A 144,179-nucleotide genomic window follows, 5' to 3' on the forward strand; every position below is an offset into this window, starting at 1 on the left:
CTGATTATGAATGGAGAAAATTGTTGATGGTGTCATTGAAAAATTAGGCGGGAGAGATCTTACAATGCAGCCAATTACAAAAATGTTGACCCCATCAGCCTCGGTCGATATCAGAATTGTTGACCCTCAGTGAGCAATGCTCTATTCGAGTCGACACATCTCTATATCGACATGAATGGTTAGTCAACGGCTATAAGATTATCCCTTACATATACACACCTTGTCTAACTATCAGTTTTCGGTTAATACGTTTAATGACAGCATCAGCAAGGTCTTCACTCAGTGGTGCAGCTCCAATTAAGATGTTATTTAAAGACGAAACATCGTAACAATCTACTACAGGATGTTTGGCAAGGAATAGTGCGATGGGGGGCACAATTGGCCAAGACGTAATCTGTGCACAAATTAGAACAATAAATGCTATGTATGACAATCATATCAAATGTAACCACAAGTATCGCGGAGCTCTGGAACGAATATTGAAAAAGCTAATTAAAGCGAAAGGGTCGTCACCTGCGCACGCGCGGGAATTGAGTTCCAAGCGATGATAACAACACACGCTAAGAACGCAAATGTTCATGGGTAGACGCATGTTTGTGAACAATGACACGCTATAGCCACCTGACGCATGCGCAGGTAACGACTTCCCCGCTTTATTATCACAAAATACATGTGACCGTTTCGGTGGGTATTGCCTATTAAGGTACACGTCTGCTTACAGTGGCGAGACACTTTGTTATGGTTCGATTGTCGCCTGTCCAGAAAATACGGGTAATGTATAATTCAGAATCCAAATAATCAGTTTTTACCGAAAATAAGCCATAAAAATTAATGTAGGGAAAATACACAAACCTTATGTTCTTGGATACATTTTAAAGACTGTTCTGCGTCGAATGTTGACATAGCAACACACTTGGCTCCTTGTGAGAGGGTTAGGTTTAGCGTAATTAAATTACCATATATATGGAAGAATGGCAGCACTGCTAAAACCGAATCTTCTTCTGTGTGGTATACAAGCCCGGGAGTGCTGTAAGCGAATATGAATACATTGGGTAATAAAAGAATACGAGTACATTGGTCAATACAAGAATACGAATACATTGGCCAATACAAGAATACGAATACATTGGCCAATACAAGAATACGAATACATTGGCCAATACAAGAATACGAATACATTGGCTAATAAACGAATACGAATACATTGGCTAATACAAGAATAAGAATACATTGGCTAATACAAGAATACGAATACATTGGCCAATACAAGAATACGAATACATTGGCCAATACAAGAATACGAATACATTGGCTAATACAAGAATACGAATACATTGGCTAATACAAGAATACGAATACATTGGCTAATAAACGAATACGAATACATTGGCTAATACAAGAATACGAATACATTGGCTAATAAAAGAATACGAATACATTTGCTAATACAAGAATACGAATACATTTGCTAATACAAGAATACGAATACATTAGCTAATACAAGAATACGAATACATTGGCTAATACAAGATACGAATATTGCTAATAAAAGAATACGAATACATTGGCTAATACAAGAATACGAATACATTGGCTAATACAGAATACGAATACATTGGCTAATAAAAGAATACGAATACATCCGGGGAATACATTGGCTAATACAAGAATACGAATACATTGGCTAATAAAAGACTATCTAGATAAATGTTTGGCAATATTGGTACATACCGAATTACGAACAAGGTCGCACGCACAGTACGCCACAGTCGCTGATCCACAAAAATCGGCTTCAATCTGCGTTTTAATGAACGCGTCCTCACAGCGCGTAGGTGAGCATGCGCGAGCCAAACATTTTAGAATACTTACCTCATCTGTATTAAATTAGCTATAAACGCGAAATGTGATACCATCACTCCCTTTGGTAACCCAGTTGTCCCACTCGAGTATGATAGTAGAGCTACATCTGCCTTTGGGTTAATGTCTATGCTTTTTGGAAATGACGAACCGTCATTGTCTAACAACGAGGAGAATGGCTTACATCCGTCTGCACCTCCAATGATGTACACATGCTGAAAATGCAAAAGTTTATTTTAAATGTATGTATATTGATCATGTGTTGCATTCACATGCCTTCCCAATGGCGGAAAGGGTGAATATGAGCAGTTTTGAAGGGTGTTAGCTGAGGGAGCCGGAACGGATAGACGATTCTTGTTATGGGGGGGGGGGTCCAAACTTTAAAATCGCCAGACTAAGTTAATGATTTGTTTATATTATACAAAAACAAATTGAATACATTTTTCAACGGGGGGACCCCAAGAACCCCTCCCTCACCCCTCTAGATCCGCCACTGGGGAGAATAAAGAAACTTTTCTGTGAAATGAGCATACACAGAATGGGTATAGAGTCAACTGTTAGTAAAACCAGGATATCTTCATTTTTATTCCTGCTACGAATGTCATACATTTCCTTTGTGGTATTTGACGTATGAATGTGGGTTGTGCATTGTTTAAATGTAATTAAAATATAAAACCAATTCAATATATATATAATTTGCACATCGCAAAGAGTCAACTTTCCCCAAGGCAAGCGAACAACGAATCCTGTGCTGGACAATGAGGAAGGCGTGTCTACATACGATACCAACTTACATTATTTAATCAAGTGAACTGGACGAGTCAATGTCAGATTAACCTTTCTTTGAGAAAAAAATTAGTGACTATTTTCTATTTGATTATATGACAGATCATGTGCGGTTCTTTTACTGTTAACTTTACCTTGATCTTTGTCTTGATCGCTGCACTCCGAGCACCTTCAGCTGATGCTTGACTCGTAACAATTGATTTAGCGCTTGAGTCTTTCAGCTGATTCAGCAATTCATCTATATGTCAATACAAGAGAAATTTTGTTAACTATTGTTTAGTAATTCTGTTCTGTTTTTCCCCGCATGTACACATAAATAGTAAGATATCTTACCTTCGGTGTAAAGTGGGTTGACTGTTGACACAATTCCACCTATAGATAAGACGGCCTGCAGTGTGATGAAGAATTCAGGCGAGTTGGGTAGTTGAATAGCACATACATCGCCTTGTTGAAAACCATCAATTGTTAGACCAGTCGCACATTGATGAACCAGTTCTTGTAACTGAGTAAAAGTGTAGGTACGACCAGTGCCACTGTCAACCTAATTACAAGTAATATTGTTATTATTGTTATAATATAACACACACTAAGTAAACTGCGTTAATATACACTAGACACGGAAACTAATGGAATTCATCCGTCCGTAGAATACCGTACGGACGTGTTTGAAATTCACCTTTCCACTGAGTTTCGTGCGCGTTATTCGAACATCGTTCAGATCAATAGCGTGACAGCAGCTCATTTCAAAACAACGACAAGCAACATGTTGTTCCTATCGGTCCCTAGTAAATATTTATTTTATGACTTGGAAAGTCAAAAATACTGTGCGAAATTGATATTAAATAATAGAATTGCTTGAAATAAATATAAAATATAATCCCGACACAGCACACAAACGTTCACACAGCGCAAAACGTTGTTTCTTTGCCAATTCTGGCTGCTATTAATAATTGAATTATTAATACAAGCAGGAAAAAGATATATAATAATAATCAGGTTATAACGAGAATCTCGCCAAGTTTGCACTCGTGCACTACGGGCACGATAGGCGTCAGTCAATACGATCGACGTACTGCCTTCGTGCATACTTTGCGGTGATCTCGTAATAACCTCACAGTTCATAAATAAATTATGTTATCGTAAACGTTATTATCATTCAGACGTTGAAACAAAATCTGTTTCCGATACAAACTTTCTTTAAAAACAATTCGATTGTTTGTATACGCTACTTCAAGAAAGCCGATCTGCTCATGCAGAAACAAGTTATTTCGGCACTAATGGTGTGAACACATTTCGATTTTGTTGAATACAAAGAAACGCGCGCACCGACCAAAAACAGATCTAATTTTCGTTTCGCCTAATACAAAGTAATACTTGCTCTTACCATTGCCGTCCTATTACCATACTTCCCGAAATCTTTCATCACATACTGTGGTATAGTCATATCTTCAGGAAATTGACAATCCGGCAAAGGACTCTTGTAAACTACTGTGAACAAAACTATGTGTACAGAGTCTACATTTCACCAATCGCCCCCCCCTTATATGACGTCATATCGTTAATAATACATTCCTTGGATACACATAACAACAACTAATAAAATAAACTAGTTGCAGATTAAGCGAGACGTGTTTGGGTAACATATAAATAGTTGTTGCTGATTCAACTTTGGTAAAGTCAGTGTATCTATATTTTACATACCATATACTCAACATACTCCACTATTTCATTTATTTCGTAATTTACAAATATCATGCCCATAATGTAAACACTGTATAATATTTCCCATCCCGATAAACAAAACACAAACAATAATAGCAACTTTAAACGTTTAAAAGTCAATTCACTTTATTTTAATAACTTTATGAACACACCTTCGTTCTTATTAAATAAATAAGAGCTTTGGCTGAGAGTCCGGTTCTGTGACAATCCATTTATGAACAAAGATCTACATTTAGATGAATAAGGAACAGTTGATCTTATCCGTGAACATGGTGAGTAAGAACCGACCAAACGAATTATTCCAGATGTTAATCGTAACGCCATAGTTGACCTATGAATACAAAATGCAACATGTAAAATAAATATGACGAGTATTTATTGTGCCAAACACGACAGAATAAACTTGTAAGCCCCAGATCGAAAAAAAATGAATGAATGTGTACCCCCAGAGAACATAATAATAGTTAAGACTATCAGCTTAGCGTATTGACAAGGTAATTCAGCTTTACAAAATGTAAAAATGTGTAGCCATCTCTGATACATAGATAGTTATCCCCTAATTTTAAGTAGTGAATACTCTATGTAAATTTTGTATATCAATCTTCCCTATTATATTTTGGTATTGATATTTGAAAAAGATTTAACCTTTTTACCACCAGACTTTCTCACCCAAATTTTTCTGCACTTTTTTCTTATAATTCTTACATATTTCTGGAAATTAACCCTAATTTTGGAGCCAACAGGCAAAATGTGAGTCAACTTTCAGTTTTTACTGAATGATTATTGTCCCAATCGTCTAGTGAAAAGTGCAGGCTATAAACAGGACTATTTTGTGAATTTGTGATGAAAAGAAGGAACTAGGGAGGAAAAGGTTAAATATTTATTTTATTTGTCTGTAATATTACCTCTGCAAAAACACAACATTAGTTCGGCCGATTTCATTCAAACTTGGCAATGACATCACTCGTGGTGGGTTAATAATGAGTGACATTTGAATGTGTTTTTTGTGCCTGTTTCTCAAAGATATTTTCATAAATTGGGGTTGAATTTGTATTTTGATGACCTTTTACCAACTAGTGTCCATTTTTGGTTTATGTGTGGATTATACAATTTTGTACGATGTAAGAATGACATTTCCTGTAAGATTTTGCTTTGACTGAAGTGTCATGAATTTGTTTTCGCGTATCTGTTAACCGACTTAATTAACTGATTATTAGCTGAATTGCTGTGTTATGTCTGTCATCGTGTAGGTCTATTTGAAGTTTTGGACGGAACTTGGCTCAGTGATTTGGAACTAATTACAAGATACCGTCGCTATTCTGACATCCGTAGTTATTAATGTAGTGAACGATTAATCAAAAGATATGACGTATTCAGTACTTAGTGTGATTGGCTTTATGATTGAAGGTTACGCCCTAGAGTCTTTTACTGTTTTGTAATTGGTTAGAGTTTTGAAAATGAATAAAGAGAGTTTGAGTTGGTCTTGGCGAATACTCCACGACAGACGCAGCCTTGGGCAGTCGAGTCCAGTCCGAGAGAGTCCAGGGGCGAGCCTTGAGGCAGTCCAGTCTTGGGCTAGTCTTGGGTCAGCCTTGCGAGAGTCTTGGGGACTTTTCCCCCAGGGCGCTGTGTCTTATAGAGTGCTCCAAAAGATCGACTAAGACGAGAGCTGAAACATATTTCTTTGTGTGTGTCTTATTTGACTGTAAAGTTAAAGTGACTTTCCCGATCCCGTACCTCGAGGGGACGAGATAGAGAGACGAGACGAGTTTCCCCCCTGACAGTGTGGAGACCCTGTGGAGAAGAATTTACCCCTGATAGAAGAAAGCCTTTTGAAGTAACACCAGATTTTTAACATGCTGAATACTCTCCCAACATTTAATCATGATCCTACATCTTTCGTTGTTTTTAATTGACACAAGGCATTAAAAAATAACGGGTACTATGTCCTTGACAATGATTTTTGTTTTAATTTATACATTATGTGTGATATAGTTTGTCTAAATTGTTTATGATTACCATACTGCAATATTTAGTTATTATCGCCTTGTGTTAATTATTCATGCGAGGGAGCTTAGAATGCTTGTATATATCGCTTATGAATATTTAGCCATGTACCCAAGATCATGTGTCAAATTTCAATTTCAACTGCTCGACAGCTCATAAATTTCTTCACCTGCGTACGCGCGAGAATTGAGTCCCAAGCGGCGATAACAACACACGCTCAAACGTAAAGGCCCATGGGTAGACGATTGTTTGTAAACAATGACACGCCATGGCCATCTGACGCATGCGCAGGTGACGACTCCCCCGCTTTAAGATTTGTGGCAGTGCAGTGATTGTATTACATGCCTTCTTCGTATTAACAAATTCTATAAAAATAGTTTTTTGTTTGTGAATCACTTTTAAAAATGCAATCTATATTTACGAGGCAGTTCACTTATTTTTTTGTCTATTATTTGAGGGTGTTGATCATGGAATGTCATTTAAAATAAAAATAAATTAGGAATATAATGTAACTGAACATAGACCAGATTTGTATTTGGATTATGCATTTTTGTAAACTACTTGCATATGGTTTTCGGGAATACAAATAGAAGCATGTACATTGTTGTCAATGTCACAATCACCCTGGGAAAAAGTATCGTGTTGTGATCGGTAACACGCAATATAGAAAACATTATTTCCATGAACGCAGATTGGTGGTCCTCCAAACACACATTTACATATATTATCGCCTGAACAACCAAAATACTGACACATAATCTCGCAATGTCAAAATACTAAGTGGTTTTGACTTGCTTGCATATTATGTTAATGAAGCCACATAGATCGTTTTATGGAGCTCAATGTGTTTACTGGCGACTGACCGGGGTCACGCAGTCCTAGGACTGACACAATGTTAGTGCAATAATCTCAGTCAATAGATTTCACTTATAGAGAATCAAACTACACTGACACTTATAATTACTAGCTGATGACCTGGTTATACATACAATGGCTTCGAGTTAAGAATGTTTTGTACAGTGCAGCGTGATATCAGTTACGATACAACGGCCATTTCCCTCATGCCATTGACTGATCAAATGCTCGCGTTCGTAGGGAATTTAAATAAGTATTTATGTAATATGTTAACCCCCCCCCCCAAAAAAATGGCTGTCATATTGCAAAATAGTTTAAATGGTAATGCCTTAAACAATAATCCCCTTACCCCTTGACTTCCACAGTAAGTCTTGTAAACAAAACAAAGGAAGAAACCTGTGTAAAGAAATCAGAAAAGTATATGTAAATACAATAGAAAAGATACATCGATGGATAAATTAGAATATACAAATGTATCAGAGAGACGAGATAGACTGAAAAAGTAAATAAACTACGAAACTACAATAACAGTTTCCTTAACAATTGTATACAGATATTTATAAATAAAATAGCATTTGTCTAAAGTACTCGATGCAAAAAAAAGTGTAACAAAATCTTCGTTCAGAAAATGAAGCAAAAATGCATAAACAAATCGTAAATGGATTATGAATGTCATTCCAAATAGTAACACCTTTTATAAAACAGTAAAACACCAAGAAAGTTCAAACACGTTAAAAATCTAAAATTATATATCGAGCAGACGATATTGTAGAAAACAATAATGTAAACAAAGTTACGTAATTCCAGAAATATGCAAGAATTCTAAAAAAAAACAAAAAAACAATAGCATCAATAAGCTTACCGAACATAAATTTTGTAGAAAAGGAACATTAGATATCACAAGAAACCATCAAATTTAAAGAATTGTCTGAAAAACGACACTTCACAAAAGAAACTTAAATGGCTGCAGAGATGAATTGTGCCCTCAAACGAATACACTGGTAAATCTATAACATATGGTAAAACTTCAGACTTCGTTGTATCCTCAATGCGATCAGGTGATGGACGGTCACAGCTGGAATGGTCTAAAATGTTCCATGTGACCATCGACGAATCGAATCTTACACGCTCACATCATTCCGGATATTCATTGATCCGATCGTAGGGACGCCACGTGAAAGTCTTTTTCTGTCACAATATTTGAACTAACTTTGATTTACGGCCTGATAAAGTTTGCAGTTTGGGGTTTATTTTCACCCATTGTCACCCAACCAATATGTGAATAAAGCTGTTGGTGGGGATTAAATTATTATATTGTGAAACAGCTGGTCGTGGTTCAATATGCATGTATGCTGTATTCACCATTGGTTGCAAACTGTGTAGGTTTTTTATTTTTTTTAGATTATAGTTTCCTAAGGATTTTATGTGTCTAATAAATATTATTATTGCATGATAATAGTAGTTTGTACTGTAGTTACGTAATCGGTACAGACTTATGTGTTTGACTTTTATTAGGCAACATAGGATTCTATTGGAATACATATTAGTTAAAGCACGGTGATCGTCGCGCAGCGCGTGTTCGAATTTCATGTAAATAAACAATGTATTTTACACGCGTTGTATACGTCGCTATGAGTCCCATATCAAACAGGACGCGGCGCGACGACTGCCGCCCTTTAATGTTTGTGACAACTTGTTTTGTGAATTATCATTTTCATCCTGGCTTTGTATTAAGCGAGGGAATCGCCACCTGTGCATGCGTCAGATGGCCATAGCGTGTGTGTCATTGTTTATAAACAAGTGTCTATCCATGATCCTTTGCGTATTTAGCGTGTGTTGTTATTAACAAATTCCCGCACGTAGGTGACAACTCTCCACTTTCACTTATATAGTTTACATGCTTGAATCATGTTACATAAATGATTCAGTTGTTCTCATAACAAGTCAAAGTTTACTGTAACTGTTTTCGAAATTATTAGACGCCATAACGTCTTCAAACTTAAAGCAAGGGAGTCGTCACCTGCGCATGCGTCAGATGGTCATAGCGTGTCATTGTTGTTGTTTTTTTAAATGTTTTTGTACCAGGCGACAGTTCCGGACATTGAATGTCTCTGATGTGTCTCCTGCCTATTTTTTTTGTAAGTGTAAATGCGAGCACAAGCACCTGCGGACCTTAACCAAGGATACCTCAAAGTCGCATTCGTTAGTGAATGAATCTCGGTCAGTGGAATTTGCCTTCCCATAGAATCTGAGGCACACTCACCCAGGGTAGGGGTTGACCCTTTTGATGTTCAGCCTAACTGCCCTAAGGTAGGATTTGAACTTGGGTCTACTGATCACGAGTCTGATGCGACAACCACTACACTACCAGTGACCGGTTCTCATAACGTCCCCATAACTTGAAACAGGGGAGTTCTCACCGCCCATGCGTCAGATGGTCATAGTGTGTCATTGTTTACAAACAAACGTCTACCCATGAGTCTTTGCGTTTTTAGCGTGTGTTATTTTCGTCGCTTGGGGCCCAATTCACTCAAGGTGATGACCTTTCCTCTTTAAATCAAAATTTACTTTACAAAAACAGGTGTCATTTGTAGTCTCTAAATAGCATATACACAGGGGAGGGGTAAACATATCGGCTCCGATTCGCTAAAACTGTTTTGTCCACCTCTGTTTAGGTGAACCACACTGTGGGTGAACATTTGTACACTGTCGACAGTCGCTCTGACCCGAATGATTTATTTTCTCGCAAGAAAATGAAATGAAACGTTGAAGGCGTTTGGGAAATTTTGCAGTGCGGGCATATTGACGAGGGCCCTTTGACTTTCGCCAAAATACGGCATTTCACAGACGTCGACGGAGTTTGTATTATCGCATAAACAAATTAGACCTGAGGGGCTTGTCGACAGTCGACTTTACGGAAACGGAGTGTGCCCAAAAACTCTATGATGGTGTTGGCAGTCTGTGGTATTAAACAAGGCGTATTAAACTTGGGCGTGGGTACAAGATAAAAACGTCTTGAGTAGCAAAACGGCTTACCGTATATTCTTCTGATCACAGTCCCTCTGTCACAGATCTATCAACGACAGTCTCTCTTTGTTTCTGACCCGCGTAAAGAGACGATTCGCACCTACGATACTAGTAAGCAGCAGAACTGTTTGACAAGGATTAGAGAATGCTCTTGACTTGAGGTCAGTTACTGGGTCAATCGCGGTTACTAAAATGGTAATCGGCCGGGTCAATCGACTACAAAGAACAACTCTGCGCAACTTGAACTATTTGAAATCAGGGAGTGACTGAAAAAGTGTGAAAGAAAGTTATTCACGGTGTCTCATCTATACATTTTTAGTTTTTTTCTGGAATGTGTCATGGTTTTATTCCTCTCGCTGTATAGTAGCTTCAGGGGCGGATCTAGGATTCTGGAATAGGGGGGGGGGCGATAAGTTGGCCTAAGGCCAAGTTCGCGAGCGCCGATGGCGCGAAGCCCTGTTGATTGTTAAAAATAGGGAGGCGGCCCCCTCGACCCCCATCTAAATCCGCCAATGAGCTTGCACAATTTACTTTTTTAACAAATCAACCAGTCACCCGCATGATGATCGACCCCTAAAGCTTTGCATGCTGGGATTTGTTTTGTTTTATTTAACAGCACAACAGTGTCGTCTCAAAATAAAACACGACTAGGAATAATAAAACTACAAAAGAAAAAAATAAAGAAAAATATAATCGTGATTTTTGTGGTTTTAGACACGTTAAGTTTCAAATGGCTGAAAGACTCAAAAACCAAAAGTAGCACAGTCGAGAGGATATTTTCTGTTCAGCGCATCGTATTCAGTTATTTTTTGATGTTTAATATAGCTATTGTGTTGGTTTTATAAAAATCAAAACAACCCGTTTGGTACATGGCCGATAAAGTTATGAAAAAATCGATAATTTGAAAAAAAGCAACGTGAAAACGAAGTATGGCCGCTCTTGAATAAATAGTGTAATCCCGTTATCAATTTAAGTGTATTTACTTGACAAGCTTAGTTTCGAGTGTCATACCATATCACAACAAACTTGGCAATTGTTTATGTACAAAACGTGATATGTGACCGTTAAACTTGAACACTGCCGTGTCTAACGCTGCCTTTCTCGCAACTTTCTCGTAAGCCACGGCACCTGAACCAAGCGAAAATGTCATCAGAGCAGAACTACATAATGAGATGCGAGCACTCGGTAAAGCTACGCTTTTTATTTTTACTAAATATCGGCGATGACACTTTTGTTGTTGAATATCAATTAAAAATCGTAATTGAAGTAAAAAAGGGCCTACTATTTGCTGACTGAATCCGCTTGGAAGCAAGTCAGTCAAGCTTGCCGACAGTACTGCCGTGAATTACAGGTCGTCGTTTTTGCTCTATAACTCGTTACAATCGGAGTTTCGTTTAGTTTATTTTTGTCAACTTGCAGTACGATTGTTATAAAATTATTACCAGCACAAAACAGTTTTCATTTCCAAGAGCTAAGAATGTACATGTAACTGCTTTGTCTACGAACCTCCGATGCGTCACTGAAATTTGAAAGTCAGTCTGCCGTCCCACATGACACAGTGGACCTGATTGGTCTATTTTTGACTACCTCGTATTCTTAGCCAATCCGCTTGCATGTGCTATGTTCGAAAGGCCGCATGTGCACCGGAGACTAAAGTGAGATTCCCAGCCATAACGAGATTCTTCATGGATATTTATTTTTCCCTTTTTACACCGAGAACATTTACAGTGGTCAGCCAGATTGGTAATCAATATATCCAGGTCGACGAGCCTCGTGTTATTAGCTTCACCGCAAGCGTTGCCAGATATTGCAGACTTCGCTGGCGATATTTTTCATTTCGACATGCTCATCCTGTATGTTGATGTTGTGTCGTCAGCCTCCAGTGACAGTATAGTGGTGTCCTCATCGTCAGCATTGGAGGTAGTTACGGTGGTGTCTTCAGTCTCCAGTGCGGTGGAGCAGATGTCACTTGGGTTTTCACTCGACTTGTCCGTTGTCAACTCGTTCGACTTTGTTCTAAAGACTGAGCTCATTATTTCAAATATTGAGGGATCTGGGCCAATTCTACTTTTTAACTGTGAGGTGGGGTCGTGAACGTAGTAGTACTTATAGTAAGACGATTATTTCACATCCTGGACGATGGTTCACTTTACTAAGAATTTTGTTTCAGGCTGCGAAATTATGTTTTTTTTTAAAACATGACCTTGACACTTTTCTTCATTAATCTAATCAAATGCATGGTTGATAGTGGGTGCAGTATGTTTAACGATATAAGTAGTGTCCGGGGACACCAGACCTAAAACTGGGTAGAGGGGTGCCACTGAGCTTTCAATAGTGTGTGCATTTTTATATGTTTTGGTAAAATCCATACTCCATTTATACCAAAGTACAATTTTTTAAACCCATGTTTATACCAAATAAGGGCCCCAAAATCAGACACAGCTGCTGACATTCAGTAGAATTCGGACGGGGATTCAGGTCTTGCATATGGATCAATTTTTAATAAAAAAAAGTATCCTGTACAGCTCAAATATTGCAGATATTTCTACCCAGAATTTAAATATTTGTATAGGAAATGGGACCCATATTAAACCTACAATATTAAAAAAACATAACCCAATAAGTAATTTCTACATAGTGCCACCGGGACGTAGTGCCATGGATCCGACCATACACGAATTACACGGTTTACTCAAATACATGTTAAAATAGTGTCTCTGTGTATTATTATCTCAGTGCTGGCGTATTACTTGTGCAACACTGAGTGCAAAATGTACGAATCGATTATTTTAGTTTCTTGCATTAAAGGGCGTTGTTTGTGCAATTGATATAAATAAATTATATGTAATTAAACGATTCTTCTTTATCAGTACATAATACAATTGTGATATCAATTGTTTGTGTGTAATGAAAGGAATTTTTTAACTTATTTGTATAAAAAGCTCATTACTTATATACAATTTTGCTTTTAATATATTATACAAAGGAAAATTGGCATGTTATTACTAAGAACAAAATATTTGTGATAAATACACAATTCTAATTTATATATATATAATAAAATAATAAAATATAACAACTTATTTGTATAACATATTACGTAACCCAAATTTATTTGTATATAATAAAATAGACTGCATTACTTAATTTTATACAATCTTGCTTCCAATAAATTATGAATAAATTAACTGCACTGTCAACAATATGTATAAATATTTTTCATTTGTTTAATCATATGATAAATATTGAAATATTATTTGCAAATCATGAAAACAGTATACTCAAACTGTGAATAAATAATTGTCATTACACTTACGTTGCGATACATGTTTAACGAAATAACTGTGTACAACAAAATGCCACCACATTTTCCAAGGTGAATATAACTTGACCAAAACATACGGTAAACAGAAATCATATAGAGATATTTGAAAGTCGAATAGCACAAAAGAAATGACAGATAACACTCGACAAAAAAATTTGCAAAAACAAAACCAAACCCAGACGGGTGTATCATGCTACATCAGTAAAGGAACTAAATCATAGACCTCGTGGTATGCATGACGCGAAATAGTGAGCACATTCTGCTCCAAACTTGACACCCATCGTATACCGTTTTGAGATTCTGTAATACAAAATGACACCATTGCCATCGTAATAATCATGTTAACACATAAATTCATAACAGTTTTGACGAAAAAAGATCACGTGTCTTTAAAATGTCGGCACATGCTACAGGGTCGGGTCTTGGAATGAATACTCATTGGTAGGACCATTATTATTACCTCCATGGTAGGACAGTGTAGTACATTGTTGTATAGACGTAGGCAATTGTTGATGGTAGAATAAATCTTTTTGATAAACAGTCAGGGAGAAGCTTTAAGGCTGGCATATTCAAAACGCGTACCAAAGTATGAAGCACATTCTGTAGTCTCTAGTGGTGCAGATAAACAAACACCTTACATGTTGTCCTTAAAGCATGACATTTGGCACAGATATACTTTGACCCAAACAGTCTATTGTTGAGTATGCCTAGAGGCCGATATATAGAAGGTAATACTGAGATAACGCGTCCTGTGACGACATAACGGGTTAGAGGTCAACTCAACTGAGCCACATCATGCAAATTCTTAGCTCATGTAAAGTGAAATACAGCAATTAGTTTTCAACAGAGAGTTTTAATACACAACTAGAATCGTTACTGGTAGTATGTCCGAACGAGTGAGTGAGTGAGTGAGCAAAATGGTTTGTAAATAATTGTAGATAAAGTGTTTGGCGAAAATTGCATATAATGCATTTTATAAATATATAGTGTGCATGAAACATATATATATATATAATATAGTTGAGAATTTGAGATAGTGAATTCTAATAGAACGGTAAAGAACTTGAACTGGTTTGATAAACATTTGAATTCATGGAGAGGACAATGGCTACCCACACAGAGACACTGTCTCCTCTATGTGAGTAGACACTGTCTTCTCTATGTGATTAGACACTGTCGTCTTCCACAGAGAAGGCAGTATCTCCTCATATAGAGAGGAAAGTATTTTCTCACACACAGAAGAAAGTGTCTACTGATATGTTTAGTAATTGACAAAGACTCATTAGAAATTGTGCTGGTGATCCGATGTCGTTAATTGGTGTATTTTTATACTCTGGTATACTGAGGTAAGGGTCTTTCCCATCATCTCTTGTTTTCTGAGTTAGATTGTTTATGGTCTGTACTGTCCGCTCTACCAAACCGTTTGATTGGCTCATATATGGGCTAGTTGTTAGAAGTTTGAAGCCCCGTTGTTTAGCAAACTGTTGATATTCAGTTGCAGTGTATTGTGGTCCATTGTCACTTCTGACTTCAAATGGTATTCCATGTCTTGAAAGGATTGACGTGGTGTGGTTTACAACTGTGCTACTGCGAGTATTCCCAAGTTTAATAACTTCAAACAACTTGGAATAGTAGTCTGCCACAACCAAATAGTTGGTGTTGTCTAGCATAAACAAGTCAGTTGCTACAGTTTGCCATGGTCCATCTGGAATTAGTGTTGGTATCATTGGTTCTTTCTGGTTTGATTTGCGATATTCCAGACAAATACTACATTTTGATGTCCACAATGTGTGTGTTCATATTAGGCCAGAACAGAATGTCTCTTGCACGCTACTTTGACTTCTCTATCCCCATTTGACCTATATATACTAATTTCAACATTTCGTGTCTTAAAGAATGTGGAATCAGCATTCTTTATCCTTTGAATATTACCCCATCCATGATGGTTAGTTCATGGTGCTTCCAGTACTCTTTAATACTGACATGGAGTTGTGACTTGTTATTTGGCCAACTATTTAGTAGTACAGATGTAAGATGTTTGAGAGAGACATCTTTTGCTGTTTCATCTTTAATTATCTGCAACTTTTCATCTGATACTGTCAGATTTGAAATGACATGATGCACGACATATGACAATTATTTATCCATGATGCTGTTGTCATTACTTCCAAGTGACTGAAATAATAAGGGGGCTCTTGACAATGTATGAGCTGTGACTAGTTCCTTCCCTGGTTTGTCTCTCAGTAATATGTCATATTTCTGTAGCCTGAGAAGCATTCGCTACAGTCTTGCTAGTGCTGCTGCAAGTGGTTTCTTCATGATGGATTCCAAAGGTTTGTGCACAAATTTACCGAGGTAATTTACTGTACACAGTAATCGGATCATTGCTTGCTTGTCTGTTGGTGGCGGCATCTCAGTTGTAGCTCGAATCTTTTCTGGGTCTGGTTGTACTCCTTCTGGGGTGAGAATATTTCCCGATTTTTGTGAGTTGAGTGTGAGATTTATTTCCACACATTTTTTTAGTGTATCCTTCAACCTTTCATCATGATTGGCGGTTGTTGTAGTACCCCATACCAAAATGTCATCTATGTCTGTTTCAACACCAGGCAGGTTATCAAAGTGTTGGGAGATTCTCTTCTGAAATACCTCTTGTGCTGAATTGATTCCAAAAGGCAGATAGCAATATCTACCAAAGTATGTATTAAATGCAGTGAGTAGTTGACTGGACTTGCCAGTATCCATAGTTGTCGTCTAGTTTTGTTAAAACTTTAGCTCCTGACATGCGTGTTATGTCTTCAAGTGTAGGCAATTGATAATGCTCTTATTTGATTGCCTTATTTAAGTCTTTTGGGTCTACACATATGCGTAGTTTACCAGTCTTTGGTTTCTCTACAACAACCATGGAGTTCACCCAGGCTGTTGGCTCATCTGTTGGCTCGTCCAGTGTTTTTCTCAGTTTCGTAGATGCACTACTGGTATGGCAGATGTGTCTAACCTGATATGATATGGTTCAGTTAGACAGCCTAATCCTCCATTGAACACTTGTGAGAATTTCTCCATTATCATCATTTTTGAATATTCATGACTACCTTGATTAAACTTAAGTCATGTGAAGCCTTTAAAGTTGGTTGGTCAGGCTCTGTGACATAGAAATCAAGATCGTTTTCCATGCAGTTTGCATTTCCCATGAACCTTTAATTTTTCATCACTATAACTTGTCAATGTAATGCAAGTCTTCTGAATTTGAATGTCCCTGATTTTCTCGAATATCTTCACTTTGCTTGAAATCCTGTATCTATTTTGAATCTCATATTTGTACCATGAATGTCAGTTGTTACATAGCACTCGTCTTCTTTAATCTCAGTGTTGCATTTATTTTTGATGGCTCCAACATAGAGAGTGCTGGATTCAGTTCTTCGCTGATTTTGGATCTAAAGTACTTTTGATAGTGATTCATTTTATGGCATTTCAGACATCTCCTGCCATATGCTGGACATTGTTTTCTTGCATGTACAGTGCCTCATTTCACCTGTCTTTCTTATGATATTTGTGACTTCAGTCGTACGAATATCTGCAATATATCTCACTGTTGCAACCAACCAAAATTATAATAAAGACATGAGGCAATATATATGAGTTATATATCAAATGACTATATATGGTTATGTGACCTCATTATTATGCATAATTGTGATACCTCAAGCAGACATGGACATACAACCAGTGCTACAATGAGACCATTAAATGGCATATGACAAACTTATCAAATGATCCTATATAGTCATGTGATCTTATTGATGTGAATATTTCTAGTACCTTTTTACAAGTCTTATACCTTGTGAAATCATATAAAATTAACCAAATGATAGCCAATTTATCAAAATTATTATCACAAATTTTAACGTGTCATCAACAATTTCACATGTATACCTGGGCCAACTATATTCAGTATCACTATAGACATCACATTTTGTATACTGATATGAGATTTGACTAAAAAAGACTGATTAAAGGCCGGTGGTCGTCGCGCAGTGCGTGTTCGAAATTCGTGTAAATAAAAAATGTATTTTACATGCGTTGTGTATGTCGCTATGAGTCCCATATCGAACAGGACGCGGCGCGACGACTGCCGCCCTTCAACAGTCAGCATACATAGGAATGTCTTTGAGGACAATCAACTATGTTTAATGTGTTTCATAACTTATGAAAGTTGCACATCATTCTAGCAAGGAAAAATATTGATTAATTTTGAGCAGGTTATATAATGAAATAATTAATATTTCATTTTTGTTAGTGTATCTTTAATTTTATTTATTAAAACATGTACACATTATAACTAATTGGGGTGGGAATTGCCAAGCCAATTTATAAAATTATAAACAAATATTTTCGTAAATAACACTGACCGTGAAAAGTGTTACTGATGGAATATTTTATATTACAATTTATTTCAATTTTAATTAGTTGTATTGCAATGTATTAGTAATAATGTAAATGTATATATATACTTTTTTTATTTCATTGTTGAGACTGAGTTATATATTTGTTACGTACTATAATTTATCTATATTGGAAAACTGTTATGGGGATTATTAATTTTAATAAACAATATTCAACTATCTTTTGCAACACCAATAAGATCATAATGATAATGTAATGTAAGCATGGGTCTTATTTTGGAACTCCTGCCAGAGCAACTGTACAAACCATAAAGGCAAATTAATAGCTTCTAAGGATGGTATTCCCAGAAAAGCGCAAGTTGCTAAAGAAACATAAAACTTTAATTCTCAACAATGATGAAAGAACCAGTTACTGCGACAAAGCCCTATTCCCCGCAAGACCCACCCAATACGAAACCCACTTAACGCAAAAGCCACTTAACGCGCCACTTAACGTGAAAGCCACTTAACGTGAAAGCCACTTACCGCGAAGCTACTAGTGTACAAAACAAAATAACATATAATAATTATTAATAATACATAGTTATTTTCTTTATTTAAAAAAAACAATATACCTTGCAATTCAGTAATTATGTAATGTAGTCGAGAAATATTAATACTAATATCGAAATACAATTAGTATTAGTATTATTGTTGTTATTATAAAGCACAGTATCTTCTCACGTAGAGAGGACAGTGGGTGACATGAAGCATAAATCACACGATCGTGACATACATTTCAATTGTACTATCATCTCTACCACAATATGCCCTCATAGAACTATTAATGACATTTTTACAATGGGAAACGCATATAGATTAAGCTTAGCAAAATGTGCAGCAGTTAATAATTTGATAATGCATTCCTACTTAAATATTGATATTCATTGAAGTGTGCCCTACATGGTGTGTTTTGTATCTCATTAGTTTTTCAAGTCTTTAACTCATTTTGTTGTTAGGATATTGGCAACTAATTAACATATGCAAATATATTCTAAATTAATGTTTCACATTCAACTTGAAAGCCACCATGAATGTATACATGCAACTGTTATCATGTTTAAAACAAACATGCTAATAGTGGTTATTTATTATGAGCATTTTTAACCAAAATCTAATTACTCTTGAAGTTCATCATAAAATATGTGTGAACAAAAACGTCATCCCAGCGCTTCTGTGAATATTAGATTAGCAAGATTTGACATATCATTCATCCGCACATTCATATAAACATCGGTAAGACATTCGGCATGAACATGTGGGGAATATCTTTAATTATTACCTACATATATCATATGTATTCACGAAATGGCATACAAAACAAAATATGATGGCGCTGTATCGTCATATATCAATCGTGTTCTCGGTCATTCCATTCTTGGAACCTACAGTGATTACTTTGTCTTGAAAATGTTGTTTTGTTCAGCAAACTGGTTCGTCTCTCAAAAATAATATCAAACAGAAGCTGGTAATGCATTTTTTAAGTAATACTATGTCAACACATTTGAGTGTCTATGCTTGGGTTTATATTCAGCTGTTGCAATAATCTGTAATATTAAACACTAATGGGTTGTCGACACAACATTACTAGCTTAAAGCGAGGGAATCGTCACCTGCGCATGTGTCAGATGGCCAATAGGGTGTCATTGTTTACAAACAAGCGTCTACCCATGAGCCTTTGTGTTTTTTAGCGTGTGTTGTTATCGTCGCTTGGGACTCAATTGCCGCGCGTGCGCAGGTGACGACCCTCCAGCCTTAACATCATGTTTGTACTTTGTACTCGTACTGGAAAAATTTCTGTAAACAGTAAACGCCATGTTGTTAGCTAATTGATGACTTTATTTGGGGCCTTCAACATAAAATTAATACATTACAAACAAGCAATCGGTGGAACAACAGTGCATCACATCAAAGCAGGCATTTAAGCAAAATAGCAAACAAAAAATAATCAATTGTAATTAACTAATGTTAAACATTTTCTTTTAAATTGTCCGATAATAGATCATGATTTTGAATTAACGATTAGCTGAGGAAACAAGCAGCCTGTCGACTGAGATAGCTCCGCTGTTAGCAATGTACATTTCAATTAAGATCTGAAGATATCATTAGAAAATGAACAATATGTAAAGTATCAAAGCAATCGGATCTGCTGTTTTTAACAAGAAGTCGAAAATATCACTTTTTACCAAAAATTACAAAAATATTCATCAAAGTTAGAGAATTAAAGATATCTTCACGAAATAAACAAATCTGAGAGAGGTCCACATATAGTGCCTATATATGTAATATCAACGCAATCGGACTTTTTTACAAGAAGTCGAAAATATCACTTTTTATCAAAAATTACAAAAATATTCACCAAAAATAGAGAATTTGAGATTTTGACATGAAATTGAAAAGTCTGAGAAAGAACAATCCATGGTACTTGCACATTAAATTTGAAAACATTCTGACTTGCGGTTTCGAAGGAGAAGTTGAAATTGTAAAGTTGACGACGACGGACTACGAACGGCGACGACGGACAATCAGTAATATGAACTTTGTCGACAGCGGAGCTAAAAATTAAATACCGGTATGAACCAGGTTTAAGAGTTGTACAAACTAAACACTACTGATATAATGATCGGCGTGGCAGCTGTCATTTGTTATCACGTGTCTTAGGTTTATTCACGTAGGGTCCACAATTCTTTACATATTTAGAATAGTTTCCCCAACCTGACTCCGTGGACCAACTGGTCAAAATTTGCACACAGAATGGGAGTTTATTTGTGCTAAATCTAGTAAAGTGTGTTACGTATTACACGGTTAAGAAATTAAACATTTTCAGAAAGTATATTCGACAAAGAGATGTGGTTCCTTGTTGGAATTCCCTCGACCATTCACAAAAAAGACCCAAGATGCAGAAACAAAACAATTACTAACAATTTAGAGATTCTGGTCCAGCACCAATGTGCCCTCTAAGAGAATTGATTGATATGAACCTTGAGTCAAAATGATATCCCCCCAAAACAAGTTGAGTAAGCTTGTTCACTGCTTGGAAGGTCTATCTTTAAGAAAAAAAAGAATTACATGTTATGCTCTTTGATTTCTTTTGTATTTCTAAATGATTTGTTTATACAATGTGAATTTCATTTTACGTAAGGCATGTTTATCTCAATCAGCGATTAAATTCAAAATGGCAAAAGTACCCGGATGTAAATACACCGGGGTCAAGCAAAGGTCACGGGAATGACCTATTGCCATAACTATAGTAAGATGTTTTTGTGATGCGCCAGTCTACTAGCACAACTATTTGTGGGTTAAAAGTCACATTGCCTAGCACGTGTTGGTACGTGTTTACTGCCAACGCATAAATCACAACAAGTAACCTGTAGAATGCTGTGTGGGTAATATTTTTATATTGATTTTTGTTGCATTTGCAGCAAATAGTTACCAAATAATGAGAAATCTATAGGATTGGATATACCTCTCAGCTGGCTTCACATGCATAGTTCAAGACTGCCTAACCGGTGCTTATACCAGGATTTAGTTGCAGCACTGTGCACGTGGTCTGTGGTTACAGCTTCATTTTCCGAGTAATCACAAGAAATTGACATTACAATAGAAAATAAAAGACTGGCACTCCCATACAATTAATAGCAAGTGAAATTCCTGGAATTGAAACATAGATTTTGAAGTCACTGGTGTAGGCATTGAATAACTTCAAGTTGGCATAAAGACGAGGTAGTTTATTTAATCAGTGCTGAACTAGAGGTTGAAATTATAATTAAGTTCGTTGTCATATAATTTGTTTATTTAAATTTCTCCTGAATTCAAATAGAATACACTGGTGAAAGGATGTTTTTGAGGTGTGGTTACATTGTGTATGGAGTGGTAGGGTTGGGTGTCATATAATTTTTTTCATTTTCAACTCTCATGAAATCACACAGAATTTCACTTAATTTATTTTCGATGAAAAGTTTTCAAGCATACGGTGTGAATCAAATTTTCACTGTGCTGTATCAAGTCTCAATAGAGTATGAGGGAAATGGCATTTTCACTGGAATTTATTTTAGCGGAAAAATGTTCACAGTGAAAGGAAGTATTCCACATTATTACATATATACTGCAGTTTATTTTGATTCGTCCCTGAAATCAAAATCGGTACTTCCACACCCCATATGCAAATGAGGTCTGAGAGCGAATAAAGTAGTCCGTTCAAGAGTAGCGTTTTTCAAAACATAGCAGAAATAAACAATATTTAGAAGTACGATACTTTACGTTTGGGTACATGAATATATTTGTCGAGTGAAATGAAATTTGAACAACAGTAATGGTACTTCTAAGCAGTAACTTATTTTGACTAAAACTAATTTGCATATCACCCATGCAATGATGTTTTTGGTATTTTCACGGTCAATATGCAAATGAACATGGTATTGGCGATTCGCTCCACTTGGATTGCCCTTAAAATCACTTTAATTTTGTGTATCTGTGTGTGATTTCTAGTGTTTTCACGTATTAATTCTTCTGTGATTTGTTTGGCTTGGCCGATTTCGCTCAAACTTAGCAGGTAGGTCACACCTTCACCCTAGTTATCAGGAAATGTATCTCCTACAAATTTTGGATACAACACCTCAGACATAGCTCTTTTTGCTCAGCTTGAGTGTGGGCACAAAGTTACTATTGGTAAAATCTGAAAACAAATTCTGACCACCGTTTCCATGGAAACAGCCAACAACTGAATTTTTTAATACCTTCACGCCAAATGTATCACACCCTACATTTCTATGATTAAAAAGCATGGACGTAGCTCATGCTAATCCGCTTGAGTGTGGGAAACAATTTACTGAGATTTTTTTTGGCTTGGCTAATTTTGTTTATAATTGACAGGCAGGTCGTACCGTCACTAATTGGAAAAACAATCCTGGTCCACAGCTACCATGGCCACAGCCAAACACTGTTTTTTGAATACTTTCGACCCCAAATTTATTACCTCCCACTAGTCTTGTATTCATGCCTTTTATTTTGGCTACGTTGCACACCGGTAAGAGATCACCGACGCCGACATTGTTACACTGTATCAACGTAATCCCGACGCAACTTTGAACTTTGAATGAACTGTAAATGCTGCCTGCAATCTAGAAAATACTATCGGTTGGAAATAATAAATTTAAGGGATTGTTCAGTTACTCTGGCCTGGGGGTGGTCGGCAGATTCCATTTTGTCAGCTGTAAATCTCAGTTGACCCACCCCTATCAACAAAACAAAGTGGGCGACCCCCTAACATTATATTTTAAAACATGCTGACCCCCCCCCCGAAAAACAAAGAAACATTAACAGTTTTGGCTCTGACATGATTACAAAATGTATGATGTGCATTGAAAATATCGTGGTTTGCCGTAATTTTTAGTGTTTGCATTTAATAGACCAGTCACCTTAGGAGGGGAGGGGAAGCATAAAGCCAAAAAAACGACTACAGAAAAGGCTGCAGGAAGTAGGGAAATCTATGCTGCTAAAGATAGTAAATAAAAACAAAGCTGTGGAGTACTCACTTGATAAACGCCCTTATAAGATAGGAAAAGAGGATTTGAATCTAGGCGGTTTGAAAACTAATTTGGATTTAATATATCTTTCATATCTTATAGACCAGGAAAGCTTTACACCTGAAGCACAGTCTGTGCTTATGAAAACAAAGGACACTTTGATTTTTGTATAAATTTGTGTTGGATTTTGGTATTTTACAGAGCAAAATATGCATATTTAAAAGTTAAAAAACAAAAAAACTATTTATTTATATACATGAATCCATTTAACTTTTTTGATTTGCTGAATAATTAATGTATAATTGCATGGGGCTCTGCCGCATTGCATAATCTGTTAGTTATTTGTCAACTTCAACCCCAAAATATTTAGCCTATAACATTTTTTGCATCAACAAATTTATAGGCAATATGGGTAATAGTTATTATTAAGAACACATTTGTACGATTAACTTTTTAATCTATTGTTCTGAAATAAAATTTAAAAAAATATATGCATAAGCGCGTGTGTGAATTGTGGAAAACAGTGTGACCCCCCCCCATTCGCAAAATCAAAAACAGGGTAACCCCCCTACTGATCCACCCCCAGGTCGAAGTAACTGACCAATCCCTAACAACAGCATACGTCCTAGCAATAAAATAAAATGACTTCTAAGGACTGAATGTTTTTTTGCGAACTTTGTATACGGTGCCCGGTTTTAGTTATAAACCGATGTTAGCTTCACGTTCATGTCCTACCATGGCAACAGCCGAAAACATATTGCTAGTTTTTTTTTAATGGAGTGGATCGCCAACCGGCTTGTTTTCATTGGCAAAATCGTCCAGCAACATGTTGGCATATTAGGTGTACATCACATGGACTACTACGATTGAGAGAACTTTATGTATGTTGAATGAGTTTTATAAACCCCGAAGGGCTCTTGGAAGATCCACCCGCAGTAAAATTAGCGATTGCCATGGAGGCGCAACCATCAACATCAAAATCCCAGGAGGTTTCTGCTGGCGACGTTACCCAGTTCCAAATAAAGATCACCAACGCCAAATAAGCATCATTTTAACCGGTAATCAAGATTAATTCAATCCACGGCTAACAAGCAACATCACAACTGAAGTTGTAGCGTGAAGCTCAGCGACTACTGCTGACAACGTAAGTCATGCTTGCGTGCCTTCACCATTGTATTCAAACGAATCACGTGGTGTACCGTTCTCTTTCAAACCCGGGATTCGATCAATAGGGGAGTTTCAGTAAAAAAAAACACATTGCAAATCATGCAAATTCAACATTTTCAAACCAGTATACTAAAACAGAAATGCTCAGCGATGCAAAAGAAGGATAGATGTTACTTTTCATTATACACATCTCTGTTGATACAATCCCTCACATATTCTATTCCCAGTTATACCTGCGTAAATGGATTAGCCTCTCTTGATGTTGACATTCAGACTAAAATCACGTGACAGGCTGTTAAAATTGGCTGTTGCATACACTTTCGCCGGTCTGGAAAATGTGTTTAGTTAGCTCTCATTCAAGTAACAATGCAGATTTCCCAGTGGGAGTGAGACTATTCGACTCTGCCATTAAAAAATAGGGGTGTTTTGAGCAAAAAAAGAATAACCCTGGAGTGCACACAACACACTGAATTTCGGAACAAATCTTGCATTATTTACAGCAGCAGAATACTACAGAAATATCAGACGAAACATGAAAACACTATATATATGTATTTCGGCCTGAACCCTCTCTATTGCAATTCCAGGAATTACCCCCATATGTGCAACCATTTTCCACCTTGGTACCACCCAAGCCTGAAAACAAAATCGTAATACCACGCTGAAGCGTTTGGTAATAAATACGAGTAAGGATGAATTATGAGATTAGAGGGTTCTGAAAATATAAATTAGATCACATCACCGGGCTCACTCAGAAATGGTTTATTTTTAGCTTGAGAATCTCCATTACAGCACCGGAAACACCCATTTGCCAAAATGGGCCAGTCATAACTACGTTTTCAGCCTAAAGTCTAAAAGAGATATTGCTATACATAAAGCAAATAATGAGAGATATGACATTAAAAATGTCGGAAAACGTCTGGCAACACAAGTTTTCACAACATTTGCGTTTTAGATTATACAAAAAAGATGATCCCTTCAAAGAGGTGAATAATGCAAATGTGTACCTCAGGAAAAACAAGAGCGTCGAAGAAAGTGGTCTCTGGTGGCGCTATACACTGTCTACGCGGAGAGGCATGGGCAGACCTTTGAATAGACTTAAAATGTTGACGCTGAAATTTCCCCTCCTTTAGAAACATTAACATTCCAACTCCCACCAGCGGGTTCACATTGGTAACCATGTTATTGTGTGTTGAAGTATCCCTAATGAACAAATCCAGGGTTGATGTGAGTATTAAAAATGGTAGCAAGGTGAGGTAGGAGAGGCAATGATAAAATCACGTCATGTAAAAACTAAATTGTAAAGATATATGTAAAAATAAAATCGACTCTCAATCCATTGAATAAAAGTCGTTTTTTTTCATCAAGACGTCAAAGCTGGAGTCAGCATGACTATAGATAACATTCAGAAAAAAGGTTTATTTCCAATACTAAAATAGCTAAAATATTAAATTAAATATAGCATTCACTTTCACTGATCGTTTTGGAATGCATTCTGCGAGATACCTTGTCATTAAAAGAATTGTCAAAAACTAAACTAAAACTAAATCCAAATCAAAAGTGATTCTTTTAAAATGTGTAACTAACTTAGGATTCGGTATCAGTATTCGCTTTTGTCACCAAACTATTATTTGAGACTATATAATGAACTAGTCTAATAATATGAAACTAAGAATGTTACTTTTTACGATAATTCAGGCTCGCTTCATAAAGTGATAATGTTTTAGTGACCCTGTATCTTGAGGCGGGCGAGTCGTCACCTGCGCATGCGTCAGATGGTCATAGCGTGTCATTGTTTACAAACAAGCTTCCATCCATGAGCCTTTGCGTTTTAGCGTGTGTTGTTATCGTCGCTTGGGACTCGATTCATGCGCGTGCGCAGGTGACGACCCTCCCACAGATCAATTTCATTGAATTTCAATATTCAAACTGGTTGGTGTAGACTTGAATTATAGTATAAGTATAAAATTACTGATGAATCACTTTTTGGTCACATAAGGAGTTTCCTTATTCGAAAAGGTTTGCAATTATCAAATATTTAGAGTTTTTACTTTGAGAACCAAATTAATTATTTTCAAGAAGACACACAATCAAACGTGTGTTTAAATCACTTGTATGCTTATCTAGGCATGACAATATATTTTGAGTAGATCAGTCAACAAATTAGTGACGCGTGATTTGTGGAGATACGCAGATAAAACAATTGAGCAAAAATCAATTTTTTTCACCAAAATAACAAATTACCAACGTTGGTCATCGTCCCCCTTTCTTATCGAGTACTGAGACAATCAGAGTTAATCAATAAAAAAAGAAAAGAAGCTTAAGAATGTAGTAGAGGTTTTCAAGAAGTAAAATTCACACTAATTATTTTGATAGAAGAATTGTTTTAAAAGATACAAACTATATATTTTTGAAAGCTCATAATCCACGCTAAACAAAAAATAATGTTACTTAGAAGCAACCTTAATATGGTCACGTGATTGCTAAGTAAATAAATTCTTTATTGAAGGTTCAAATGAATACTGTGAAGAAATGAAAAAATACCACATTTTCCTCCCTGAGAAATGTAGAATAAAACATGAGAAACAAAACAGTCACAGCAATTTTTGATAACTTTATGTACATATATATTACATCTAAAAATTTCTGAACAATACTAGTAATAGAATTCGAATATGATGAGTGCCTGGTGTGTAGTACTAATTTGATATCTTGCTGTCAGGATTAGAAAAAAAACACACACTAATTTGCATTATAATAATTGCTGCATTGATTGTTTAAATGGCCATGAAATCGTCTATGTACAATGTATTTATCAAATGTGCTGAATTTTATCCTGAGGAAATGTTTTTATATAAAATACATAAATAAACAAAACTATGTATAGCTTATTTCACCGTGACAGAGACTGATTCTGGACCCTCGACCACGCCACCAGCGACAGGAATCAGTCGAGACTTAGAGAATCATGTCTTGGCATATTATACTCTGTCAATACACTATGTTTAGATAACTTTTCCATTATATAGCAATTTTTACAATGGAATAAAATAAATTGAAAGGCAATCGCAGCGTGATCTGTTATTTAGATTCAACGTGTACCCAGCTATTCGTTTGACGTTCCCTGTTGAGGTTGGTTTGACCCAACCAGTCAGTATCTTAACTGGTAATGTTGCTGTTTTGGTGTTCGGAACAATTCAGAAGTGAAATAGAAAGTAGGTTGTGGATATATAGACGAGAGTTGTTTTTAAAGATGAATTTCCAAAAATGACAAAAATTAGAGAATGAAAATTAAGTTATTGTCATTTATCCAAGGAACCTACATATTAAAATGCCAACGCAAGTCCTGTGGTTAATAGTATTTAGGAAGAAATCGAAAACGTAAAGTTAATATTCATAAAAACTACCACTGTTTGTTTCCTACCTCATTCACCATAAATGCACTCGGTAAAATAAAATGGTAAAATTAATGGGGAATAAAACACGCTTTCCGGTCACTGGTAGCATAGTGGTTGTCGCATCAGACTCATGATCGGTAGACCCAAATCCTACCTCAGACTGAACATCAAAGGGTCGACCCTTTCCATGGGTGAGTGTGCCACAGACTCAATGGGAAGGCCAATTCCACTGGCCGAGATTCATTCAATAACGAATGCGACTTTGGGGGAGCCTTGGTTAAGGTCCGCAGGTGCTTGTGTTTGACCGAGTCTGGTTGACGCCAGTATAGAGCATTAAAACAAATGCCATTTGACAGAGAAATGGCCACACAGCCCTGTCATGTAGTCCCAAACATGAATATGACTTCTGTGGCAAAATACACTATGTGTCAGCACTAGCACTTGCACTTGCACAGAATAACACTTGAGATGGGGTAAGCCTTAGATTCTGGTACAGATTAATGCTCGATGTGGGACAACCCTTGGGTTTGGTACAGAATAACACTTGATATGGGACAACCCTTGGGTTTGGTACAGAATAACACTTGATATGGGACAACCATTGGGTTTGGTACAGAATACCACTTGAAATGGGGTAAGCCTTGGATTCTGGTACAGATTATGCTCGATATAGGACAACCCTTGGGTTTGGTACAGAATAACACTTGATATGGGACAACCCTTGGGTTTGGTACAGAATAACACTTGATATGGGACAACCCTTGGGTTTGGTACAGAATAACACTTGATATGGGACAACCTCAGGACTCTGGTGCAGAATAACACTTGATATGGGACAACCCTTGGGTTTGGTACAGAATAACACTTGATATGGGGTAAGCCTTGGGTTTGGTACAGAATAACACTTGAGATGGGGTAAGCCTTGGATTTTGGTACAGATTATGCTCGATATGGAACAACCCTTGGGTTTGGTACAGAATAACACTTGATACGGGACAACCCTTGGGTTTGGTACAGAATAACATTTGATATGGGACAACCTCAGGGCTCTGGTGCAGAATAACACTTGATACGGGACAACCCTTGGGTTTGGTACAGAATAACACTTGATATGGGACAACCCTTGGGTTTGGTACAGAATAACACTTGATATGGGACAACCCTTGGGTTTGGTACAGAATAACACTTGATATGGGACAACCCTTAGGGGTGGTACAGAATAACACTTGAGATGGGGTAAGCCTTGAATTCTGGTACAGATTATGCTCGATGTGGAACAACCCTTGGGTTTGGTACAGAATAACACTTGATATGGGACAACCCTTGAGTTTGGTACAGAATAACACTTGATACGGGACAACCCTTGGGTTTGGTACAGAATAACACTTGATATGGGACAACCTCAGGGCTCTGGTACAGAATAACACTTGATACGGGAAAACCCTTGGGTTTGGTACAGAATAACACTTGATATGGGACAACCCTGGGTTTGGTACAGAATAACACTTGAGATGGGGTAAGCCTTGGATTCTGGTACAGATTATGCTCGATATGGAACAACCCTTGGGTTTGGTACAGAATAACACTTGATATGGGACAACCCTTGGGTTTGGTACAGAATAACACTTGATACGGGACAACCCTTGGGTTTGGTACAGAATAACACTTGATATGGGACAACCTCAGAGCTCTGGTGCAGAATAACACTTGATATGGGACAACCTCAGGGCTCTGGTGCAGACTAACACTTGATATGGGACAACCCTTGGGTTTGGTACAGAATAACACTTGATATGGGACAACCTCAGGGCTCTGGTACAGAATAACACTTTATATGGGCCAACCCTTGGGTTTGGTACAGAATAACACTTGATATGGGACAACCCTTGGGTTTGGTACAGAATAACACTTGATATGGGACAACCCTTAGGGGTGGTACAGAATAACACTTGACATGGGACAACCTCAGGGCTCTGGTACAGAATAACACTTGATATGTGGTAACCTTTCGGTTCTGGTACAGAATAACACTTGATATGGGACAACCCTTGGGTTTGGTACAGAAAAACACTTGATATGGGACAACCCTTGGGTTTGGTACAGAATAACACTTGATATGGGCCAACCCTTGGGTTTGGTACAGAATAACACTTGATATGGGACATCCCTTGGGTTTGGTACAGAATAACACTTGATATAGGGCAACCCTTGGGCTCTGGTACAGAATAACACTTGATATAGGGCAACCCTTGGGTTCTGGTACAGAAAAACACTTGATATAGGGCAACCCTTGGGCTCTGGTACAGAATAACACTTTATAATGGGTACCCTTGGTCTCTGGTACAGAATAACACTTAATATAGGGTAACCCTTGGGCTCTGGTACAGAATAACACTTGATATAGGGCAACCATTGGGCTCTGGTACAGAATAACACTTTATATTGGGTACCCTTTGGGCTCTGGTACAGAATAACTCTTTATACTGGGTACCCTTGGTCTCTGGTACAGAATAACACTTAATATAGGGTAACCATTGGGCTCTGGTACAGAATAACACTTGATATAGGGTAACCCTTGGGTTCTGGTACAGAATAACACTTGATATAGGGCAACCCTTGGGCTCTGGTACAGAATAACACTTTATACTGGGTACCCTTGGTCTCTGGTACAGAATAACACTTAATATAGGGTAACCATTGGGCTCTGGTACAGAATAACACTTGATATACGGCAACCCTTGGGCTCTGGTACAGAATAACACTTTATATTGGGTACCCTTTGGGTTCTGGTACAGAATATCACTTGATATAGGGCAACCCTTGGGCTCTGGTACAGAATAACACTTTATATAGGGCAACCTTTGGGTTCTGGTACAGAATAACACTTGATATAGAGCAATCCTTGGGCTCTGGTACAGAATAACACTTGATATAGGGCAACCCTTGGGCTCTGGTACAGAATAACACTATATACTGGGTACCCTTGGTCTCTGGTACAGAATAACACTTAATATAGGGTAACCCTTGGGCTCTGGTACAGAATAACACTTGATATAGGGCAACCCTTGGGTTCTGGTACAGAATAACACGTGATATAGGGCAACCCTTGGGCTCTGGTACAGAATAACACTTGATATAGGGCAACCCTTGGGCTCTGGTACAGAATAACACTTGATATATAGTAACCCTTGGGTTATGGTACAGAATAACACTTGATATAGGGCAACCCTTGGGTTCTGGTACAGAATAACACGTGATATATAGTAACCCTTGGGTTATGGTACAGAAAAACACTTGATATAGGGCAACCCTTGGGCTCTGGTACAGAATAACACTTGATATAGGGCAACCCTTGGGCTCTGGTACAGAATAACACTTGATATATAGTAACCCTTGGGTTATGGTACAGAAAAACACTTGATATAGGGTAACCCTTGGGTTCTGGTACAGAAAAACACTTGATATAGGGCAACCCTTGGGCTCTGGTACAGAATAACACTTGATATAGGGCAACCCTTGGGTTCTGGTACAGAATAACACGTGATATATAGTAACCCTTGGGTTATGGTACAGAATAACACTTGATATATGGCAACCTTTGGGTTCTGGCACAGAATAACACTTGATATAGGGTAACCCTTGGGCTCTGGTACAGAATAACACTTTATATTGGGTACCCTTGGTCTCTGGTACAGAATAGCACTTAATATAGGGTAACCCTTGGGCTCTGGTACAGAATAACACTTGATATAGGGCAACCATTGGGCTCTGGTGCAGAATAACACTTTATATAGGGCAACCCTTGGGCTCTGGTACAGAATAACACTTTATATTGGGTACCCTTGGTCTCTGGTACAGAATAACACTTAATATAGGGTAACCCTTGGGCTCTGGTACAGAATAACACTTGATATAGGGCAACCCTTGGGCTCTGGTACAGAATAACACTTTATATTGGGTACCCTTGGTCTCTGGTACAGAATAACACTTAATATAGGGTAACCCTTGGGCTCTGGTACAGAATAACACTTGATATAGGGCAACCATTGGGCTCTGGTACAGAATAACACGTGATATATGGTAACCCTTGGGTTATGGTACAGAATAACACTTGCTATATGGCAACCCTTGGGCTCTGGTACAGAATAACACTTAATATAGGGCAACCCTTGGGCTCTGGTACAGAATAACACTTTATATTGGGTACCCTTGGTCTCTGGTACAGAATAACACTTAATATAGGGTAACCCTTGGGCTCTGGTACAGAATAACACTTGATATAGGGCAACCCTTGGGCTCTGGTACAGAATAACACTTTATATTGGGTACCCTTGGTCTCTGGTACAGAATAACACTTTATATTGGGTACCCTTGGTCTCTGGTACAGAATAACACTTAATATAGGGTAACCCTTGGGCTCTGGTACAGAATAACACTTGATATAGGGCAACCCTTGGGCTCTGGTACAGAATAACACTTTATATTGGGTACCCTTGGTCTCTGGTACAGAATAACACTTAATATAGGGTAACCCTTGGGCTCTGGTACAGAATAACACTTTATATAGGGTAACCCTTGGGCTCTGGTACAGAATAACACTTTATATTGGGTACCCTTGGTCTCTGGTACAGAATAACACTTAATATAGGGTAACCCTTGGGCTCTGGTACAGAATAACACTTGATATAGGGCAACCCTTGGGCTCTGGTACAGAATAACACTTTATATTGGGTACCCTTGGTCTCTGGTACAGAATAACACTTTATATTGGGTACCCTTGGTCTCTGGTACAGAATAACACTTAATATAGGGTAACCCTTGGGCTCTGGTACAGAATAACACTTGATATAGGGCAACCCTTGGGCTCTGGTACAGAATAACACTTTATATTGGGTACCCTTGGTCTCTGGTACAGAATAACACTTAATATAGGGTAACCCTTGGGCTCTGGTACAGAATAACACTTGATATAGGGCAACCCTTGGGCTCTGGTACAGAATAACACTTTATATTGGGTACCCTTTGGGCTCTGGTACAGAATAACACTTTATACTGGGTACCCTTGGTCTCTGGTACAGAATAACACTTAATATAGGGTAACCCTTGGGCTCTGGTACAGAATAACACTTGATATAGGGTAACCCTTGGGCTCTGGTACAGAATAACACTTTATATAGGGCAACCATTGGGCTCTGGTACAGAATAACACTTTATATTGGGTATCCTTTGGGCTCTGGTACAGAATAACACTTTATACTGGGTACCCTTGGTCTCTGGTACAGAATAACACTTAATATAGGGTAACCCTTGGGCTCTGGTACAGAATAACACTTGATATAGGGCAACCCTTGGGCTCTGGTACAGAATAACACTATATACTCGGTACCCTTGGTCTCTGGTACAGAATAACACTTAATATAGGGTAACCCTTGGGCTCTGGTACAGAATAACACTTGATATAGGGCAACCCTTGGGTTCTGGTACAGAATAACACGTGATATATAGTAACCCTTGGGTTATGGTACAGAATAACACTTGATATATGGCAACATTTGGGTTCTGGCGCAGAATAACACTTGATATAGGGCAACCCTTGGGTTCTGGTACAGAAAAACACTTGATATAGGGCAACCCTTGGGCTCTGGTATAGAATAACACTTTATATTGGGTACCCTTGGTCTCTGGTACAGAATAACACTTAATATAGGGTAACCCTTGGGCTCTGGTACAGAATAACACTTGATATAGGGCAACCCTTGGGCTCTGGTACAGAATAACGCTTTATATTGGGTACCCTTGGTCTCTGGTACAGAATAACACTTAATATAGGGTAACCCTTGGGCTCTGGTACAGAATAACACTTGATATAGGGCAACCATTGGGCTCTGGTACAGAATAACACTTTATATTGGGTACCCTTGGTCTCTGGTACAGAATAACACTTAATATAGGGCAACCCTTGGGCTCTGGTACAGAATAACACTTAATATAGGGTAACCCTTGGGCTCTGGTACAGAATAACACTTGATATAGGGCAACCATTGGGCTCTGGTACAGAATAACACTTTATATTGGGTACCCTTGGTCTCTGGTACAGAATAACACTTAATATAGGGCAACCCTTGGTCTCTGGTACAGAATAACACTTAATATAGGGTAACCCTTGGGCTCTGGTACAGAATAACACTTGATATAGGGCAACCATTGGGCTCTGGTACAGAATAACACTTTATATTGGGTACCCTTGGGCTCTGGTACAGAATAACACTTGATATAGGGCAACCCTTGGGCTCTGGTACAGAATAACACTTTATACTGGGTACCCTTGGTCTCTGGTACAGAATAACACTTAATATAGGGTAACCCTTGGGCTCTGGTACAGAATAACACTTGATATAGGGCAACCATTGGGCTCTGGTACAGAATAACACTTTATATTGGGTACCCTTGGTCTCTGGTACAGAATAACACTTAATATAGGGTAACCCTTGGGCTCTGGTACAGAATAACACTTTATATTGGGTACCCTTGGTCTCTGGTACAGAATAACACTTTATATTGGGTACCCTTGGTCTCTGGTACAGAATAACACTTGATATAGGGCAACCATTGGGCTCTGGTACAGAATAACACTTTATATTGGGTACCCTTTGGGCTCTGGTACAGAATAACACTTTATACTGGGTACCATTGGTCTCTGGTACAGAATAACACTTAATATAGGGTAACCCTTGGGCTCTGGTACAGAATAACACTTGATATAGGGTAACCCTTGGGTTCTGGTACAGAATAACACTTGATATAGGGCAACCCTTGGGCTCTGGTACAGAATAACACTTTATACTGGGTACCCTTGGTCTCTGGTACAGAATAACACTTAATATAGGGTAACCATTGGGCTCTGGTACAGAATAACACTTGATATACGGCAACCCTTGGGCTCTGGTACAGAATAACACTTTATATTGGGTACCCTTTGGGTTCTGGTACAGAAAAACACTTGCTATATGGCAACCCTTGGGCTCTGGTACAGAATAACACTTGATATATGGCAACCCTTGGGCTCTGGTACAGAATAACACTTTATATAGGGCAACCCTTGGGCTCTGGTCAGAATAACACTATATACTGGGTACCCTTGGTCTCTGGTACAGAATAACACTTAATATAGGGTAACCCTTGGGTTCTGGTACAGAATAACACATGATATATAGTAACCCTTGGGTTATGGTACAGAAAAACACTTGATATAGGGCAACCCTTGGGCTCTGGTACAGAATAACACTTGATATAGGGCAACCCTTGGGCTCTGGTACAGAATAACACTTGATATATAGTAACCCTTGGGTTATGGTACAGAAAAACACTTGATATAGGGTAACCCTTGGGTTCTGGTACAGAAAAACACTTGATATAGGGCAACCCTTGGGCTCTGGTACAGAATAACACTTGATATAGGGCAACCCTTGGGTTCTGGTACAGAATAACACGTGATATATAGTAACCCTTGGGTTATGGTACAGAATAACACTTGATATATGGCAACCTTTGGGTTCTGGCACAGAATAACACTTGATATAGGGTAACCCTTGGGCTCTGGTACAGAATAACACTTTATATTGGGTACCCTTGGTCTCTGGTACAGAATAGCACTTAATATAGGGTAACCCTTGGGCTCTGGTACAGAATAACACTTGATATAGGGCAACCATTGGGCTCTGGTGCAGAATAACACTTTATATAGGGCAACCCTTGGGCTCTGGTACAGAATAACACTTTATATTGGGTACCCTTGGTCTCTGGTACAGAATAACACTTAATATAGGGTAACCCTTGGGCTCTGGTACAGAATAACACTTGATATAGGGCAACCCTTGGGCTCTGGTACAGAATAACACTTTATATTGGGTACCCTTGGTCTCTGGTACAGAATAGCACTTAATATAGGGTAACCCTTGGGCTGTGGTACAGAATAGCACTTTATATTGGGTACCCTTGGTCTCTGGTACAGAATAACACTTAATATAGGGTAACCCTTGGGCTCTGGTACAGAATAACACTTGATATAGGGCAACCCTTGGGCTCTGGTACAGAATAACACTTTATATTGGGTACCCTTGGTCTCTGGTACAGAATAACACTTAATATAGGGTAACCCTTGGGCTCTGGTACAGAATAACACTTGATATAGGGCAACCCTTGGGCTCTGGTACAGAATAACACTTTATACTGGGTACCCTTGGTCTCTGGTACAGAATAACACTTAATATAGGGTAACCCTTGGGCTCTGGTACAGAATAACACTTGATATAGGGCAACCCTTGGGCTGTGGTACAGAATAACACTTTATACTGGGTACCCTTGGTCTCTGGTACAGAATAACACTTAATATAGGGTAACCCTTGGGCTCTGGTACAGAATAACACTTGATATAGGGCAACCCTTGGGCTGTGGTACAGAATAACACTTTATATTGGGTATCCTTTGGGCTCTGGTACAGAATAACACTTTATACTGGGTACCCTTGGTCTCTGGTACAGAATAACACTTAATATAGGGTAACCCTTGGGCTCTGGTACAGAATAACACTTGATATAGGGCAACCATTGGGCTCTGGTACAGAATAACGCTTTATATTGGGTACCCTTGGTCTCTGGTACAGAATAACACTTAATATAGGGTAACCCTTGGGCTGTGGTACAGAATAACACTTGATATACGGCAACCCTTGGGCTCTGGTACAGAATAACACTTGATATATGGTAACCCTTGGTCTCTGGTACAGAATAACACTATATACTGGGTACCCTTGGTCTCTGGTACAGAATAACACTTAATATAGGGTAACCCTTGGGCTGTGGTACAGAATAACACTTTATATTGGGTATCCTTTGGGCTCTGGTACAGAATAACACGTGATATAGGGTAACCCTTGGGCTCTGGTACAGAATAACACGTGATATATGGTAACCCTTGGTCTCTGGTACAGAATAACACGTGATATAGGGTAACCCTTGGGCTCTGGTACAGAATAACACTTGATATAGGGCAACCCTTGGGCTGTGGTACAGAATAACACTTTATATTGGGTATCCTTTGGGCTCTGGTACAGAATAACACTTGATATAGGGCAACCCTTGGGCTCTGGTACAGAATAACACGTGATATATGGTAACCCTTGGTCTCTGGTACAGAATAACACGTGATATAGGGTAACCCTTGGGCTCTGGTACAGAATAACACTTGATATAGGGCAACCCTTGGGCTCTGGTACAGAATAACACTTGATATATGGTAACCCTTGGTCTCTGGTACAGAATAACACTATATACTGGGTACCCTTGGTCTCTGGTACAGAATAACACTTAATATAGGGTAACCCTTGGGCTGTGGTACAGAATAACACTTTATATTGGGTATCCTTTGGGCTCTGGTACAGAATAACACTTGATATAGGGCAACCCTTGGGCTCTGGTACAGAATAACACGTGATATATGGTAACCCTTGGTCTCTGGTACAGAATAACACGTGATATAGGGTAACCCTTGGGCTCTGGTACAGAATAACACTTAATATAGGGTACCCTTGGTCTCTGGTACAGAATAACACTTGATATAGGGTAACCCTTGGTCTCTGGTACAGAATAACACTTGATATAGGGTAACCCTTGGGCTGTGGTACAGAATAACACGTGATATAGGGCAACCCTTGGGCTCTGGTACAGAATAACACTTTATATTGGGTACCCTTTGGGTTCTGGTACAGAATAACACGTGATATAGGGTAACCCTTGGGCTCTGGTACAGAATAACACTTGATATAGGGCAACCCTTGGGCTCTGGTACAGAATAACACTTGATATATGGTAACCCTTGGTCTCTGGTACAGAATAACACTATATACTGGGTACCCTTGGTCTCTGGTACAGAATAACACTTAATATAGGGTAACCCTTGGGCTGTGGTACAGAATAACACTTTATATTGGGTATCCTTTGGGCTCTGGTACAGAATAACACTTGATATAGGGCAACCCTTGGGCTCTGGTACAGAATAACACGTGATATATGGTAACCCTTGGTCTCTGGTACAGAATAACACGTGATATAGGGTAACCCTTGGGCTCTGGTACAGAATAACACTTAATATAGGGTACCCTTGGTCTCTGGTACAGAATAACACTTGATATAGGGTATCCTTTGGGCTCTGGTACAGAATAACACTTGATATAGGGCAACCCTTGGGCTCTGGTACAGAATAACACGTGATATATGGTAACCCTTGGTCTCTGGTACAGAATAACACGTGATATAGGGTAACCCTTGGGCTCTGGTACAGAATAACACTTAATATAGGGTACCCTTGGTCTCTGGTACAGAATAACACTTGATATAGGGTAACCCTTGGGTTCTGGTACAGAAAAACACTTGATATACGGTAACCCTTGGGCTGTGGTACAGAATAACACTTAATATAGGGTAACCCTTGGGCTCTGGTACAGAATAACACTTGATATAGGGTAACCCTTGGTCTCTGGTACAGAATAACACTTAATATAGGGTAACCCTTGGGCTCTGGTACAGAATAACACTTAATATAGGGTAACCCTTGGGCTCTGGTACAGAATAACACTTGATATAGGGCAACCCTTGGGCTCTGGTACAGAATAACACTTAATATAGGGTAACCCTTGGGCTCTGGTACAGAATAACACTTGATATAGGGTAACCCTTGGTCTCTGGTACAGAATAACACTTGATATAGGGCAACCCTTGGGCTCTGGTACAGAATAACACTTAATATAGGGTAACCCTTGGGCTCTGGTACAGAATAACACTTGATATAGGGCAACCCTTGGGCTCTGGTACAGAATAACACTTGATATATGGTAACCCTTGGGCTCTGGTACAGAATAACACTTGATATACGGTAACCCTTGGGCTCTGGTACAGAATAACACTTAATATAGGGCAACCCTTGGGCTCTGGTACAGAATAACACGTGATATAGGGCAACCCTTGGGCTCTGGTACAGAATAACACGTGATATAGGGCAACCCTTGGGCTCTGGTACAGAATAACACGTGATATAGGGCAACCCTTGGGCTCTGGTACAGAATAACACGTGATATAGGGCAACCCTTGGGCTCTGGTACAGAATAACACGTGATATAGGGCAACCCTTGGGCTCTGGTACAGAATAACACTTAATATAGGGTAACCCTTGGGCTCTGGTACAGAATAACACTTGATATAGGGTAACCCTTGGGCTCTGGTACAGAATAACACTTGATATAGGGCAACCCTTGGGCTCTGGTACAGAATAACACTTGATATATGGTAACCCTTGGGCTCTGGTACAGAATAACACGTGATATAGGGCAACCCTTGGGCTCTGGTACAGAATAACACGTGATATAGGGCAACCCTTGGGCTCTGGTACAGAATAACACTTAATATAGGGTAACCCTTGGGCTCTGGTACAGAATAACACTTGATATAGGGTAACCCTTGGGCTCTGGTACAGAATAACACTTGATATAGGGCAACCCTTGGGCTCTGGTACAGAATAACACTTGATATAGGGTAACCCTTGGGCTCTGGTACAGAATAACACTTAATATAGGGCAACCCTTGGGCTCTGGTACAGAATAACACGTGATATAGGGCAACCCTTGGGCTCTGGTACAGAATAACACTTAATATAGGGCAACCCTTGGGCTCTGGTACAGAATAACACGTGATATAGGGCAACCCTTGGGCTCTGGTACAGAATAACACGTGATATAGGGCAACCCTTGGGCTCTGGTACAGAATAACACTTAATATAGGGTAACCCTTGGGCTCTGGTACAGAATAACACTTGATATAGGGCAACCCTTGGGCTCTGGTACAGAATAACACTTGATATATGGTAACCCTTGGGCTCTGGTACAGAATAACACTTGATATACGGTAACCCTTGGGCTCTGGTACAGAATAACACTTAATATAGGGCAACCCTTGGGCTCTGGTACAGAATAACACGTGATATAGGGCAACCCTTGGGCTCTGGTACAGAATAACACTTAATATAGGGTAACCCTTGGGCTCTGGTACAGAATAACACTTGATATAGGGCAACCCTTGGGCTCTGGTACAGAATAACACTTGATATATGGTAACCCTTGGGCTCTGGTACAGAATAACACTTGATATAGGGTAACCCTTGGTCTCTGGTACAGAATAACACTTAATACTGGGTACCCTTGGTCTCTGGTACAGAATAACACTTAATATAGGGTAACCCTTGGGCTCTGGTACAGAATAACACTTGATATAGGGTAACCCTTGGTCTCTGGTACAGAATAACACTTAATATAGGGTAACCCTTGGGCTCTGGTACAGAATAACACTTAATATAGGGTAACCCTTGGGCTCTGGTACAGAATAACACTTGATATAGGGCAACCCTTGGGCTCTGGTACAGAATAACACTTGATATATGGTAACCCTTGGTCTCTGGTACAGAATAACACTTAATATAGGGTAACCCTTGGGCTCTGGTACAGAATAACACGTGATATAGGGCAACCCTTGGGCTCTGGTACAGAATAACACTTGATATAGGGTAACCCTTGGGCTCTGGTACAGAATAACACTTGATATAGGGCAACCCTTGGGCTCTGGTACAGAATAACACTTGATATATGGTAACCCTTGGTCTCTGGTACAGAATAACACTATATACTGGGTACCCTTGGTCTCTGGTACAGAATAACACTTAATATAGGGTAACCCTTGGGCTGTGGTACAGAATAACACTTTATATTGGGTATCCTTTGGGCTCTGGTACAGAATAACACTTGATATAGGGCAACCCTTGGGCTCTGGTACAGAATAACACGTGATATATGGTAACCCTTGGTCTCTGGTACAGAATAACACGTGATATAGGGTAACCCTTGGGCTCTGGTACAGAATAACACTTGATATAGGGCAACCCTTGGGCTCTGGTACAGAATAACACTTGATATATGGTAACCCTTGGTCTCTGGTACAGAATAACACTATATACTGGGTACCCTTGGTCTCTGGTACAGAATAACACTTAATATAGGGTAACCCTTGGGCTGTGGTACAGAATAACACTTTATATTGGGTATCCTTTGGGCTCTGGTACAGAATAACACGTGATATAGGGTAACCCTTGGGCTCTGGTACAGAATAACACTTGATATAGGGCAACCCTTGGGCTCTGGTACAGAATAACACTTGATATATGGTAACCCTTGGTCTCTGGTACAGAATAACACTATATACTGGGTACCCTTGGTCTCTGGTACAGAATAACACTTAATATAGGGTAACCCTTGGGCTGTGGTACAGAATAACACTTTATATTGGGTACCCTTGGTCTCTGGTACAGAATAACACTTAATATAGGGTAACCCTTGGGCTGTGGTACAGAATAACACTTTATATTGGGTATCCTTTGGGCTCTGGTGCAGAATAACACGTGATATATGGTAACCCTTGGGCTGTGGTACAGAATAACACTTAATATTGGGTACCCTTGGTCTCTGGTACAGAATAACACTATATACTGGGTACCCTTGGTCTCTGGTACAGAATAACACTATATACTGGGTACCCTTGGTCTCTGGTACAGAATAACACTATATACTGGGTACCCTTGGTCTCTGGTACAGAATAACACTTAATATAGGGTAACCCTTGGGCTGTGGTACAGAATAACACTTTATATTGGGTACCCTTGGTCTCTGGTACAGAATAACACTATATACTGGGTACCCTTGGTCTCTGGTACAGAATAACACTATATACTGGGTACCCTTGGTCTCTGGTACAGAATAACACTATATACTGGGTACCCTTGGTCTCTGGTACAGAATAACACTATATACTGGGTACCCTTGGTCTCTGGTACAGAATAACACTATATACTGGGTACCCTTGGTCTCTGGTACAGAATAACACTATATACTGGGTACCCTTGGTCTCTGGTACAGAATAACACTATATACTGGGTACCCTTGGTCTCTGGTACAGAATAACACGTGATATAGGGTAACCCTTGGGCTGTGGTACAGAATAACACTTTATATTGGGTACCCTTGGTCTCTGGTACAGAATAACACTATATACTGGGTACCCTTGGTCTCTGGTACAGAATAACACTATATACTGGGTACCCTTGGTCTCTGGTACAGAATAACACTATATACTGGGTACCCTTGGTCTCTGGTACAGAATAACACTTAATATAGGGTAACCCTTGGGCTGTGGTACAGAATAACACTTTATATTGGGTATCCTTTGGGCTCTGGTACAGAATAACACGTGATATAGGGTAACCCTTGGGCTCTGGTACAGAATAACACTTGATATAGGGCAACCCTTGGGCTCTGGTACAGAATAACACTTGATATAGGGTAACCCTTGGGCTCTGGTACAGAATAACACGTGATATAGGGTAACCCTTGGGTTCTGGTACAGAATAACACTTAATATAGGGTAACCCTTGGGCTCTGGTACAGAATAACACTTGATATACGGTAACCCTTGGGTTCTGGTACAGAATAACACTTGATATAGGGTAACCCTTGGGCTCTGGTACAGAATAACACTTGATATAGGGTAACCCTTGGGCTCTGGTACAGAATAACACTTGATATAGGGCAACCCTTGGGCTCTGGTACAGAATAACACTTAATATAGGGTAACCCTTGGGCTCTGGTACAGAATAACACTTAATATAGGGTAACCCTTGGGCTCTGGTACAGAATAACACTTGATATAGGGTAACCCTTGGGCTCTGGTACAGAATAACACGTGATATATGGTAACCCTTGGGTTCTGGTACAGAATAACACTTAATATACGGTAACCCTTGGGCTCTGGTACAGAATAACACTTGATATAGGGTAACCCTTGGGCTCTGGTACAGAATAACACGTGATATATGGTAACCCTTGGGTTCTGGTACAGAATAACACTTAATATAGGGTAACCCTTGGGCTCTGGTACAGAATAACACGTGATATATGGTAACCCTTGGGTTCTGGTACAGAATAACACTTGATATACGGTAACCCTTGGGCTCTGGTACAGAATAACACTTGATATACGGTAACCCTTGGGCTCTGGTACAGAATAACACTTGATATAGGGCAACCCTTGGGCTCTGGTACAGAATAACACGTGATATATGGTAACCCTTGGGTTCTGGTACAGAATAACACTTAATATAGGGTAACCCTTGGGCTCTGGTACAGAATAACACTTGATATACGGTAACCCTTGGGTTCTGGTACAGAATAACACTTAATATAGGGTAACCCTTGGGTTCTGGTACAGAATAACACTTAATATAGGGTAACCCTTGGGCTCTGGTACAGAATAACACTTTATATTGGGTACCCTTGGTCTCTGGTACAGAATAACACTTGATATACGGTAACCCTTGGGCTGTGGTACAGAATAACACTTTATATTGGGTACCCTTGGTCTCTGGTACAGAATAACACTTAATATAGGGTAACCCTTGGTCTCTGGTACAGAATAACACTTAATATAGGGTAACCCTTGGGCTCTGGTACAGAATAACACTTAATATAGGGTAACCCTTGGGCTCTGGTACAGAATAACACTTGATATAGGGCAACCCTTGGGTTCTGGTACAGAATAACACGTGATATATAGTAACCCTTGGGTTATGGTACAGAATAACACTTGATCTATGGCAACATTTGGGTTCTGGCACAGAATAACACTTGATATAGGGCAACCCTTGGGTTCTGGTACAGAAAAACACTTGATATAGGGCAACCCTTGGGCTCTGGTACAGAATAACACTTTATATTGGGTACCCTTGGTCTCTGGTACAGAATAACACTTAATATAGGGTAACCCTTGGGCTCTGGTACAGAATAACACTTGATATAGGGCAACCCTTGGGCTCTGGTACAGAATAACACTTTATATTGGGTACCCTTGGTCTCTGGTACAGAATAACACTTAATATAGGGTAACCCTTGGGCTCTGGTACAGAATAACACTTGATATAGGGTAACCCTTGGTCTCTGGTACAGAATAACACTTGATATAGGGTAACCCTTGGGCTCTGGTACAGAATAACACTTGATATAGGGCAACCATTGGGCTCTGGTACAGAATAACACTTAATATAGGGTAACCCTTGGTCTCTGGTACAGAATAACACTTGATATAGGGTAACCCTTGGGCTCTGGTACAGAATAACACTTGATATAGGGCAACCATTGGGCTCTGGTACAGAATAACACTTTATATAGGGCAACCATTGGTCTCTGGTACAGAATAACACGTGATATAGGGCAACCCTTGGGCTCTGGTACAGAATAACACTTTATATTGGGTACCCTTGGTCTCTGGTACAGAATAACACTTGATATAGGGTAACCCTTGGGCTCTGGTACAGAATAACACTTTATATTGGGTACCCTTGGTCTCTGGTACAGAATAACACTTTATATAGGGCAACCCTTGGGCTCTGGTACAGAATAACACTTTATATTGGGTACCCTTGGTCTCTGGTACAGAATAACACTTGATATAGGGTAACCCTTGGGCTCTGGTACAGAATAACACTTGATATAGGGCAACCATTGGGCTCTGGTACAGAATAACACTTTATATTGGGTACCCTTTGGGCTCTGGTACAGAATAACACTTTATACTGGGTACCATTGGTCTCTGGTACAGAATAACACTTAATATAGGGTAACCCTTGGGCTCTGGTACAGAATAACACTTGATATAGGGTAACCCTTGGGTTCTGGTACAGAATAACACTTGATATAGGGCAACCCTTGGGCTCTGGTACAGAATAACACTTTATACTGGGTACCCTTGGTTTCTGGTACAGAATAACACTTAATATAGGGTAACCATTGGGCTCTGGTACAGAATAACACTTGATATACGGCAACCCTTGGGCTCTGGTACAGAATAACACTTTATATTGGGTACCCTTTGGGTTCTGGTACAGAAAAACACTTGCTATATGGCAACCCTTGGGCTCTGGTACAGAATAACACTTGATATATGGCAACCCTTGGGCTCTGGTACAGAATAACACTTTATATAGGGCAACCCTTGGGCTCTGGTCAGAATAACACTATATACTGGGTACCCTTGGTCTCTGGTACAGAATAACACTTAATTTTAAAACTAGCGCCGAAGGCGCATATTAGTTTTTATGTTTATATAAGAGATTGCATACTTACCTTTGGTTAATGAAATTTTAATTTCATAAACAAATGGGATAATTGCCAATTATCATATAATACTGGTTAAATAAAATCGAAATAACAGTGGATAGCTCCCGTAGGGGGCGTCCTTCCCCTGTCATCTGATTTGCATACTTCCAGATCTTTTTGACCACGATATTGATTCGTAGCTATTTATCTGGGGTGGTTTTGGGTGGGAAGGTAAGTATGCAATCTCTTATATAAACATAAAAACTAATATGCGCCTTCGGCGCTAGTTTTAAAAGTTTATTACAGAGTATTGCATACTAACCCCTTTGGTTAATGAAATTTTAATTTCATAAACAAATGGGACAGATTACCAGAGAATATCTCTTGGCAGATAAATACTACCCCACCTGATTATGGAATTGAAAAAATTCCATCCCCCCAACTGTATAACTCCCGCTAACTGAATAATTCTTGCAGTTGCGGAAAGTTACATGCCCTATTGTTTCGTTACAACTTGGCCTGTCACTAGGTAGCCTAACGAGTGTAGGCCCTGTGACTCGGCCGCTAGGTCTTTCAGGTAATAAGAGAGAAAAGTGTTGCTAGTTTTCCAGGACCCGGCTGCTAGCACCTGGGCTAAAGAAGCTCCGCTAGCAAATGCCAGTGTATTACCTATGCCTCTTAAGTCATGCATCTTGGCAGTGACTTTGCCTGCCTCTGTGCTCAAATACTTATCACTATAAGCGTGGTAAACTGTCTCTTTTACCCATCTCGCTAATGTGAATTTCGACGCCGCTGAGCTTTGTTTACCTTTTTGGTAACAAACGAACATCGACCTTTGACCCCTTCTGACCCCGGAAGTACGTTTCTTATAATAAGCTAGCGCACGTACCGGACAAAGAATTCTGTCTTGTTTTTCATTGGAAATATTGCTCAGTGCCGGGATAACGATCGGAGTCGCCGTCTCGTGCAGTTTCTGATTTTTTCCTCTGAATTTTACTGATGTCATTAAAATCGCTTTATCGGGATAAAACACCGTAAAATTGTCTTCAAATGACAGAGCGTGTATTTCGCTAACTCGCCTCCCTGAAGCGAGTGCTAGTAGAAAAACAGTCTTTTTCGTCCAGTCCTGTAGTGACGCCAATTCCTTCGGTTCGTATGGGAATTGTCGTAGCGCTTCAAGGACTACTGACAAGCTCCATGCAGGTGCTTTGTACCTCTCAATGGGGCCCGCCTGTGTAATAAAGCCCTTGAACAGATCGGAGATTGTCGGGTCATCCGAAATGTTTTTGTCTAGGCTTAGTTTGAGTACAGAGTTGATCGCCGATTTATAGTTTTCTACTGTCCCCGGTTTCAACTTTTTTTCGTTGATCAAATAAGAAAAAAACTCCGCTACTTGGGGCAAAGAGGGATAGAGTGGATGTATATCCCCTGCAAGACACCAATTACGAAATTTTTCCCAGTGGTATTGATACAATCCATTTGAGGAATCCCTAAGCCCGGCCGTCGTTGTTTGCGACACTTGGCTTGAAAACCCTTGCGCAATTCTAAATTGCTGGATAGTTTCCACACGTGAAGTTGGTACAGCTCCGGGTTGGTTGGTGTATAACCGCCGGGTTGTGTCAACGTGATTTCTTGTGGCAGGCTTCTCGGATGGTCCGTTAGCAGAGACAGCAGTAACGGAAACCAAGTCTGAGACGGCCAGTTCGGTGCCACTAGAATCATGTGCGAGTTCTCCGATTGTTCCAGTTTTTGTAACGTTCGGTGGATCAATGGAAATGGTGGGAATGCGTAACTGAACATTCCGCCCCACTCCATCTGAAGTGCGTCCCACGTCAGTGACTGTTTGTCCGGATAACGCGTCACAAAAACGGGACGTTTTTTGTTTTCCGGTGTTGCAAACAGATCTACCTGGGGTTCCCCCAACATGTCGAACACTAGGTTTACTGCCGTCTGTGACAGCTCCCATTCTGTGTCGTCGTAGGGTTTCCCCCGGGATAGCGAGTCCGCTACACCGTTTTGGACTCCCGGTATATGTTTGCACATCAGCTCGACTTTGTTTTGTGCACACCACTTTAGCACTGCTACAGCATGGTCGTTTAACGACTGTGATTTCGTTCCCCCTTCCTTGTTGAGGTAAGCTACTACAGTCTGATTGTCGGATCTTATTAACACGGCCCGGTTTTTTACCGCTTTTTTGAAGGATTGCAGGGAGAACTGCTCCGCTAGCATTTCCAGTCGGTTTATGTGAAATTTCCTTTGTTTTTCGTTCCACTGACCGTGTGCAATCCCGTCCATGCAGTGCCCTCCCCAGCCCGTCATGGATGCGTCCGTCACCAACGTTACTGTCGGTTTCGCCTTGTCCATGGGAATCCCCGCCGTGAGGTTCTTGAGGTTGCCCCACCACGGAAGTGATTCCAGAAAGGCCGGTGTGAACAGTACCGGTTTTTCGTATTTTATCCCGTCCTTTGATAGTCGCATTTTTAACTGTGCGTCTAACACTAGGCGTTGGATCGGTCTGGACTGTAGCGCCGCTCTCGGTACTAAGCCCCTCATCGAAGTTAACATCCCCACTAGTCGCATTACCTGGCGTAGTGTGGCTTGTTTTTGTTTTAGAAATGATTGTATCATTTTTTGTACATTGTCGATTCTGTGCTGGGCTGGTCGGATCATGCCTTTCTCCGCATCCAGTTCCATGCCCAGAAAGACTATTTTCTGCGTCGGTATTAATTCTGATTTTTCCATATTTATCAGAAAACCTAGCTTTAACAGTAGACTGACAGTCCGCTCGGTTGATTGACAAATCAGGTTCCGATTTTGACTTTTTATCAGCCAGTCGTCTAAGTAGGGGTTGACGTCTGCTGCGTTCTTGTGCAGTAACGCCACCACTGTGCGTAGAACTTTTGTAAACAGAAGTGGGGCTGACGTCAGGCCGAAAGGTAGGACGGTGTACTGATACGTTACACCGTTCACCACGAATCGTAACAAGCGCCTGCTTTCTGTGTGTATTGGTATGTGCAGGTAAGCGTCGGTCAAGTCGAGGGACGTCATCCAGTCCCCTTTTTGAATTGACGCTCTCACTAGTGCCGGAGTTAACATTTTGAACGTTTCTTTCTTCACAAATTTGTTCAACTCCTTTAAATCCAGCACCAGCCTGTACCCACCGTTGGATTTCTTGACGGGAAATAACCTCGAGATGAAAGAATTTTTCAGGTTTTGTACCCGCTGAATTACCTTTTTTTCGAGTAGTATTTCCACGCTTTCTTTCAGTATTGTTGACTGAGTAGAGCCCGGTTTCCCCGAAATACATGTTCTTTTTTTTTTTTTTTTTTGCATTTCGGTTCTTTTATCAACGGTATTCGATACCCGTGTGTTATTATCGATATCACATACGGATCGTTTATAGTTTCTTTCCACCGGGGAATACATTTCTGCAGACGCAGTGCCACCGGCGTCGAGGGACTCACCAACCCTCGGTCGCTTGTGGCGGTATACATTGACATCGCCGATTTCTCCATTTCCCCCTGGAGTGAATGCGGCGTTATATCCCCGTTTAACGTCCTTCCCCCCCTTTTTTTCCAACCTGGAGGGGAGTAGGGACTCTGCCTTACGGGTTTCTGTTTTTTCACCGGTCGATGCGTCATTCTCCCTAGGTCCACGCATTCGGCCGGTTGTTTGTTTATACGATCGCCCACCGACCTGAGGTGCGGCCGACCGTGTTTTTGTTGTGCACGATTGAGTTCCCGCCATCCTGGGCACTGAACAAAATCGCTTAATGCACGATGTTTTGCACGACTTGGTTCCCGCCGACCTGGGCACTGAACCGAATCGTTTAATGCAAGTGGTATATGTGTAAGGGGATCTGTGGTTTGATTTGTTTGACAAAAATACTCGGAGACTTGAGTAATATTTGACATGTTTAATCGCACCTTGTTTTGATACATTACCATTTTTGCTGACGTATAGTCAGGAAGACTTTTTAGTGTTACCAGTCTGTTTCGAGAATTGTTTATTCTGTCGCTGCTGGTTTTCACTTTTTCCTTTTGCCTGATTCGGGTTTGCCTTTGCGTTTCCCTTGGGCTGACCCGTAGTAGCTTGGTTAACTGGCTTCGCCTTGGTCGCGATGCTCTGTTTGTTATTAGCGGCTTGCTTGGCTTTAAAGGCGCCTTCGATCATCACACGGTTAACTTTTGCCGCTGCTTTCTCATTCAACTTAGAATTTACAGCGCTGAGTTTTCCGTCGAATAATTTGGTCCCTCTGAAATCGATCGTCGCCAATTCGTTCTTGATTTCAGCGTTGGCGGCTGTCTTTAGCATAGCGGACCAAATTGCTGCACGGCGAGAGTGTTGAATAGTCGCTCGTAACTGGAGGTGACTCTGTATTATGTCAGCGTCGACGACGTTAGTCGCGACCAACAGCGGCTCTAATGTGCTAAACAGTTCATCCTTGGTGATGTTGCCTGTTTTGAATTTCGCTAACTGAATTTGTGTAGTAGTAGTGAAAAATTCTCTATGGCTTAATGCAAGAGAAGTGTCCCAAACGTTGTTTTCCAATCTACATAGCGTTGACTGGGACAGGCAATACGGGATGTAAACTTGTGGTTTGCCGAGTGGATGTTTCGTTATACTTCCTTCGGCGACCATTTCCCGGACGCATGGCTCCAGTTCTGGTGGTTGTACGCCGAGAGGTCGTTCGTGCAGGCTGGCGTCGGTACCGACCGGTGTTTTCCACTCATCAGCGGGCGGTATGACTTTTTGGTAGCGTCTGCTCCAATCGTCCCGGTTAGTCCCCAAGAAGTCGTCCTTGGTGGCTGTAGCGGTTTTCTCGGTAACTTCACGATCCCATTTGCCTCCTCCGATCACGCGTTGTTATAGCAGCGCCCTGTGTCAGTCGGGGAGACCATGGTAGCATTGCTGAAGTCGTAAAAGTGTCCTTTTTCGGCAGTGTAGACAAACCGATCGAGAAACGTGGGGCGTCCGCCATCGGTGGAATCGGTAGAGGTAAGATTTTCTTGACCATAACCGCACCTTTCGTGATAGCATCGGAGCGGATTTTGAATTCGGGGTCCTCCTTGTCGGTACCACTCGCTGTTGTGGTTTTCGACGAGCCGGCCTCCCCCGCGTTGCTTGTAGCATCTTCAGTAGAAAAAATCACGCCTGCCTCAGCCAGTGCGTCTTCAACATTTTCTCGCACCACTGTTGTGTAGGATTTTTTCTTTTCCGCCTGGAGAGCGCTGACACTCCATGCTTTTGGTGGTACCTCTTCGTCTACTGGGTTTTCCAAAACTTTAATTTTTCTGGTCAGTAGATCCACCTTGTTCTGTAAATGAGCTATAACACTTTGCTCATTGTCAGTCTCCTTTGGACGTTTTTGGCTGGGTTCGTCTGCCAATAGTTCGTCCTCAGCGTTGGTAGGTACCGATGAAACCGAAGACTCCTCCAAATGACGTTTTTTTGGATTTCTTCTTTCCTGATTTTCCCGTTGACTTGCGTAGGCGGGAATCCCAGTTCCAAGTTTCTATCGGCCAGGCGAGGCAAACACCGCAGTTGATGTGCCCATTACATTTTCTGCCACATGGAATGCAAATACGGTGATCATCGTAAGTGAGCATCGATATATGGCACTCTTCACACTTTCGTCCGAAAGTGTTTGAATCCGAAGTGCTGGGGGATGAACGGTGTTCAACTCTCCGGTATCCATATTTTCCGCCATCTTGAAACTGAAGGCGGGCTTTTGAGTTTCGTTACTAAAACTACAATTTTTTACTCAAGGTGACTAAGTACGAAGTTCTTGATGTCCACAAGAGCTTCCTGACACACTAATAGTTCGGTGGCTGTGTTGATGGGTGGTAACAATGTATTTCCACCGCAAAAACAATGATATTTTGGCAAGCCCAAATTTCAACCGTGAATCAATCTCGTGGTTAAAAATGGAAGTATGCAAATCAGATGACAGGGGAAGGACGCCCCCTACGGGAGCTATCCACTGTTATTTCGATTTTATTTAACCAGTATTATATGATAATTGGCAATTATCCCATTTGTTTATGAAATTAAAATTTCATTAACCAAAGGGGTTAGTATGCAATACTCTGTAATAAACTATAGGGTAACCCTTGGGCTCTGGTACAGAATAACACTTGATATAGGGCAACCCTTGGGTTCTGGTACAGAATAACACGTGATATATGGTAACCCTTGGGTTATGGTACAGAATAACACTTGATATATGGCAACCCTTGGGCTCTGGTACAGAATAACACTTTATATAGGGCAACCCTTGGTCTCTGGTCAGAATAACACTATATACTGGGTACCCTTGGTCTCTGGTACAGAATAACACTTAATATAGGGTAACCCTTGGGCTCTGGTACAGAATAACACGTGATATATGGTAACCCTTGGGTTATGGTACAGAATAACACTTGATATATGGCAACCTTTGGGTTCTGGCACAGAATAACACTATATACTGGGTACCCTTGGTCTCTGGTACAGAATAACACTTGATATAGGGCAACCTTTGGGTTCTGGCACAGAATAACACTTGATATAGGGCAACCTTTGGGTTCTGGTACAGAAAAACACTTGCTATATGGCAACCCTTGGTCTCTGGTGCAGAATAACACTTGATATAGGGCAACCCTTGGGTTCTGGTACAGAAAAACACTTGCTATATGGCAACCCTTGGGCTCTGGTACAGAATAACACTTTATATAGGGCAACCCTTGGGCTCTGGTCAGAATAACACTATATACTGGGTACCCTTGGTCTCTGGTACAGAATAACACTTAATATAGGGTAACCCTTGGGCTCTGGTACAGAATAACACTTGATATAGGGCAACCCTTGGGTTCTGGTACAGAATAACACGTGATATATGGTAACCCTTGGGTTATGGTACAGAATAACACTTGCTATATGGCAACCCTTGGGCTCTGGTACAGAATAACACTTTATATAGGGCAACCCTTGGGCTCTGGTCAGAATAACACTATATACTGGGTACCCTTGGTCTCTGGTGCAGAATAACACTTGATATAGGGCAACCCTTGGGTTCTGGTACAGAAAAACACTTGCTATATGGCAACCCTTGGGCTCTGGTACAGAATAACACTTTATATAGGGCAACCCTTGGGCTCTGGTCAGAATAACACTATATACTGGGTACCCTTGGTCTCTGGTACAGAATAACACTTGATATAGGGCAACCCTTGGGTTCTGGTACAGAATAACACGTGATATATAGTAACCCTTGGGTTATGGTACAGAATAACACTTGATATAGGGCAACCATTGGGCTCTGGTGCAGAATAACACTTGATATAGGGCAACCCTTGGGCTCTGGTACAGAATAACACTTTATACTGGGTACCATTGGTCTCTGGTACAGAATAACACTTGATATAGGGCAACCCTCGGGTTCTGGTACAGAATAACACTTGATATAGGGCAACCATTGGGCTCTGGTGCAGAATAACACTTGATATAGGGCAACCCTTGGGCTCTGGTACAGAATAACACTTTATACTGGGTACCATTGGTCTCTGGTACAGAATAACACGTGATATATGGTAACCCTTGGGCTCTGGTCAGAATAACACTATATACTGGGTACCCTTGGTCTCTGGTACAGAATAACACTTAATATAGGGTAACCCTTGGGCTCTGGTACAGAAAAACACTTGCTATATGGCAACCCTTGGGCTCTGGTACAGAATAACACTTTATACTGGGTACCATTGGTCTCTGGTACAGAATAACACGTGATATATGGTAACCCTTGGGTTATGGTACAGAATAACACTTGATATATGGCAACCTTTGGGTTCTGGCACAGAATAACACTTGATATAGGGCAACCCTTGGGCTCTGGTACAGAATAACACTTGATATAGGGCAACCCTTGGGCTCTGGTACAGAATAACACTTTATACTGGGTACCCTTTGGGCTCTGGTACAGAATAACACTTTATATTGGATACCCTTTGGGTTCTGGTACAGAATATCACTTGATATAGGGTACCCTTTGGGTTCTGGTACAGAATAACACTTGATATGGACCAGTCCCCAGGTTCTGGTACAGAATAACACTTGATGTAGGACAATCTCAGGGCTCTGGTACAGAATAACACTTGATATAGGACAATCTCAGGGCTCTGGTACAGAGTAACACTTGATATAGGACAATCTCAGGGCTCTGGTACAGAGTAACACTTGATATAGGACAATCTCAGGGCTCTGGTGCGGAATAACACTTGATATGGGGTAATCCTTTGGCACTTGCATAGCAAGTGCTTAATATGGGCAACCATTGTTTCAACACAGAAGACAAAACTAACGCAATGTATTCTTGGACATAAAAAAAACTTTAATATTAATCTGTCAATCTTTAAAAGGCACTCTATACAAGTGCAACAATTTCTTGTCCCAATACTTAAAGCTTTAAATAACAGTAAAAAGTAATACTAATCTAGAAAATAAGTCTTTTTATCCACCAGTTTAGAGTGACAATAAATTAAGGCAACAAATAGAATATTCCACAGGATAATAACAATACTACTCCAACCAATTCACTGAATATCTACAAAACAATGGTTATCTTATTTTTTTTGTTTTTAAATTATCATTTATTTCACTTTTATGGAAATATCTACAAGCATGTAAATCCAATAAAAGATTTGTGTATCTTAAAGTTTGACATGATTTTTTTACCTTGCTTGCTAAAAATTTCATTGTATGTCGGTATTGCTTCTACGTCTCTCTCTAAACATCGTCACATCTATAAATCCCCCCCCCCTCATTAGCCATCTGCAACAGCTTACTCTTGTGACACTATATTTATATAATACCCAATGTGTACATTTCATTTATTTGCATTTAAATAAGTTAAAAAAAAATTTGTTACAATTCTGGTCCCATCAACAAAATAAACGCATCCACAATAAAAACTTCCGAATTATCCACAATTATTTCTTCGAAAGTCATGATTTGCATTTTATTTTCAAAAGTGAATCACAACATTTGTTTATTTGCAGCATTTTTTTTGACAAATTAAAGCTTTCAAGCGCCTTTCCTTAAAACCCTGCATTCTGAAAGAACTAAACACTTGCAGTGATGAACTATAGAGAAGGGCGCCCTCAAAGGGTTCAATATAGAGAGGAACTTCAAAGTCAGTAAATGTTTGTTGGTAAATTATTTCCTCAAATTGTTTCACTGTCTGAATGTTAAATCATTTTCAACCAATGGCAGTGCTCCAATCACTTTACCCAGTGGCTGATATAGCATCTTATGTTCTTTTTACAATAAAACGTCCGGGCAGCAGCCACAGCATTGTATAAAAACATCCAACTTCTTACTGGGCGAGTATATAATAACCATGGGCATGAAAATAGGTGAACCTTTCATGTCATGGCAGCTTTCTTAGCTTGGCTTTACCCAGGAATCAACAAGTGAGCATTCAAACGATCTGCTTAACGCACTTTCTAAGCGTGTCAAGAGCACCCTGACATCGACGTCGTTCTTCTTCCATCTCGTGTTGTGAGTGACCCAAGTCCTGCAATGTAAAGGAAGTACAGTTTTATTTTCTTTGTATAAAACACAGATTGAACATTGATACATATACACTAACATAGTGAAAATATACAAGTTTAAAGTTCCTGGAGAGTGTTCGATGGTTGCTACCACAGAAAGGGCTTATTTATTATAACCAGTTTTTGACTTATGACATACTTGTATGATCTCCCTCAGAAACATCTTACAGATATATAAAAATGGATATCAAGATGATATCAATAATATTTTGTCCAAATAGATTGCAAAAACGAAAATTTAATATTCCTTTTCACATGCATGGAAGCAAAGGCAATCAAGGAAGAAAAAAACTCATCTCTAGAAATTTATAAGACTTCTAAAATCTGACATCCTCACACTTTTAGGACATCTAACACCCTTTTCCTTTTACTACCTGTTTAAAGCAGATTCAAACCTGAGAGCTGTAAAAATTACCTAGCAGTAGTCTGTACTAATTTGCTCAGACTGAAATGGATTTTACAAAGACTGATGATAGCTTTGATGCCCTAATGTAAGACCTTCTAACTTAAATTCAGAATTCAAACAGTGGTAGGTACTTCAAAAACTGTCTCAGCTTTTATTCAAACTAAATCCAGAATAGCTGAGATAATGTCATTATAAATTGCACGTAAGTAATAACACGATTCATGTTCACAACTCAATCACACTACAGAGACAAGCAAATGTGGATGGAATCTTTGCAGCATTGTGCTTGTCACACTGTGCACAGAATACAATAGGATGATGGGTACATTTCTCCAAAGCTCTAATATTTTGGACCTCAATTTAGATAAAGAATTAAACAAGACAATTCCAATTACAACTGCAAACAAATTAATAATAGAAGACATGTTTCATTATGTAAATGTTTGATAAGCAGTATGAAAAAAATTTGAATATTTCTAGAAGGGAAAAATTATTTTATAATTGTTAATATATTTATGTTACTTAATTCATCAACATCATGACACAAAATAAATGGACCTGGTTCGGTTATAAAACCAATACACAAAACTATTACATCATACTTTTATATTTGAGAACTATTTCCACCCAACACAGCTAGAATCTTGCTGTTTTGTTTGAAATCATTTCAAGACGAGATGAGACAAGTTGTGGCCTACTTTAAGATATACTATCACTTGCCCCAAACAAGAGTGAAGTGGTTGTCTCATGGTGCCATCAACAACACACACATATACCTACCTAAACATAAAACACATAGGGTTCACACAAAAAAAACACAGTTAAAACACAAAACACTATTGGTAATTATGGAATGGGTTGATTAAACATAAGCCTCAGAAGCAGAGAGCGACAGCATGAGTTTTCTAGGGTTTTACAGAAATATACACGAGATAATACAACACAAAATTCAACACAGGATTTTGGGAGGAAATTAAACAAAACTGACATCTTTATTTTTTGTAGGGGATTTTTGTTTGTTTGACAACCATGAAGGAATTTGATTTGGTCAGCCAAATTCAGTGTATGACTGTATTTGCGTACCTTCTCTGCTTCGAGGGTGGTTCAACTGCTAGCTTGTTTTCAATAGTAGTAATACTGAAAAGCAAATGATGATATGAAACAATGTAAGGCAGCGCACTTTGAAAGAGCTGAACACATGCTAGCAATGAACAACTACACATGCAAGTCTCAAGGGCATAGCACGAGCAACAAAAAACATTACGATCACCATCAGCCCAATCCCACAATGCACCTGTCGATTATATTTCACCCATGTGAAAAAAGACAACACCATAGACAGACACACACACACACACACACACACACACACACACACACACACACACACACACACACACACATAATACATACATACATACATACATACTGTAATCTATATATAAAAGTGGGATAATTTGAAAAGGTCTTAAAGAACAACAGAGCTAGAATTTAGCTGCGTGAACAAGCCTGATTTGTAAAAAAAATTGTTAATGTCGGGCAGAAATGTCACACCATATTACTCTTTCCTTTTCATCCATTTAAAAAAAAAGGACGTAATCAGGTAGTACAAAATGAAAGATAAACATACAAAATATAATCAAGCGACATTAAATATTCATACACTTGATAAAAAAGGTTTTCATGTTTTTTCCCCATCCCCTTTGGCTCTATAGACACCTCAACCTTATAGCTGGGGAGTAAATAGTAGACACCTATCCCCAGGAGACGAGTATAACAGACTATCATCACGCTTCACGTGTTATTGTGTAAAAGCAACGTGTGATACCAAGCATGCTTTGTATACTCAAAGCGTTTGAATTCTTTATGTTGAACTGATGAATATGATTAATTATTTACAGTTCCGAACATGGTTACAAAGTCACCAACACAGGGGAGTGTAATCTATTGAAAAAAAAAAACACACTAACTCTGGATGAGTGGATTCTTGCTTGATGTATACAAAGGATTGCGAATTTATAAATCTACTTGTGTTTAATTAAATGCCTTGTTCAGTTGGCATGGATGGAAACGCAATATCTTGAACATTACGCAAAGAATAAAATACTGTGTATTTCTCAGCTCCTTAGAGAAAACCAATATTTTGTTTCATACTTCAAGAACCCTTTCCTAGTTTCTCATTTATAGCAGCAGTCAGTCAATCACCATATGAATAACTCAGCAATTGTTACGCATACTGCTTAGCAGTAAAGAATAACTTCTAGATAAACATGCTTCAAGGGTATTAAAAAAAAATTGACTATCTACATACATAAGCCAGATCTACGTCACTATTCCCTTCCTTTTTTTAGATTAACGCCTTCCTTTTCCGCTATGCTAACAAGTTTCCCTCACGCTACTGCAAAAATTCTTTATCGGTTTTTTATTACATTCTGTTCCAGTCTGTCTTAGTGAATTCATTATTTCAATGGGGGATATAGATTCCCAAAGTAGCCAGATTTAATCTCCTAGCAATGTATATACACATGAGATACATTTCGCAACTGTTGATAACACCAGGTACTGTACATACAAGGGACATATCTCAAGAATCTTAACATTGCCCACCAACATTTTCAATAAGTAAGTAACAGATATTGATATACATACGTTGACATTAATGTTTTGGCATTTAAACAACTTTTGGCATTTGAACAACTTTTAAGGAAAAAAATGGCGTCATGTGTAAAATAAGTACATCATGTTATGAAGCCATACATTCCTACTTGTAACGCTACAATATCAGATTTATTATAACTAGTAGTAATTCTTGTTTGTTCCGATGACAATTTAATAGACAATTAAATATTTCATGTGAAAAGAACAATACAATCTGCCAGTTAAACATTTACAGTGTTACGATTCCTTAGTTTTATTATTTTATTCACCGTTAGTTTTATTTATAAAATTGACAGGTAATGTTTTGGGTGCTGGTATGACTTAATTTTCACTCTTGGTATCTCCAAAATGTACGAGATAAATGCAGATAATGGCAAAAATTTTACTAACAAGGTTTTTTGGGCAGTAATGCAAGTAGGTACTCGCAACTAACTTCCTAGACCTAGATTTGCCTGATACAGTCCTATAACTTTCAGCTAAATGCAAAACTTGATTCACAATGACAAGAGAAAATGTTGTCACCAAGCAAACATGGTTTGTTTTACAAAATAACATTAGAGAATTTATGTACATTAGTTTAGAACATCTCCCATTTAGTTTTTAATAATATCGCAACTGAATTACAAAATGTACCAAATTATCTTTTTCGTTTTCTAATTCATTAATAAATTGGTCCATTTAATATTATTAAGGATAGCTGGGACTAAACAGTAAAACATGCAGTCAATTTAAAGACTCTACACATTATGGATATTTTGCTTCAAGTGAAATTTTCATCAAATAAATGAAAAACAAGATCAAAGAGGTAGTGTCAAATATCGGAAATAGCCATAAGGTCAATAATTTTCAAATACTTAAATTTGGTAACCAGTTACACATCTGTACTAATATTTGAACTCCAATAAGTTGATTATTTGCGGATTCCCTTTCTTTCTCTTTTGTCATTGTTTTAATCAGGATATTGATGTCCTGCATCCAACATGAAATAAATACATCTATGACTTCTGCAATTTACATACTGTAAAATACTTTATTTTAGCTGGAATTAATTTTCGCTGAAATGACTTTTTGCGTATTTTGTATGGAATTAATTTTCACTGTTTTCTGATGAATTGATAGTAAAATATAGGAAAAAAAGTATAATTGCTGGATTTTATTTTCACTGAATCATTCCTTCAATGAAAATAGCGAAAATTAATTCCAAGCGAAAATAAAGTATGGTACAGTATTTGAAGGCCCTGTCAGTGTAATCTTTGTCCCTGATGTCAAAGTTATGGTGTATGTTTACCTCAAAGTTAATAATATAAACTATGTAGGCCTTTGACAGGAAAATATATGCTAGTAATTAAAAATATTCAAAAAGAACAGAATTACTGCTTCCTCTCACACACATGCATAAACACATACATATCCTCTGCTACGAGGACAATGACAAAATGTATCACTACAGGACAGACAAGACTACAACACATGCAAGACATCACAGCAACGTTTTAACATGTCACCTTAAACAACAGTTTGTGGTATAACCACAACCCTTCTAAAAGCCACACCCTATACACACAGTACTTACTACATCAAATACGAGGCTAATACCGATTGTTGAACTGGCTACGTACCGACATTCTCATTCGAAGGTGATCAGCTATCCTGTTAAGATCCTGATTCTGGTTTTGTAGTCTTAGCATGTGATCTCGAAGTATCTCTCTCTCCATACTTTGCTCTATAGAAAAATAAATCATAGCTTAAAATTGGAGCACACACTGACCTGAAAGTGCTACAACACGTAAATATCAACTCACATGATCCATGTCAGTGAATTGTGTGTGTGTGCTGGGTAATTAATTCTGGGAATAATTTATTACTTTCACTCTAATGTAAAATACTTAAGAGGCTACTAATTTGTTTAGCTGACTTTACTAAAACTGCTTTTATTTTGGTGCAGGAAGCACTGCAATTCAAGACTGACGAGAAATATTACTTGCCTCTTACTCAAAGGTGTCTTCCACTCATACATACCTGCTACATGTCTTTGATATGCTTCCATAAGAACCTCAAGGCCCGGCCACCTGTACATATGTTCCCTTCCTTCATGGTTCTCTCTCATTGCACTAGGATGTGGAAGGTGGGGTGGAGGAGGCAGATGGAGAGGATGGTGAAAACCATCTCTGAGCATAAGATGGTTATCTCGTAGCATAGCACCGTCCCTAGCAACCATACTGTCTCTTTCAAGTTGTTGTAAACGTTCAATTGAACTGGAATGCATTGCTGTAGATGCTGGTGTTGCTGTTGTAGCTGCTGCTGCTGCTGCTGCTGATGAAGATGACGCTGATGAAGAAGAAGAAGAAGGTAACGGCGTAGATGGTGGGAGGTTGTGTCTATGACTGTTAAGACCTCCATTCTCCAATCGTCCCTGAAGTGAAGGAGCCGTACTTGTTGAAGGAGTTATAGCTTTACGATCACCTGAAACCAGAACAAAAAATTGGTTATCCACATTATCTAAAAATGTACTTGCCTGTGATTGCTAGTGAACTATGAGAAAAAGTAACTGACTGTTAATGAAACAATAATAAACAACTTGAAAGGTGTAACTGAAATAGGATCACTTTTAAGTCCCACAATTTTCAATGTATACATATAAATTGAAAGCAGTCCAGCTTCTGGAATTGCAGAAATGTTTTATTATGATGACGTGTGAGAACTATGTGCATGTGCAACAAGATTTATGCGTGAAATGTGAATCTAAGCCTAAACTAAAACATATCTATGAGTTTTGTAAGTTTTAGAAAGATAGAACAAAAAGTGTTGATGACAAAAATGACAGACATGGTAACCCTAAGACTGTAGAATACTATATTTTCACTTGGAATTAATTTTCGCTATTTTCGCTGAAGGAATGATTCAGTGAAAATAAAATCCAGCGAATATACCTTTTCCTATATTTTATATTCAACTCGTCAAAAATCAGTGAAAATAAATTCCATAGAAAACACCCAAAGTCTTTTCAACGAAAATTAATTCCAGCTAAAATAAAGTATTTCACAGTACATTACAATTGCATCATAAATCATCAATGCTATATGTCCGCAATAAAGTGCTTGGACAAAAAATAAAGAATTTAAAAAGTTTTTCATTTAATTTTTGATATAGCTGGTGGGGATATATACAAAATACAACATTTGTCACCCATCCAGAATTGCACATGGTTGGTGTACTGCTCAAAGTTTGAATTAAACTCACCTGCTTTTTCATTAGGATGACTGGTAACTATTTTTGAATGCTGCGTTGACTGTAACACAGATTCATGGAATTCCTGAGCAAAAGTACTTGTATTAAAAACTGGTTTTCTATTTGATGATGACGATGATGCAGATGATATAACAGAGTCTCTAGCATTAGTCCTTGACTCTTTATCTATCAATTTCTCATTATGTCTATGATGTGAAACTTGATGCTTCTGTTGCTGTTGTTGCTTGTGTTGTTGTTTATGTTGCAGTTCCATTTCTGATGGTGACAGATGATTCGATGCCACCTGTGGTTGATGTTGAGTTTGTTGATGCACGGGATGATGCGAATGATGAGGTTGCGAAGCAGCATTTGTTGCTAGGTGATGGGGATGCAATGGATGAGGACGAGGGGGACCACTGGCAGTAAAGTAAGCACGATCATTGAAAACTTGGTTCAATTTCTCCATTCTGTCATTAGGTGGTGCAATATCATATTTTTCTATCTCGTGCTGTTTGAGTAAGGCTATGCTCGGAGACACACCTACAGAATAAGACAATTAAACATGAAGACATCTATTTGCAGAAATACATGTACTGTCGCAAATGATGCGATTACGATGACTAGTAGACACTGATAACCAACACCCACCTTGTGATCCTCTATTTTCTGATGTCAATCCCAATCTTCTTGCTTTCTCAGCATCAGACAACTGTCGTTGTCTTGCAAGCTCTGAAAATAACATTAATTTTGTGTTTAGTTTTACGAGAATTTAACAAGTTCAAAACCTACCATTTCATAAGAAAGAAATTCAACTTTGGAAATTCGCATTATTACCTTGAAGACTTAAAGGGTTTCAGCAATTTAAATTCTAGAAAGTGTACTTTAGCGACTAAGGGAGTGTTTTAAAAAAGCATGAATGAGGCTCACGTATTGAGTAAGTTTAATGAAAGCAGAATCTAAATTTATCCATCTCACAGCATCACTAATGAGCACCATCATTTTTGAACCAATCACAGCTCTACGCTACTAACACTGAGCAATATCCACTCACAAAGAACGAAAAAAACTAATGCAGCCTTTCAAACTGATTGAAAATAAAATGTATAATAGATAGCCCACCTCTCCTTCTGACTGGATTCACCGTCTCAAGTCCCATCTCAAAAAGGAACTGTCTCTTCTCTTCAAAATCAGGCAGTTTTTCAAATTCCTCTGAAAGTATTGCTGCAGGTTTAAGCAAGTTTTTCTTTGGTGAAGGTGTTTTCCTTTTGGGCGGTGGTGATGAACTGGGCTCTCTATAAAGGCGCCGTCTTTTTCTTTTTCTATTCTTGTCACATTCTGTGAATGTAGTGAAACTAATTTAAGTAACATTGATAACAATGATAAGTAACAATGAATATGAACAATCACGAGTGAACATCACACAGCTTGAGTTATTATGCTAGTAGAAATGTGTACAGAGGTCATGACAAGACAGCATTTTTCACAATTAGTGCAAGATCTACTGTGACAGATTTTTTTTTTATGAACCAGTCTACACACACTTAACAGCAGTACTAGTAGACTGGTTGAGTCTTGGTCTTGTTACTGCGCCCTACTGGTTCTGGTCAACCAGTTATTGTGCACAGCTGGTTTTTGTCAAGCAGCTACTGTGCACTTGTATGTGTGCAAAATGTAAACAAGTTTTCTAAATCTAATACCACACCATCTTTATGACATTAGGCTCAGTATGTCTCTGGATTCTATGATATTATCACTCAATATTATTTGATTGAGTGATGTCATGTCATGAATGAGTAGCAAAGGTTCATGGATAGTACAGCCCATGACTCCATCAGTATGAACAAGTAATATCAAGTACAACTGTTATTACATAACCAGACGCGAGTGTCAAAACTACATAGAAATCGTAATTATACAGAACAATGCTTATATGTTATTAAACTGTCATATTACTGTGAAAAAACAGTTCTGTTGCACAGCAGTGATAGAAAAAACCATGTCATCATGCAATACATATCAGTATGTTAATTTCCACTGCCTACCTTCTTTTTGAGTTTGGGTTGCTAGTCCCAGGATTCCAAACAACTCCATCTTTTTATTTGAGGTATCCAATTGTATAGGGGGTCTGGACGTCAAGTTTAACATCCGTCGTCGGTGCCTGGCACGTCTTGTATCCTCGTCGTTATCACTATCGCTCTCCTCACTGTCACTAGAGAAGTAAGTTCCATTGAGTCGAGCTTCTCGTCGCTTTTTTTCTTCCATATCCAACGTACTTACGACATTTTGGTCCCGTTCCTCTTTTCTCAGTAAATTATTATGTAGTTGGTAAAGTTCACGAAATTGATGCGACTTATAGAATTCGTTGAGATGGTAGTTAAATTCAGCGTGCGGATGATCATAATCATACTGGTTCAGATGCACTTCCTTTTCAGCCCTTTCCAGCTGATTTACAACTTTATGTAGTTCTGATCCCTGCTGCTGCTGTTGCTGTTGTTCTTGTTGAGGATGATGGTGACCCTTATGTGCATCAGTAATACTACCACCAGACCTGTCCTGATCATGTGATCGTTCTTTGTTTGTGTGTGCACGTTCAAGCAGAAGTGATGCCTCGTATTCATTAGGAGGTCTCCGATCATAAGTATATTGACTGGGCTGTTGATGGTGTTCCATGTGGTTCATGAGTCTATTTTCACCAAATGGTAGTTTATGTTTCCAGGGTTCTTCAATGATTGCTTTTGATGGTATTAATGAATGTGGTTGGTGAGGCTCTCGCTTTGGGAAATCTCGGTCATTTCTGAGAAAATAAACAATGAAATGTTACTTCACATTCATCATACAAGTTCTCTAACTGAAATAAACTTACAGTATTAGAAGCTGGGAAGGAAGATTTAAGTATATTTGTTATTTGGGAGAGCAAAAACAAAACTAGGAGATAGGGCTAGTGCATGACAACACAAGAGTAGACGGCCATTAGGCAGGTATGGAAGCTAATCCCCGTTTGCCATGCAGGAGTGCATACTCAAGGTACTCCCCCTTAACAAAACCTAAGAAAAAAATAGCACACATTTAAATTGTGGAATGTGAAAATCAAAAAAACTATTCATCAACCCATACTGGATGTGTAACTTTACATTACTCAGGATTTGTACCTCTCAGATATACTCCTGTCTTGCTGCAGTAGTGCTTCTCGCTCTCTGTGGATAATGTCTCTTTCTCGATGCCCATGGTCATTTTTTTTGATATGTGGATGCCGACCCAAATGCTGAAAGAGAAACATTGGATTAATGATACAAATATAATAAAATATATACAGCATAATGTACAGCATAAAGCCAACGAGACCGTACTCAATTAAGCCTTTCTTCTCAACATGCAAACCAACGTGGCCAACATTGACATGCTTTACTCCACCTACAGAGGGCGCTGTTCATCACATATCAATTGAAGAGATTTGATCTCATACCTGTTGTTGATGCAACAAGTGGTGGCGATAATGTGACACGTCATGTTGTCTCTCTTCCTTCTGCATTCTAAGCTGTCTCTGCTTCAGCTGCCATTTCTCTTCCTGCTCTAGCTTCTTCAGATGCTGCCTCTGGAACATTTGAGCAGCTGATAATGGGTCCTGAGCTGACGTACTTCCCTGATCATAACTATTTCCTGAAAGAATCACGAACAGAAATATTCAACATTTGCATCACGCATAAAATACAAAGAATTTGAAGGTTAAAAGAAAAGCCCACATATAATTTAAAATATGCTCATCCTTATTCCAGAATTGGTCTCTGAAGGAAAAACTGCAGATTTGTAGTCAATTATATTCTAATTGTAAGTGTATGTAATGCATCCAAAAACATTGAGAGTGGATTTCCCATAATTAAATTACACGGTGAGCCAAAGAAGTATGACTGCTTTTACTTCCTGCTACATCTACGACATAAATAATAAATACTGGCAATACACATAATCCAATGTCAAGGTTGCTTTTAATTTATTTATAATAAATAGACCAAAAGTGCTGGCGAAGCACATAATAATATAATTCAAAAGCAATAACAAATACAGTCTGGTGTTTTGTTAAGCAACATGTACTGAACCAATCTGCAAGCACAATCACTCCACAGGGACGAGTAGGAAAATGGATTAACTTATCTCCTCAACGCAGTAATGGAAATAAGAAACTCACAAGACAGTGCTTGTCGTACACTAAACTATACTGAATCTGAACAAAATCTATCAAATATTCTGCTTCTGAAAAACAAATCACCAATAATGGTGTTTATTTAATTGTAACTGTAACAGACAACCAATTTGGATTCATCAGTATATGAAATATCATCACTTACTCTCTTTGTTGCTACACCAGATTCTAATACCCTTAGGAATGTTTTTTTTATTATTATTATAATTCAAGAACAAAGATAGATATGATTGATTCAGCCAGCCAGTCATTCGATACTTTTCTTTGTTTTCAGACCCCCAAAACAATCTAATTTCTAATCATTATCATCCATCAAGATCAAATAATTTGTGAAACTCTTTGAATAATTGATGTGCTTATTGAGCAGACAACGGCACATTATAATGAAGTTACTGAAAATAAAAAACACATCATTCTTAAGAGTAAATTTTGCGGACAGCAAACACAAAAGGATTTCATTATGGAAACACGGCTGCAGTTCCCTATGGACATGATGCGAGTATTGGATGAGTTTAATTCTATTCATGCGATGGAAAGCAAGTATTGGCGATTATTAGTTTGTTACATAACAAAAACAATTGGAAACAGAAATGTCCGACACTTACAAATCTAATTATAATTATTGTACTTACTTTCAGGTGAATACACATTCCTGAGATGTACTGCCTTATCATTCACTATGGCAACTTCCTTGTCGACCTCTCTGTCCTTCAGTGTTTGGCAACGTGCCTCTTCAAGCTGCCGCTTACGTTCTCTTTCAGCACGTTCTACCCTTTCCCGTTCCTTCTCACGCTCTCTTTCCCTTTCCTTCTCTCGTTCCCGCTCCCTTTCTTTTTCCCGCTCCCTCTCTTTTTCTTTTTCCCTTTCCCTTTCTCTTTCTCTCTCCCTTTCTCGTTCTCTTTCCCTCTCCCTCTCTCTTTCTCGCTCTCTTTCTTTTTCTCTCTCGCGCTCTCTTTCTCGTTCCCTGTGTTCTTGTTCCATTCTTTGCCTGGGGAAGGAGAAAGAAAAAAAGCTTAAGCTAAAAAATAATATTTGGATTTTGGGGGAATCAGATAAGATGCAGTGGAGAAAATGCATTTTACAACAAATGTAAGATATGTATGTGGTGCAATTACAAAGCATCGTGAATATTTAAATATACAACAAACCCTTGATTTAGCGAGGGGAAATTTTTAACATTCACTAAAAATTACGAAATTTTTTAGCAGGAAAATTTTCCCATGGATTTGGAGATTGAATGCGACTTTCTCCTCACTCGTGCCATGAAAAACATCAAAACGAGACAAAACAAAGCAGCAAAAAACAAAATGTTTACAGTATGTCATGTATATCCACATTCCAGACACAACAGTAAATTAACAGGTAAACATTTAAAATTTAAAAAAAATTCAGGCTACGGTGTAATTAAAAGATAATAACCCAAATTAAATGAATGTCTCCTCTACTAATGAGATAATTACAATTTAACGACGTCAAGACAGGTTTGGCGACATTGTCAAGAATATTAGGAAATCAGTCGTCTGAGTCACTGTCACACATATATGTTTTAAAATTATCTCCACATTTTATGTCACACCACCCACCCACTCACAATTTTTAATAAATAATTAATTAAATTTGGAAAGATTAATACAATGATAGGATGTTTTCAGTTGTGTAAAAAAAAACGTTTAAACGACAGTATAAAAGCGCTTTATTGAACAGAGCGGCTGTAAATATTTTATTCTTCATGTTATAAAGTTGATTATTTTGTAGAGGGAGGGGGGGTATAATTTAGCTAATAGGTTTTCAAGGGTTACCCTGCATCACTGCCATTTCAAGCGTGGATTACAGCGTTGTCACGCCTGAATGCCACGTGGTATTAAAGGATGAGAGTGTACTTTCAAATCAACAGAAAAATTAGAAGCATGGGTCTCGTGTAAATGAGACGTGTACGTAATGAGGGCTCCATTAGAAATGCGTGTGGGTTAATTGAACATAAATTGATTCCTTCTGCAACATGTTAACACTTTTCCAGCTTGAATCAATTTGACCTTCAGGAGATTTACGACTTTCATGTATTGCAGACTTGAATGAACGTGCCTCACTTCTGGAATATTAAAGCAAGGGAGTCGTCACCTGCGCATGCGTAGATGGGCATAGCGTGTCATTGTTTACCTATGAGCCTTTGTGTTTTCTGTGCGCGTTGTTATCGTTGGCTGGAACTCAATTCCCATGCATACGCAAGTGACGACCCTCCCGCTTTAATAAGCATGCTATAGGGGTTGATACATTTAAAGGGAAAGTTGCTAATCCCTTAGTTGTATCATTGACATAGTAATGCGACTTACCTATCAATTGCTAACAGTGGAGATGGAACCATTTGGGGTCGGCCACCGGGTGAGGTATGTGCCAGTCCCAAGTCATGTGGATATCTTACTCCCGGATACTGGAATGGCATCGCTGGGTGATGCTGTGGGAGCATCTGTCCAGGATGGTGTAAATGTAGGAATGGTGGTCGAAGTCCAGGAATGCCATAACGATCATAGTGATCCTCCAACCTTAAAAAAGGAGAAGAAGAAAAACTTGATAACTAATCATGATTATAGCTTAAAATTTTTATGAATATTATTAATATTTTGAGCTAAGACAAATGACAAAAAATAGCAACAAGTACAGTTAAACATGCGTCTGATGTGACCACCCTTTCAGCAATATTATTTGCAGATTCAGCTTTGTAATTAAGAATCTGAATAATAATTTGCATTCCATTTATAAAATTATTTTTTTTATTTATTATTTATTTACTGAATCTTATTTTATGAGGGTAACCTGGTAAACATCAAGATTTAAGCTTATCTTCCCCAGGGTCTTTCAATTAGTCTAACAAAACGGTTAAAAAAATACAGTAGCATAAAACAAATTTTTAATTTCTTTAAGTCAAACTTATTTATTTTGATTTTGAGGATCAACTCAAATAAATGTGGTTAGTTACAACAGTAGCATTTTATCTCTCTGGTCATGTCAAATGTTTGAGCTATAGATCTACAAAAAAAAAATCGTTATACACAGGTTTGACTGTATATACAAAACAGAACAAAAATTAATAACAAATTGAAAATTCCATCTACTGGTATTTAAAAAAAAAAATAATGAAAAAAAAACATGCTTTTGCAGGCAATTAGTAACATTTAGATAACATGTGTTATTGAAGACTAAATTAAATTAAATTGGCTGACAAGGTTTGATGAGTGTGAAAAAAAAGGGAAATTCAATGAGCACAGAGGGTAATGTTTCTGGAGTGAATATAACTCAAAAATAAAATATAACGTTAGAAATTTTATGAAAATATAATGAAATAATTATACAAGCTATATATTGCAGATTACTTAATAATACACACTGTAATTCAATAAGATGGTAAATTAAACATGGCTGACTGATGACTGTATTTGAATATTGTTAAACACACGAACACAGTAGACAGATCATTATCCAAATACGTGAAATGGTAAAATAAACATATTTGTATCTGAAACTGACGATCAATTATTCATTTTTATTTGTTTAAAGAATTACCAGAACGCAAACAGACAGTCAAACAGTGGATAGTAGTGACCCCAACAAAGACGAGACGACATGCAAGTTGACACACATACACGATTCACTGGTTGTAAAAAGAAAGCTTGCAAGCCACAAGGAGTAAGGAAAAATTTGACTATTTTTCACAGATGTCCTCAGGTCTAGAAGAGACACAGTGAATTAGGTGATTTCTTGACAATTTATTTTCCAATATCGATACACACAGCATTTTTTGTTATTCTAAGATCAACAATAGAAGATTAACAAATTAAAGGTTAGGTATCCTTTTATGTCTTTCACAAAACTGATTAATAACGAATCCTGGCTGGAGCATCACATATTTCTTTCAGGTGAATCCAGGAGGGGAGGGTAAAAATAAAATAAAATGCATGAGGTCCAGCAAAGCTTGAACAACCTACTCACCTAAATGGGGGGTACTGGAATGGGGGTTGATGAGGAAGATATGTCGGAGGGTACTGGAACCCGCCAGGATGATTCAAGTCAAAAGACAAATGATGAGGCTGCCGCACCTCCTCTCCATGCCGGTAGGGCTGAAATCCTCTGGGTGCTGACAGCGGGGACATCTCCTCCTTCCTTGCGTGATGAGGGACAGGTCTAGAAAGACATCAAGAATAAAAACCATTAGTAGGCGAGAAAAAAAATGCTTGTATAGTGACATATGGTTCCGAACACAGACAAAAATCGTATCTCTAATAGTTAATATTCTCTGCATTACCCTCCAGTTATATCAATATTCAGATTCCGGGGCTTCTGAAATCATGTCAACACTTCATACACATTCAACACGTTTTCTCGATTATAATCCACCAAACAAATTTTATGTTTGCATATATCATAACTAAACACAAATCTGACATAGATAATTCTGTATTCGCAGATAAAATAATTGTACAATGAAAGACAAACAATGTGTAGCAGCTTGGCATATCGATATATCATAATTTGACCAACTCCACCCCAAACGACCTCACATGCATTAATATTACATGATACTTAAGCCATAATGAAAAAAACGCCTCCTGTTCCAGAACATTATTTTAAAAACCACATTAATCTCATCTTGAAATTGAAATAATGAGTTATTACACTGATTATGGATTCGCGTCACGGTTACGATTCCCTATTACTAATTTCTATGCCATATTGGTCGATTCATCTCGGCTATTACATTTTAAGGTATTAAGTGTTATAGATAATGTTACAAATAGTAGAGGATATTCTGAATGCAACTCGTATAACAGGTTAATACACTGTTGAAGGAGGTATATAATATCAGCATGTAAAAAAAATCATTTGATTTCAAGATTATAAATTAAAATTCAACGGAAATTTAGGCCCACACTAAAAAACACATTATTTCATAAAAATGTATCATATGAAAATTATTAGAATTCAAAATTCAATACCACAGATGGCTTAGCTTTGGGAGTTGGTTGAAAATACCTTACCACACCCTTTACCCGCAGTAGAAAAATTGTTATTATGCAAATGAGCACAAATGTATACATTGACAGTAGAAATCCCATATATTGGTAAAATGAACACAAATGTACACATTGACAGTAGAAATCCCATATATCGGTAGAAACAATGTATTGTTAAGTAAACAATGAGTGATTTTAAATCAAATCACGGAAGGAAATAGAATTAAATCAGCATTTACCGTGTAATTATAATAAAAACATGAAATATAAAGAAATGCTTATTGACAATAAAATTTGACACCCTCACCGGCAACTACATAAAAAACACAATCTTGCCTAAAAATAAAACCGTAAACATTTCCAAAATGTCAAAGTTCTTCCAATTTCTGTGTTACGCTTCTACATTCTTCGTTCAGGTTTAGGAGATTGAAATTTTCAATAGCACAGATGCCGACAAGGACCTCAATGCAAAGTAATACATACATATTATACCTGTAGGGAATTGCTAAATTCGACGCCACTGTGTTTGTAATAGATAACGAAGCTGGCAAGCTCGGTGCCATTTCCTGCTTTATGTGAATATCTGGTGATCTTCTTCCAATATGCCTCTCCGAACTAGATCTCTCTTGATGTTCTTCTTCCTGAAAGAGATATTAGTCACAACACGATTATACATTATATAATTCCACTCTAATGGCTCATCGTTTTTTTTTTTTTAATTTTACAAACAACTAATCAATGCTTTGATGTGCTTTTTTTTCAACAAAGTTACCTACACAGATAATCACATATTAATATGACCGTAGATAATACATTGCCATTGGTCACCCTGCGTGTACGCCAGAATCATGCTACATTGGAATGAAATTTGTTTTTATTACGTGACATCATCCAATTTTGTGAAAATTTGCCTCAATACTTAATGTCTAAGCACACAAATTAAAAGAGCTGCTCATACTAATCCGAAAATGATGGTCGACCTTGAAAAAAAAGCTGTTATTGCTACACAAAAATTAACATATCCGCATTATCATAGGTTTTATAGATTAGTTATGTGGCTGTATGTGACTGTGAATGTACTGCTATGAATTGGTTTCCATAAAAAATTAAGCCTGGTCATGTGACTAGCTTGAGAAACTGAACACAGTTGGATGTCACTATATGATCTGTTTAATGAATTACTCATCCAAGTCTGAAAAATAATGCAATCATATGGAAATTTGGGGTAATGACAGGAAAACATCAAGATTCTATTTCAGTAATTAGTATACTATAACAAGTACTATGGAGTAGGAAATAAAAAGCCTCAGACAACATTCTAGTCAAATTCATCTTGATGTTTCCACCTCATTGAAATTAAAACAAACCGCCAGAATCCATTGTCGTTTTATATTGATTCATTTCACTTACAAGGTTGTTCGTGGAATAATAAACAACCACTTTCAGTGTGAACTTGATCTGTCTGATTATGAAATAAGCGACACCAAGCCCCACATACAGCCATATCATAGCAGATATAAATCCATAATTCATGTATTCAGATTTTGCATGATCACTGAACTGTATGTACCCCCATTGGATAACAGAATCAGACCACGTTTTTCACAGACTCTCCTTTAATTTAACGAGAATTGCAGATCAGATTTCATACTTCACTTCCCACTCAATTATAGCACACCTCAAGAAGAGCGAAGTCACAATACGAAGCGACGGGGCAGGAATACACCTTTAAAGACCTCAATACAGTTAACAATTATTTCCTCCCATTCAGGTCTGATTAGCCCAATAATTATCATGCAGCACGACAATCGGGGAGAACACTATCAGCTAATAATATATGGTGATGAGACAAGATTAAGCCATCTTAAATTCCCCCTATAGTGGTATTTCATCAATTTGTCAGGTGATATCAATATAAATCAAACTACATGGGTCATCAGCTAAGAGTACTATGCAACCTCTCTTCTCACTGGTAGATAATAGTCACATGGTGGCTGTTAGTGGGGTTTAAACCAATTACAGATGTTTTTATAAAGAGTAGATGACTTTCCATTGATCCCTAGGGGTTGTATCTATAAATCAATGTTTCCGTTGACTAAGCAGACTCCTTCTAAAATTCAATTTAATAAAATATTTATTTTTTTAAGGTAGACATTTCTTACTATATTTTTGTGAGGTGAACTTGCAATAAATGAGATGGATGTGTATAGAAATAATAATAACACAGATTAAATTAAATTATACATGAAATATGAAACAGAAATCTGTAAAACCATTTATTTTCACTGACATTTAATTCACTATTTTGTGCATATTCACTGCATTTTAGGATTAAGAATTTGCTAGCGAAACAACGAGTTTCTATTCTATTTTTGATTTATCAGTGAAAATAGCAAAATTGAAAATCATTGAAAAATAATTGATGTATTTGCAGTATTTGTTTCAATTTGGGACATGCATCAAAAAATAATGTATACAATAAAATATTGTAAATGCTTATTTAGTCTAGGTTTTAATTTCGCTCTTTTCGCTGATAAATGAATCAGCAAAATTAAATCCACGTCATATAATATAACCAATATAATTATCGGTATTTGTTTCCATGGAAAATTTGTGAACTTAAAATCCTGTTAATATGCTCAAAATATCAAAAAGGTGAAATTAAATGCCAGTGAAAATAAATGATTTTACAGTACCAGTACACTAAGACGAAAAATCAATCAAAATATTTCTAATTTTAAATATTTACAACTTGTTGACAATAACTAATACCAAATGTTTTTCATTTTCACTTACCCTTCTTTCTCCGTACCCATGCGAGTTGGCATTTTGGGTTGGTGCTATGGTCACCACAGGGGGAGTACTGGTTGGTAGAACTAAAGGCGGTGGTTGAACGGGTTTATTGACAGCTGCATGGGCTGCGGGTGTCGATGAAGCACTGTGGCTGCTACTGGCTGGGGATACTGCAGGTGAGGCTTCTTCCTTGCCTGTAGTGAAAAATAGAGTGTGTGGTTAGGGACTGGCAGCGGACAAACCTAACTGTCTTATTTAGAGACGTCAGAGGTACCGGTATACGTGTTTGGGTATGCAAATACACCGCTACACAAAATCGAAGGAGATCTCTTGTACTGCGCTCTATAGCATGGGTTACGACCTTCGCATGTTTAACTCCGCAGAGACACGCTAGAGGTCGACTGGCCTTTGACGTGATTGTACTTTCAGCTCATGCTCCATCTGATTCTCATTCTGACAACACACAGTAAGGGTTTATGTGCGTCTTTTATATTATTTCCCCCGAGAAGTGCTTGTTACTTCATCCATTCACCGACTCGTTTGCAGCTTTCACACTTAATCGCAGTACCCGCTTTTACAACTAAATGACACTTTGCAGTAAGACAGGATCAGAGGTGATGACATTTAGTGTGGTTTCCCAACTCAAGCAAGGGCCAAGAAAAGGAGGGAATATTTTCACGAATTCAATCATATCATGTTGTAACGCAGTTGACTGAATTTCAATGGTGCGAGTAAACAGCTTGACCCTTGACTGACGATAAGAGAATTGTACACAAGGACACCATTCTTTTCTTTTCTTTTTTATTCTTTCTTTCTTTTGTAACTGAGCTGGAATATCCACGGAAAAGGGGTGGGACGAGAAAAGTAAAAAGCACATTTTGTGATTCTAAAATTCTAATACAAATAAATAATGAATAGAAACAATTTACACAGCAATAGCTAAAATTGAAATAGCTATAATTGGGGGTTTTTCATATTTTTAGAACCGAAAAAAACATGTAGCTAAACCGGAGTTTGGCACATTTCTAAAAATTACACGATGATAAATATATTCTCCAAGTGCTGTGAATTTTCTCTAAAATTGACAGCAATTCAGCTGCCATCTAAATTCATTTCTGCAAATGATGGTATTTATAAAATGATGATCATCCCAGGAATAAATTTAATGTTATACAATTTTCCTACCTATTGGGTCAATTGCTTGCTTGGCCAATTTTCGCAGTGCGGCTGCAAAGCTAGAAGTCCGTGTAGCAGACATTGCATTGGCCGTATTTCCACTTGTCACAGTAACAGTGCTGGCAGAATTGCTGAAGGGTGTTACAGTTGCCGTAGTCCTATTTGGCTTATTAGCACCGGATGATACCATAGTAAGGGGGGGTGGTTTAACACCATGGGATACCCCTGCAATATAATGAAAAAAATATATATAAATACAAGCAAACATGTATGTACCTGGTACATCCATTAACACCAAAGGATTTTCTGAACAGTCATAAATTACCTGAATTACCATGGGCAGGATATACTACACTGAGAACTTTAAATTAGGCTAGACCACAATGTGATAAGATCAAACGAAGTGTGATCCCAACAGAATCAATGCTGGCATAAAGTTATACCGTGTCATGGCAAGCAAAACCATGGATATGCGAGGAAAGTACAAGAATTTACATGTGAATGGGACCGAAAACCCATCATGCGAACACACTATGTATTGACCAACATTCCTTAACACATCGGTTTCCAAGTATAAATCACTGCATCGAACAATCTGCCACTGAACGTCTAAGCTTCAACTTGATTACACAATCAAAATAAATCATGCAAATGAGGCAAGCACGAAGAACAAGCTGCGGTTAAACTGACAGTAATGAGACATCGCTTTAACAATCATGAGGACGGCAAAGCAAAAGAGCTTGGATATTGCTTCAAATCGGTAGATAATATGATGTACGATGTAGGCATTATAAATAAAGAACAAGCGTGACCCCGGGTGATCTGCGTTGATAGCTGTCGTGACCCCCAGAGGTAAATGCTATTAAAGTTTCAGCAATTTGACTACTGAGACTCGGCATGTCTTCACATACAAAGTAATTGTCTCTCTGCTCTTGCTGATTAAATGAAGCAATTTTTTTTTTCCCACAACCATTATATATATAAAATTAAAAAAAATGTCCAGCAATCAAAGATTAAACAAAATGTTTTGAATTCCAACTGAGAGTCTAGACTCTAATGTTACATTATAGGGGAGTTCGCTTTCATAGTTGACTGTACATGAATGAGAGTATACAATGCATTAGTAATGCTATAGTTACTTTTGTGACACTATTACACACCCTCACACTAGAGGTCACGCATTCAACCAGTCACCTGTACCCCCCTTCACTTTTAATTCCCATGTTAATGATTTCCACTTAAAGTGAACTATCATCTTGGTAAACGTACTTGTAAATGTATTACCCCCCGACTGCTTCCCAAGATGTCAAGCATCTAGATAATAAAAAATCTAAAAGTTTATCGTCACTACCCATTCCTGGGAAGAAACATTGCAGAAGTGACAAGATTAATAATAACAGATCACTAATAAAAGCGACAGTTTTGTTTTTTTCGTTTTCTTCTCAGTTACTCGCATTGTGTATGGGATCAGCCAAGCGTTGAGTGTGGCTACAAGTTGGTCTGTTACTGCCAGCAAGGTTGACCTAACAGCGTGACTTGCTTTATATAACACTACATGGGTCAGCAGTAAAAATAAATAACTAGGTTAGGAACGAGCAGGCAAGCTGATTGCCAACGATTACTTTGAATAGCAGTGTATAGGCGTGTAACCATTTGGTGATGTACATATTTGGTCTGGTGTCATACTCCAAGCTGACCCTAGAAATCTACATATACTACCTGAAATTACTGTGAATAACCAATGTATGTATGCACTCTTAACTAAACATTCTAGCCAGCATTACAGGTAATTCAATACTAAGAAAACAAACCAACATGAAGTGGATCTTCCTGTTTACAGTCTGCTCCATAAACTAAAATAACAGTGCTTGGCTAATAAAATCGGTTACAGCAACCACGAAACAATAAAACATGTATCAGTTTTGTCATCACTATGACCAGTATCTCATTAAATAAAATGTCACGAGCGCACATCAGACGCCTAAGCAACGCATAAATTGTTCGTGTGTCGTCATAGCTTTATATTCCGTAACCTCTAATTTTTATACAACCTGTTGGATTTGAAATAAGCTACCTACCCTCTAAAAACAATGGTGTCACCCAAATTGTTCATTACCATACACCAGGTTTATTCCACTTACAAAGGTATGGAGGTGGAAAGGGGGTATAGAATAAATTGCCACAGTTCAGAACACTGCGGGTATCGAAGTGGATTGGCGACCTCAGGTCATCATCGGCAATATGGCATGCAAAATACACTATACAGTATATTAGGTTATAAATCTTTGTGACATGCGAATTAATTTGTTTTTTGTGTGCTGTTTTTTTTTTTTTTAAATATTTTTGCCGGCATACATGTACGATATAATCAAACAAGAGTGTCTGTGGCTACTGGCATGACCCTTCTAAGCAAGCGCTCAAAACAAAAGCTTTTTTAGTGGTTGTACAACGGAAATATGCTGGCGGGTGTAAATGTAAATCCTGCTCACTCACGTTACCCACCCTCATTAAAATGGGTTTTAATTAACCGACTACAATGCCATCCAACATATGGTGAATGGAAAATACATATTCTGGTTAAAACCATAACGAGTCAGTCAGAAATAAACAAACGTAAATATTCATGGTGTGAAAAAATAATCTACAATTAAACACTAATTATTATGATTTTTAGTCAATGAAATGGAAAATTTACTTCTAATAGATAAAATTATGATGCTGGCAATGGAAGGAAAACACTATAAATTATAAAGATCTCCCGCAACCAAGTCTGTGTTTACATGCTTCTTTCCACCATTTTGGATTAACACTAAATAGAGGAGTCCCTACAAATGCTAACATAATAGTGTATACGCTTAAAGAGCCTAGCAGTATGGTACAATTTAACCCATTCATCGATTAGATTAACCAGATTTTCTCTACCCTTTTCAAGCTCATTACTGGGTATTAAGTGGCACATGTTACAGCACAATAGCCCACACAGTTCAACAGCTGTGGTTATCTATAGGTTTTTCTTTTTAAGTGAAGACAAACAGGGTCTCTTCACACTTTGGCTACATTATTGCATATGAGCTATTTTAATCCACAATTCACAGCTACTGTTTACTGCAATAGAACTTCAGTAGATCTCTTTGTGTTTTATTGACGACCTCCCCCCCTGCCCAAAAACAAAACAATTTGCACTGAAGCATGCACTCTGACCTGTTTGAAACACTAACAATCATGAAAACATTACAAGCTCATTTACACAGCAGATCACCTTATTTTTAGTATCATTTATTTCCATTTATTAGGTCGTATCACAGTAGACACTCTGCTAAAAAAGGCACCACCTGGTTGGCTTAGAATATTGAATTGAATTGTTGTTTTTTAAAGGAGGCATAGAAATTATGCATATGGTCGTTTTTTTTAATTTTCCATTAGTGGATTAGATGGCACCCGACAAAGATGCGTATGAATTATTTACGGCATGTGCTGCGGTGGCGGCGACCACGTATACTATTAGCACCAAACAATGAGAATACACGTAGTATGTGGTGATAGTAGAAGGGCAGTAGTTTGGAAAACATTGTAACCGAGTAATGAAAAACACCCGATTGATATGAATGAATCGGATCTTCCACTTTGCATAATGAAATACACACAGTGTAGGATACGACCTGCTCCAGCATGTAAACCTGCTGCCATGTTCAGACAATATTCAGACTGTTTACCTTTGTTGAATCGAGTGGTCACCTCCCTTGTGCTGGTCATAGCCGATAGTATACCGGACTGGAATGTAAAATCCTTTGTCTGTGCTACAATAAGGCTAACAGGTTACCAAGCTTGCCCTCACAAATCGCACACTATAGTGTAAAGCAGCTTTCAGGATTTCTCACACGCCATCTTGCAATGTTAATTCCGAGATCCAGTCAGGTTTAGGTGTAGGAAAAATCAATACCCAGGTACAGTCACAACAGTAGACTAAGAATAAAGCAGTCCACCGTGAGGTAAGCCTTACTTCCTTAAACTCAACTCAATACAATGTAAAAGACAGGTCAAACCCGCACCTATTAGCCAGCCTCAGGCAGAGATTCCATTATACCCATAGGGGGGATCAATAGGCATAACGATGGGCAAACATATGTATGCTAACAATCAGTCAAATTACCCATCATATATTCATGTTCCCCCTCTATAACAATTGAATAAAAAGGAACAGTCCAAAATAACTATGAAAAATGTTGAGGGTGAGTGGGGGTTGGGAGATTGTGACACTACCCTGATCTGTAGGATAAACACCGATAGAAACTAGCTAGAAGTGTATACAGTAGTGCACCTGCCCCTATTCATAGCTTGACAATGGTTCAATAGTACGGTGGAGCTGTACATTGCCACAGTGAAATACCCACTATAAGTCATGTTATGACCTCAGTTATTGATGCCAACAAAAGGTCCAGGCAGATGGTGGCGGAGTGCCAACACAGGGTATACAAACACCCTGTTAACGAGACAGGGATGATATAATCAATACACCAAGGAACACTAACTGAAATTAGATCAAACATGTTGAAATGCAGCTGGGGAAGAAAGCCACAATCGAACACACGATCCAAGAAACGGACAATTCATAATCAATTCTGAGTGAGAAAAAGTTGGTGTGTGCCCACCCTATTCAGACAATCATTTGTCGTTTTCACTGATCACATGGTATGTAATGTGCCTTTGTTTGTTCCACTCAATTGCCAGTTCACACTTAGTATGCCCTCATCAGTTGGAGGTGACAATTGGACTTTTTTCAACAGAGGGTGAAATTCTGGAAATCAATAATGGCCAATCAAGAGACAGCTTACATCAATGAGCTGTTGCCACTTGATTTTTATATAAATCACAATTTTTCAGGATTAATCATTATGTTGAATTTTTCTCTGGAGTTTATCCTCATTGCAAACAATATATGGTGTGTTTTATCGTAATTGTCCATTGTTTCACAATTTACTAATTCATGTGAAATTTACACAAGTGCTTAAAATAAACCTTATGTTTGCCGATTCACCATCCAGTGAAAAATGACACAATTGTTCGTTGTTTATTTTCTCTACAGTTCCACTTTATCAACAAATATTTAATGAAAAGCCCCTCTGGCAGGATGGTTTTATTTTAAAAATGGGAACACATCATCAATGGTTGGTACATTCAGGTGTGATTAGACCATTTTCCGTTCACTGCGAGAATCACGCGTTATGCGTGAAATCGAACGTAAAAACAGGACAAACAAAGGTCATAGCATCATAGTGGCGTCAAACATCGCGTGGGATTCGACAAACGGGAAAGTATTTTGGGGGACATTTCCATGCTTAATAATGTGCTGTACACATTTGATGATAGGCAATTTCGATTAAGTGAGGGTATTCGGAAGCAATATTCCTCTGTCGAAGATCGGCCGGTCGATGTGAGCTACGAAATAAAGAAATTCGAGTTGAAAATCAAATCGTTCGATTTTTACAGCAGGCGTTCAACGCGCGTCTTTCATGCATCTCACGAGATCTCGCAATTGTACGGAAAATCACCTATTGGCCTCCGCCCACCCAAAAGCTAACACATTCATGAGGGCTCCTTGTATGTACTTAGTGAGTACTATTTGTGAAACCATGGTCAAACAAATGGTGAAAAATACATGAACTAATATCACACTTGAAACAGTACCCTGGGTTGCTTGCTGGACAACTTTTTCATGCTGTACATTTGGAATCTCTAGAGATTAGGCACTGTAAATGTAATTGCCAACATGGGAACTACTGCTTGTTATCAGTATATATAATAAAAAAAAATAATGTAGTTATGTGTCAACTGTAGACAATACTCTAAGAAACAGGAAATTTGCATTCTGTTATCATTCCTTTTGCTTTTATATTGAGGTCTAATTTGGACTATTGCGTGAAATATTTGAATTTCTAAATGTACACGCATTGCAAGATATACGTACTTCTGTAAAGTACTTTTTTTTTTGCTGCAAAAATAAAATTCAGTGGAAATATACATTTTTTTTTTATGTTTTACATTCAACTCGTCATAAATTTGTGAAAATAAACTTTATACAAAACAGCCAATTTGTCATTTCAGCAAAAATTCATTTCAGCTAAAATAAAGTATTTTACAGTAATTGATTTTCATACAATACATATTCCTGTTCATGCTTGGGAACTTTTTTTAGTGTTCAATTATTTCAAAATAGTTCAGAATCCCACTTAAAATAACCTTTTCACCACTAGTTCCCTCTTTCCATCACAAATTCACAAAATAGTCCTGTTTATGGTCTGTACTTTCCTTCAGAAGATTGTGACAAAAATAGCCAAATTTTTTCGAGTAAAAAATGAAAAATGACTCAAATTTTGTTTGTTGGCTCCAAAATTGTGGTTCATTTCCAGAAATATTGAAGAATGTGAAAAACAAATTAAGAAAAATTTGGGTGGGAAATTCTGGTGGTGAAAAGGTTCAGAATGATCCCAAAATGCAACTTTGAAATGCCAACACTAGAGGGCTCCCTGATAAATTACAAAAAGAATTAAAATAATTTTCAGATTATGAAAATAAATTTGATACGATACAATACAATTATTAAAATTACAAATTTACGGAGACTGGAGTTTAATTATTGGACAACCCCCCCCCCCCTCCTCTATTCATTACACTAGGTCAGTAAACTAGGTATCTGCTTGATGGAATAACGAGATAACTTCACAAACGACTGATGATAATACTAATTCGAGTGCCAGTGCGTGTGTGCCTACCAATGTTATTTCAGCGGCACAATCTTGTGAAAGTTCAGGAGTGTCACAGTGTTGCTTGGCAACAAGGCCATGTGGCATGTTTTTAAATACAACCGGCTACTGTGCACTGTCAAGATTTCATATCCAGAGTCAACAATACTAGCAGGTGTTTGGTGACGAAACGCACGTCTGGCCAGCCATGACCTTTTTTTTTTCTATCACCATACACAGAACTCCCCAAACTCTTGAATGCTTTGTTTAAAAAAAAAAAAAAACTTGTTTGAATGAAAATATCAATGTTTGCATTAAAGTACAATGCAAGGCAGGATTGTGTGGAAAATCCTCAGACAAACAGCGACATTAAGCACGTACGCAAACAACCAATACTAACTGGCTCGGCATTTCATTTTAAAGCAATTTAAGTTTTCATACTCATCACTTGTGAATAATGCACGAGCCGCCATTGTTATTGATGACGCTTCCCATTATTGGAAGGAAATTGATGTGTATGATGGCAGAGCCAGTGACCTCCCGCAATGAAAGATTGGGTTGCTAAGGAAAATCTATTAAGTACTCATTACATTTGAGGTGGCTGGGTGTCATAGGTCGGAAGATTGCGAGAGACCGGGTCATGATAACGTGCGTTCCGCCTGTGTATCGTGACAGTGATGTTGATTCAGAAAACACTCAAAAGCGAGTAATTTGGCATTCATGCATAACAGACGAAATTCTGATAACGCTGTGCATGATAAATATTTTTTTATAATGATACTAAAATGCACATCTGCATCACTGAGCATGGATGGAAACTGTTGTCATAGCAACATATATATATTAATCTACCTTCATATTTTACATGCTTGGGTACTCGCCTCATATTAAACTATACTTTATTTTTTACCTTTGTCCTCATGATTTTTTTTTTTTTTATGTCCTGTACTCTGGGAATGATTGCCTGTCACTTTAAGCAAATGCAATTAGAGCATCCGATGACAATCCAATTTGAGAACACAGCTTTACCAATTACAAAGGTATGAAGACATGCTATGGTTATAATTGACCTTCCATTACTAGTGAAATCTGCTTATAGCATCACTGGCATGTCCACTGGGAGGACGGTGGGGGTTAGCAATAAGAGGCCATTTTGGGGACGACCATAATGGAGTTGACCATGAGAATCTCAAGGAGAAAGAGAAATGATGAATGAATTGTGAAGTTAAAAAAAATTTAACTTTTATTTCACAGAATAATGTTATTGTAAATTTGTTTGATTTTCTCTATGAAATTATTTTTTTAAATTTTATAATTTTTCCTGTAGAATTTTTCTTCAAATTGTAAAATCTATCCCCACCACTAACAGTGGTCAATCCCTATTTTCTTATACATTGAATTGTGCTGGCACCAGTCCAGCAGGAGTGCAAGCAGTGCAACAGATATAGTGAGATGGGATAAGGGTGATTGCCAGGAAGTGTATTCTAGTGAAATAGCTGGAAATCCTAATTATTGTTTTAATGGCAGCTATAAATACAGTAATTTCATAAAATACATGACTAAACACGGTCCTGTGTTATCGCTACATAGTGGCAGTATTGTCAACCCAAAACTACTAAAATAATTTCCCAGTTCTGACATCAAACACTCGTTTTGCAGACAACACAAATCCACAGAAAATGACAACAATATGACAAAAAAGTCTGACTGCTCCATCTTTTATTTCAGCAAAACTGCCTAATTCACCTGCCTCGCATAAATTTGAGCAAAAATTAGTGAAAAGAGCAGGTGAAAATTTTGCAAATTTCCTGGCAGAGGAAGTACACAGCTATTTGCTTCCCTCTGTTGTCGGGTCAGGCAATCAGTAAATAAAAGTGTCAACTGATGACGTTGGGACACACTGCAGCACCAGTGTACCTGACCAAAATGCGCAAAATAACTTCCTGGAAATCTCGAGAGGGAAAGTTATCAATAATTCATCCACATGGCGAGTCCTTTGTGTGGCGATAAGAGAAAATCCTTTCGATCGGTATATTGAATAACCAGTTTGATATATCTACTATACTTCATAAATTTGTAATGGGGGTAATACAGCTCTGTTGCTGTAATCTTTTGAAAGCAACCCTTCCCTCACTCTTACAGTGTTATGCATATCCACTCCAGCAACGACCCCCAAATACAAAACATGTCTACTCTCAGATTGAGCCAATTAAGTCAATATAAACTGATCATAATAATTGAAAATGATGCATATACCAATAATGACACTTTAATCTTGTGCACTGGAGGAGAGAAATAACTCACAGATACAGGAAATGCACAACTCATTTACATAAATTTGTATGATGGGTAACCTTTGCATAATCAAAATGGAATTATGCTAGAACCAACTGTAGGGCTATAAATAAGAAGTGTCAGCACACACAACACAGACACTAACAGTTAATTTAGTAAATTCTGCTTTTATATTGATTTAAAATGATTATCGTCATTTTTTTTTTTTAATCTCATCACCATGATTATCATTTTCGTTTTTACAAACTTGTGTGCTATTGTACTAAATGAGATCAAAGGAAATATTAATTGTGTTGCGTAGAGGAGAGGGAAATGGTGATTTGCAAATTATTAAAATTGAATTTTGATAGAAAAAGATAGTCAACAAGAATAAATTGTCATGAAAATCAAATATTATGAGTATAAGTTGAGTGTTCATGAGGGCAAAAAAAAAAAATAAATAAATCAACCTGGTGTGTGCTATCATATGTTTGTGATTAAAACAATATCCCTACTCTGTCTTAATTCCTAATTTGTACTACCACACACAAACACGCAGCACATACTTGTGGGACTCACGGTAATCCATAACCTGACGGATTTGTTTTAACTGTTTTAATTATTCTCTGTATCACGTAAACTATCAGTTAACAATTGCATCGACTGTATGTGAGTTGTGGTTGTCGAACATCCATATTAGCGTGACACTACTATCAATTAGCACGCCAACACGAACTGATTTGTAAGCAAAGATCATCGCAACTTTATCTCTTCAATATCATAAGGTCTTCGAGAAGTTTATATTTACCACAATGTTTTACAAGGGGGAGGTTTAACCTTTCATTTACTATAAAATTATAACATTACAGCTGATAGGTGAGGGTTCAGATAAAGCCAAGAATTTCACTCTCAATTATTTGACATTACGACAGGATTATTTGCAGGGAAAATATAAATTGCAAACAGATTAATGTTATAATTGGGAACATTATACCAAGATGTTATCAGGTGGTTTCACATTAGCTCAAAAGAAAAAAATACTCATATTTCATCACGAGTGTGTTCTTTATCTGTCAGAATTTTAGATAAAATGAAAAAAAAAAAAAAAAATTAATAAAAACTTAAAATAAAGGCACATATATGAAAAATGACAGCCCTCATTTATTTTGGAAAAAAGATTAATCATCATTCTTTTTTTTGGAAGGAGGAGGGGGGGTTACGCAATTTATGAATAAATATACCGGTAACAGGGAAAGTAGAAACATTTTAAACATGGTAAAACTACAATCTGGTTTTTGTTAATGATTACAAGTAGACTGTATACTACCATGACAACAAGACACACAAAAATTATCTATCAATCACCATAAAAACTCATTGCTCAATTTCCAATCTTTCCAAACAAGGTTTATCCTATTGGCTTTCCTCATAAGAAACCTCAAGATGGTGTGTCTATGTCCTTTTAAACAGCACCTCTCTCTCTCTAATTGACTCCGTCCGATGGGAAACGAAAAATTTATCATTTTTAACTGAGTACTGGGCACTTAATGGATGACCGGCCTCCGGATTAAAGCACATAATGAGATCTGTTTGACATCCTATGCTTTTTTTCACCTTTATTGCCAATTCAACATAATAACGTCACTCAAAGAACAGCGAGCCATTCAAATTAACATGATATAAGATTTTGAATAAATTCCAGACTAAGTGAGAAAAAAGAACGCATAGATGAATCAATACCCCTGGCTCCCAAGTCGACAACGATTTTTAGTTTCCCCGACATGTATTCTCTTCTGTATATTATTATTTTTTGTGACGTTCCTGAGAGAATCAATAGACAATTCTCACACTACAATGTCTGTTCCATTAATCGTTGATACTGTGGTAGATGGTAGAAAAATAGCAGGCAAGCAAAAACAAAACGTCTCAACACTTCTTGCTACAAGAATAACTCATTAAATGAATGACCTACATTAAGAGTGAAATAAGCGGTAATTAAACATCAATCAATATATTGCACAGTGGTATCACCTCATCCTCCACTGCTCCCCCCAGGCAATCAATGTACCGGCCACTCCCCCACCACAAAATACAAACTCCCATTTTTTTTTTTTTTTATACATGTATTTTCATTAAATGAATAAAAATCATTACAGAACCTGTGAAAAGCCCCTGTCAATAGATACAATAATGCTGTGTGAATACGGTACATAGAAATATTAGAGGTCGCACTGTCTGCTTTAAGAGTAAAGAAAGGAACCCAGCTAAGTAACGGCCTCCTTACTATCTGTTAAATTCAAAGAAATACATAGACTATGAGAGAGTTGAGTTGTCTTTTAATAGATAAGCGTTTTTACAAAGTAAGCAATAAATACAAGTAAATACAATTCCAGTGAATTTAGTCAGCAATTAAAGGGTAAATATACAGGATAATTTATTTCACTCAAAATATGCCTTTTCCGAGAATCCCAAATGAATGGAAGAACAAAATAAAATGCCTATCAAGTCAGATCTCGTTTCGCTTATTACAATAAAGAAAATGTAATGCGATATCATAGTTGAGAGGAAAGAAACATCACCTAGGGGAACAAAATCATTTAACTACCATTTAAATATGGATATAAAAATACAGTTAACATCAAGAGAGCGTAGGTAGGGTAAGTAAAAAAAAGTGCAGAAGGGGTGGTGGGAGTATTATTGTCAAATTTAATGGGAATGGTTTCAGTGTCCTTTTAATAAAAAAAGGAGTCAAATACCATCTTTGGGATTTCTGGTATTTAAAGGGAAATGAACAAAATATGGAAGAAAAAAAATGAAAATTGTAGGCAGCTGTTGGATGGATAGACAATATGGACTTCTAAATTAAGAATAAATATAAAACAAAAAGAGAGGGTCAGAGTTTGTATTAATTGCAATGTCTACTACCCTCACATTTATCATCACTCTTAAACATTCTAAATTTACGAGTCACAAAAAAAAAATTAAAAAAAATAACACACACCGATGGAAAGAGTGGTACTGGTAATATGCCACACGACTGCCGACAATAAAGCTCATCCAACTCTACACAGCGTTATGTCAAACATTTCAAAGGACTGGCAATAACCGCCTTTGTATGGATAAAGTCACTAATATTGACACAAAAATGACATGATTTCATTACGAGGTCTGCATACATTATGCAAACTGAATGAGTAATGTTGTTAACAGTGTCGCTATATCAGCATCATGGGATTATCGAACAAAATTGACGGGCTCGTGTCTACACGGGGAGCCGATGTGCGAGAGAAAATGAGAGAGAAAAAAAAACATTCGATAATTAATTAGGAGGAGCAAGGAATCAGTCAATACGAAAATGCTGTAGCAGACAGATAGTGCAGATAACGACAATGAAAGACTGTAAAAATAAAAACATGGACACATAAACATGTAAATTGAGTGTTATTGGGGCTGGGTATTATCCCATCACGACGCCATCATAGGACAATAAAACATCAATAAAATAAATGGCATTCAGAACGCTGGAGCACACACAGGAAACAGATTAACAGCACCGTGACCACACCACTATACACGGACTAATCAGGCCGCCTCGGTGAAAACGACCCCTATAGGCGATTTAATATCCTGACTACCTAGACATTTGTTTTGCCTGGGAACAGGATAGCAAAATATCAGAAGCTGTTGATGATATCATCATTATATAGAGTGACTCTGAGAAAAAAATATTGTATATTGTAAGCCATTTTGAAAGTCCAATATCAGCACAACGCCATCATCACCTACTCTAAAATACACACAGATGAAATTGATAACAATTTCATAATTCTGAAGGAAAGGAGATACCAATTGAATTGAATTAAAAAAATATATATTCTGATTTACCTGGAGCCATAAATGGTGGAATGAATGTGAACGGTAATCCGGTGGCTGGGTTGTATATTCCGCCATTATTCATTGTTATCCTGCTGTGCATGAGTCTTGTCAGCACGTTATTACATATGTACGTATTGCAATTGCCGTTCATATAATACACACACTGCTCTCCTTATGTGCACCTCAACGCTCTACACATTATCAATACTTGTTTCAATTGAATCTCTTTTTCACTGTCTATTTAAATGCCGAGGCTAGGGCAGCCTAATGAAGCCTACGCATGCGGATGGGACTAAGCTACAGCGCTGCTGTTAGGGGAGATGACCTCAACTATTTGAATCATACCCTTCACAATTCTCCAGTCATGCACACGCATATCAGCATCGGTGGTGTTTGGTCAGTTTGGAATCCTAGATCAAAGCCAAGACAAGACGCCTGGGTGACTATGTTATCACATGATCTGATCATGCAGTTTCTCAGCTCACAAGCTGCGTCTCCTGTCTGAGAATGGTTGCTCCCGTCCATGGCAATCAAGCCTAAACCAACAGGCAGATGCTTTCTTTCCCATGAGACAATACAGCAAGATTGGCATGCTCCCCTAATCACATATTGTATAATACACCACACTACACAAATTGATCTCAACTTAGCACCCAGACCCATTACATGCCATCGATCATCCCACTGAATGGACGGAGAAATACATGGGAGAAAAAAAAAAACAACAAACAAAAAGTCATCTCTTGCGAAAAATATAACAAACCTCTTTGCATGTATCGCCTAACACCTACAGAATTTGACAAGCATTTAGCCGATGTTTACGCTATCAGCAAGCAGAAATATCCGCTTTAGTGTTATACATGATCAGATGAGCAGCTGCATGCCGTACGTATTAAACAGGAATGCCTACTATTCGCTTTACGAATACAGTTTGGTTTCTTTCTCATTTTTTTTTTTATCTTTGTATGCGTGCTCAAAGTCATGTTTACTTGGAGCTATTTCAATGGCCAAATCAAGATCAATTATTTGAATAATACATCGTGGATGGAGTGCCCCATGATGTTATGCCATGTGACCTTAAAATATGAATATTCATAATCAGCACATTCTATTTGCAAAAAAAGGTAGGGCAGGTAACAATCAATTGGGCACAACCTTTCAAAATCTATTTCATGTCTTCAGGGAGCTAACTGAAGCGCAAACTCGTGACTTGAAAAACAACAAACAGATTATGTTTTTAAATAAAATAAAACTGAGTACAAAGCCAAGTTTTTTGGTAACCACACTGATGACTCCATTTACACCCTCATGAAGAAATGAACTCACCACATCATGGTATTAATTTTACATTAATAATTCAATGAGAGGATCAAGGTTATTAAATATAGCAATATTTTACAAATACCATTTTGTTTCTGGCCTTTCTTTCACTGCTTTTTTCACCTAAAACGGTATTTTCGAGGAAGACAATTTCGACGTCAAATTTTTTGTTCTTCTTAACAATAAATATTAGGGAAAAAAGTATTTAACCAATTAATTTAAATAATAATGAATTAATTACTCAATTTGTTCTTTTATGAAGTGAAATCAAATGAAATCAAAAGGTGTTAATGTATAGAAATGTACAAATTACATTAACCATTATTTCAGTAAATATTGGACTGAGATATACAAATTTGTGCCTGGGATATGCCAATAACAGTACAGTCTTCTCCGTCATTGGATGGTTTGTTTTTATTGTGTGCACAATTGATTGCAGAATCAATATAACTTTAAGCTGCGTTAATATAGCAGTTCATATAAGTACTGAAAGCGACCAATGGACATTTATTTGTACTATGAGCTACATTCCTCTTTTATCATGTTGAGTAGCAAGCTGTGCTAATGCGTTCCGCTGCACTCTGACCCCTTAAACAAATTAAATAATTTGTCATACATCTGCTATGCTACAAGTTTTCATCTCTAGCCAATTAAAGCAAGCGACTACTGCAGATTCCCGATAGAACTGATACTTCAAGCAAAGGCAATGCTTGTTGACCTGCCTGACTGACTGACTGGCACCACTCACTTGTACAAACCAGGAAATGAATGTCTAATCTGACGGTCATCGTAAGGCTGTTCATTCACAACGGTCGGGCTTTGCACATCAATTATCAAAGCACTCCAAATAATACACAAGATATGCAAATTGGAACGCATTAAAATTTAGGGTAATACAAGATACGTTATTTGCGTTCATGTCACAATTAAAAACATATATCATTTTCAGTGAAGCAGGTGCAGATAGTGTATTTACATACTTGTTGCATTCACTCTGTACATGCCCAGGTTTTCCTGTCAGTTTTATAAATCACATTCAACACCATAATTTTTCCTTCACCAAAATTATGGTCCAACATTTTGTATATTCAATTTTTTTTAGAATTTGTTGTTACTTCATGATCTAGTGGACTTAATCACCCACTGGATACAGATAACAGCTTGAAAAATAATGGAAAGATTTTGTGAATGGTGACCACTTCAATGGTTGTCAGGAATCTACCACTTTGAGAAGGGGTTTCGGGGGGAGGGGGCTCTCAAATGTATTTTAATCCTAATTTAATTTTATCATAGTTTGTTTTAATCCTCTTTAAATCAGCAGGGAACGCAACCAACTGTTTTTGAAAACTTTATCAGAATTAAAGTAACTTAATAAAAAAATGACCTCCACAACTGAAAAATATAAATAGATTTATCTGAAAGTATTAAGTCTAGGATTGTATTGTTATGAGATGAACTACAAAAAAATTTGTCTAGAGAACTCGTTTAGCTGCTAATCCACAACATTAGTTACACGAGTCATGAAATAACATTAAACACGACTTTTAGCTAGCATGTTATTTTTAGCTGTAATTTCGCTAATTCAAGATGTAGCTAATTTCCCAGCAAGTATATTCTCACACTGTTCGTTATGTTTCTTGTACTTGAAATGACGGAAAAAAAAAATGAATATGTATAATAGAATAATATCCTAGGACCTGACGCGACCTTTCAGCGACACATTCATTTACTTTTACAAGTATTACATGATTAAAATAATAATATGACTTGAATATTATTGCTCAACTAATGATGCAAATATGGTATAACTGCAGGGGAAGAGGGAGAGTTTTCTTTTAATTTGATTAAAAACTCATCCGCAAGACGATAAACTAGTGTCGTATAGGTGACTGCTTTGTAACAAGGTAGAGAAGTTGGACGGGGGAAGGTTATATAATTACGAGGATTGAACCACTGGATGTGAATAAAATCAATGAGTAACGGTTAGTATGTTTACTACAGGAGGCTGCAATAATCAGCATAGAATGACCCGAGACCCAGGGACAGCGAACTCATTTGAATCAAATCAACATATCGACAACACCTGCACAGAAAGGTTAATCCTTGAATCAAACACAACTGTAACATCGGCTATTATACTGCATGCCTCAGATCATGGAGTCAGGAGCGGTCAGAGGTCACCATCTGTCAGCAAATCCCGCAAGCAACAGCTTAACTGTATTAGGATCAGAGCAACAATAAATGGCTGGCGTTGGCTGTTATATTCGAACGTACACGCGATTAAAACACCAGGTTTAAAAAAAAGATTTGATTTAAAACAGTGGAACATTTTTATTCAAGTTTGTTACATATTTCAAGAGTTTTTTTATTTTGAAATACATTTTTTAAATAAAAACAAATATGATATTATATTTTATTTTATTTTAAGTTAGCTATAACATATATGGATACGTTATTACAGAATTCATTTGCAGTGATTCTGGATTTTCAAATTCATTTTTTTCTTGATGTGAAAAGTATGGCTAGCATTAATCAAATCCCGCAAGGCATAGATGGTTTTCATATCAACAATACAAGTATGCAAATGAGGTCTTAAAAGGTCAACTAGGGATTTATTCTATTTTGCACATACCCGGCAATAACATGACATTGTCATTTTAAATACATAATACATCACAGAAAAAAAAAAACAGTTTGGGATAATGAAAATTAAAATATAATGCATCAACTTAGAAATTACAGGGTAGAAAATGTATAATCTATGCAGCATTCACAAAGTGTATCACAGAAATGTATTTATTTAATGAACAGAGGGGTTTATATAAATATGGAGAGGTTTATAATGGAAAGACGCCCTCTTGAGTTCATGTAGAGAGAGATTACACAACTTTTATGCCAAGATAAAAATTATAAAGTTTCTAGTAGATTTATAAGAATTTTATAAAAAAAAAAAAAATAGTTCTTCTATTTTGAATTTCCATTAAGATTTAATTTTATGTTTTCCAGAAATTTTGACAGAACCTTAAAAAAATAAATATATAATAAGCATAAACAAACATTTTTACTAGTATTTGCATTTCCACTGTTGCTGGCAAACTCTAAAAAAATACAAGGCATGAGCGGATTGGATAAAAGGTTAGGTATTATGGTTGGGCAGCCAATGTCAGGCAATCTTGTATTAATTTTTCTTTTTGCAGAATGGGTGGTGACAATTGCTCACCATGTACACGGCACAGTCTAATTGGTATTACACAACGTAATGCAATTTTATTCAAGCAACACAAGATTTTTGCAATCAATATTATTTTGATATACTCAACAACATAACAGGTATTATGATACTGCGGTTGAGATTACTATTAATTTTGAGAAGCACACACAAGAAAATTTGACACTTTCCTTTTCCATATTAAACTTTAAGTAGTAAAGTATTAATATACAAGTTTCTAGTCCTTTTAATATTTTAATACATGAACAGAAAAGTCAGAAAATCGAAAATTCTGCAGCGTATGAAAATGTTTTTATTGTTAGTATGTTGGAATAAGATTTTGAATTACGCTTACAAAGTAAAGTCATTTATTAATACAAATGCAATTTTAAAATTTTAAAACACCCTGTTTAGTCCTTCTGAGATTCTGTATGTTAGATATGTACACGTGACGACAGATTAAAAGATGTGCTATGGAAAACTCAAAAACCTGCAGGATAAGTCTTGACAAGCGAAGTATAGAATTTCAGTTAGCACTCAATGTTCATTGTTAGCGGCAAATTGTCGGCAACAGCAATCTCTGATGTCGATTCTAGGATGCAAGACCTTTGAACTTCCATCTAACATAAAAGCATCTGTAAGCTGATACGCACGGTATTACCGTGGCGATGTCCTCTTTTCCCCCACCTCAGAGAGATTTCAATCTGTTATCTGAATGCCATGATGGCGGTTACTATTTTGTAGACATCTTCAAAGATCACGTGCATCTTTCCCAGAAAACCAAATGCTGCCCTAAGGCCAGTCTTTAAAAAACATCATTCTTCATGATTTTTTGCGTTAATATAATCCAGATAATGAAAAGTAGAAAAGCAGATTTCATTTCTTTCAAGTGCATGATGGTCATGCTATTCAGTTTTTTCTATCTGGCAGCTTTATAGAGTGATAATTCTTGATAAATAATGACAAGTTTTAATTTCTATAAGAGAGCAGCAATGTCTAGACGGAAATCAGAATCAAATTTGCAGATTTGCTCGCATTTGTAAAACACAAATTGTACAATAATTCAATCTGGAAGATATTTCTATCATATTGTTCATCTCTATTACGCTAAGCAGTCAACAGGTAGGTATTATACAGTTAAGCCCTCTAGGCTAATGAAAATGAACATGTACATAAACTATAGATTGTTTTCATTACTCCTATAGGTTATGTGCAACACTTGTGTGTCCCCCTAGGTTCATGCTTCAGCACAGAGACGTGTTTTCCCCGAATCATCTAAATTAAGCATTTCATAAGAGACATAACAAATATATTTCACCCCCAAAGTACCAGGATGTGTGACCTTTAGGAATTTATGCATGAGAACTAACACATACCGGTATGTGGTAAGTCAGGGGGAAAAATAATTTTCACAGGATTATCTCTGGGTGATGCATCTTATCTACTGAATAAAATACCAAATATAACAAAATTTCAGGTGAAAAATGAAAATAAAGTATACGAATTTGTTGGAAGCAGGTAACACAACAAATAATCATTTTATACGAACGGACAATAAAACATCGTTCAATTGAAGCACAGTTAGCGAGCTAATAGCAGGAAAGAATACCAAAATAACAGCAGTGATCAGCCCCGTCAGATTGACAAACACAACATGTGGTTAACCTTGGCACACCGCAGGCTTTATCTACTATTGACGTCGCCATATATGTTTATATAATGGCATGTTCGTGTGTTGCCGTGGGTTTCTTTCATCCACAGTAGGATGAGAATCTGTACGTGATCATCTCAATAATAAATTAAACAATCTCTATAGGATCATGCTACCCGATGCAGTTAACAGATATGCAAGATTCATTTGGATTTCAAAAGCAGGCTGCCTATTGTAGATTTGTTTTGTAATACCTGGTCACCAAGTCACGAACAGCAATTTCAAAAAAGTCTATAATGATGAGGAGCCCAGACTAAATATATTATATTATATTATATTATATTATATTATATTATATTATATTATATTATATTATATTATATTATATTATATATTATATTATATTATATTATATTATATTATATTATATTATATTATATTATATTATATTATATTATATTATATTATATTATATTATATTATATTATATTATATTATATTATATTATATAAGAAGTACACAGTAGATTGCCCCTCAACATACAAGAATCACTGTTCAGAATTGATTAGTTTTAAAACATTTAACCCACTTCTGCAAATTGGTAGACGCCAATAGCACATGAGCTGCTCATCAAAACACAATTAAGTGAGTATTTATTTTCCTTTCACGTAATAGCATCTAGTTTAAATGTGCTACATGGTAAGCAAATATCGCAATGAAAGAACAATTAGGAAGTGCAGTAGAATTTAATTTTTAAATTAGGCTGGCATATTTTATGAATGTCAGACAGCCACAAGTCTGCCTGTTTCATTCGTTTTATCTGTATTAAATAAATAATTAAAACTGCATAATTTAGTGTATTTATTTATTTTAGTTAGTATCTGGTGAAAGTCCTGCAAAACCAAAGGTTGAACAAAAAATATGTGATACAGCCTCCTACGTTAACTTATAGAGCTGAGAGCAGTAAATAACGCCAGATTTAAATGAATTTAGAGCCGAAAAAAAAAATTAGAACTTTGATTTATCATATTCTACCAATTAAATATATGCAAATCAGATTAAAATGTCACATAATAATGATTCACTTCAATCTGATAACAATTATGAGTAGATATAACAATAACACAAACTTTTGTTTGAATTCGTTTGTTGAAGCGGACACCAGTTTGAAATACCTCCCTACGTATTTTTATATTTGCCTACCAATGATAAGCATGTTGTTTTTAATAACAAACATGATATATCAGCAATTAACAGTCATATTATATCAACATTATGAAATTAAATCATCCAAATCAATATTTGTCACACCCACATTGCCATAAATCAAACCAACGAAAATATTACAGTGATAGCAATGTATTCACAGGAATATTTATTGATCAAAATTGCTCTTTCTGAACTTCGTGAAATCTATACCTTAAACTCGACTAATAAGGTGATAAATCTCAAAGAGTCAAACACACAAGCTAAATCAGAAAAAAATTGACCAATCAAGAAATGCCTTGGGGAGAATCATCCGCATATGTTTTGCACAATTGGGAAAGCCTGATAAACATTCATATATTAGAGGGGGGGGGGCTTCATATAACATTATTTTGGAATCTTCATTTTAGCTTAGTTTATTATCACTGAAAATTTTCATAGAATTAAAATGTTTATTTTTTTTATTATCAATGATTCGTCACAAAGTCAATGAAAATAAACAGGAAATGAAGCTATTTTTTAGTGCATTTTATACATTCATGAAAAATATTATTAATTATTTCCAATTAAAATAAATTATTTAATTTAATTTCTGAATCAATTAAAGACTGTATGTCAATGGATGATCCAAACATTTTATTAGCACATTATTTATCTTGGTTGCACATGCTTCAAAAATGTTATGAAGCTTTCAGATACTGGATATGACAACTATGAAATATCAGAAAAATGGATTAATTGGACAAATCAGAAAAATAATTATTTGGAACAGGATGGCTGAATTAGTAGAAAACTGACACTTGTATTTTTTGTTTGCTTGAATCATGAGAATAGATTGTTTGAATGTGTAGAAAAAAATATTTCAGTTGAAGGAATTCATAACAAAATATGGAGGTGACTGACTTGTGATACCTGAATCTCCTGCCAGATGGTTGAATTGCAAGAACAAAAATAAAATATTATCTACTGAATAATTAATGACAAATTGTCTACCTTAAATGTTTGTTACATATAGTAATATCATTTTGCTCACAAAATTTCAAACACATAAGTTATAATCAAGACAAGAAGATGCCGGTATGCAAGTAAAATCTACATGCGGCTAACCACGCACTTCGTATATTCTTTTGTCCCACTGGAGATGAATTAATTGCTCTATATAGAGAAACACACTGCTACCAGCAGAAAGCTGAATTTTTAAACCACCCTTACAAAATACAGTTGAAGACAGAACTTTGTAAACTAAGCAGGTCCCCGATAGACAAATATGCCTATGTATTTCCAGTACATGTAATTTTAACAACATGTTTGTATTACTAAATTGAGATTCCCATGCCAGGAGAAAAACAAAAGAGCACATGTTGTTGCAGAATGGTTCATGTGGCACGTGTCAAACTGTAGAAGATAGTGATAATAGCTATTAATAAAGTCGTCCAGGAGTTTGCAGGGTAGTGCATTTCTTTCACAACTACCTAGACCACATGGTATCCTTGATGCTCAAAGGCAGAGAACTAATTAAACATAAATATACAATTTTTTTTTCTAAGGCTTCTTTACCTCCAAAAGATGAAATTGAATGACACAAGGGAATTGGACAAAAGCCATACATCATTTGAAAACAATACAATGTATACATGTACCTGTATAAGTGTATATATGTACATGTATATACGCAGCCACGCCCTGACAATAGATCATGATCTGATGATTGCCTGACAGTGGACGCAGCATAATAGATTACTAGATTTATTTATAATAAGCACATTTGACCGCTTTTGTTGAGACTCAAACCTGAGTGCACAAGCATCATGGCTACATTTGTAAAAGTTGCCTTCAATGAGAACAGATCAATTTCTACAGCTATGCATTACACCACATCTTTCTTTAGTACTAGCATTATAACCTTGACAGTATTTATGAAAGCATGTGGTATATCAAATCAATACACTATTAACACATTACTCAAACTTTGTTCACAACAGTATGTTTAATGAGCGATGATAGTAGAAGGCTGAATTGGACAGGATGCACACCAAGATGGTAGGGTGCACACCAAGATGGCAGACCGCACACCATGATGGCAGACCGCAGACCGCACACCATGATGGCAGGTGGGTGCACACCAAGATGGCAGGAGGATGCACACCAAGATGGCAGGATGCACACAAAGATGGCAGGAGGATGCACACATAGATGGCAGGAGGGTGCACACCAAGATGGCAGGAAGATGCACACCAAGATGGCAGGAGGATGCACACCAAGATGGCAGACCACACACCAATATGGCAGGGCATACACCAAGATGGCAGGGCACACACCAAGATGGCAGGAGGATGCACACCAAGATGGCAGACCACACACCAATATGGCAAGGCATACACCAAGATGGCAGGGCACACACCAAGATGGCAGGAGGATGCACACCAAGATGGCAGACCACACACCAATATGGCAGGGCATACACCAAGATGGCAGGGCACACACCAAGATGGCAGGAGGATGCACACCAAGATGGCAGGAGGATGCACACCAAGATGACAGACCACACACCAATATGGCAGGGCATACACCAAGATGGCAGGGCACACACCAAGATGGCAGGAGGATGCACACCAAGATGGCAGACCACACACCAATATGGCAGGGCATACACCAAGATGGCAGGGCACACACCAAGATGGCAGGAGGATGCACACCAAGATGGCAGACCACACACCAATATGGCAGGGCATACACCAAGATGGCAGGGCACACACCAAGATGGCAGGAGGATGCACACCAAGATGGCAGGAGGATGCACACCAAGATGGCAGGGCACACACCAAGATGGCAGGGTGCACACCAAGATGGAGGATGCACACCAAGATGGCAGGGCACACACCAGGATAGCAGACCACACACCAAGATGGCAGGTGGGTGCACACCAAGATGGCAGGATGCACACCAATATGGCAGGAGGATGCACACCAAGATGGCAGGAGGATGCACACCAAGATGGCCCGACCGCACACCAAGATGGCCCGACCGCACACCAAGATGGCCCGACCGCACACCAAGCTGGCCGACTGCACACCAAGCTGGCCGACTGCACACTAAGCTGGCCAACTGCACACTAAGCTGGCCAACCGCACACTAAGCTGGCCAACCGCACACCAAGCTGGCCAACCGCACACCAAGCTGGCCAACCGCACACCAAGCTGGCCAACCGCACACCAAGCTGGCCAACCGCACACCAAGCTGGCCAACCGCACACCAAGCTGGCCAACCGCACACCAAGATGGCAGACCGCACACCAAGATGGCTGACCATACACCAAGACGGCAGGGCGCACACCAAGGCGACAGGGCGCACACCAAGGCAGCAGAGCATGCACCAAGATGGCAGGGCACGCACCAAGACTGCATGATGCACACAAAGATAGCATGATCGACATGCACACCAAGAAAACAGGAATGGATGCACACCAAGATAGCAGGATGCACACCAAGATAGCAAGATGCACACCAAGACTGCATGATGCACACCAAGATAACAGGATGCACACCAAGATAACAATATGCACACCAAGATAACAATATGCACACCAAGATAACAATATGCACACCAAGACTGCATGATGCACACCAAGACTGCATGATGCACACCAAGACTGCATGATGCACACCAAGACTGCATGATGCACACCAAGACTGCATGATGCACACCAAGATTGCATGATGCACACCAAGATTGCATGATGCACACCAAGATTGCATGATGCACACCAAGATTGCATGATGCACACCAAGATAGCATGATTCACACCAAGATAGCATGATGCACACCAAGAATGCATGATGCACACCAAGAAAGCATGATGCACACCAAGAATGCATGATGCACACCAAGACTGCATGATGCACACAAAGATAGCATGATCGACATGCACACCAAGAAAACAGGAATGGATGCACACCAAGATAACAGGATGCACACCAAGATAGCAAGATGCACATCAAGACTGCATGATGCACACCAAGATAACAGGATGCTCACCAAGATAACAATATGCACACCAAGACTGCATGATGCACACCAAGACTGCATGATGCACACCAAGACTGCATGATGCACACCAAGACTGCATGATGCACACCAAGACTGCATGATGCACACCAAGACTGCATGATGCACACCAAGATAGCAGGATGCACACCAAGACTGCATGATGCACACCAAGACTGCATTATGCACACCAAGATAACAGGATGCACACCAAGATAACAGGATGCACACCAAGATAACATGATGCACACCAAGATAACATGATGCACACCAAGACAGCAAGATGCACACAAAGATAGCAGGATGCACACTAAATTTACAAGATAGCAGAATGTTTACTGGTATTGAGGCCGCAAATCCAACAACTTGCACGCAAGTATTTTAACAATATACAATATAAAACACTTATTTCTGTTACAGTTTGGCGATGCGCGAGTCATTTGTTTTCCTGTTTGGTAAATTATTTGTCTTTTTATTTTATTGAACACCAAGTAAACTCACTAACAAGATGGCTGTAAAAACTGCTGGTAGTACAAGAGTGTGCTGTAGCAGCCACACACATCTCACAATTTAGTCACAATACATTTTAAACAGTAGAAATATCACTATTTGAAAATAATTCTTAAGTGATAAGTACTGGTATAGTAGGAAATATTCTTGACTTAGATTTCACCCTCTAGTGGCATCAAAGAGAAATTTCAATTTTCAAAAATGAGGGCGCTGTTCATATACACTCACAGTGGAAGTCGGCTCACATACATACCGGTACTATGTATGCCATTGCGGTGTATATATTGGGCGTATAAATTATCAATTCTACATAAGCACACAAAATATTAATTCATGTTACAAATATTCTCTATTTACATTCACTATAAATATTTCATAATGATGTGTTAACCTTTTTACCATCAGTTTCCTCTTTTCATCACAAATTCACAAATAGTCCTGTTTACAGAACAGAAAATTGACTCAAATTGTGTCTGTTGGCTCCAAAATTAGGGTTCATTTCCAGAAATATTGAAGAATATAAGAAAAAAGTACAGAAAGATTTGGGCGAGAAAGTCTGGTGGTGAAAAGGTTAATTATACCAGGTAGTTGCAAGGTGCAATAATTCCCAATCTTGAAGGTACAATTTGAAAGTAAGTAGAATCACATTAATTTTAAATTGGTACATACGTTATATTGCATTCAGGCACACATCCTCAACAACTCAATTATTGTCAAACAGTAAAACAAAATACTTGTATCAAATAATACAGTTTAGGCCAGGAGAAAAAAATTCTTTGTTTCTCGTGTCATCTAAATTGTAAAATGATTTTTTTTTTTTTTTAATACTGAGCTAAAATGGGGGAAATTTGAGAGAAGTGCGAGTACAAGCGCATTTTGCAATGCTTTAGAAGAAGAAAAAACGTCTGAGGCGCATAGTTCAAAATGATGCGCGCAGAAAGGAGAAACAGAGATATTTTTTTTCTCAGCCTTACAGGCAGTATGCAACCATTCACAATCATATACACTGTACAACTCCTTACCGGAAGGGGAGGATGTGGTGCTGGACGGGGATACTGCAGATCTGCTGTTACTCGTCAGACTACTGTTCACCGACTCTTTGTCACCATCTCCATCACTTCCACTATCCACAGTTATCATCTGCCGCAAAGAACTTTTGATCTCATCTTCATTTTCTTTTTGTTCACTACTGTCTGGTACATTATTCTGCAAATAAATAAACAAGTTTCTTGTAATTAATTTTGCATGAATGAAAAAAAGTCCTAACGAATATGGTAATTAAACTTCCGTTATCTATTTATAAGCAAGTTTTCAATATTACCTTATCACAGATCACATGACCGAAAATAAGGTCTTTATGAAAATCAATAAATTACTAATATCATACTACCCTGATTTTATTTATTTATTTATATGTTATATTATTTATTTATTTGTTTATTGTTAAAGCTTAATCAAAGAAGTGAAAATAACATTTTTAAATGACTTCTAGCAATTAACATATCACTTCCTGTAAGTTGGGAGAGGAAACAGTTTGAAGCATGAATATTGGCGGATTAGACAAAGGTGTCAGGGAGCTAAGTGATTAAATGACCCAATTTAAATGCCAACTGTACTTTATTAAGGATTGAAAAAAAAAAAAACCAATGACAGGAAATTGTCATATAATCCATCACCATCAAGTATCAGTAGGCTTTTTCATTTCTTCATTTTCGTTTTTTTAAAACGAGTTAGGACTCGTTATACGCTGTAAAACGGAAGCATGGATTATGTATGACAAATGGAAATACAGGTCTCCACGTGTACACAGAAAGTAGTACAAGGTCACAACGCTGCCAGCAGGTATTTGTCACATTAATATTTATAAAAAACATAATACCAATGATTATTGTACCAGCTTCACCAGAATAGATAGTACTTCTTACAGCGGTTTTTATTTTATAAAAAAAAATCTTGTGTAACTGCTTTTTACAATCTTTTAATTTAATATACAACACAAGGCAAAACTGATTTTGGTCGTGATCCCAAAATGGTTAATTTTCGCTTAGAATTAATTTTTGCTATTTTCACTGAAGGAATGATTCAGTGAAAATAAAATCCAGCGAATATAAATTTTTTCCTATATTTAACATTCAACTCGTCAAAAATCAGGGAGAATAAATTTCATACAAAACATACAAAAACTCTTTTCAGCGAAAATTAGTTCCAGCTAAAATAAAATATTTTACAGTATACAAGTTTGAAAAACACGGATAACCAATTGATTTATTGTAACCAAAATACAGTGTTCTTTGCAAAAAAAAAAATGGCATAGAGTATTTGCATAACAATATAATATGTTAATTACCTCTAGTGTATTCATTGTTATGTAAATAAGGTCTATTGTTTATCAAAATTAAACAGTCAGGAACCCATACTCTTCAATGCCCGGAGGGGGGGGGGGGTAAACCCTGCAATAACTCAACAACCACCACACTAAAAACAAGGACTGACATTTTCCTATCTTCTATAAGTTGGACAAGAAAAAAATAGAGCCAAGCATATTTGGTAGATCACTTTATTTATATTTGTAATAAATATGGACACTGGAGGGCGCTGTAACACCATTAGTATTTATTTGTTTTTATATTTATTTAATACAACCACAACAGTCATATAAGGCCAATAACAGTGGTGTGTTAGTAGACACATTTGTTAAATACAGAAACAAAATTACAATTAGAAAATAATAGCTTAAGCTTCTCTTTTAAAGTAGACAATATTAGATTAAAAATTTCGCAGTTTATGTTATTAAAAAAACCTAGGCAAACGACTTAAAAACCCATTCTTAGTGACTTCAATAAGTCCAAATAGTACAATAAAAAGAGACATTTTTCTAAAACTACGTGGAATATGTTAACTGAAAAAAGAAGATAATTTACAACAACTGTACAATCCTAAGACACACTGATACATAAAAACCATATCAAAATAATCTCTGCGTGCTGCTAACGTGGCTATATTTAAAGTATCGCACATAATTTCATATTGTGTGTAGTAAATAGCAAGAGTGAAAATAAACTTAAATCATAAAGAGGCTTTTTTTTTTTAAATTCACATTTAAAGTCCACACTTGTCTTAGCAACGAACAAAATATGACACACACATCAAAGTTCAAAAATGCAGCAAATTAAAATTACTGGACCAGACAAATAGTTGAACAAACGTGTCACAGCTGCTGGCTCCAATACTAATCATTAACAACTCAAAAGACGCACCAAGGGTACGGGCATATCGAAAACACTGCTAAGTCTAATCTGGCATGAGCGTAATCCAGTGATTACTAAACTGTCGATGACCCCCACATGGTCAATTGCATCCCAAGTGGATCAAAAAGTGCACTGATGTATTTATTATTAAAAATGCCCCACACAAATTATTATTCACTGTAAACACATCAAATGATTAAAGTCTTCATGTATTGCCAAAATCTATTGTATAAAACAGGTATAGCAGGTGACGTGTGAAAGATAAATTTGTTGAACTGAATTGCAAAATGACATGTGTTGACAAGCTATGATCATGAAAAATTTATGCGAGTCCATATGAACAAATATACGATGCATAGCGGCCTACACGCACTGATACATGTACCTTGTTAAATTCTGTTTTTTTAGTCCCTTTATGTTGACGTAACTTACGCTGACGTAAGGGAAATAGACGTGAACATGTTACGCATACGTGAACAGGTTAATTTTATTTCAAAGTTCCACAGTATAGCCGCAGCCTTCGCTGACTATACCTCAAATTGCAGTCACGCTGCAATCTCTCATTACACTACAGCCCCAGTGGCTGAAGCTTCATTACTAAGGGAAGAGTAGGAAATCAAACTCGCGGTTCACCGCGGTCATTACCGTGGTGGTGGTGGGTGCTCGCCGGTCGACCGCATTTTAGGCAAATTTATGCATAGATTCCATGACCCCGGTTTACCGCGGTCGTGTGCGGTAGGCTCGCATGGCAATTTACACCCTATTGTTAAGACTATGAATGGACGCAATAGACTGGGAAACTAAAGGTTACTTGCCACCAAGTTAAAGTAATAAAATCGAGTCGTACCAGAAGATTGGAAAAATCTTCTATATTAATTCGCAGAAGAACACTATTTTATTTTCACGAGTCTTGGTATAACATCGCAAAGCAACCCAGAATAATGTAGACCCCACATAATGTAAAATATTATCACATTATTTTGAATTTACATCATGTATAGTCTCAGGATTTATTTTAAAAGATTAATGTTTCGTGTATACCAATATAATATAAGATTTTTGAGTTGGGTATTATTTCAGAGTTCCTGCGTTCACATGATGGGGGTTTATGACATGTCATTCCTGGTATATTTCTTGTAAGCCAATGGATTTCATTGTGTGCCCCCCTGTTTTGCCAAAGTAATAAACTTTATTTTTCATTTACCTATCTGTGTTTGTGTCATATATGTGAGAGAAGTATTCAGCATGTTAGAAACAATATTTTACTTCAAATGGCCATCCAGGTTTTGTTCAGTAACAGCACAGAACCTCTACAGTGGGGACTGTAGTGACACCTCCTAAGATAAGATCATTCTCATATCTCACAAAATGTATAATCCACACACAAACCAGATGGACATTTTAAATCAAATAACAAAAAAATACATGAGTGTTGTTCACACAACAAATAAAACCAACATGGCTGCCAGTCGACCAGTTTGAATCAAATCACAAAACAAAGTCAAGTACATCAAAAACCAAGCATGTGTAATGTTTATAACAAGTTTGAATGAAATTGGCCCAGACAATTGTTTATAAAATTATTTGAAGACCAGCATATCAAAGGTCATTAAAACAAAAAAAATAAATCAATAAGCCAATGTTACCATTGTATCTACTTTCAGCAAAATCACGTGTCAGGGAAATGGTTTGTCTTTGTACGAGTCGATGCATTATCAAGTGGCTGCCATACTTGCATCATGTGATTCTTTTTTTTTTTTAATTACAGGGCAGCACTTGTGTCAACGTAACTTATTGCCGGTGTGAATATATCATTCGAATCTTATCCCTTACTGGGTAACACTTATGCTGACATCACTTGTTCTAGCGAGAACACGGCAAAAACACTAAAACAAGATTAGAAAAAATCAATAAAATAGATTAACATCAATTTTTAAAACCAGAGATCCAAAATATCATTCACAAAAATTCTTACCGGTACATAGTGTTGAGCTCATGAGATTTTTTTTTTCAAATTTTGCCATTCAAAAAAAAATCATAGATAAAAAAAAATGTTGACAGTATTATTAGTTTAGTACTCATCAACATCTAATTGAATTGCAAAAATGTATAATGCCGAAAATTTTATAGTTCACAGCGGCCTTATTATTTTTTTTTATTTATCGATTCAATGGTAACTACAGAGGCTGATTTGAACGGTCAATCTGAAAATACAGCTGTGACATTACAATTAAACAAAGCAATCAGAAAAACACCATACAAATGGTCTTTTGTTCATTCTTCTCAATGACAGCAACTAGTGTAAGAATGGATATTATGTAACCTTCCTCAATAATAGGATTAATGATTTTACCACTACCCCAGTAGTCTTAATTCAAAAATAAAATCGATAGTGATTTTTTTTTTTACCTAGCAGCCAGATACACATTTTAATATCAGTGAAACCACATAACCATATAAATGAATACGTGATACATGGAAGTCAGATAATTTTATATTTTAGGTGAATTGAGAAAGGTTAACGACCCATTGATGTGAACTACCTCATTAGTCTCTAAAGTCTACCCATAATACATTGTAATATCATGGAAAACATTGAATTCAAGAGCGATGAATATAATTGATAAAAATTTTCCAAGCATGAATTTATAAAGTGTTATTTTTTTAATGTGAAATGAACTCATTAATACAAATAAGATAGATAAATGAATAACGTCAAAATCCATTACTACAACCATGGATGTATGCTACAACGGTGAATACAGTACTTGGTGCTACAGACTGTGTGTAGGTCAATAGGTTGTAACTTTTTTTTTCAACAAACCTCATAAAAATGCTAGGTGGTGTTCGCTGTTAATAATCAATGTTGTCAAGACGACCCCATTATACACAGAGGTTAGTGAGGTTATTGACACTGCCCAAATGTTAAAACGTACCCTGAATAGTATGCATTACAATTCTTTATTTGATTCATAAAACAAACATGTACCATCAACTAGAATACGCACACGCCAAACAAACGTTTCCGAACTACAATATAAACCTGCGTCACAGATAACACAGTGTAAATAATCAGGGAAATAAGTTATTTTCTCTACGTGAACTCCTGGTTGACCTTCACAGGTCTCTGACACCTGATGATTCATGATAGCATCAATTATTGTTATAGTGACCAGAATTAAAACACTTGCAAACATATTCATGCATTACATTTTTTCTATTAATTGTTGCTCTAAGTCATGTTTTATAATGTCTCTCGCTACATATGCAGCGTGGTTTTTTTACACGAGACGTGTAAAGCATGGGGACTGTGCCACTTCAAAAATTAATACCACCCTAACCTTTTACACACACAACACACTTTCCTTTTGAGATCACCCAAGCAATGTTAATTTTAAAAGGAAATTTTTTTCTCATCTTTAAACGTTCTTTGGATCATTAAATATACGACTTATTTTCAGCATAGAAACACCTGTTATTTAAAAAAACATGTGTGCTAGAACCCCCCCCCCCAAAAAAAACAAACATTATACAGTAATTACCTATTTGATTGGCACATGGTTCTAATGGAGGGTATTTTACATATAACGGATGTTTGTTGGCAATTGTCTGTTTTATTCTTCCATCGAATAAAGCGAAAGAATTTTATGCTATTTCGTCATATATTTTTTGTGAAGAGTACAGGGATTATATCCAGATGATTTACGACTTGCGGCTTGATGTATGGATCACAAATCAAACTCAAGTAGTGTCAGCTCCTCGACTGTTCATTAGAAAGACTGTTCATGAAAAAGAATAAATTGTAGATGACTTTGAATGTACCTTGGTGCACACAAACAAAAATTTAGTTCATAAAAAGTTAATTTTGTTTTACCAAATTACAAAACTATAGAAAATTGTTATATCAATGTACATGTATAATCTTCTATTGCACCAGCGAATCAGCATATCTAGTTGCATCACCGCAAATTCTTTGTGCATCAGTGGCTTAACATATCGAGAGCACACAGTCCTTATATATTGATTGTGCTGCATAGACCCAAGAATCAATGTAACTTTCTGAAACAATTATGAGCCTAGAATTAGATTGTTATATTGATACGTAACAACCATGTGGATGACACTTCGGTTTATGGAGTTTTAAAATTCCTGCTGATGTAGCAAACGTAATGCGCGAGAATAAAGAAGAGTGAGAATAAAAATAACTACTGTCAGTTAAATTTATTATTACTGTTTCGCCCTCCTCAATTTTTTGTCTCTAAACTTGCATCATTATTTCCTTTATTTTTTTTTTCATGTGGCCAAAAAGAAATTTTATCCTTTGGATTAACAACAAAATGTTGCCCAAAAATTTGTACACAAAAATATACAGCACAGCATTGGTCATGATATGAGATCTTGACGAGGTATAACTGACATAATCACAGAACGTCGTTCGGAAGGCAGACCTAATGTCAACCTGCGTTCCTTCCTTGTGGTTTATGATGATTTGTTGGAATGTTAAATGAACTCCACAGCAGGTACACATACGTCTGTTGCTATTATCGTCTGTTGCTATTATCGTCTGTTGCTATTATCGTCTGTTGCTATTATCGACCATCCCATAAATAATAAATCACATTATATAATTGTTTAAAAACCTATTTTGTGAAGTACCCTATTCAAAACTTTTAATAAAGTACATACATGTATTTTATACTAATCAACATCAATTGTTATTGGACCAATAATTAATCATCTGGCAAATATTAATTATCAATAATTAATCAAATATTGATTAAAATATTTTTTTTTGAATACCTCCAGCTAACAAAGGTAAAAAGATTCATTACAAATATCTGTTTGAGGAAATATAAAACAATGGCTGTCGAAACATTTTGCATAACAAATGTCAGTTTGATACGGCTTCATTACAGACAAAATATTAAAGCTTCTGACTCACAAATACACTTCTATTGGCTATTCCAGTAACTGCAATGAATATTATTCAGGCAAGGTGAAAGACACTTCGGGGAAAACAACAGTGGAACAGAACTTAAGTGAGTTAAAGTTGTAATACATTTGTCAGCTGCTTAATTTTGAGACGTGACATCGCTGCATATATACTGTAAAATACTTTATTTTTGCTTGAAATTAATTTTCGCTAAAGGAACAATTCACTGAAAATAAAATCCAGCGAATATACCTTTTTTTCCTATATTTTACATTCAACTCGTCAAAAATAAGTGAAAATAAATTCCATACAAAACACCCAAAAAGTCTTTTCAGCAAAAATTAATCCCAGCTATTAAAGTATTTTACAGAAGCCTATCGAATACAAAGTTTGGTATTTAAAATTTGACTTTCATTCATACATGCTACATAATATTAGCATAAGTGTTGTAGAAAGTGAAATTATCGCATCTGTTAGTAAATGAATTTCAGCTAGTGACTTTGGCCTATCTGTTGAGTCTGTTGTATACTTGCCCAGAGTACATGTAGGGGTCAGCTCTGAGTAGGATTTGAATCTGGGTGTACCAATCTTAGGGTCAGGGAAATTTACATTTATTGGTGACCTACCTAGATCAATCGTGATTTATGAATCAGTCCTGGTCTAGATCAATACAGTGACGGATGGATCAGTCCAGGTCCAGATCCAGATCAAAAGAGATTGATGGATTAGTCAAAATCTAGATCAAAAGTGATTCATGGATCAGTCCTGATTTAGATAAATATATTGATTCAGGCCCTGATCTAAATCAAAATAGTGATTCCTCCCAGATCTAGATCAATAAAGTGATTCATGGATCAGTCCTGATTTAGATAAATATATTGATTCATAGACAGGTCCTGATCCAAATCAATATAATGATTCCTCCCAGATCTAGATCAATAAAGTGATTCATGGATCAGTCCTGATTTAGATAAAATATATTGATTCAGGCCCTGATCTAAATCAATATAGTGATTCCTCCCAGATCTAGATCAATAAAGTGATTCATGGATCAGTCCTGATTTAGATAAATATATTGATTCATAGACAGGTCCTGATCTAAATCAATATAGTGATTCCTCCCAGATCTAGATCAATAAAGTGATTCATGGATCAGTCCTGATTTAGATAAATATATTGATTCATAGACAGGTCCTGATCTAAATCAATATAGTGATTCCTCCCAGATCTAGATCATTAAAGTGATTCATGGATCAGTCCGATGTAGCTTTTTTTCTACACACATTTTTTGGATCAATTCACAGGCTTTGTCTGAACACCGCCTGTGACAATAAGTTTAAACTGAAATACAATGGTGATAAAAAGAGGATGGATGTCAGGGAAAAAAACTCTCAAAAATCCCCAAGCATACATGTATGTACATGCACGATGCTTGACAAATATGTCCATCATCTCCCTTCAGTGTAGTACTTACTGCATTTGGTATCAATTTTTCCAGTTCAAATCTGTAGGGCATACTATTTTTTGATTACATGATTGGGGACGGAAGTGACCAAAAAAATAGTGATTAAAAGCAAACACCATCAACTTCAAGTTTAATAGGATTTTTTTGTTTCTACCAAACAGGTAGAAAATAAAACATTTGAATTATAGTAAAATATTTCCATAATACAGAGTAGGGTAAAACACTTGAATAATGAGAGCATCATAATTACACTTTGCTCATAACACAATTATTTAAACATTTGTATTGAACACCAAATTTTTGGTGACGTCACTCGCTTTTTCTTGTTTCCTTCCTGCAATGATTCCGCAGCCCATGGAGCATTAATATGGCGGCTTCAATGTGGATTCCTGTTATATCATAAAGAGTGAAAAGCCAAGTATCCATTCAAAACTACTTGTGAGATCATGTCCTTGAGATGTATTAATATATCATGGTTAAGAGAGTGCAACTCATTAGAGGGTTACTTCACTTTTTTTTAATGACTCAAATTTAATAGTTTATTGAGCCAGAAAACACGCATGGGGATTATAAATAAGATAGATTTTCACAACTTCCAGATCTGTAAGCATATTGTGTGTACTTTTAATGACAAAAAGAACAGAAATGATTACTTTGAATGCTCTGTGCCATCATCGTTATCTTACAACACTTAATCAAAGTCAACTTTTGACACTAAACCAATGAAATTTTTTTCAGAATTTTTCCCAAGATTATGTTCATTCGGTCTAAAATTTCTCAAAAATCATCAAAATAGTGTCAACAAAAATTATGCCACTGAAAGTTGCCAAATGAAAAAAGTCGATATGAAAATATAACATGTTTAGAACATTTGCACATAATAATAATTCAGATGTCGTTCACATATTATAATGTATTGTCCACATTTTTTTTAAATACAAGATTGAAACAATATACAAGTAAATATTGCAAGTTCTGAAATAGAAACAGCAGTGGATATAATTTGATGAGACTTCAAAATTCTGGTACTTTATAAGGTGTTTTGTTATGACAATTTTTGCCAAGTTTGTATTTGAATTTTAAAGGATGGTACGTTAAAGCAGGGGCGGTTAAATAACCATAGCATGTAATCTTTTACTAACAAAGTGTCAACCCATGAACCTTTGTGTTTTAGCGTGTGTTATTATCGTCGCTTGGGACTTAATTCCCGCGCTTGCGCAGGTGACGACCCTCCCGCTTTAATCAATACCACAAATCATAACTCATACATCGACGTAAACACAGATGCCAACACAAAATGGGCTTAAACTGCATTACGCTGAACGAATTTGCAAGTGAACAACATTTGAATACGAAGGTCAAGAAAGTGCTCACAATATCTATCAGTTTTTCTGGCAATTTAGATTCATATACATTGTATATCGAAGATATGCTGCTTTGTTTCAAACATGGAGCTGTTATGACATTTAATGGGCAACAATTTTTAAATATTGACACTTGCATTGAAGAAAAATAAATATAAAAAAAATACCAAAAAATAGAAATACATGGCAAACTGAAAGATTAATATCTACTTTGTTCATATATATAAATCCATGATTATGATGCGACTTTTCTTTATCATGTATTTGATGCAAAATATTAACAATTTAAAGCGGGAGGGTCGCCACCTGCGTACACGTGGGAATTGAGTTCCAAGCGATGATAACACATGCTAAAAACGCAAAGGCTCATGGGTAGACGATTCTTGGTAAATAATGACACGCTATGGCCATCTGCGTATGCGCAGGTGACGACTACCCCGCTTTAAACAAATCCCCGAGAAATATTGATTTCCTAGGGATATGTCATCCACTTATTTCTCTTCAAAACTTCAATTGATTCTTCCAAAAAATGAGACATTATACAAGACAAGCCATTTCACTGAGGGGTGGAAGAGCATTTTAATTTATAAATAACTGCTACAATAGAGATAATATTTCATAGGACTTGTATAGCGACGCCAGATGATGCTGTTTATGCATGTTATGGTAATATGTTAAAATTTAAATGTGAAGCTTGTGTCTTTCAATTTGATCCTGTCCCCCCTATCCAGCAGAATGAAGTCTTCCAGGATCTGAATTCTATAAAAAAATCGTAATAAATATGGATAGAACGTTGACTCTTACTAATGTCAACCTTCATAAAATTAAATTAAATATGATTTTTTTTTTGTTCTCATTAATTATTTGTTCATTGTGATTTATTGGGAATGACCTTTAACAAATGTATTTATACTTCTTCCCACATCATTAGACATCATGTTTTTACAAACTAAGTCCTTCTTTTTTGTAAAATAAAGAAGAAAAAGTGATTTCCATGCATGCCCTATGCCTTGGTGTAAAATACTTTATTTTCGTTTGGAATTAATTGTCGCTATTTCCGCTGAAGGAATGTTTCAGTGAAAATAAAATCCAGGGAATATACTTTTTTCCTATATTTTACATTCAACTCGTCAACAATTAGTGAAAATAAATTCCATACAAAACACTCACAATGAATTCCAGCTAAAATAAAATATTTTACAGTACGATATTTTTGTCTTGGCTAAGTAAGCAGATGGCCATGTTAATCAAACCGTTGACCTCGTTTAAGCGACAGTATTTGGTTAACAAATATGACAATAAGTTCTGTCTGTCTGTCTGTGCATTCCCCAAACATGCCTATATAGTTGTCATGGAAACAATACATAATAGTTGTATATACCTGTCAATGCAAATGGATCAACACATTTGTGCTACAAACACATTGCTTGAACATATTGAGCACTTAAGAGACATACAAGCGTGGTCGACGAGCAGACATTTTTTTTTTAAATTACACATTTGTGTAACTACTTGACACTGAAAATAAAACTGTCAGTACACTGCCAGCTTGCATGAAGTAGATGCAATAGAAAGAACACTCTGTTACAGGTCAAAATGTCACCTGCAGGTTTTTGCCCTACATCTTACAAACTACAGGTCAGCATGTGTTATCTCTTAAGAGCCTTATTAACAACATGCGCGACCTTTGACCCTCTTCACCACAGTTGTTGGTAAATAGATAACAGATTTTTAGGAATTTACCGTTTTACCTAGACATGCATATCCGGTAGTCACTTTCAGTTTCAACAACTTAAAGAACACATTTTATAGAAAATTTCCTACAAATTAACAATGGCAGATTATTACAAATTTTTCTTTTCACAAGAATTGAATTTCACTATTAAACCTCAATGGAGTTTTTACTGCCATACCATTGTCTCCCCGTCTCCAAAACACAATCCACACCCCTACATTCAAAACCCCATCCAATCTCATCTTCCAGCCATCTAAATTAATGTGTCCAGCAGTATTTTTGTTATTACTTATAAGACAGTAATTAACATTTCAAATTTTACAGAAACAGAAAAATTAAAAGCAAACTTTTTTCTGCTGGTATACTAGTATGTGATCTGGCAGGTTGATAAAATCTAACAGGTTGAACAGAACAATGTTGCGCAACTAATATTTCACTGTATATTTATTTGATTAGAAACTCTGGGAGTGGCGAAGTTAGAAAAACTACGTAAATAAATTATTTTTATCCAACACTTAAATTTGGGCTTTTTTTAAATCAGAGTACAACTATAATTTGTGCCCAATCTATCAAATCAGTGAACAATACGCAAGTTTTTTTTATATATCTATTTTTGTAAATCAGTAATTTTTGTATTGATTTTTTTTATATTTTGGATAAATATCACAAGTTTCTAATGGTCAACTTTTATTTCATAACCCTTTGAACTTAAATTTTATTGTCAACATTTTGTTGGTTGCAACATTTGAATATTGTTTGTATTTTTTAAATAAATTTCTTTGTTAATTTTGGACCAAATAATATATTCTCCTGATTTTGAGAAAAATCTTTGAAAAAATTATTCAAGTTTATTTTGCAAAAAATGACAAAAGTTGAATTCAAAAATGTATAATAATGTTTAATTTTTGAAGTAAATATTTTTTTTTTATTTACTGTACAGTGTCATACATACAGAAATATGCCACACCAAAGAACAATAGAATGAAAGAGAGAGAAGCAAAGGTTACTGATAACCCAGTTGTTGAAAACATGTCGAGAACAAAAGATTAAAAAAATACAAACTCAACAGCTGCCATGCTTTTTTTCATAAAACATCATTTTTGAATAAGCATATTGACTTCAGAAATCATCTGAAAAACTGGAGAATAAAAATTTCTAATTAAAATTTTTTCTAAAAATTCCAATTAAACTGAAGCCATCAGACAATGAGTTGCCCGTGGTTATTGCATAAGCTTGCAATGGTTCTAATACATTTGGCCTTGAAGGTGTTGCAGGAATTAATAAGTATGGTACCACCCACCAGTTACAAACAAGTAGAAACCCTGTATTGATACAAAGAGCCAGAGAAGGTCAGCACTGGGTTAAATGCACACACTTCTCCATTGTTTATAAGTGTATTACAGTACAGATACAAATCATGAGGTCACTGCTATTTTTACGCTCAGAACACCGCTCAAACAGCTTTACACTCACCCGGAAGCACCTGAAGAAAAACAGCAATCATGCTGGTTTGATTTTAAATCTCTGATAAAAATAGAACACAGTTTATTATACCATGATTATACTAAAGACTATTCAACACATTTGCATATTTAATTAACAATTAAGCAACTGATATTCATTAAGCTCTTCTCTTTAGAGTCGCAGTGTAACTAACCAGTCAACATATTATAAGACACATACAAATGCCCACTAAATGACAACACTGACTCCAGTTAGCTTATTAGAACACCGTTTTTTTTTTGTATTTTTTTTTTCACTGATGGAGAGCATGTAGACGTTTAAAAAAGTGCATTGATTCTAATATTTCAAAATATATTTTATTTTCATTGTGTCATATTCACTAAATCCCATAAAAACATCCAATAAATTCTGAGATCATCTGCTGGGTGAAAATCCAACATGATCATTTATAAAATTTATGAGAACAGACACCTGAAGTTTCTCTCTCTTATTTAACAAGGTCAGGGCAAGAAACCCAGCCTTGAACTTTTGTTTTGAAGGGTGGTGTACACAAAGGAGTAACAATTACAGACAACCCATGCCTGCCACCTGGCCAACTTCCGACAAGCTGAGGAAATCGACTTGATCACATTTTATGTGAAACTAACTGAAATAAACACTGATCAGGAGGACCAAAGAAGTAGGCACATAGGGGAACGGGTGAGCAATACAGGAATCAGAGAGAACAACACACATGGCTATTGTCAGTATGTTTCATTGGTAATCACCACTGATCTCTACAACATTTTTTTTTTTAAATCATAAAAATACAAATAATTGTTTTTTTTTACCTTCAGCTGTAAACTCTGGTTATAATTGGCCTGAATCACCGAATGAATCTGTGCATTCCCCATCCCGCCGTCGTCGTCACCGGTTACATCCGTGGCACGCAGCGTTACATTGATGTATACTATAGTGAAGGTTCAGTACCCTGTTAAGCCAGTCACAGTGGAACGCTTCATGCACAGTATGACAAGTGACTCAATGTCTGTGTCAATAGCTGCTCTATTATTCCCTATTATACACACCTCCTGACCTTTCATGTAAATGAGGTTGACCTGGCAAGACTTTTATATAGGGCTTCTAAACAATGCCCAGAGTCAGTGTGCAACATTACACTTTCCTCAACGCTTGACTTGGTACTCTCTGCCAGCCATGTGTAGATCTGTACACTGCAGACACAATTTTTAACTCATTGATAAAAGTCAGTGTATTTGCATAACTTCCAGATCACATCACTCAAACTGAGAGTTACGCAAGTCATTTCATCATCAAACAGGGCAGTTTTCCTCATGCCAACAACCTCCTGATCTGTGGATCATACCATTCAATAATAGGGAGAGCAGGTTCAATTCTGAGGGACAATTCAGTCAGTCTCCAATTCTTTTTTTTTAAGAAATATTGTAGAGAGAAACACAAACAACAAGCACTGTTTACTGGTACACGAGTTGACCAGGAACAACAATCATGGACTAGAGCATATATCTGACAATACGTCCTACAGACGTAACACTCATATTGAAATGGAATAACCTCTTAAATGAGTTTAAGGTAACCATTTTTCTTGCATAGGTAGTAAGTAGTTCAAGAAACCTTATCGACTCGGTCATTGACATCCTTGGTTAAATGTCAACGCGATTTGCCCTTCAAACCACAAGAATCATGCATCCGCATTATTCAGAAGTAATTGCTTCAGGCGAGAAGCAAGCAGACAAAAGTGTGTCGATTCCTCAATAATATTGAAATAACCCCATCACAAATCACTAATTCTTATATTAAATCAATTTCAGCATCAAAAAGCTAACACTGGAAAACAATTTATTTTCAGAAAGTTATAATTTCATTATTTCAACATTCAGGGATAATTCACTCATTTTATAGTAAAAACAAAAAGTTGGAATGTGTTTCTACGTTCTTGGCTGGTTTCCATTAGTAAAAATAACTGAATAATTAATGCCTTGACTATAAATATATATTTTGGGATTTAATTAACTTTCATTAAATTGTATGTACATAGAGCTGCATAGCAAATATATGAATTTATTTTGTATTATTCAACCTGTTACTCAGGAAACAAAAATAGGAAAAAAAAATTCTGTTTCTCGCTTCATGGAAATTTTAAAATAAGGTGCCGAGACGTTTTTTTTTTTTTTTTTTTGGAATACTGAGCTAAAATGATGGAAATTTGAGACAAGTGCAAGTACAAAAGCATTTTGAAATGCTTTAGAAGAAAAAAAAACGTCTGAGGCGCATAGATCAAAATGATGCGCGCAGAAACGAGAAACAGATATTTTTTGTCTCAGCCTAAAACAAGCAGCCTCTCGGCTGAGATAGCTCTACTGTTAGCAATGTACATTTCAATTAAAGAACTGAAGATAACATTAGAAAATGAACAATATGTATAGTATTAAAGCAATCGGACTTGCTGTTTTCAACACGAATTCAAAAATATCACTTTTTACCAAAAATGACAAAAATATTCATCAAAATTAGATAATTGAAGATATCATCATGAAACGAACAAATCTGAGAGGTCTACCTGTAGTACCTATATGTAAAATATCAAAGCAATCAGACTTGCACAAGAAGTCCAAAATATCACTTTTTACCAAAAATATTCTCAAAATTGCAGGACTGAAGATATCATCATGAAATCTAAGAGAGGTCTACCCAAGGTACATACACACCAAGTATCAAAGCATTCAGGCTTGTAGTTTTCAAGAAGAGGTCGAGAAAGTAAAAAGTTGACGCAGATGACGAACAATCACTCATATGATAAGCTTCGCTTGACTACGTGGACAGCGGAGCTAAAAAATATCCTAAACAAAAAATAGCATGATAACGGGATTCATTATACATCTGACACTGTTATGCCATAAGTTACAGCATGCTGTAATTTTCTGGTATTATATTGGGTATAAGGAAATGTGAATTTCATATATGGAATGATTACGCGTGTTAGCGTCCTCTAATAATAAAAGCAAACATGACTGCCACCAGGGTTTGACCGGACTCCACACAAAGAAGTTTGCTAAGTCTGTTCTAAACTTTTTGGATTAAGACATTTCCATGATGTATCTTTGGAAGAAAAAAGATGTATAATATAATATAATGATGTTATTATGAGGATACCACACCAAAAACCCCCGCAACCCCACCCACCCCCCCCCCCCCCCACCCCCAAATTGAAAAATTTATTCAATTTGTTTTTGTGTAATATAAAAAAATCAAATAACTTAGTCTGGCGATTTTAAAGTGAAATAATGTCTATTGTTTGAATGAAAATATGAACGCTTAAACAAATAATGAATGGGCCATTAATTATGCAAATGAAAGGAAATCAGAACATGAACAATTGGTCTATCGAAATGAAGGAAAAAAGCATTAATTATGCAAGTAAAAAGAAATCAGGACATGAACTATTAGTCCAACCAAATTAGAGAATAGAAATATTAATTATGCAAATGAGAGGAAATAGTCAGGACATAACCCCCATTAGCTATGCCAATGAACAGGAACAATCAACAACAATGACCTATGAAAGTAAGAAGCAATCTGCATATCAACCGTTAAATATGCAAATGAGATATATCAATCAAAAAAGACCATGTAAATAAGCTTATTATTATGCTTAAATTTGAAAAGTATTTATTAAATTAAAATTAAATTAAAATTCATCAGTAATTAGAATTAAAATTGATCCACATGAAATTGAGATTTAGTAATTATTCATGAGGGTTCTAGTTATTGGAGGAGTTTCAGGTGGTTAAAAAAAACACAAAGTGGCGTTATCTCAATTGACGAATCAAGTGATTGCTATTAAAGCATGATCCATATCGAAAAAAAAAATCTGCTCCCAAAATGGCACTAGTCAACAGCTAAATGAACCACTCAAGAGTTATGAAGGGAGAAAAAACCTTTTATCTCCAGAACCTACAGTTAAAAGATGTAAATTTATTATAACCATTAACTGAACGTTCTAGCAAAAAATAACTTGTATTACACTGAAAAAAATTCAGCTGGCATCTTTGGACAATAGGATGCAAGAAAATGCAAACATTTTCAGGGATAAACAAATAACAAAAGAAGCCAAAGGTACTCATGCGAAAGAACATTTCAATGCTTCTCGCAACTGCTAGACAAATTCCTGATGACTCGAGAAAATACCTCATTCAGTAATAAACCCTGACAAAAGACTAAAAGAAACTTAAAGTTTATTTTACTAACCTGGAGAAGTTGGGTTTGATAAGCCATGCTGTATCAAGTTGAGAAGGAAAATCCCTTTATAAGAATTTGAAAAGTACGCCCTTCTGAACCTTTCGGCTTTAACCAACAACAATCATATTGACTAACATGAGCTGGACGCAGACACGTGTCTTCCCAGAAACGCCGGTCGGTAGAAAATCTTTTTGTGATATCAATTTACATCTAAAACCTTACTATCAAGAAACAGTGCCCTGGATGCCTGCCCGGCAGCATGCTTCTATTCAGCAGTTTGCGAGGGGCATGCGAGCCAATCAAATGCATGAGTACCACTGTTAGATGCTTCCAACAAAACCCAACAATTCAAATAAGCAGCTGCTCATACCAAAGGGTGTCTGTGTACACTTAAGTAGGTTACCCAACCACAAAAGGTATCCCTGCCCTACTGACCTTAGATTTATCTACTATGCTTCTATCCCTCCCTTCACAGTTTTCACTACTTTGGTCTAATTAATGAAAAAGTTAGAGCTATTTTTATCACAATCTCTCTCTAAATCTCCCTCTCCATCACTCACACCCATAAATTTCATTGTTTCTTCAACTAGGAAGTAAGCCAATGATTTATTCGGTACTCGTACTGAGAGTGTTGATCATTGTAATTGTTTAAAAAAAAAAAAAAAAACTTTTTTTTTCAAATCTGACAGAAACAAAGAATTCAATATTAAAGCACTGCCTTGCTAGCTGTAGACAAATAGTGATCGCACCTACCCGCAGTCCACAGTACTCTGAGAAGAATTTGCCAACACTGAACCCAGACTCGAGTAGATAACATTCCTCAACACCTGTCGATCATGGGTTGTCATGGAGACCATACGGTCTCTGACCCAGCCCCACACCTGCCTCCATGGAATGTTATTGTGTATTTGGGGGGGGGGGGGTAGGAGTGTGCCAGGGATCCTTTTACAGCCACGCGGCAGTTATTATAATGACCGTCTTTTATTCCCTAATTACCCCGTCTTGGATTTGTTTGATTTACCTGAACATCAAAGAAGTATGTCAGCATGTCTATCAGTGGATTAAAGTAAACAATGATCAAAACATCAACTGATACTTTACAGAAATGTGCACAATATTGTTAACCAGTGCAGTTGAGAACAGGACCCACCTAAGAACAACTCGGTTTGTTAGTTTTTGTTCTATTACTGTCATTGCAATAATGGATAGTACACCAAATAAGCACTAATTGCCAGCTAATTGGCTAAACATTCCGCTTAGTATCGGAATGCACAATTCAATTTGGGGTCATAACATTCTCAAGAGGAAATAAGCTGCATTGTGGAAGGAAAATAATTGTTATATCATGATTAATTTAGTAAAATAAAATGTTAATACATTTGAAAGCAAACTAGTATATACAAATCCTGTTACTTTCCCGTGTGAAATTATATATCAATCATTAGAAACCAATCATTAGATCATCCTGCAAGAGGAGAGTCGTAGAAACCTAATACAAAGTTGTTGAAAACAAGAAACCAGCTCAAAGAAGGTATTTGATTCTTTGCATTCAAAAAGAGCGATATACGAGATGTTCAAATAAGATCTGAGTTATTCTTACATGAGAATTACCAGTGTTTCTAAAGAGCAATTATAAAATAAAATAAAACATTGACTGCATGATGCCATACACTGAAAAAGTGTCACAGCTTGATCTTTTGATCCATATACACATCTTTGCGTGACAAAAGACGAGTTTGACAATGTTATTGAGTCATCTCGTTCATTTGTAAACGATCTGAAAACCTCAACTCTGAAATGATTCTCTCTAATAAAAGTCACAAGGTCCAAATACTGTAGAATACTTTATTTTCGCTTGGAATTAATTCTCACTGAAGGAATGATTCAGTGAAAATAAAATCCAGCGAATATACCTTTTTTCCTATATTTTAAATTCAACTTGTCAAAAATCAGTGAAAATAAATTCCATACAATCACTAAAAATGTCTTTTCAGCGAAAATTAATTCCAGCTAAAATAAAGTTTTTTACAGTAAATTAATTTTTCAGAGTAACAATTTTACAATATTGAAGTCACCTTTAACATGCACAGAGATAAGAGATAAGAAACTTAATCTATGTACAAAATATTGGAATAGTGTACACAGTACCGACTGGTGTTTAAATTTACATATTGTCTGGCTGGAACATTCCTGCATACTAAAGTGTGCGCTGTAACTTCATGTGTTGACAAACAATGAAGGAATGTGCAGAAAAAAAACACCCAATAAATGCATGTGTAATCGTGTGACGCTTTTTGAGAAAAGCAAACAAAAATTGTTTACATCGGCATTATTAAGTTTAAAAAAAATCTTCTTTAAAATTAAGTTAAGCAAAAAAACAATAGTTTTACCCCTCTCTCTTGGTTTCTAGCTCCTTCAGAGCCATCGACTTTACCATTGTCCTCCTTACATAAATACTTCACAGGTAGACGATATCTTCTGTAGCTGCTAATGAAGGAAAATGATGAACGAGTACACACGTTCTCTCACTGTGAGCGCAACATCTCCCGAAAACCACTAGCAACATTGAATCAGCTAAATGCTTTGCATGCTGAATGGGAGTGGTGATGGTCGTGGTCGTGGTGGAGGGGGTGGTGGTTTTTTCATCCAGACATGTTGTGTCCACAGGAAAGCTCCAGTCTTTGATACAGTAGCATATTTGATATGGGTATCATACAATGCATGCTGTGCACTTCAGATTTAAAGGTACAATCCTGGCAAGTACAAAGCATTCAGGCATACTGATCTCGTACATACCAAATGTCCAGAGCTTGTTCAGATGTACAGGATCCTATAGAATCTTGAACACTGATACGAAAATATTATGATTTGTTGCAAAAGACCCAGAAAACATAAAAAACTTTTTGATCAATTTGTTATCCAAAATCAATGCGGATACAAATTTTGCTCTTATTAAAAGAAAATTTTCTTCGTTTTTTTTTTTTTAGTTTGGATACAATTTGATAAAGAACAAAATGAAAAGTTATAATGTACACACACACACATTGGCAAGGATCAGAAACGTGAATATTTTTGTTTTGGGCTTTATGTCTGCGTAGAGCAATGCTTGGTATCACCATTTATTCTCAGATATCAGATGAGATACTAATTTATAAAAAATAATTAATGATGTCCCCAAATGAGCAACAAAGAATGATGGAGCGAATATGACACACAAGCTCGTTTTCCAAATGTGCAGTACAGTATTTTGATTTGTGAAGAACTTCTTTCTTCAACATATCTGTAATCCTTTGGTCTATATGTTTGCACTAATGTTTTAACAAAGGAAAAATTGAGTGGGGGCGAGGGTCATGTTATAAATGAACCATTAAAATGAAAGTAACAAATCGTATTCAAATTTGAATAGTATATTGAAAATGACAAAGAATTCTACAAGGACACTGTCAATGAGTTCAGAGCCCTCTGGTGCCTGGTGCATTTGACAGCTGTTCATCATTACCTTTGAACCCAGCAGAATAAAACAGAACAGTTTCCCAAAACAGGAGCATTTTTCATATTCATACACATACACATACAAAATGTTTAAATGGTACAATATAGTTACAAAATTCATCTCCATAAATCGTAACAGAATATAGAACTTAGCACACACATTCTGTCTATAAGCAGAGACAAGTCTACAACTAAATTCAGTAAAAATTGCATCACGCGTTATTACCGATTCTAAATATTTTATATGTCTTTTATTGCAAACAGCAATTGGTCAGTATAGTATACTGCCCTCTGTGGCTGAACTCTTATTTTCTTTTGTATGAAATAATATACAAGAAATATTCCCACACCAACGTATTTACTAACTTTACCACACCAGTCATTGTGTACATGTCTAATTTGTGCATTTTGAGACAAAGAAAGTGATGTATTAACGTATTAAGAATGTTCCAATGTACAAACCTACAAAATTTTCAAAACTGTGCAAAATACCGTCAACTATTTTTGTGGGAAATGTGGCATTCAGATGGTTTTCGGCCATTAAGGTGAATTTTTGTCATTTTTTTTCTTATTTTTTTTTGTACAAATCCAAGTGACCATAAACCAAGATAACTTTTTGTTAAAAAAAGACCAGATAAAATGCAGGGATCTTCATGTAATAGCACCAGTTGGAAATTTAGATAAATGTCGTCAAGTAACCAGTGGCTCATGATTTATAACACAGATCTAATCATTGAGGGCGCTGTCCAATGATGACATCACTGTTGACATTAACAAGAGCTAATAATTCCTGCATGAATCAATTACCGTTTCACAGCACAATGAATATAAAATAAGATCACAGCTTTTATTTTTTTCAAAATACTTCTTTCTGGGTATGTAAATATTTCATGCTTTTTTTTTATTAAGGATGATCACACATTTTTTGGGACAGGAATTTCCTGAAACTTTGCTAAATTATTATTTCCGATTGTACCCTTTGTCAAATTAAAAATGGTCGCCAAAGTAGGAGTTAACAATGGGGGAGGGGGGGGTATGTTTATGGTACCCCAAATTTGTATTTGCTCTTTGTCATTTGTACTACACAATACATCAAAGATTTGCAGTGTTTTTAAAATTGACACCATTTTAATAGTTAGACACAACATTTCTAAATATAATAACAGAATTAAACCAAGCCTCACATTCTTTAATTTAGGCATTTGATTTACTTTACCACTTTTGTCAATCATGTCTCATCTCAAGTTTTAACAGTGGTATCTTGTTTACTGTTATTTACAGATTGGGGAGATTTTCATGATGATAAGGCATTAGACGATCTTTACAGTGAATTGAAATGTGATGGTACGAGACCACACTATACACTTTTGTGTTCAATCTATATTTACGACAAACACAATGCTAAGTGAAACTTGTCGATATCTTCTCGTTGCGTGAAAACCGTTGAAGGAACAGCTTCAGAAGAGATAAACATGCAAGTTTCCTCTTCAGATAAATAATAAAAAAAACAAAAAAAAACGTTCTTACAACTGCCATTGGTCAACTCGCTCAACAGGACAATATTTATTTTATCGAGTGTACACAGGTCAAACACATATACAGCGCCCTCATAGTCAGCAAAAATAAAAAGTAAATTTGTATAGTTTTGATTATTTTAAGAACGCGATATGATGGAACATAAAATAATTTTACAGCTAGTGCCGATGTGCTTCATATTACCTGCTCATAAGTTTACAAAATTGCAGTAAAACTGTCAAAACTGACACATTTGCATACTCTACTGTTTTGTTATGAGTTTATATTAAGTCTTTCTACTGTAGTGATTGGTGCTGCTTGTGTAACAGATAATTTTGCATACTAATTTTTCGTTTGTTTCCATAATTGCAACGTATCCACAAGTCTATGGACATGTGCACATCTGATAACATAACCACAACTAAAATTGCTCTTGAAGACGTGCAAAATTAAAAATACTGGCACATAAAAAATATTGGACTGATGAAAACAATTCTGGCACAACACATGTTCTTCTTCTTCAAAAAAAAAAAAAAAATATAAGAAAACATTGTTTTCACTCTGCGAAGAACATTCCTTTGATGTACATGCATAAACTGAGAGTATATCCCCCCCCCCCTCTACTATAATGGAATTGTCCATCACACAAGCAATTAATTCTTACCAGTATCAGACTACAAGACCAGCATGACATTCTTGAGGGATCATGAAAATACCACAAACATGTTTCACTGGTATACAATACCTCTACAGTGCTATTTAAGTGTCCAGTGTCCCTAGCAAACAGTCAGTCATCAAAAGTATAAGAGTACCTAGGAACAATGAGCCAAGTCAACCAGCCAGTACACAAAATCACTTAATTAGTATTCAAACCATACACCACACGATTTTACCAGTAGTTCATCACTTGTAGAATGAAATCATTCTACTACTAATATAAACTTATTTTTTTCATTTTTCAAAAAAATATTGGCTGAATAAATCATATCAATTACATTTATGAATATGAATAATATTTTAATTAAGAAATATACAAATATAGCTTTACAATGATCTAAAAAAAAAACAATTTCCAATATAAATAACTAAGAGCTTAAAATACAACACATTCATCGACGCAGCCAGCTCACAGCAACAACAGAACGAGGAATTCTCATTGGCTTAATCATAAGTATACTCTATCGCCATTACATCATTCACTGGCACCAATTCAATATTAAATAGATGAGACAGTTTGATTTCATAGTCAGAATTCTTAAACAACCCAAGAACATTCTTCGTAGATGAGGACACCATACAAGAATGTCAGACCCTAATTATATTCTTTACTGCAAAGTATGTTTAGCAGCCGATAAAAAAATAGATGGAATTCTACCGTCCTGCATAGTATAGATACACTTATACAAGCTGTTACTGTTTTCACAGCTGAAATTCAATTTTCTACACAAGAATCAGGAAAAATAAATAAATAACAAGTGACCCCCAATGAGAGCAGGTTGACCTCGTTAAAAATACGCTACAATCATCATATTTAAGATTTATTTGTCTTTAAATCAAAGAACCATCAAGTAACATTACACACGCAAATTGAATTTGAGTTACGCCCTCTATAGTTGTAAATCAGCAATCATGAAGCAGTGCATCAAGTGATGATTTTTGCACAGGATTCAGTTTGGTTCCTTATTTGCATAAACATAGCAACTGATTAAGCAGGACCTTGTTGGTTAATAAAGTTGATTATATATTAACTGTTTATATGTGGACATGTATAGTATCAGAGGCAGATCCAGAATTGTAATTCACTTGATTCAAAAAGTATAATACATGCACAGTTTGAAATTAGCAATGGTCACGCGTCAAATGACCACTGTTTTTATGCTTTGGACAACCAAATTAAATTGTTGAACACAAACTTGTTTTTAAATGTACTCGGTAATGTAATTCTGGCTCTAGGTGACAGAGACTTATACTTCACATCTGCATTGTTAGTAAAATGTATTATCTTACATACCATTGAGTGACTGACATCAAAGCTGATTTGTTTTTTTGATTTATCATGACTTACTGTTTGAAACTATTTGCAGGATGAGTCCATCGTTCAAATTTAGCTTCAAGAAAAATACCAGCAACACTTACAAATCAGCAACTAGAGCCAACTCAATTCCAACAAATACAAAGCAATGAAAAAGAAAAGTGACAATTGAACCAAATGGTCCACGGGTTTATGATTAGTCAGATAGTAACTATTAAAATTCTAATAACTGTGATATGCATGTAGAAATATTTCAAACAAATAAATAAACAACAAGGCAACAATGTTTCAGTTGAAGATGGAAACAATACAAAATTATCGATTGTATTTACAAACCGAATTTAAATACTGGTATCACAAACCTTTATATTACAATATACCTCAGATTTCCCCGCCTCATACAGCTATGAAAAAACCCGATAAGCTAGCCATGCAATAATTTGACCATACTTGGACAAAAATATTCCATTTAGTGGTGCAGACTTAAAAGTGGTCAAACCTTGTTACTGGTATATATGTTGGATACAAAACAACATTTAGAACAGAATCCTAGTTTTAAGTTATTACAAAAGTAGCAACCAGTTGTTGGAACGTCTGTGCGTCTTGTTGAATCAAGCATGAAAATATCCACCTGCAGTGTAAACATTTCAATAAATGGCAAAAATAAAAATAACTAAAACACAAATTACAAATTGCATTTAATTAAGCTTATAAAACTTTTATGGACTTGATACAACTTTTAATTTGTGGCCCTCGGGAGTATGGCTGACATAACGTTGTATTAAAGCTTATGTGCTTTTGTCATACAACCTCCTTAGGCCACAAAAGCTGCATCTAGTTCTTATGAAATATTGACATATTGCCCACTGCTTCGATTCTGGCATCTGTAGACCAGGATTTAAGGTCACGTAGATTATCAGGCACTTAAAAAACACTACCCAATTATAAAACTAGTCTAAGTATGAGTTAGATAAACACTATAAGACGCATATGATAGGGTCTCTCTAGTTGTAATTTTGAACATACCAGGCAGGACTCACGCAGGGAAAAGTAGAGAGTAGCTGGCAAGTATGGTGTTAAAATGCCAGATTGGTTCTTTAATGTGCAAACTTACACGATAGGGTCAAGGTACAGCTGGTACTGTTCTTATCTGACCCATCTTGATGGAACACACGACTTGTAATGCTAAGGGAAATGATCTATATGAAAGGGAATTGAAACTCTCTGGGTTAACTCTGGCTTTGAGGGTGGTAGATGCTTATGTTGTGCAGATGTATCAACTTTCTTGTGAAATGTTTCTATGAAATGGGTCGGGAACAAGATATGTTAGAAATATGTAGCAACAAAATAAATGGGTCAGAAAGATACTTATAAATATAAGTGGCCAAGGTATATATATTTTTGACAACGTATTATGCTGTTTTGGCATTTTCCTTATAAAATAATTCCAGCTAGCCATCCATAATGATATTTATTTACCCTTTTTTATTCTGATTACTGATGTTGTTGCACCGTCACTTACCAATCCAAGCTCCATGAAACCACGGAATGTCAATCAGACCAGAAACTTGTTTATTTATGGAGTTTCTGTTTATTATTTTAATACAAATTCCTGAACACTACAGCATTGCTACTTGCTAATCATGTTCAATAACATCCTACCATCTCAATTACTGCTGTCTCCAGACAAATAACAAAAACAGATGTCCAAGGCATTTAAAAGGAAACATGCAAAGAGTGTCAGTCAATTTTGCCCTCAATTACCACCCAAATAAATGCTCCTAGACATCTAGGCGAGACACTAGCAGGCTGTCATGACTTGACACTTCAATTTCTCCAACTGTCAGGAGAACCCCAAATGAGTTGGCAATGCTTCAAGTAGGAAGATGTATATACAATGAATATCGCGAATTAAAACGTGTAGTGTAAATATTTTATCTTATGTTCTAGATTCTGAGCAGGTCTATAATGATTTCTCTGATATCTAAATATAATGAGACCAATGACATTTCAAAGACACTAAGTGCACTGCTGAGAAATCTTTACTAAAACACAAAATTAAAATACTGACATCAATAGCTGTTGCCATAGAGGGCGCTGTGCACACTGAAACTGTCATTCTTACACAGGTGTTCTTGAAAAAAAATAGGAAACATCTATTGATTGTGACAGTCAGTATTCAGGAGCAAATTGATTGTCAGAAGTAGAACATATCAAGGAAGAAAACGCAGTGTACTGATGAGCCGGGGAACAACTAGTTAAAGTGTTTCTCCAATAATAGACAATAGATTGGCATGGAGCAGGTGGATGAAACAAGCATCTTGGAGAGTAAACTACAGGGTTGTTTGGTCAGCTGCCATGTTTTACAGAAAGTACTCGGCAGTAACGAGATTTACAAATGATGATAAAACAGGTAGAAATTGACATCACTTAATGAGAACACTATGATTCAAGGAAATGAAGAGATAAAAGAGAACAGATTAGGTACAATAGGTCATGGAGGTGAAAAAAGACCTCTGTGAATAGGTGTACACAATGGCTAGCTTCTGAAGTGTACAGTGCATGATGTGTTAATCATTCATTGAGAGGAGACTTTTCAATAGGAAATAACAAAATATTGTAGCATTGATTATTGCATTGAGGTCCTCAAGACAGGGAGTCATATTGACTTTCGCAAAATGTTGTTTGTAAATTGTCTCAAATTCAAAAAATAGGAGACATTTATATCCGCAAAAATCAAAAGCGAAATGATATTACATTATAATAAAGTGTCCCTTTGATTACAACTTAAACAAACGAAACATATATGTGTAACAGGAATAAAAAAAACACAGATGAACTCTTCAGGTTAAATACTTTTCTACATAGATGCGAGAATGAGTGAAGAAATGAAACAATTCCCCTGACTGATACATTATTGCAGACTTCTGCTCTTTAGGGCAAAGCCTCATCAATTCAGACACTGACTTGCAGATTACAGAAATTTGATTTTGATCCTCTGAGGACAGCACACAGGAGAATTCATAAACAGCCACTTTATCTCAACGGACACTCACTACTGTATTCGTAATACAGCCAAAAGTTCAACCTATAGAATGCTAGAGACCTCAACTGTCTTTTCATCTGTTCTCTCAAGAAAATTACGAGTACTGCCAGTAATGGAAACTGACATATAATCATAGCCTACGATGAATGAACCCCCCCCCCCCCCCCCCCGAGTACAGACGTATACTGGGACAAAATCAGAGTCCTACAATAAATAAGAAAACAGGTTCCATGACAGATTAAATTTGTTTTCGGTTATATATTTATTTGAGACGGTCTCAAATGTTTTATTTCACTCCTTGAAAGTGAATGATGCCCTGTTGAACCATGGGAAGTATTCTGGTATTCAGTTGCAAAATAGTACAGCTGTTCCCCAAGATTCCACTTAATCTACGCTAAGCTGAATGTCCGTATATGAAGTAGATGTATTTGCATACCGTCAACAACCTTCGTAATATCAATGCACATCACAGCACAACTGCAAACATGCCAAATCCACATTGTGTATAAAGACAAGCAGCCTCTCGGCTTGGATACACATGGAGCTCGGCTGTTAGCAATGCACAATTCAATTAAAAAAACTGAAGACATCATTAGAAAATAAACAAATCTGAGAGAGGTCGACCTGTAGTATCTATATATTTAATATCAAAGCAATCGCACTTGCGGTTTTCAACAAGAAGTCAAAAATTTTCAAAAAAAATCACTTTTTACTTATCATGTTACGAGATTTTCGGCGTTTATGAATGGATTTTGTACATACATACACGAGACATTATGGGTCCCTGAGGCACTCATTCAATTTTTCAAATCGGATTCAAAATGGCTGACTGGCGGCCATTTTGTTTTAATGAATGCAGTTTTAGAGCCATATATCATGTTACTTTTTTAATTCTATAACATGATGTAGAATGAATATATAAAATTTTAACATATTCAGTCAAAGCTTGTCAGATATATATGGCTCTATATAACTGACATGATCTATAATGAATATATAAAATTTGAACATAATCAGTCAAAGCATGGCAGAAATATGGCACTATAACTGCATTCATTAAAACGAAATGGCCCCAGTCGGTCATTTTAAATCCGATCTGAAAAACAAAATGGCGTGCATCAATGTCCAACGTATGCACCAAGTTTGAACAAAATCCATCAATAAATGCTTGATTTTGATGATTTTTCAGCACAAAAGTGGCCGCCATCCAGCCATTTTGAATCAGATCATGAAATAAACTGATGTGCATATGTATAATATTATGATGTATGTGTGAAGTTTGAATGTAATCGGTCCAGGCATATAGGTCTGGACGCACAGACGCATGGGCGCACGAATGCAGAGGTTAATCCAAAAGTCCCCGTTTTCGGACTGTGTCTAATTATCAAGGTTAATTTGGTCAGAGAAAAAAATATTAGCACTGATAATGAACAAAGGAATGTACAGATATAGAAACAATGTCACATTGCACATGAATTCAAAGCACAGTATGTCATCAACAGCAAATAAATCTAAGAACGGGCAACTTAGGTGATACAGCACAAATACCCTATTGAAATCAAATCACACAGTTCATGAGATTGATTACATGGTATCAAAGGTGTATAAATCTAAGGGCACAGAAGTTAGGTGACACAGAACCAATACTCCATTGAAATCTTGCAAAGACATCACATACATGTATGATGTAGTAAATTGTATATGTTTCAAAGGTGGATAAAGGGCACAGAACTTGGGTGACACAGAATGAAGATCCCTTTGAAATAAAGCCATGAAGTCACATGATAGGAAGGATCGACAAGATAAGGGAATGCAGTATGTATGATATCACAAAGACCTAATTAGAACAATATGTACTTTCCACATGAATAACATTAGAGAGGTTTTTCAGCTTCCAGACAAACTGAGTAGGAAAGTAACAAAGGCGAAGCAACGCAATCATATTCAATATGCGTCCATGTGTGTCAATAACATAGGTAGTAAAAAACATGAACATGCTACATATACAAGTGGTGTTTAAATTTAATTTGTATGAATTACATACGTTACCTCACAAGTCTATTTTTCTTAATTTTATCCCTTTCAGATTTTGTTTTCTTTTTTTTTTAACCTTAAAAACTTGATAAACATTGAAAAACAACACCTGAAATTGATAACAGAAATTTTTAGTGCTACTTTGCAATCAAAATCACATAAGTACGCTACTGAAAGGATCACCAACAATACACAGATGGTTGAGAAGCAAAAAAAAAAAAAAATGATGAAAAACAGTAATCAGTTCTATTGATATTGTGATCAGGGTCCATCAATAACACAGAGACTTTAAAGGAGCCCTCTCAATACCATATGGCCTACCAGTAATTGAATGCACACAGATTTATTTTATTTCATTTTTCACCTCTTCTCGATAAATAAATAATATGACAACCACTTTGTTAGGAATTAATAGCATGTAGCACTGTTGTGTATAGGTTTGTGCATTAACTGTGGGCTCTGTGCCCTCCTTTTGTGACCCTTGAGCATTATTTTAAATTCTCAAATAATTAGGAAACAAACTGGAGAGAAAAAAAACAGAATTCTATATAAGAATCTAAGACTATTGTTTGTGCAGTAAGCAAAGAATTTTAATCAATTGAAAAGTGACAAGCTGTTTGCCTGGGTTTTGCCCAGCTCAACAGCTGTTTTAGAGATATGCCATGGATTACTTTACTGTTTCTGCTCTCACGCCCAGTGTGGTCTATAACCTCTGCATACCGCAATTGAATTTAGACAGGCAGGCTCAAGCAAGCACTCGGCTAGCATTTCAAATTATCTGATGCGTAAAGTGTATGATTCACCAGAAGCAATTTAAAAGACAATAAATTTTTATCAGAGGCTTAGTATTTGTAATTGATCTGTTGGTGGTAGAATAATGTTATGCAATACATGGTCCGTTAGCGAGCACCAAACACAAAATACATAGAACATATGTGTAAGGTAATGGCTGTCATGCCAACTGTATTTTAAAATTCATCTGTGACATTTTATCCGTCTTTACGTGGCCCAATTACAGTGCAAGGGAATCCAGTTAGAGAGGGAGAGTCATGCATAAGTGAGAGGGTGGGGAGTTATGAATGGGATGTCACTCCTGATAGAAAGAGGAAGGAGGTAATGAGAGGGGCCAGTAGGTGGAAATTGCATATTAACACATTTCACACAGGTGATCATGAATTCTCAATAAATAACATCAAGCATGAAATATTCAATCATTTTACAGATAGGTTATTGATTTTAACTTCCTACTTCATGCTTAAAATAGAGCAATTCCATAACTCTTACCGCTTTTCCAACTGCGTTAATTTAACAGATTCACTCACAGGAGTGAAGTAAAAAAAAAAATGGCTTTATATTTTTATAAGATTCTCACACTCGTTGATACATATGTAGGAGTGGAATGAACCTTTTCATTTGCCACTACTAAGCTATGCATTTGTTGTCACTGAGCAATGCTAAACAATTAAGCCATGGAAAGGCATCCTATTTGTCAGAAACATCTGTTCAGTAAATTTTCACAACAAATGACAGCGCCTACGCAGATAAGACTTGCCCTCTAGTATGCCAATATGAAGTAACTCCTTACTGATGTAAAAGGGAACAAAGATATGTACATTTTATTCACCTTTAATTGGCCACTTGTGTATTTGACAGTTTCCGATTTTGTACGTTCACTCAAATATTCTCTTAATTGACACACTCCCAACGAGAAACCAATGTTTTGTGAATTTTGTGTGGCGAATAAACTGAGAAATTTGCACTAGGAAACCAGTATGGTAATTACTAGAATACTGTAAAAGGGTTAATTATTCGTTAGGTTTTAATTTTGCTCATTTCGCTAACTGGAAAATGCGCTAAATTAAAACCCAGTGAATATGTAAAAGTTAGCATAGAACACATTATCTCAATGATTAAAACCGTGAATTTAAAACCCACTGAATATGCCTGAAATGGTAAATCAGCAAAATTTAAACCCAGTCATTTTACAGTATACCGTTATGTTAAATAACAACGTATATTGGTATGGGGTATACAAGAATATACCAAAATTATATACTATAATATACTGGTATGTTATATACTAGAGTATTCCGGAATGTTATATACCCTACTAGTGTATACCATATATGTTATATACATTGTATTAAAGTATACTGATATGTTATACTGTAGAATACTTTATTTTCGCTTGGAATTCATTTTCGCTATTTTTCGCTGAAGGGATGATTCCGTGAAAATAAAATCCAGCGAATATACTTTTTTTCCTATATTTCACATTAAACTCATCAAAAACCAGTTAAATTAAATTCCAAGCAAAACGCCCAAAAAGCCTTTTCAGTGAAAATTAATTCCAGTGAAAATAAAGTATTCCACAGTACATCAGATTACACAGGCATGTTATACATGAAAACTTGAGTATACAGGTATGCCATTATAGTATCCTCGGGGGCGGACATCCGGGCATTTTCACCGCCTGGCAACCTGGCAGTGAAAACAAAGGCCCAAAACTCACAGAAAACGGTACTTTTGGGATGATTGTTGAGACTCCTCTGAACAGTGTAACAAGATTAGCCCTACGTGTGTAACATATATAAATTTGGCTGTTCGGGATTACTTCAAAGTTGAGTTTGTGTTGTTTTCTCGAATTTTCAACAGCTCGACCGGCGTTCCACAGCAGCGCGCACAGAGCCCATAGAAATGCATGTACAGTGGTGCGCGTCGTAGCAACGTGGAACGTCTTGTGACGTAGCTCCGCCCCCGAGGATATGGTATGTTATATATACTGTTATGCTAATAACGAGAGTACATACATGTATATATAGTACATTATATACTAGAGTATATGGCATGTTATATTATGGCAATGGCAAATTTTTTTTCAATACAATTTTTAATATTTTACGCCTTTTTCTCCCACAATCCTTGAGAACGAGCAGAGCTACATCACAGAACGTTCTATATTGCTAATACACACCACTGTACATGTATTTCCACAGGCTCTGGACATGCTTCTGTGAAATATGCCAGTTGAAAAAACTGGTGAAAACAGCTAATGTTTGAGAAAACAGCACAAACTCATGCACAATTCTGTGCAACCAAATTTAAACATTCCGCACATGTAGAGGTAATCTTGTTACACTGTTCAGGGGAGTCTCAACAACTAGCCCAAAATACAGTTTTTGGGAGTTTTCATCGTTTATGGTTGCCAGATGATGAAAATGCTAAGAATATGTGATAATTTTGAACTAATATCACAATTGACCAAAATGTTAGAAACAAACAAATTTTGAGGCAAAACTTTGATAAAACAAAGTTTAAAATTCGGAAAAACAGATAAGAAGTATTCACTGATCATCATTGAAGCAAGCAATGCTTATTTTCATTTGAGATCTCTGCATGCCAATGACCAATGAGACATCCTAATAGTCAAGTAAATGGAGAAATTGGCTACAGAGAAAAATGCCAATTAAAACAAGATCATCACAACCTGTTGAAATAAGCAAGCTGTTGTCTATCCAAGTGACCATCTGGATAAGAGAGTGTACCACTTCAATAGAAATCGTCAAAATATTCACTAATGTATTACCCATATGGAGCCAATTTTACAATGCAGTTGGGAAAATATTAAATTCTTAATTTTTTACAATAAATCAGCATCATTAATGACTGAGTTGAATCAACCACAGATATCTGCGGTAATTTGATGCCTCTATTGTACTGTAAACCACTTTAAATTTGCAAGAGAGAAGTGTTGATGAGTCAACAGCGAAAACATCTTGGAGGACATGTGAAACTGATATTCTACCTATAGAAACAACCAGATTACACTACTGTGATTGTTTGTTACTAAGCAATGTGTTTCTATTTTCATTTCATTTGTCATCACCAACAACATTAAAACCAATGCACATTAAAATTATGTGAAATACAACCATTTTTTTTGGTTAGACTGTAAACTTTTCATTTGTTTGTGAAACCTATTTTTGAAATCAAATCAAAGCTTTTAAGTCTGACATCTGAATTATGCTGATGACTAAATTAGAATATTCACGGTAAATAACATTTTATTCTTGGTTACGAGTTAAATTACACCCTGCCCCTAACCCCGCAAGTATTCATCATTTGTGTTTATATGCAATGGCAAAATAGAACAGAGAAAAATTGCTTTGATTCAATAGTCGAATATCTTCATCAATTTTTAAATTGGTTTCCTAGATACAACAGCCTTCTTGATCATGAGACCTCAATTTTCCACTAAACACCTGGAAATAACATCTACACAGATGTTGAGGCTTTCAAAGACGCAAGTATATCTTCTTCATTGAGTAAACTACCCACGTACGTGCATGTATACATGTATTTCACATCTTAAAACCTTAAGATTTATGCTGAGATCAATAAAAATTCTTCCATTTGTAATGAAACTAACAAATCACTATTTTGAATACTGTGCAATTACCGTAACCACGGGAGATTATCAGTAAGACATACCTTTAGAGATAAGTGATCAATTGTATAGACAAATTCTCACTAAATGTATTTTCTTAATATATGCACAAAATATAGGTATTCAGTTGGAAAAAAGCACTGTGATTTTGAGAGACAAATTCATACAAAATTTCTGAATTTTTAATTATGAAATTGTGCACAAGTGAAAATTTTGTACATTATTATTGACATAAAGATAAATTAAACCATCTAGCAACAATAATACATAACAATAATAATCTACTTGATATGATCCCAGTTATAAATATACATGATCACATGGTGGGTGAAATAACAAAAAAAATCATACAAAAAGTCAATGCAGGAAAGAAAATAAACTTGACAGCTAAAAGTTCAAAGAAAGAGTGTTGTAGATCAAAACATGGAGTATTAGACAGCTGCATCAGAATGCCCCAGAGCAAAAAAAAAAAGAGAAAAAATCAATTTCTTAATTCCACATGATGCAACATTCCAATCTAACATGATCTCTAACAGACCCAATCATTAACAAGCAAATTCCAGTAAAATGAAATCAAGGAAATGGCAAAGCTTAGGTCAACCAGCCGGGCATATCTAGGTTTTTGCATGAATGGTTGGTGAATTATAACACGCATGGTTGGGCATTAAATTAAATCCAAATAGCCCAATGATGAATCTACCTCTTCATACAGAGGTTGATGTGGGTCAAAGAACAGAGAACCAGGAAATAATAATATTCCAACCTTCAAGCTTTTTGCGTTGAGAGCATCTCAATTTCTCTGTTAAGCTGTGCATGTCAATCGTAAACTGGTCAGATTTGATCAGGAAGTAGCAAGAATGCACACGCTTCAGTTAATGTTATATAGACCTCTTAATGTAATGCATCTTTGATCAAATTGGATAGGATATGTATGTAATGGTTATGGAGACCAAGCAAAAACATAATGAAACTGTTGAAACATTGTACTGTAAAAGGATTAATTATTCACTGGGTTTTAATTTTGCTTATTTCGCTGACTGGAAAATGCACTGAATTAAAACCCAGTGAATATGTAAAATTGAGCATAGAACACATTATCTAAATGATAAAACCATGAATTAATCAAAGAAAGCTTAGAAAAAACTCCCGTGTGCTGAGAGTTTTGGAGACACATTAAAAATTAATTAAAAATTACTTATACTTGAGATATTGATGGAATAGCTGAAAACTAATTATGCAAATAAGGTAACTAATATGAATAGATTTAGGTGTAAAACTAATAAGGTCTGCCACAATGTACCAAGTTTCATTGAAATGTGATTAGAACCAAACAAATATTAATTATTATACTAATTAGAGAATTAATATGAACAGATTTTAACACAAAATTAATAAGGCTGTCTATTGTCCTAGAGCATTTATGTACCAAGTTTTATTCAAATGTGATGATCAATACTTGAGATATCAGTATAATTAATTATGTTAATTAGATGATTAAGAAGCATAAATATTTACCAAAAACTAATATGGTGCATAGTCTTAGGTTCATTGAAATGTGATGGGTACTCTTTAAAAGTTTCATTAAAATCCAATAAGTGGTTTTTAGACATCAGTGCAATAGCCATAGAACAGCAAAAAATTAACTAATTATGCAAATTAGGTAATTAATACGTGTAGGCACAATTATTTATCCTAAAATTAATCAGGTCTCTGCATAGTCCTAGAATATCTATGTCGCAAGTCTCATTGAAATGTGATGATTAGTACTTGGGATATCAGGTGAAAAGCTGAAAATTAACTAATTATGCTAATAAGGTAATTAATATGCACACATATTTACCCAAAAACTAATCAGGGGTCTGCACAGTCCTCAAGTAACTATGTACCAAGTTTCATTGAAACATGATCATTACTACTCGAAATATCAAAAGCTAAAAATTAATTAATTATGCAAATTAGGTAATTAATAAGAACTGATATTACCCTAAAAACTATCAGGTCTGTGCAGTGTCATATGACATCTATGTACCAAGTTTCATTGAAATGTTATAATTAGTACTTGAGATATCAGTGGAAAAGCAGAAAATTGATTAATCATTATGTAAATTAGATAATTAATAATGCAGATTTTTACCCAAAACTAATCAAATCTGCGCATTAGTTCAGAGCATCCATGTGCCAAGTTTCATTGAAATCCAATGAGTGATTCTTCAGATATCAGTGGAACAGTCTTGGAACAGCTAAAAATCAGCTAATTATCATGCAAATTAGGTAATTAATAATCATAGATTTTTACCAAAACCTAATCAACTCTGCGCATTATCCCAGAGCATCTATGTACCAAGTTTCACCAAAATTTGATTAGTGGTTCTTGAGATAACGGTGGAACAAAAAAAGTGACATACATACATACATACAGACATACAGACAGGGTAACTGCAAAGACTCCCTTTTGTGCTTCGCACACAGGAGTCAAAAAACCAACTGAATATGCCTGAAATGCTAAATCAGTGAAATTTAAACCCGGTGAAAATTAGTCATTTTACAGTACTTGCTCTTCCTGTATAAGAAGTGCATCTCCAGTAGAAGAGCATGTGACCTGAAAAAAATGACGTATTTCGAATAAACAATGCACAACTATGTAAAACGATGCCTTTCAGCTTCTAGCTGTTGTCTGTACTATTTACATCAATATTTAATTATTATTTGTCAAGCAAGAGAAACAAATATTAGAAGAAAATGGCAAAAAAATAGATACTGTAGAATACTTTATTTTTGCTTGGAATTTATTTTCGCTAAAGGGATGATTCCGTGAAAATAAAATCCAGCGAAATATACTTTTTTTCCTATATTTCACATTCAACTCATCAAAAATCAGTGAAAATAAATTCCATAAAGAATGTCCATAAAGAATGCCCAAAAAGCCTTTTCAGCAAAAATTTATTCCAGCGAAAATAAAGTATTCCACAGTATACGCTAATATGGCAATATGATAACTGAAATGTGTTCATATCTCGTTATTACATTCTCATACATAATTACAGATGATTTACTATTCTTCAAAATAACAAAGTTACTGACATGACACAATCCCTATTTTACAATAATAAATAAAACTAAACTGAATTTGAACTTGGAACAAGCAGCCTATCGGCTGAGATAGCTCCGCTGTTAGCAATGCACATTTCAATTAAAGAACTGAAGACATCATTAGAAAATGAACAATATGAATAGTATCAAAGCAATCGGACTTACAGTTTTTAACAAGAAGTCGAAAATATCACTTTTTACCAAAAATGACAAAAATATTCACCAAAATTAGAGAACTGAATATATCATCACGAAATGAACAAATCTGAGAGAGGTCCACATGTAGTACCTATATATGTAATATCAAAGCAATTGGACTTGCGGTTTTTAACAAGAAGTCGAAAATACCACTTTTTACCAAAAATGACAAAAATATTCACCAAAATTAGAGAATTAAAGATATCATTACAAAATGAACAAATCTGAGAGAGGTCCACATGTAGTACCTATATATGTAATATCAAAGCATTTGCACTTGCGGTTTTTAACAAGAAGTTGAAAATATCACTTTTTACCAAAAATGACAAAAATATTCACCAAAATTAGAGAATTGAAGATATCAACATGAAATGAACAAACCTAAGAGAGGTCTACCCAAGGTACATATACACCAAGTATCAAAGCATTCAGGCTTGTAGTTTTCAAGAAGAAGTCGAAAAAGTAAAACATTGACACGGACGACAACGACGACGGACAATCACTCATATGATAAGCTCCGCTCGACAAAGTCGACAGCGGAGCTAAAAACTGACTGTACTGTGAAATACTTTATTTTAACTGGAATAAATTTTCGCTGAAATGACTTATTGGCTGTTTCGCAGGGAGTTTATTTTCAATGATTTTTGACGAGTTGAATGCAAAATATAAAAAAAAAAGGTATACTCGCTGGATTTGATTTGACTAAAATGTAGGTTGATTGCAATCAGTAACAGCATGTCAGAGATACATCTATGGCTGCAGAAAAACATTTTAAAAATTGGCCACCAATCAGACATTTTAAATCTGATTTGTAAGACAAATTGACAGGGATCAAAGTCTTATGATGTTTATAATGTATTAACAAGTTTGAATTAAATCTGCCCATGCAAGACCGAGATACAGTTTAGAAATGCATGATTTTGTTGCTTTTTTTAGCATAAGAAATGTAGATGCATATGTGCGCCATGATGTATAATTGTATGCATGATGTTTGAACACGATTAGTTAAGGCATGTGAAAGATATGGCACTGGAAGAATATTCATTAAAATGCCCAGAAGTCGACCATTTTTAATCTGATCCACATTAAAGTGCCTGTGAAATGGCTGCTATTTTCACGCCTAAAATTATCAATTGATACATAAATATTATTAATTTTCTAAGCATGAATTATTTTTTTTAAGTGAAAAAATGTGTTTTAAACTTAGTCTATGGCAACTTTATTTTTGTGTATTTTAAAACGAGGCTCCTCATTAGCTTCTCATTTGCATACAGAAATTCCCCTTGTGACGTCAGAAGGGGAAGTCGCATGGCAGCTTGCATTGCCGATACGTGTAAATAAGGCAAATTTCTTGTGCAGTTTTCTCGTCTTTGACTATATTGTCACTTATGTACTTGTTCGGCGAGGAAGAATGGACCATAATGAACACAGAGTATCAATTTTTGTTGCATGGGGTTGAGTTAGATGCGAAATATGTCCGTTCTGGTGTAGCTGGTCACCGTGATCGTCACCGACACTGGCGCACGTTTGTACACTGTTGCTGGACAAAATAGATTTTGACGTTATTTAGCAGATTACTAGGCACGTCACTACACTGTTTTATTTCATCGATCGTCTGAGTAAAACTTTCGAAATTAAAATAAAAGAACATATTTTGACATTCTAAACATTAGACTATAGTGATCACTATAAAATAATTAAAAAAACGACAAATCACAGTTACTAAATAAATGACAGCCGCGTGGAAATAAATTGACATTTTGTTGAAATAGGTGAACGCGTCGGGTCACGGCGAGGGCAAGTGCGTTAAAAGCGGCGTTTAATTGGATAACAAAAATAATCGAGATCGACACACATACAGATAAATTCAGAGTGGATTCAAGTTAGCTTGATCCATGGCGTGATTGTCATAATTATAACATCGTATTAAAACTTTATTTGGTGGAAACACATTGACCAAGCCCAGATTCTTATTTCATAAATTATTACGCAGATCAAGCTGCAAGCTTGGAGGTAAAAAAGAACAGAGGTGTGAATTCGACATTCAACACCAATCACCAAACAATTCAGAAACTTTTAGCCTTCGAAAATGAAAACAGTTAGCAGAGTGTAAAAGCTGTGTAATTTCCTGTTTGTCCGACGCTTCGTTTTCGTGTCACTGTCAAAATTATTGCTACCTTTTACTTAACAGGGACTAAATGGTCTCTATAAAACGATAATCAGGATCGCAAAAAAAGTCAACTGATTTGAAACACTTGCCGGACGTCTCTCTCTCTTCTGAAATCCGCCTCGGTGATCATGGGCTGGTCCGGTATCTATTTCTTTTAAAAGTGTTGCACCAGGTTTACGTTTCTCTTTAAACCTAGTCGTTTTTTTTTATGGACGAGTACAGTTGAATGAATCTAAGGTTAAGTGATGTTGCACCTTTGGATCGATTAGAAACGTGTGAATACATACACTATGGCTATACGTTTCACTGCAACTGCCCACAACACAACATCTAAAAACTCTCTTTCTCAAAAAAAAAAAAATAGACAAAAAAAAGAAAAAACGCCGACCGAAAAATGTATATCGTTTAAAAGTATACTGAACGACCAGTGTTATTACGGCTCAGGGGTATGACTTCCTCTCACATTTTGTCATTTGGTGGCGCAATTTCGGCGAGAGTCGGAAATCCGGAAACAGTCGACCGTTTCACGATAGGTGGGCGTGGCTACAACACGAGAAATATCCTAAATTTACTTGGATACGAGTAATCATTTTCAGCAAAAAAATCAATAACTACCCTTTTCAGTGGGACACAGATCTAAAATGGGAAACGTGAGGGTGGGCATTGCACAGGCACTTTAAGGTCCCAATATGCTTCAAGTTTGACTGAAATCTGTCTATGCCAGATCAAGATCCACTTTCAAAATGGCAGACGAACATACACAGCTGAATCTACAAAGTCTGTATTTCCCGACTTCATCCAAACTGGGACATCTCAAGAGGTAGCCAATAATCCATTAGCATTCATTCATTCATATGTATCAGTATTCCTAGTTATTATACATGTATATGAAGCGATTTTTCTCAGTTGTGTTCTTGTATAACATATATATAGAAAGAATAAATACTAGCCACATTTAACAGACTGACATAAAATATTGTGTAATGAATTTGTCATAATATAATTTGTCTTAATATGGCTGCATCAGCTATACCCAAAAAAAAAGAACAGACATTTTTTGTCACATGACTCACTGGCAAAAATATCCCTGGGACTTTACAGAGGGTCTTTACATGTGTAGTGTGAAGTATGTATAGGCATATGAATATGCTCTCAAACAAACTAAACTTAATTTTTTTTTTATTCCAGAAAGCATTTTGCAGTGAGACAAATATTCAAGCTTTTGCGAGCACCTATAGCAGAGCAAATGTATACTCGCATCGTCTTTGCACAGTCATAAACAATTTTAAATTCCTCAAAGTGGTTATATACAATATATGATAGTTAAAAAACCTTTAAAACTTGATAATAATTCTACCAAACACTTACAAGAAACATTCCTATTCTATAAATGTCTAATAAAAACACCTGGGAGTCAAGAGTTATATATGACGTGGGGAAACATGACAAAAAACTACGCCAATGAACGTAATTATTTAGTGAATGATGGGTAAGGAGTTCAGCACAGAACCTCCATCTCACAAACTAAAATAGCAGTCTTACAACATAAATATTGTGCTTCGTGATTGAATCAAAACAAGTGATCAATATGTAGACAGCCTATTCATAATTGGGGGATTTGCTGAATTTTAAAAAGGTTGTCCTAATTTGTTAATTGGGGTAAAACAAATGTGTACACACAAAAAAATATTAAGCTTTATAGTATACTGATCAGCACCTAAAACAGACAACAAACACGAACCTTCTAGCACCATGAAATCAGTTTTAGGGATTTTTTTCTCCAAAAACATTTAATAATTTTAGTCTAGTAATTCTTAGAAAAAAATAAAAGTTTATTAAATATTTGGGATCCATTTTTGGCATCTAATCTTTATGATAAAATGGCCCGCTGTTTCTATTTTTTCTAAACGTGAAGAACTAATTCTAAACAACTGACCACCCTGTCAAGTTGTATTGACACCTACAGTAGCCCATGACATATTAGTACAAAACTTCCAGTGAGATGCAGAATTTTTGATATCTTTCAAAAACAGATAGATGGTAGATAAAGCATGTATGCCAGGATTGGCTTACAAATGAAAATAAACAAGCTATAGAGAATGTTCATAGACAACATGTGTGGGAGAGAAGCGATGACAGGTTATATTGCCATTTATTATATTTAATGTCCTATAATATTACAACGGGAACCATCTGTTGTGCCTAGACAAGTGAATATCACCAATTACTGACCCTTGGAGTAGACATTTATACTGACGACAATTGTAGCGATCAGCTGCTCCAAGTTTTTTCTTTATTATTATTATTAATTTAGGCGCTGGTTTGTTAATAGTATTTCGGAATTGCAGTGTGCGTGAATGACGTTTGAAACATCTGTTATGCTGTTGTCGTTGCTAAGCAGGTACGCTTGGATTATTATTACCTATAAGATAGGCATATTTTATCAAGATCGATGGTTTTTCTAGTATACATGTCATAAATAAATCCACATGTAATGATTTAGTGAATTCATGCTTGTTGTATACACGTATAGCTTGATGCACATTGACTTGTTTTTGCAAATCAAAATAATTTAATAAATTTTTTTTTTTTACTGGATACATATTATCGTTTTATTTTTTAGTGGCAACAATATTTGTACATTGTGAGTAAAAAACTATTTATTTGCATGATTCGGTTTTTTGGTTTGAATTTATACCAATTCCTTGGAGCTCACACCTCTCTAATATATAAACTGACTATTAAAAAGCTGAGTTTTTTTTTTTTAAGTTTTCTCATATTTTTTAATCTATATAATACTAAACCAAAATTACCTTTTTAGTAGCAAATGGGAAAACACACGATGTTCTGTCATGTGACATGGCATGTATTTATGATTATAGCATGCAAATACCAGTAGCTGTGGAAACAAGTTTTGTAAAACAACAATTCATTTACAGATGTCCAGGTGCCATTGCAAATTTTTCATTTTCCCACAAAAGTAATTTCAGCTCAGTATAATAATGCCAAAAAAAATAAGCTTTGTGAGCGCCCATTAAAAAAACACATGCTCACAAAAACATCCTGTTTAAAAGCATAACAGAGAAGAGTTTCATGCACGTATTGAACCATTTACAATATGTATTCTAATGTAGACATCAGGTAAGTGTAAAATGGTAAAAAAGGAGTCTCAATCACACAGCTGACATTTTAGGTAAACACAAATTTCCAGTATTTCCTGTGAATTTAATATATGGATTTGTTTTCAAATGGAAATTAATGTATTGTTTAGTAGCAGTTTAGTCGTGCTGTTTAATAGGTATTGCAAACATACAAACAAATTAAGTCATTCATTTATTATGAAATGCAGGTATAATTCAACTGCGTTTCATAGTAAGAGAATGTTTTGGTCACATGCAAAACAATATCTGCCATGTTTGTTTTTTTTCAAACACGAGTTCAACTGAAACTGTTTCTGTTAACCTGATAGGCCAAGTCATTAACCAATCAGAATATTGTGTGATGTAGTCGTAGGTATCCGAATATTGGCAATGACGAACACAACAGGTCTTTTATCATTGTTGAAATACAAATTAATGGCATTGTTTGTGGTTGGTAACTGGCATAATTTTTTTATGCAAACTGGGACTTTGTTGGAAGATAAACTGATCAATGAAGAAGTATATATGTGTAACACTTTTCACGTTTATAACAGTTCATTGTTGAAACAAAGTTTACCCATTCATTCTAGTCACAATAAAATTTAGACACCAAAAAAAGGTTGAAATATTTACAAGAGATAAATGCAATCATTCAAAACGTACGGTAGATTAAACGCTATGGCAACAAAATCCATCCACAAAAGCCTGAAATCTAAATCAACAGAAGCTAATCGGCCATTTTGAGTCAAAACTAGAAACAAATGCATGTCAATATATGTGACTTTAAGTTTAACTTACTAATAATAATATTTTATTAGCCTTTCAAACGGCGTAAAACAAAAAATACAAGTCAACAACAAGAAAGAAAAAACAAGTGTCCTGACGGTCGAAATAGCTCCGCTGTCTTCATTATCATGAAACAAGAATCAGTAAAGTGGCATTTTTTACCAAAAACGACAAAAATATTCACTAAAAATCCAAATTTGCCTATTTTGACACAAATTTGACAAATCAGACATAGGACCACCCCCAGTATCATTGCTGGAAATATGAAAGCATTTGGACTTACTGTTTTGGACTAGTTGTCGAAAATAACATTTTTTTACCAAAAATGACATCAATATTCACAAAAAAATCCAAATTTTCATATTTTGACACGAATTTAACAAATCTGACAGAGGTCCATCCCACCTGTCCTTGCTTGCTTGCTGCAAATATAAAAGCATTTGAACTTATTGTTTTGGACTAGTTGTCGAAGATAACATTTTTTACCAAAAATGACAAAAACATTCACTACAAATCCAAATTTGCATAT

General features: G+C 36.7%; 2 protein-coding genes across 7 annotated transcripts in view; both read right to left on the bottom strand.

The window, feature by feature from the left end:
- LOC100377026 (uncharacterized) overlaps nucleotides 1-10,426 on the bottom strand; it is a 13,070-nt gene extending 2,644 nt beyond the window's left edge. Inside the window, exons 1-9 of one of the 2 annotated variants that reach the window (XM_006817035.3) lie at nucleotides 10,264-10,398; nucleotides 7,577-7,623; nucleotides 4,518-4,696; nucleotides 4,028-4,131; nucleotides 2,977-3,184; nucleotides 2,778-2,881; nucleotides 1,870-2,072; nucleotides 853-1,027; nucleotides 220-394 (exon numbers count right to left, since the gene is read on the bottom strand). In XM_006817035.3, coding sequence (XP_006817098.2) covers nucleotides 220-394; nucleotides 853-1,027; nucleotides 1,870-2,072; nucleotides 2,778-2,881; nucleotides 2,977-3,184; nucleotides 4,028-4,131; nucleotides 4,518-4,689 — 1,141 coding nt within the window. In that variant the 5' untranslated portion in view covers nucleotides 4,690-4,696; nucleotides 7,577-7,623; nucleotides 10,264-10,398. Of the gene's footprint in view, nucleotides 1-219; nucleotides 395-852; nucleotides 1,028-1,869; nucleotides 2,073-2,777; nucleotides 2,882-2,976; nucleotides 3,185-4,027; nucleotides 4,132-4,517; nucleotides 4,697-7,576; nucleotides 7,624-10,263 lie in introns of both variants that reach the window. The other variant, XM_085500829.1, reaches the window with a different exon arrangement.
- A 43,271-nt stretch (nucleotides 10,427-53,697) lies between these two features.
- On the bottom strand, nucleotides 53,698-114,786 carry LOC100377779 (genetic suppressor element 1-like). Of its 5 annotated transcripts, XM_085500267.1 has the most exons (18): nucleotides 114,274-114,786; nucleotides 100,257-100,440; nucleotides 74,415-74,630; nucleotides 73,233-73,423; nucleotides 70,920-71,077; nucleotides 69,415-69,606; nucleotides 67,761-67,970; nucleotides 66,063-66,418; nucleotides 64,696-64,889; nucleotides 64,382-64,494; nucleotides 63,275-64,026; nucleotides 62,352-62,567; nucleotides 61,881-61,961; nucleotides 61,245-61,772; nucleotides 60,024-60,467; nucleotides 59,624-59,727; nucleotides 56,430-56,483; nucleotides 53,698-54,903 (listed from the first exon to the last, which is right to left on the bottom strand). In XM_085500267.1, the coding sequence occupies exons 1-17, from the start codon at nucleotides 114,334-114,336 to the stop codon at nucleotides 56,469-56,471; spliced, it is 4,017 nt and encodes a 1,338-aa protein (XP_085356393.1). In that variant the 5' UTR covers nucleotides 114,337-114,786; the 3' UTR covers nucleotides 53,698-54,903; nucleotides 56,430-56,468. The 5 variants fall into 5 exon arrangements, with proteins under 5 accessions (XP_085356393.1, XP_085356392.1, XP_085356391.1 ...); XM_085500266.1 differs by lacking the exon at nucleotides 56,430-56,483 and having other exon boundaries at nucleotides 70,929-71,077; XM_085500265.1 differs by lacking the exon at nucleotides 56,430-56,483.
- Between the last annotated feature and the right edge of the window lie 29,393 nt (nucleotides 114,787-144,179).

The sequence above is a fragment of the Saccoglossus kowalevskii genome, chromosome 6 (assembly GCF_978046115.1).
Source record: "Saccoglossus kowalevskii chromosome 6, keSacKowa6.1, whole genome shotgun sequence".
In the NCBI taxonomy this organism is placed as follows: Eukaryota; Metazoa; Hemichordata; class Enteropneusta; family Harrimaniidae; genus Saccoglossus; species Saccoglossus kowalevskii.

Excerpts from the sequence above, each read along its gene's own strand:
- LOC100377779 (XM_085500265.1), bottom strand. The coding sequence starts at position 114,336 with ATGGGGAATGCACAGATTCATTCGGTGATTCAGGCCAATTATAACCAG. Across the intron at positions 64,027-64,381 it reads GACAGGAGTATATCTGAGAG|AAATGACCGAGATTTCCCAA; the intron begins GTACAAATCCTG and ends TTATTTTCTCAG. Across the intron at positions 61,962-62,351 it reads GAATCCAGTCAGAAGGAGAG|AGCTTGCAAGACAACGACAG; the intron begins GTGGGCTATCTA and ends TGTTATTTTCAG.